The 144179-nt window shown below is 36.3% G+C and overlaps 1 protein-coding gene and 1 pseudogene across 3 annotated transcripts; one reads left to right on the forward strand and one right to left on the reverse strand.

Moving 5' to 3' along the window:
* The first annotated feature begins 2481 nt into the window (after positions 1-2481).
* LOC306660055 (mortality factor 4-like protein 1) lies at positions 2482-2942 on the forward strand (annotated as a pseudogene). The gene has a single exon. The product of its transcript is annotated as a mortality factor 4-like protein 1 (transcript).
* Positions 2943-39695: 36753 nt separating this feature from the next.
* On the reverse strand, positions 39696-86815 carry LOC306660040 (cytochrome P450 2C18-like). 2 transcript variants are annotated; one of them, XM_079138107.1, is made up of 10 exons: positions 86562-86815; positions 75650-75812; positions 75338-75487; positions 71373-71533; positions 70810-70986; positions 53079-53220; positions 50079-50266; positions 48862-48957; positions 42384-42525; positions 39696-40615 (listed from the first exon to the last, which is right to left on the reverse strand). In XM_079138107.1, exons 1-10 carry the CDS (start codon positions 86727-86729, stop codon positions 40434-40436), a joined length of 1569 nt encoding a protein of 522 aa, XP_078994233.1. In that variant the 5' UTR covers positions 86730-86815; the 3' UTR covers positions 39696-40433. The 2 variants fall into 2 exon arrangements, with proteins under 2 accessions (XP_078994233.1, XP_078994234.1); XM_079138108.1 differs by lacking the exon at positions 48862-48957 and having other exon boundaries at positions 86562-86812.
* Between the last annotated feature and the right edge of the window lie 57364 nt (positions 86816-144179).

Raw genomic sequence — 144179 nt, forward strand, 5'->3', positions numbered from 1 at the left:
TGGTTCTTTGAAAAAGTAAACAAAATAGACAAACCCTTAGCCACACTAACAAAGAGAAGAAGAGAGAAAACTCACATTACTAAAATTCATGATGAAAAAGGAAATATCACATTAGACACCAATGAGATACAGAACATAATGAAATGCTACTTTGAAAATCTGTATTCCAACAAAATAGAAACTACCGAAGACATTGACAAATTTCTGGAGACTTATGCTCCTCCCAATCTGAACCAGGAGGACATACACAATTTAAACAGATCAGTATCAAGCAATGAATTAGGAGAAGCCATTAAAAATCTACCATCCAAGAAAATCCCAGGACCCGACAGATTCTCACCCAAGTTCTACAAGACCTTCAAAGAAGAACTCATTCCAATACTTCTCAAAGTATTCCAGGAAATACAAAAGGAGGGTACCCTACCGAACTCATCCTATGAAGCTAATATCACCCTCATACCCAAACCAGGCAAAGACACATCAAGGAAAGAAAATTTTAGACCAATATTTGTGATGAATATAGATGCAAAGATCCTTAACAAAATATTGGCAAACCGTATCCAAATACATATTAAGAAAATTGTGCACCACGATCAAGTGAGGTTCATCCCTGGAATGCAAGGATGGTTTAACATCTGTAAATCAATAAAAGTAATCCATCATGTCAATAGACTTAAGGATAAGAATCATATGGTTATTTCAATTGACACAGAAAAAGTGTTTGACAAAGTACAACACCCCTTCATGCTCCAAACACTAGAAAAAATAGGGATAGTAGGAACATACCTGAACATTGTAAAGGTTATTTATGCTAAGTTCATGGCCAACATCATTCTTAATGGAGAAAAACTGAAACCATTCCCTTTAAAAATGGCAACAAATCAGGAATGTTCTCTTTCACCACTTCTATTCAACATTGTCCTTGAAACTCTAGCCAGAGCAATTAGACAGACTAAAGCAATTAAAGGGATATGAATAGAAAAAGAGGAACTTAAGCTGTCACTATTTGCCTATGACATGATTCTATATTTAGAGGATCCAAAAATCTCCTCCAGAAAACTTCTAGACCTCATCAATGAATTCAGCAAAATAGCAGGCTATAAAATCAACATGCATAAATCTAAAGCATTTTTATATGCAAGCGATGAAACATCTGAAAGGGATATGAGGAAAACAACTCCATTTGCAATAGTCTCCATATAAATTTTAAGACTGATTTCCCTAATTCTGTGAAGAATGTAATGTGTATCTTGATCAGGATTGCATTGAACTGTAGGGCATTTTTGGTAATATCACCATTTTAGTATTTATTCTATGTGTCCAAAAACATGGGTAGTTTTTCCATCTTCTATGGTTGTCTTCATTTTCTTTCTTTAGCATTCTGTGATTTTCAGTGTAGGGATCTGCACTTCCTTGGTTAGATTTATTCTTAGTCATTTTGAGGTTATGAGGCTATATTGAATAGAATTTTTTTCTGAATTCTTTCTCAGATGATTTATTTTTTAGAATACAGAATATCTACTGATTTTTGTATATTGATCTTGTATTCTGGTATAGTCATGATTTTTAAAATCAATTCTATCAGTCTTGTTTTGTTTTGTCTCATTTTGTTTTGGTTGGGGGGGTACTTATGAGAATAGAATCATGTCATTTGACTTCTTTTCTGTTCACAATGTGACTGTGTTGGACAATGATGTCTGCTTTTCTTAAACTTGGTAGGACAGATTCATGTGTCTCATGGAAGGGAAGCTTTCCCTTCCCCCACTAAGCCAGCACTCACTGGAGGCTACCTTTATCTGTTGCTTTTATTAATTCCTTTCTGCTGCAGAACCTGATGTTTCTGGTATTCACTTGTCTGCTAGTTCTATGAAAATCTCTCACAGTCTTTCTATCTGAGTTTATTCTGTAGAACTGATATTTTAATTCACTCTCAAGAAACTGCCTCAAAATTGTGGGTTCCTCTGGTCTTCCATTTTCCTTATTTTCAGTACTTCCATTTTAACTATAGTAAATGCTTTGCTCCATGTTGTGGAATATGTCCTATTTCGGTATTCTTTGAAATTCATATTATTGAACATCCTCTAGTCCACCTGGATATTACATAAGCAGTGGAAAATGAATTCTGTCCTTTGGATTGGTTATGAGATTACATATTTTATATGTAATATGTGTTAGGGTTATTCTATGTTTTCTTATCTCCCATATTCATTATTTAAAATTAACCCTTGTTGGGCACCCAAGCAGGATCTGAAGCCAAAATTCCATTAGGGTGAGTAAGTACTGTGCTTTCATGGGCCTCTCCTTTATGAAGCAAATTGCCATAAGGGACAAATAAGTGAAATACTTTATACATTACAATGGTTGGAATAAAAATTGAGATGAATGGGTTCCAGAGAGCAGAGTACTCAAGTACATGGACACCAACTGCAGAAACAGGGAGAACTCCAAAAAGCCAATCAGGAGCAGTATGCAGAGGGGAAGATGAGAGGGGCTGCTCAGGAAAGAAGATATCTGGTCTGCAACATAAAAATGTTGAAGTGAAAACAAAAAAGAACAAACAGAAATCACCTGGAAATGGAGATGGTGGCAGTACCAGTGAGACACCTCAGTCTCCCCTGAAGAAAATGGCCCAGGTAGATCCTACTGTTGAAAATGAAGAAACATTTATGAACAGAGTTGAAGTTAAAGTAAAGATTCCTGAAGAACTAAAACCATGATTTTCTGATGACTGGGACTTAATTACCAGCCAAAAACAGCTGTTTTATCTTCCTACCAAGAAAAATGTGGATTCTATTCTAGAGGATTATGCAAATTACAAGCACTCTCCAGGAAACACAGATAATAAGGAGTATGCCATTAATGAAGTCATGGCAGGAATAAAAGAGTACTTCAAATTAATGTTGGGCACTCAACTGCTCTACAAATTTGAGAGACCACAGTAGAGGAAACAAAATACAAAAACAAATACCCCCACCCAACCCAACCAACCAACCAACCAACAAACAAACCCAAAACAACAAAACTAAAAAAATCAACAAAATGGAACATGCTTTTAGATCCACGTCTGCTACAAATTTATTTAACTTTATTTATTAACTTACATAGAAAGTTACTAGTTACTATGCTCCATCCTAATATTTGAAATCAAGGCAGAAGCAGTCACAAGCCCCAGGAATCAGTAGACCTATGTATAAGGAGAGGAGTTTAAGGAAAGGTCCTTCCCCAGGCCTAGAAAACAACCAATTGTCCATAGTAAGTAGATAAATTAGGTGTAATGAAAGATAAGAAAAATAGAAGAGATAATTAGAAGTTTAAAATTTAGAATATTATTACTAGGAATTTGAAACACCAACCTAAGAATTTGTGTACAATATAAAACAAGCAACTAGAAAATTAGAAACTGGTATAAGGTGTTCAAATGTAGGTTAAACAGATGTAATGAATGAAACATACACTTATAGAGTGAACATTAGGTATGTGGTCATAATGGTGTAAACAGAGTACATTGATACAATCAAAAATTGTGATCCAAATATATAGAAGTAGACAGGATAAATATGTGAGAGATGTGGGTGCATATTTCTTTGAATTTGTATTTTAGATGGAGTAGAGATCAATCTTAATCTTCCTTACCTGGAAGTCATTAGAAATTTTCTACAATTGTATAAATCAAGAAACCAAAATAGAGCATTATTTAGAAATATGAGTAATTCATAAGACTTCTGGAATGATTTGAAAGGCTACTTTTAAGGAATGAGAGATTTAAAAGTGTCCCACTAAAAACCACACCCATGCACTCATACACAAAGACCACACACATACGAACACAGACATGCATGTATAAAAATCCAGTAGAAGTTAATTTTATAATGTCATATTATTTCAGTATAAATAATGCTTATTACTGTTTTTCTTTCTGCAATGATAATTCTTTAATTCTGTGTTAACATGATATTTTGAAACATTTTGTCATTTCTAATTATATTTGATACATATGCTGGTATGTTAGGCTTATATAAGTTTGTACATATATTTTAATACTTAGATTATAGGAGAGTCATAAGTGTATGTGACTCACAATATATGTATATGTCTATCAATATTTGTTGATAAATATTGATAAAAGGATATTGATAGATATAGATAGTATCATGGTGATCTGGTTATATGTCCAAAAGTATTTGTTGCATATGAGTCAAATTTCTAATACTTTTTGGATACACCCACAATGCTTCATAAACCCACAATTATTTTAAGAAATGTATTATTTTTATATTTCCCATTAGTTATCTACATCTTATGAGATAAAGTCCAGGAAGAGATTGACCTTGGGATTTGCTGACACTAAAGCCCCTGCATGCAGGACCATAGCAGTATGCCTTATACAGAGGCTGTCCTGCTTGAGATCCAGAGATACATAGACCTCCTCCCAAGCAGTCTGCCCCATGCAGTGACCTGTGACATTAAATTCAGAAACTACTCCATCCCCAAGTAAGATTGTTTTCCTCACAGTGAAGTCCCCAAATTAGCAGAATGGTCCCAATCCTCTGCCAACACTAAATGAGATAAGTACAATACTCATCCATGTAGCACCTCGATGAACTCATGCTGGACCACTGTAGGTCATGAAGCTTCAACTATTCCTCATATCCAGCAGTGTGAATGTTATGTATTTGTTCTACTCCTTTGAGATTGTTTTTTCTACCCTCTCCAAATTTTGGAACCAGATTGTTAATTTCCTAAAACATTCTCCTGGAATATTTTTCAGTATAATATTAAATCTATGGATCAGTTTAGAAAGAATTGACATCTTAACATGTTGACTGTTTCAGTTAATGAACATCATATATGTTCTTATTATTTTGGGGTTTTCTTTATTTTTTCCAGTAATGTTTTGTTTTTAATGGAGTGGTTTCCACACTTTGTGGAATATTTTTTAATTAAGTGTTTAATATTTTGAAAGCTAATATGGGAGGGATATGAGGGATGTGAGGGATGTGAGTGTACATTTCTTTGAGGTTTGTATTTACATGGAGTAGAGATCTATCTTAATCTTCCTAACCAGGAAGAAATTTTCTACAATTGTATAAATCAAGAAACCAAATTAGATCTTTATTTAGAAATATGAATAATTCAGAAGGCATTTTGTTGTTCTAGGCATATGGACATATAGTCACAGTTTTATTTATGACTTTATATCTAGAGTTCTTATTAACTTTATTAATCATTGATAATTTGTGTTTAGATTCATTTGGAATTTCTTATGTACATTACCCTGCTATCTGGTTAGTATTGGTTTTATGTATTATTTTCCAACTCTAATGACATTACTGTTTCTTACATTATTTCATTGGTTGGGAAATTCAGCACAGTGTTGAATACAAGTGGTGTGTTGAGCATGCTTTTATTTTGTTTTACTCTAGCAGGAGGTGAAAGTTTTACATCACACTACTGAGTATAATGTTTTATGTACCTTTTGGAAGATATTCTTGATCAGATGAAAGACGTTTCCCTTTTTCTTATTTGTGTTTGATATTTTCTTATTATATTTCATTCTGTTTGCCACATTTTTATCAAATGGATTCTCTGCATCCATTGATCATGCAATGATGGTGATATATTTTGGTCTCTTTCTCCTCTAAATATGCATATTGTAAGTTAGACACACAGCAGATCTTGATCTTCTACAGCTTGTTAAACACATTTTTTCCTCTTCCTACGTTTTTTATTGGTGCATTACTCTTGTACATATTAATGAGATTTGTTGTCACATATATATAAGTGCCTGTACACAATGTAACACCGACTTGGTCAATATCACTCCCCAGCAATTTTATTCATATTTTGATAGATTATTATCCAATTTTTCTTCTTGAGCTTTGTCATATTTCTGTCGATGTAATGCTGGCCTCATAAAATAAAAGAGAGTGTATTTCCTACTTTGTGACTATTTTTATTGCTTTCCTCTCCTCCCACTCTTCTTTTTGTGACCTCTCAGATTTGTATTTGGAATGCCTAATAATATTTGCCTAAGTACAGTTATATAGAAAAACTACAGTTTCAAATGATATTCATCTTCTTCCAGAAAGAATTCTTCCCTCCCCTACTAGGTAGTCAGAATGCCATAACACTTCCTACCCTGACTCAGAGTTATTGACTAACACCATTGAAAATTGACTGCAGTCAACCTCTGAAGTTCCACCAGCTGTGCACAGGTTTTTATCTCAGCATCTTTCCAATGAGCCTAACTGATATTAAGTTCCTATATTTATTTACACTTTCAGGTCAGTATGCTCCTAGCTCCTCCATTTCACATAAAGTAGAACATATTATTAATGAAATTCGCAAATGATAGTACTAAAAGTTGTGTTTTCAAGGTTGAGAAAGAACTATAATTTTAGTATGGCTAGAAGTACTATTTTTGTTTTCTGGAGAAGAGGAAATTGAGGAATTTCCTGAGAGGTGTTAGGCATTTACCTGATGATGAGAGATTTCATACAATGGTTAGATGTTCCACTTCATTCTGTTTTCAGTAAAGAAAACAAGCAAGAATCATGTTATGCCTGGTTTTATGTTGAGTATAGAAGGTTCACAGCCCAATGAAATGAGCTTTTTTCTGCATGGTACAATCTAATGAAGGAAGTTGAAAAGGTGCATGGCATATTCTAATGATCCCCATTTAAATTATAAAAAGAAGTTCTGCTCTCAAAGATTGAGTCAGTCAGTGAAATGAACATAATTGTCTAAGATAAAGTTGGCAAACTTCTTCTGAAACGAGTCAGATAGTAAATATTTTAGTTTTTTAGGCAATAGATTCTCTCTTGTTATTTCTCGTCTCTGCCATAGTTACACAAAAGCTCTCATAGATCATATATAAATGAGTGGAAAAAGGTGTGTTCCAATATTTATGGACAGAGATTTTTTATAATCTCTGTCATAGAATACATATTTTTTTTTCATTTAAAAATTACTAGATAAAAGAATGTATGTGAACAGATTACAGACTGGATTTGGATGGGTTGTGATTTACTAATTACTAGTCTTAGTTCTGTCCATAGAACTTTCTGAATGATAGAATGTTCTATATCTCTGCTGCCCAATACAGTGGTTACTTTTAAATTTATTAAAAGTTTTAATTTGATTTTTTCCAATTGAAATTTAAATGTGTAGCATGAGTCTTTGTTTTGGATAGCAAATATCTTGGGTTATTTCCAAATAGGATTCAGTATCTTTCATCATTTTTGGATGAGGTGCAGCAAAATATAGTTAGATAGTGGTAATAATTCCTGATGGTCTACAGCATATTCTGATAACTTTAGTTATTATATATATTATATATCATATAAGTGACTGAAAGAGAGCAGTTCAAAGAAAAATTAAGGTGACGAAAATGCTACTTACACTGGTTTGATCATTACACCTTGTATACATGCAGTACATTATCAAACCATGAATACATTTTTAAAAAAGACATCTCCCACCACCAAAACCTCTGAAAACAAAAAATGGATTTTGGGGCTGTCTCATTGAGTGGCCAAAACTGAATTGAATTGGAGTGAATCATTGATATTCTTTTTTATTCCACTTTCTATGCATTATTCATTATTTTTTCTAAAAATATACATGCATTCTATGTTCTTATCCTCCATTACCAAAATTGAGAGTATTATAAATATCTACAGTGTATACATCATAAAGCCTTTCTAAAATGTTAAACAGTCTGACAATGTAGCAATTTCACCTCTGAGACCAATAGTCACACTAAAGGAATGAATCAAAAAGGTAGAACACAAAAAAACTGCCCTCTCCTGACACACACACACACACACACACACACACACACACACACACAATCTTGAAATGGTTGATGAAACATTTTGAGAAGGATGGTGTCCTCTGAGAATATGGAAGTGTTGGTGGTAATTACTGCAGTAAGAGCATACACATTTTGTGCTGGGAGTTCTGATTTCTCAGCCAGGGAAATTAAGCATCAGGATCACAGTCACATACATAGGGAAGAGGGGAAAGAAGTGTCACTTGTGTGAAAGAGTACTTCCCCTTTGTCTCTTCTAAATAAATCAGGTACTGCTTTCTCTAACTGTATCCAGAAATCAAAAATTCAGGCAGCCACTTAGAAATGTTTACCTTATTCTAAAATTTTGTCTTATCCAGGGATCTGGAGGTCTTCAGTGTCAACTCTGGCTCTGACACTCTTGTCATACTGGGTATATTTGTGATCCCTTTGAGCCTTGGCTTTCTCATTTGCACACTGTTGATAATACATTATTTATATTATGATGCTGTAAGAATTCAACCAGGTAATATCTGCAAAATAAAAGCTAATACTAGGAGATTTCATTTTGCCCACATCATTAATGCAGTCAAAGGCTGAGAAAACATTTTGTTGATGAGGATATGTATAAATTAGCACTTTCACATGCTGCTGACAGGATTCTAAACTGGTACAAGCAACGTGAAGAACAATTTGGCAGCATCTTTTAGAATAAAAACGTAAGCCAGGTGGAGTAGCACATACCTGTAATTGCAGAAGTTTGGGAAACTGAGGGAGGAGGATTGCAAGTTCAAAGCCGACCTCAATGACTTAGTGATGCCCTAGCAACTGAACAAGACTCTTTTACAAATAATAAGAAATAAAAAATAGCTGGGACTGGGGATGTGGTTCAGTGGTTAAGCATGCTCAATTCAATTCCTGGTGTTTAAAATAGAAAGAAAGAAAGAAGAAAGAAAGAAAGAAAGAAAGAAAGAAAGAAAGAAAGAAAGAAAGAAAGAAAGAAAGAAAGAAAGAAAGAAAGAAAGAAAGAAAGAAAGAAAGAAAGAAAGAAAGAAAGAAAGAGAGAGAGAAAGAAAGAGAAAGAAGAAAGAAAGAAAGAAAGAAAGAAAGAAAAAGAAAAATAGAAAATGTATATTCTATGATGTGAAAATTCTAATTTTTGATATATGCCCCTTGTGCAAACAGAAATTTCTACTATATTCTCACTTCATAGTTGCTTTTGCAAAGAAATTGTGCAAATTGCCTAAAACTTATCAGCAGTGTAATAATGCATTCATATTATTAAGCATGAATAGTGTGGATATATGTTTCAACAAAGGGCAATATCTGCATTGTTTTATTAGATACAAAATCAAAATGCTGTAGAATAACTTTAATTTGGATGAACAAAAAGAGCAAAGTAACAAATTGCATAAACTTGCTGCACTCAGGTTTGTTATTCTTACATGTGTAGAGTAATTATGAAGGATTATATTCCATGGAGAGATATATTACTAATTGATGTTGGCAGATGTGTCTGAAAAGTCCAAACTGGGTTCTGGGCTAAAGTGAGAGGGAGACTTGCTTTCCACCATATGTTCATTTTTATACAATACCTTGTTCTATTTGTAATGGGGTTCTAAGTAATGTAATGTAAAATAATTTTCAGTGCTGGCAATCAAACCCGGGGTCCTGTGCATGCTAGGCAAGCACTCTACCACTGAGCTACATTTCCAGACATACAACTGACTCATTTATGTATATATTCCAAAGAGTTGTGACAAATATATGCAGTAATGCAACCACACAAATCAAGATATAAAATATTGCTGGGCTTGATGGTGCACAACTGTAAGCCCCACTACTCAGGAGGCTTAGGCAGGAGGATTGCTGTGCTCAGCCTAAGCACCGCAGTGAAATACTCTGTCAATTTATATGATATATATATAACATTTTCATTGCCACATAAAGTTTTTTTGTCCTCCTATTCAACCAATTGTCCTTCCTCACTTCCCATCCCTGATGACCATGGATCTGCTTTCGTACCTATGGTTTTGACTTAGCAAGAATGTCATATGGTAGACTATGACATAGAACAAAATAAAAACAAATATTTTATCTCTTGCTGTTTTAACTTCATTTACTCCTTCTCCAATACTCTTCTTATATAGATCCAAATTTCTTTTTAAATTTTTTTATTGGTGAATAAGAATTTTAAAGGAAGAATGCTTCATTGTGGACAATTCATAATGCAGATAACATAATTTGATCACTTTCTTTCCCCAGGACCTTCCTTTGCCCTCCCCTCTTCTCTTCCTCCCCCTGAATCCCTCCCTATACCCTACTAGTCTTTTATATTTTCATATATGTTTTTTGTATGTAGAAGAATATGTTTTAGATACCTTTTCCTTGGCATCTATTAGTAGTGCATTCCCTTTTATTGCTGAATAATATTCCATTACAAAGTATACCTTGGATTTTTTTATACACTTATAAGGAGATGGATAAATTTGATTGTTTCTAGTTTTTGGTTTTTTTTAAACATGAACAATATAAACAATGTGAACACACAGAAAGACTACCTAGTCATGCAACAAATCACTTTCACAGGAGATAAAAAAGCCAGGTGAGTCTTTAGTGCCTGAGTTTAGGATAATAAAAAGACACATTAAAGAAGGTAAGACAGAAAGACTTGCCTGCATTACTCCCAACCCCAACTCTAAGCCATGTGGCAGTAAGAGATGCCCCTGCAAGGGGAGGGGAAAGGAATTGAGTCCGGGCCTTGGACCTGAAACACTGAGGATGTACATAGGCACAGCTAGAGTAGTGCATCTGGGCACTAGTGCATTACCTTAAAACACCTGACAAAGTGATTTCCTCTGGGAGATGAGGTCAGAAAGGGTAGTGTGTGACCCTTCTGCTTTCATACATTTCTGCACAGAAGAAAGGGAAATAAGTAGAATTAGATATCAAATAGAAGGTCAATTGTGTGTGGTCTGGGGATGAAATGAGACTAATGACTTCAGAGACATAGCAACAAATTGCCATCACATTTCTTTTGAGTGTAAAACAATGTGTGGAAGCTAGAAAAATAATAGGAAAGCTCATGCTTTCAGGGAATTTGTTCTGTTGGGGAGAGAAGACTAAAGCTTAATATATAGGAGAACAAATTCATACTTGATTCTGAGTTTGAAACATGCAGTATAGAGTCTATACCAAGTTTTCATTTATTTTCGTGTTAACACACCAAACAGGGGCATGAATCACAGCCTTAATGTTAGATTCCCCCCCCCATCATTGATCTTCACAATATCCTACTATAGTTTGCAGCTGCCCAGAAGTTATTTCTGTGTTTAAAATCTATATATGTAGTAAGTGTAGGTGACACTCATCCAAAGAACTTTTTTTTGTTGTATTTAATTTTTTCTTTTTTTTCTTTTTCCATGCTGGCTACTGATCACAAGACTCACACATGCTAGGCAAGTGTTCTACCTCTTGGCTACACCCCTGTCTTGCCAAGGAGATTTTCTAACACTTTCCCTTTCCACAATGTATGCTTATCATTTTGAGGGCCAGCATGTCCTTTTGGGACCCAATTTTACCTGAATTATTTACCCAAATTGAAAGTTGAGATTGAAACCAGTAATTAATCATGATTATTATTGAGATCATCTGGAGGAGAAATGACCTGAATTATCACAACTTAATCATTTCTCTGTTTGACCTAAATGACACATGAACACCTCAACATTAGGTAATCATTGGCACTTGGGGTCACCCATGCTCGTGTACCAGGACACAGGAAATAGCATATGTCTTTAGAAAGTGACCCAAGAAATACTCTAAAATGAAGAGGGTGTTGTCTGGACCCTTGGGAAATGGGAAATGTGAGAAGAGAGGGCAGAGAAGGCATACCAAAGAGGGGAATTATGTGAAGAGTGTCCCAGAGGAGAGGACTGTCAATGACAACACAGAAGCAGCCAGACAGTCAGGTACCTGCGGCAGAGAAGCAAATGCATTGGCAAATGGGTTGATATCAAGTTCCTTAGCCAGAGATTTCAGGTTAAAGTGCCCTACAATACTGATTCAGAATGAAGAGAGCTTCATAAGAGCCAGGCCCTTTTCCACACATATCTGTTTTCCAGAAGACAAAACAACAAAGACAACAGTTAATCTTTATGTGTAACTGTGACATAATGATGAATGTGATGCTAAGAGAATACACAGTAATTGTTTGATGAATGATTTGCCAAATGAATGGAAGAATGGAGAGATGGCAGGACGAATCGATGTATGGAAGGACAGCCAGATAGGTATAAGGGTAAAGGGTGACAAATTCCTAACTATCTAGCATTTCACCTTTCAAAAAAAAAAAATATATATATATATATATTTATATCTCACTATTTTTCACACCCTTTATCCACAATCCTAGATATAACTGCTTTTAATCCATCTGCAACCCAACAAGTAGTTTACAGTGTTGTAGCATGCAGTTCCTTTTGTCTGCAATGCCCTTTTCTTACACAACCTCAGTACCCAGGTTGATTTTCATTTCCTCTTTCCACTCTTTGTGTTTCTCTCAAACAATAAAATCTTGTCATCATTAGTTTTTCTCTATGTCTATTAGTTTTGTCTTTTACAAAGACAGAGACTTTGTAATTGTACCTTCAATGCCAGACATAGAGCAGATATTGAAGTGACAGAATCAAGGATGGTCAGACTTCAAGATACACAATGCAGGTGTGGTGATCCAATTTGCAAGACACATGCTCATCACTGGAAGAGGTGTGCTCTATGATTATTTGAGGGTACCTGAAATACCCTGACATCTTCCATGTTTCTATGACTTGATGGTATTTTTGCTGGGGGCAGGTACTGGAGATTGACTCAGGGGCACTCAACCACTGAGCACATCACCAGTCCTATTTTGTATTTTATTTAGAGACAGGATCTCACTGAGTTGCTTAGCTCCTCACCAAACTGAGACTGACTTTGAACACAAGATCCTACTTTCTCAGTCTTCCAAGCTGCTGTGATTATAGGCATGTGCCACCATGCCTGGTGTCTCCATGTTTTCTAACAAAATTTCTGACAATCATGATTGAGAACTACTCTCCTTCCTCTGTGATACATTTCCTCCTCAAAATGCTTTGCCTTTTCTTCTCTTTCATTCTGTCCCTTTTGAGGCAGCTCACCTGTAACATGTGATAATGTTGCTTCTCCATCTTATGTTTCATAGTGGAGTATGAAATTGTGCAAACCTGGCATCTTCTCATGCAGACTTCCTTCTACCCCTGCATTCTGTGCTCCCTGCTGTTGATACCACCCTTTACCGGTGGTATCAAAGGCCTTGTAACTTTACAGGTGAATCTCCCTTGAAATGTAACAGATGTTCAAAAACTAGTTGGATAAAAAATAGAACTGATCAAAAAAATCCTGAGCTCAAAAAAAAAAGATAATTAAAAAAAAAAAAAAAAAACAAGAGTCCTGGAAAAATGATACGGCCGTTAATTACTTTAGTAAAGTACCATAAAATTTACTTTTTCTGGAGTTTAGGTAAGACTCTTTTTACCTTTTTTTCCCTTGGGTTTGAGACAGGTCTCCTACTGAGCCTTTAGGCTTCCTATTTACATTTCAATGTAAGCCTTGACTGAGATCTGGAAGGATCTAACAGGTTTTAACAGAAACCTTGTGCCTAGGCCATTTTAGCCATCTCATCAGGACAGGTTGGATGTCAAAGAAAATTATGAGACCTTATTTTCCATTACTTTTGAGAATGAAGCTACTTTGCTAAGTTCCTCACTGAGATATGCCATTGGTTATTTTGAGCTGCCTATGGCTGCCTATCCAGGATTTATTTTCCCCTTTGTGACAAACAGGTTAAATCTTGCTTCATAGGTAAGCTGAGGACAGGAGCTTGAAGTAAGGCCCCTTCTTGATATTCTTGGGGCAGAATATTGTCCTATGGTGGCTATTTTCTGTAGTATTGAACCTGTTGATGGCATAATTAAGCTTTATTTTTGAGATCTTATAATTCCTATTAGCTAAGAAGTTTAGGAGTTCCATAATGAACTTTGATATTCCTCCTGGGTGGAGGCACATAAAGGATGTCATTTACTTACTGGAGAACAATCACAGATGTTCTATCACTGAATTTTGTTAAGTCCTTAGCTAAGGTTTGTCCAGAACAGGTGAGGGCCATCTAAATCCTGAGGCAATACTGTCTAGGTTAGTTGAGATACAGTATCTGGTTCCTCAAAGGCAAACAGAAATTGCTACTCAGAGTCTAGCATAAAGAGGAAAAGCCATCTTTTAAATCTAACAGTAAACCAAGCAGCAGTTGGAATCCAAGATAAAAGTGTATGGATTAAGAACTACAGGGTGGAGGAAATTACTGCTTCATTATTCTAAGGTTTTGAACTAGGCAGTTGGCTTTTTAACTCCTAAAATGGGTGAATTGCATGGACTATTGCAAGGCATTAAAAGTTTATGTCATTTTGAATGATCTTTAATAAGTCCTTTTTCTTGTCTTTATGTTCCCTTTTCTTTCTTTTTGATCTCTATTAAAAGTGGAAGGTGCAAGCTGGAGAAGATCATCTAAGGATTGATCAGGGCCACGTGCCAATTTTTGAAATTTCCTCTAAATATTTGGGGCTGACTAAATAATAAATTTGTACCTTAAAAGTATGTGACCCTTTATGGATTCAGGATTCAGGGTGGTGTGTTTTCTTATTGCTTTCCTAAGTCCATGAAAATAGCAGGACTTTCCTGAAGGCCGCATAATAGTTTTTTTAGGCATCCTACTCATTATTTGAATCCCAATTAGGATGGTTTCTGGGAACTACCTGTGCTCTAGATGGTTAATAGCATAATTTTCCAGGTGAAGTCATACCTGGCATAAGTTTTGAAACATCTCAATATTTATTTGGACCCTCCAAAAGCCTCCTTAAATTTATTTTTGTCTGTCTTAAGTTAGGAGGTTCCCCTCGATTTTCCTCCCCTAGTAGGTGATTCCGTAAGGCTTTCACCTCTCATGGTAGAGATTATTGATGTCAAGCATGGTAACAAATGAAAGGCACTTTTCTTGATCATTTGCAATTTAGCAGTATGCAGGCTAGTGGTGAACCTGGCAATACTGTTGAGAGAGAAGCTCCCTTCTGAGTTAGAAGTATTAGGGACATCTCCCTAACTTTGAGCTTTCTTATGGTCCAGAAAAACCCGTCTCTCATTACCTGGCTTTGCCAAAGTTATTTCTGGCCTTCTTCGGCAAAGTGCTAGGGTCCTAGTTTGCCCTGTGCTAGAGACCCTGGGAGGATTCAGACTTAAGGGCATTATTGCTTTCCTCCTGCCACTATACTCCTAATTATGAAAAACAATGACAAAAGTAAAAAGCGTGACTTTTGCCTATCTATTTGCCCTGTAGACTAAAGGAATCTCTGGAGAGTGAGGAGACATCTATTGGTTGTTAGGCGTATAACGCCCTTTGCTTGGAGGGTCTCATGGGAGGGGTTTTTAAATGCCTCCCTCTTGCAGCTTAAAGAGAACACAGTGAGCACATTTAAGCACAGGAACAGTAATGGGGAGACTCTAGATATCTAGACTAGTGAAGGCTAACTATGCGAACAAAGGAAACCTGGGCTTTTTCATACTAATCATCCCAGGCCTTAATCATGCAGTTTGAATTCCTAATTTCTGACCAGCAAGGGAAGGGGAGCATCCAGGAGGGAGTGGATGTGCAGGGTGTTGTGCACTGTACGGCCCATACATAGGCAAAGGTAATTGGCGTTTTCCTTCAGTGCCATTCGTCTACCAATCACCCTGGATGCCCCTCAGGGTGGTCAGGAGGGGGAGTCCAGAGAAGGAACCTTTGGGGTCCACCTGAGAGTAGCCCGGGCTGAGAACCCCGCAGTTGTTCCAATCTTTCCTCCACCTCCACGCATCCTGGGCAGATCCGGACTAGGGACACGGTGTACTGGCAGCAATTGCGCTCCAGACCTGGACAGAAAAGTAGGAAATGGCTTCAGCTGAGTCCAACATGCCTACAGAGCAGGTGATTGGAAACTTGCCTGGGCCAGGAAACCTCTCACCCAAGTCTTAAGAATGGCCGCTGCACTAACTGCATTTAAGTAGCTGACAGGTGCCCATTTTGCCCTCCAAAAATAAAGAGACAGAAAGATGCACCTCAAAAAGATGTGGGGTGCGTGGAGAGAGAAGCTTACTTACCTTGGCATAAATCTCAGTGGGACCTCCAAATCTGATACCGCCGTTTACCGGTGACTAGTTCTGCTCCTTCTAATGTTGAAGATTGAACACTAGAGAAGCACACCAAGGCAAGCATATTAAGCAGGTTTAATTTAAAGGTAATAATACAGACTTCTCCTGGCAGGAAGAAGGGGGCCATGGCTGATATTCTAAAGTCTGAAGTGAGGGCACCCTACATCTTTTATAGGTTAAAGTCTCTTTTGTTGCCGGGGTCCAGCCCTAGCAGGAGTCCATGGTTCCACACTGGTAAACGGGGCACGGGGAGACAGCGTCAGCGATGGATGGAGAATGAAAGACACAGACTCTAGTTCTGGTGCAATCAATCCACTTTTTTCTGGGGAAGCCTGGGTTTATATACATTTTTCTTCAGGCTTTGATGACAGGCTTGTGATTAATAAAATCAAAGAAGTTTCCAAAGCATAGGCAGAAATTGTTTTTACCAAAAGATTATGAGAAAACAGTAACCTTACAGATTATCCTTACCTAATCACAATTATTTTAAGAATATTTAACTAAGTCAATAAGCTAATACAATGTTTATTTCCTTAATATCTAAACTCTATATGACCTAAGACTATTCTTATTACTTTTTGCGGTAAAGCGATAGACAAATAATGTCATGTGACCATCTCTACTAGGTCCATCTGGTTAATATCTAAATTGCTGAGTTAAGGATACAGGAGGGCAGTGGTCACAGTGGTTCTTGTGGCCAAGTTTTTTTACTGAATAGATTACATTGTCTTATGTAGCTCTTTTTCCCAGAACAGAGCAATGTGTACCAATGTTTATTAAAGGGGTGACCTATTCGTTGTAGGAAGGAAGGAATGCTGTGAAAACTTATTCTTTTACCTTACCACCACACATAAACAAAGCCATCATCTGGATTAAACCACCCTGATGGAGACAGGGGGAGATCTATATCTACCTTCTCTAAGGGCTTGCCTTTAGGGGGGTACCAGGGCTTGCCATTGATAAAATAAGCTGGTCCATATCTAGTAGCTACTGTGGGAGGTGCTTTGTGCTTAGAACTTGGGGAAACATTGTTATCTATAAGTTTCTGTGCCCCAACAGGTTCTGGCTGTGCCAGTAAATGCAGTGTTTGATTTTTAACATAATAAAAACATTCTCCTGTACTGAGGTTAACATCACAGGGTTTCAACATGTGTTTTGTCTCCGTGATGTTTTTTCTGGAAATTTGTAGAATTATTCCCATCACCTCTAGCAAGATCCCCAGACTGAAGTTATTAATTATTATTAATAAATAATAGTTATTAATTAATTAAGTTATTGATTATTATTAATAAATGATTAATAAATAAGTTAGTAATAAATTATTAGGAAAACTCCACAGAATAACATCCAAGCTAGGGAGGCATACATCTGGCTACAATCCTTTTAGGATGAGTCTCTGCAATCATCCTTGACTGGAACTCTGTCAAGCACTGCAAGGAGAGCCAGGCGCCCCCTGCATTTTGTTCTCCAGTTCTCTCCCCCTTATCTCTCCTTCCTGCCTACATGACTAGGCCTGGTTTTGCATTAAGTGAGAACCCATGGGCGGGGGAGGGCCAAGGTGATTCAGGCAGATAAGGGCCCAGGGGGCATTAATTAGCACTTCCTTGCTTGCAATCCTTGATAAAGGCAGATAAATTTGGTAATCGATGGGATCCGGAGCTCCTTGACATTCCATTCTTCCAGGGGCAGTCTCCAACTTCCAGAGGCAAATGGCTTCATGGCTTCATTTCCTCGATTTGACCCCATCCCCTATTTCTGCACTAACTACCTGTCCTTAATTCTGGCTTCACTGTTACAGGACACTAGTTCTATTGCATTACAATAGACTGATTACTCACCTGCTTCCCTAACAGGGTAGGAGGCTATTGGTGCTGTTCTCTGCTACTGGAGAATTCTATTTTCACAGCTGAGCCTAGGATATGTGTAACACTACCCAGAAGAAAATCAAGTTGTGAAGTGTGATTACTTCTGATGGTGAAGAGAACCTTAGTGAGTTTTACCTTCTAGGGGAGACCTTTGATACTCCTGTGACGTATATAAATGAAGGACACAAACACTTTACATAAGAGTTTCCTAATTTGGAAGAAATGTTCACGTTAAAAATTAAAGTCCCACTATTCTAATCCATCATTCAGGGTGTATCAAGGGAAGTGCACCAGCATAGAATTATGCTCCTAAGAAACAATCTATTACATCCAGAGAGGCAGCACGTAAGTTCCAACCAATCCCAGAAAGATTTCTAGTCCTCTGAAACACTTAGAAATGAGTTTCTACTACCGATGAGAAAGGCATGAAGTACTTACTTTTCTTTTCCTTTTTTTTTTTTTTTTTTTTTTGGAAAAGAAAAAATTATTTCAGAGAGGTTTTGTGGCATTTAGGCTACAGTGAAGGGAAGTTGTACAAGTTTCATTTCAAACCAGCATTCATGTATTAATTATGAATTAATTAACTAAAATGTAGAATCAATTCAATTGTACACCAACTTTTGCATTTATTGACAGTCTTCCATTAGTACTAGAAGTTAAATATTCATCACCAAAAATGAGAATAACCTAAGAGATACCCACCAATATAATAACTGTGAAATACATTCTCTAGTATTGGTTTGAAAATATATCCCTAAAAAAAAAAAAAAAAAGAAAGAAAGAAAATATATCCCTATGTTGTTAAGATGCATTTCAACTATATCTAAGTGTATTTAACTGGGAGTTCAGTCACCATATAGGGTGCACTTGATTGTCACTGCTCCTCTTATGTGACCCCAACCAATTAAATACCAGACACCACATGTAAGCAACCACAAGCTGTGAGACAAAAATTGTTCTCAGTATTCCAGTGACCAGAGAATGTCAGAGAGATAATTTGGTGTCTACATTCTACCTGTGATTGTATTCATATCATTTTCAATCTGAACCAGGGCCAGAAGTGGCCATCATTCTGAATGCACAGGGAGAAGGATGCTTTGAAAGGAGATAAACACCAACTGAAAGTCTGCATTTGTTTGATGTATAATATCTGAAGCTTAACAAAAATTGTTTTATATCTCAAAGATACCACAAAGTAGTCACAGATGGAAGAAAATGTAAGAAGACCCAGAACAGAGAACATTTCTAACTTAATTATAAGCATTATCTTTACATCAGAGTTTCCTTTTCTCTAACCAGAATTAGAATTATCAGAATGGGAAAAGACATCTGCAAGAATTCACCTGCTACATAGAGTGGCATTTTCATAAGGAACCTGATGGATAACCCCATGCCAATTTATGTGCTGTGCCAGCCACACTCCATGTTCCTTGAAATCCATACTCTGCACCAAAACTCCATTGCCTCTCTTTCTGCCATGCCTTCTTCATGTCTCTCAGCCACCCTCCTGATTATAACTGGAAGCATAGGAGGTTGAAGAGTGTACCTACTCTAATGCTAACAACATGGGCACACTAGGAGGCTCTTCACCACATCCCTGTGGAATTCACATCACTCATCACCTGTGGTCAGACCTCTGACATGTGTGTTTCATTAGGAGCAGGAGAACACCTCTCTCTTTGGTGCTTGCTATCTCTGTCCCAGCACTAAGCACACCATCCACAGTGATTACCACATGATCGCAAATAAACTTCAACTGTTGATTGTGCTTTTCCTAGGAATAATATGATTTATTTTGTCAGATATTTACCAGCATATGTAGGCATACTGAATCCAAAATGAATCACAGTAATTTACAGTTGGCTAAAACAGACTTTGGAGATCCAAGAATCAGGAGAAATATCTATATGGTATGAGAGAAACAGTTCACACTTGACCAATTATTTACCTTAATTCTTCTTTGCTTAAAATTTTCATTTCTGAGTCTTTTTACTTCTAAAATTCTCATGTGGTCATTTATTTCCTAAAAAGATGCAGGCTGAAATCTATTTGGGTTTATTCCTTCTTCATTTCTCCCTCTTCTTTAAGTCATAGATATTATGAGGAGGTAAAATAAACATTATTTTGAGATATGAAACTTTAATCATGAAAATGAAGATCTATATACTAAATCTGGAAAGTATGGAAAAATGGAAAGTACTCAATTTACTAGTGCTTTGGGCTACTCTTCTATTATTAGAAGAAACCATAGTGAGACTACATGTATTTGAGGTAAATAAGCCAAATATTTGCTTAGCATGTTAATAACTATATATTTCTTATATATTTTCAGAGAAGCAGAGAATTAAAAGAAATTGGAAAAACAGGGACATTTCATGCTAGATCTTATAAGCCTGAATCAAGTGTCTGCAAATTTCCTCTTTTGTCAAAAATTTCAGTGGACTCAATCTTGCCTACAAACCCATTATGAAGTTGAAATAGTGAACAAGCTACTAGGGCAGAAAAATCTATAAGGAATCATAGTGCACAATAATGGGAAAACACACACAGATGTGCCAGCATTATGGTGAGTGGGAGGCCATTGCTACTTGGTCCAGGGAACAAGTACCACAATAAAGAGGAAAATACAGACTGAAGTGACACTCAAAATTGAAGACAGGCAGTTGATGCATCAACTGCCCAAATGTGATAAGTAGAAGTCATTCCAATGTGAAATCCAAAGATTCGTACTGAGAAGGAGATGTCACTCAGTATTTTCAACAAGACTGATATTTAAGTACTGAGTACAGTAGAAAATAACATAACACACACACACACACTATATATATATATAATTTATATATATATTTTATATATATATATATATAATTTTAAAAGTTTCCTTGGCTAGCATTAAACTGATAATATTTTTTAACCTTGGGATCACCTGTAGCATGTCCAATGTTTTGTAAACCTGCACCATTAACTAGAAGTAAACCTTCTCAAAATATGTACTGACTAGAGAGAGACAGTCGCCTTTCATGGTAATGCCAACCTTAGGTACTTTTCTGTGGTCATGGAGTTACTCTGAAGGCTTAAATCAAGATAAAATTAGTTCAAGTGGTACATTTATAAACCAAGGTTAATATTTTGACCTCTTGAAGAGAAGCTGGAGATTGAACAGTTACAGGCATGCAGCTTATCATAGTTAAGTTAGCTTAAATCAAATTTGTTGAAAGAAAATAAAGAAAACTTAACTATTTGGAAAACTTAACTATATTCCACACCAGAGATTGAAATATTCATATGATTTTGTGGTATTCCTAGAGTAATGTCACAAAGATAGCAGATGTTCAGGAATTTGTCTCTCCAGCATATCAACCACTGACTTTGAGTAATCAACCTGAAGAAATTATTTTAGGGCTCCAAGATCTGGGTTAATATGTGCAGCTTCCTGGGAAGTACTTGATGAAGAAAATGTCTGACAAATGTCAGTACATTGGGCAATTCACACAAAAGCTAACTTTCCCCACACCTAGCAATATGGGAGGCACTGTGGGGGATAGTGTGCTGTTTCTGGGCAGACTGCTGGCCTCCAACTGCGGCAATGGGAACTTTTTCCTTCAAACATCAATGTTGTGACTTCTTTTTCCTTTGTAGTACTGGCAATAGAACCCAGGGAATTCTCCCATTGAGCTACATCGCAACACTCTTTACATTTTATTTTGAAACAGGGTCATCCTAAGATGCCCTGGGTCCCCTCAAACTTGCAGTCCTCCTGCCTCAGCCTCTTGAGCCACTGGGATTACAACTCCTGAACCACTGGAATTACAGGTGTTGGTCACCATGCCCTGCTTAAGTTGTGACTTTTGATTACTGGTGGACTGGAATAGACATTATCATTTTTTAATAATCATGAGGACAGTCAACTTTCTTAGAGGCACTAAGTGAAGAATTTTAAGAATAAAATGAATTCATTTTCTTATTGAATATAGAAATGTAAGGAAATATTTATCAGGTTTCCAATTGGCTATAGACATAAAGGGATAAAGATTTAGTTGATCATACATGAAAAGAATACAGTTCTTGAAAAGTTATGTTAATAGTACCATTGGAAGAATAAAAAATTTACTTTTTGAATTAATAGATTCCAATGTTTCAAATATCCTATAAAAATTATATAGTTGAAAAAAGACAGTAATAAAGTCCCTAAATAGCTAAAATAAATATTTGACAAAAGCCACCTCTCAGGAGATGAGATATCAAACTTACTTGATAGAATTGTTTGTATTCTGAAAAGTAAACTTAAAATCAGAAAAATCAATGGGTGAAAAAGGCCAAAATATCAGTTGCAGAGAAAGAAATTAAAAATTGAAACCAACAGATATTTCAAAAATTAAAAATACAATATATAAAATAATCTATTCAGCACAGAAGTTCAAAAGCAGACTTCTATGAAGGAAAGACAGAAGTCCCAAACATGAAAATAGAACAAGAGCAATACCCTTGTATGAACAACATAAAGAAAAAGGAACAAAAGAAAGTGAATAGAACCAAGGGGATTATGGAATTTCACCTACTATGACAAGATATATTTAATGGAAGTTGCAGAAAGAGAAGAGAGTCAAAGGAGGAAGATCCTGTGTGAAGAAATAATGGCTGAAAACTAAAATTTAAGGAAAGTCATGACTGTACTCCAGCTGCAAATTAAATTCCAAGTGGAATAAAGCCTAAGAGACTCATATCAAGGCATATTTTAAAAATACCGGAGATCCAAGATGGTGGACTAGAGGGTGACTGCATCTCCAGTTGCTCCAGAACTCAGGATTCAAGGCCTGCCCAGTGAGAGCTTTTCCACACAGAGCCAACCCCAAGCCCTGAACCCAGCAGTGGGCCCCGACCCCCAGGTGGCTTCTCAGATCAGGGCAGGGCAGCGAGAGGCTTCCCCAAGCAGCCCTGCTCCCTCCCAAGGCAGGCCCGGTCCACAGCCATGTTCTCAGAGTAGGTCCGCCCAGTGAATGCTTTTCCACACAGAGCCAACCACAAGCCCCAGACCCAGAGGCGGGCCCCAGGTGCAGGGTGCATCTGGGCCTTTGGCAGGGTCCTGAGAGGATTTTCAGGCCAGTCCAGCTCCCTCTGGTGGCAGGCATGGTCCACAGCCAGCTTCTTGGAGCAGGCCTGCCCAGTGAGAGCTTTTCCACACAGAGCCAACCTCAAGCCCTGAACCCAGAGGTGGTCCCCGGCCCGCAGGCAGCTTCTGTGACAAAAGAAGGACAGGGAGAGGCTTTCCCCAAGCACTCCAGCTCCATCAGGCAGGGACAGGCCCTGTCTATAGTCAGCTTCTAGGAGCAGGACTACCCAGTGAGAGGATTTAAAAGCAGAACCAGCCCCCAGTCCTGGACCCAGTAGTGGGCTAGGGACAGCTTTCTTCGGAAGCACTGCATAATCATGTTCCTCCAAGACTTCAGGCTACTGAAGGCTAGGAGGTGATATACTGGAAATCTATAGGGACACTATAAGCCAATAGAGGAAATCTGCAATATCTCAGAGTCCCACTGATATCTTAAAAATATGAGAAAAAAATGGAAGAAAATGTCCCAAACAAACCTAGATAATATATTAATAAAACCCAATGACAGCACAGCAGAAGAAATGTCAGAAAGGGAGTTCAGAATGTACATAATTAAAACAATCAGGGAAGCAAATGAGGAGATGAAAGAGCAAATGCAGGCATTGAAGGAAGAGATGAAAGAGCAAATGCAGGCATTGAATGATCACACCAATCAACAGTTAAAAGAGCAAATACAGGAAGCAAAAGATCATTTCACTGAAGAATTAGACATACTGAAGAAAAAAAAAAAAAAAACAGAAATCCTTGAAATGAAAGAAACAATAAACCAAGTTAAAAACTCTATAGAAAGCATAACCTATAGGATAGAACACCTGGAAGACAGAACCTCAGACATTGAAGAAAAAATATTTAATCTTAAAAACAAAGGGGACCAAACAGAGAAGATGGTAAGAAATCATGAACAGAATCTACAAGAATTATGGGATACCATGGAAAGGGCAATTTAATAATTATTGAAATTGAGAAAGGCTTAGAGAAACAAACCAAAGGAATGAACAATCTATTCAATGAAATAATATCAGAAAATTTCCCAAATCTGAAGAATGAAATGGAAAACCAGGTACAAGAGACTTATAGGACTCCAAATACACAAAATTACAACAGACCCACACCAAGGCACATTATTATGAAAACACCTACATACAAAATAAAGACAGAATTTTTTATGTCTGCAAGAGAAAAGTATCAAATTATATTCAGGGAGACACCAATAAGAATATCAGCAGGTTTTTCAATTAGGACCCTAAAAGCTAGAAGGGCCTGGAACACTTACCAAGCCCTGAAAGAAAACAGATGCCAACCAAAAATCTCATACCCAGCAAAACTTACTTTCAGATATGAAAATGAAATAAAGTCCTTCCATGATGAACAAAAGGTAAAAGAATTTACAAAAGAAAGCCTACATTACAGAACATTCTCAACAAAATATTCCATGAGGGAGAGATGAAAAACAATGATGCAAATCAGCAATGGGAGGAACTACCTAAAGGAATAGCCAAATAATGGAGAAACCAAATCATGTCAAAAAACAAAAAGGAGTTAAATGACTGGGAATACAAAACATATCACAATAATAACCCTGAATGTTAATGGCCTGAACTCATCAATCAAAAGACATAGACTGGCAGATTGGATTAAAAAGTAAACTCCAACAATATGCTGCCTGCAAAAGACTCATCTCATAGAAAGAGATACCCACAGAATAAGGTGAAAGGGTGGGAAAAAACATACCATGCACACAGACACAGCAGAAGAGCTGGAGTATCCATCCTCATTTCAGATAATGTGGACTTCAAGCCAAAACTAGTCAGAAGGTATAAAGAAGGACATTTCATACTGCTTAAGAGAAGCATAAGTCAGGAAGACATAACAATCATAAATATCTATGCCCCGAACATTGGCTCATCCATGAACGTCAAACAAATCCTTCTGAATTCCAGGAATCAATATGACCACAACACAATAAAACTAGGCAATTTTAACACACCTCTCTCACCATGGGATAGATCTTCCAAACAAAAATTGAATAAAGAAACCATGGATCTCAATAACACAATCAATAATTTAGACTTAATGAACATAAATAGAATATACCATCCAACAAAGAACAAATACATTTCTTCTCAGCAGCAAATGGATACTTCTCTAAAATAAAACATATTTTAAGCCACAAAATTACTGTTATCAAATAAAAAGATAGAGATACTCACCTTGTATTCTATGAGATCATAATGGAAGGAAATTAGAAATAAATGACAGAATAAACAACAGAAAATTCTCCAATACCTGGAGATTAAATAATATGTTATTATATGATGAATGGATAGCAGAAGACATCAGAAGGGAAATAAAAAATTCTTAGCAGTAAACCAGAACAAAGACATATTATATCAAAATCTTTGGGACACTATGACAGCAGTTCTTAGAGAAAGATTTATTTCATGGAGTGCATTCAACAAAAGAAGAAAAAAATCAACAAATAAATGACATGACACTACAGCTTAAAGCCCTAGAAACAGAAGAGCAGAACAACACCAAAAGTAGTAGAAGGGAGGAAATAGTTAAACTCAGAGCTGAAATCAACGGAATTGAAACAAAAGAAATGATCAAAAAATTAACGAAATAAAGAGTTGGTTCTTTGAAAAATAAACAAAATTGATAAACCCTTAGCCACACTAACAAAGAGAAAGAGAGAGAAAACACAAATTACTAAAATTCAGAATGAAAAAGGAAATATCACTACAGACACAAGTGAAGTACAAAACATAATTAGAAGCTATTTTGAAAATCGATACTCCAACAAAACAGAAAACCTCAAAGACATCAACAAGTTTCTAGTAAAATATGAATTATATAAACTTAACCAGGAGGACATACACAACTTAAATAAATCAACTTCAAGCAATGAAATAGAAGAGGTCATCAAAGCCTACCAACAAAGATAAGTTCAGGACCAGATGGGTTCTCAGCCAAGTTCTACAAAACCTTTAAAGTAGAGCTCATTCCAATACTTCTCAGAATATTCCATGAAATAGAAGAGGAGTGAACCCTCCCAAACTCATTCTATGGAGCCAATATCACCCTGATTCCTAAACCAGACAGAGACACATCGAGGAAAGAAAATTTCAGACCAATATCCTTAATGAACATCGACACAAAAATGCTCAACAAAATCTTAGCAAATCGCATACAAAAATACATTAAAAAGATAGTGCACAATGATCAAGTGGGTTTTATCCCAGGGATGCAAGGTTGGTTCAATATTCGGAATTCAATAAATGTCATTCACCATAGCAACAGACTTAAAGTGAAGAATCATATGATTATTGCAATAGATGCAGAAAAACCATTTGATAAAACACAGCATCCCTTCATGCTCAAAACACTGGAAAAATTAGGGATAGTGGGAACAGTCCTTAACATTGTAAAGGCCATCTATGATAGGCCCATGGCCAATATCATTCTAAATGCTGAAAACTGAAAGCATTCCCCCTAAAAAATGGAACAAGGCAGGGATGACCTCTCTCATCACTTCTACATCGTCCTTGAAACTCTAGCCAGAGCTAATAGATAGACCAAGGAAATTAAAGGGGTACATATAGGAAAAGAAGAACTCAAACTATCCCTATTTCCTGAGGACATGATTATGTATTTAGAGGAACCAGGAAATTCCAACAGAAAACTTTTAGAACTCATAATTAATTCAGTAAAGTAGCAGGTTACAAGATCAATGCTCATCAATTCAATGCATTTTTATACATAAGTGATGAATCTTCAGAAAGAGTAGTTAGAAAAACTACCCCATTCACAACAGAAAAAAAAATAAAATACTTTAAATCAATCTAACAAAAGAGGTGAAAGAACTCTACAATGAGAACTACAGAACACTAAAGAAAGAAATTAAAGAAAATCTTGCAAGATGGAAAGATCTCCCATGTTCATGAATAGGCAGAACTAATATTGTCAAAATGGCCATACTACCAAAAGTGCTATACTTATTCATTGCAATTCCAATTAAAATGCCAATGATGTACCTTACAGAAATAGAGCAAGCAATTATGAAGTTGATCTGGAAGAATAAGAAACCTAGAATAGCTAAAGCAATCCTTAGCAGGAAGAATGAAACAGGGGGTATCACAATACCAGAACTTCAACTATATTACATAGCAATAAAAACAAAATTGCATTGTATTGGCACCAAAACAGACAGGTAGATCAATGGTCAGATTAAAGGACATGGACACAAACCCAAATAAATACAGTTTTCTCATGCTAGACAAAGGGGCCAAAAATATGCAGTGGAGAAAAGATAGCCTCCTAAGAAATGGTGCTGGGAAAACTGGAAATCTATATGCAAAAGGACGAAATTAAATCCCTGTGTCTCACCCTGCAGAAAACTAACTCAAAATGAATCAAGGACTTTGAAATCAGACCAGAGACCCTGCATCTTATAGAAGGAAAAGTAGGTTCAAATCTTCAACATGGTGGCTTATGATCAGACTTCCTTAACAGGATTCCCGTAGCACAAGAAATAAAAGCAAGAATAAATTACTGGGATAGTTTCACACTAAATAGATTTCTCTCAGCAAAGAAAACTATCAGAAATGTGAAGAGAGAACCTACAGAGTGGGAGAAAAACTTTGCCACACATACTTCAGATAGAGCATTAATTTTCAGAATATATAAAGAACTCAAAAAACTCTACAGCAAGAATACAAATAATCCAATCAACAAATGGGCTAAGGAAAAAAAACAGACACTTCACAGAAAAGACCTACAAGCAATCAACAGACATATGAAAAAATGTTCAATATCTCTAGTAATAAGAGAAATGCAAATCAAAACTACCCTAAGATTCCATCTCACCCAAATTAAAATTGTGATTATCAAGAATACCAGCAATAATAGGTATTGGCGAGGATGTATGGGAAAAAGGTACACTCATACATTGCTGGTGAGGCTGCAAATTAGTGCGCTGCTCTGGAAAGCAGTGTGGAGATTCCTTAGAAAACTTGGAGTGGAACCACCACTTGACCCACTTTTCCCACTCCTCGGCCTATACCCAAAGGACTTAAAAGCAGAATACTACAAAGATGCAGCCACATCAATGTTCATAGCTGCTCAATTCACAATAGCCGGATTGTGGAACCAACCTAGATGCCTTTCAATGGATGAATGGATAAAGAAACTGTAGTATATAAATACAATGGAATGTTACTCAGCCATAAAGAATAATTAAATGAAGTCATTTGCAGGCAAATGGATGAAACTGGAGAATATCATGCTAAGTGAGATAAGCCAATCTCAAAAAACCAAAGGAAGAATGATCTTGCCCATAACGGGATGATGACACATAATGAGGGGTGGGAGGGGGGCAAGAATGGTGGAATGAGGGACTGTATAGAGGGATTAGAGGGGTGGGAGGTTGGTTGGAAGGAAAAAAATAACAGAATGAATCAAACACTATTACCCTGGGTAAACGTGTGATTACAAAAACGGTATGCCTCTACTTTATGTACAGAGAAACACGATGTATCCCATTTGTTTACAATAAAAATGAATAAATAAATAAATAACCACATACACTTGAAAAAAAAGAAAGAAAACCATTTGACCTCTAAACACATTTTCATTAATATGGATTCTGTGATATTGCTGTAACATCTCCCTATTTGGTTACTAATTGCATGGTAAATCATTCATTTTTTAACTTTCAAAAAAATTATGTTTGGTGTGAGTGAGTCTCTTTTACTTTGCCTTTTACTTCTATATCTTTTTTTAATAGTGTGCCTAATACTTTTCAAATGAAGAGCTTAATGATGTTGATAATTTTGTTCTCCTGTAATACTATCTTATTTTATATGCCTTTTATACATTTTTCCTCATTCTTCTATTGACTTGTTTTATTTGATCACCTTTGTTTATATTGCACTTTTTGATTCCCTCTTGGTTTTTATCTGTATATTTTTTGAAGTTATTTTTTAGTAGTTACCATGGGGAATACTGTTACAAATATCTAATTTAAAATGATTCTCAGTTTTTCAAGCACATATGTTTATTCTGCTCTGATCCAACTTATAACTCTGTCCTTTGTCTTCGTTTGGTTATAAATTATACCTTTCTACATTTTGTACACATAGCCTATATTTATAATTTCTTTTAATGAAATTTATTGAAATAATATGGAAAATTAAAAATGGTAAATAAAAAGTAGAATGTTATTGATATTTAAATTGATTCATAGAAGTACAGTTCATCAGGACTATTAAATTTGCAGTGATTTATTTTCTATATCAATTTTTTGCTTTTTATTCTCTTTTTATTGGTTCTTTTTAGTTATACATGAGAGTAGAATCCATTTTAATATAATTATATGAACATTGAATGTATTTTATTCTAAATAGGATCCTTTCTCTTGGATTTACAAAATGGTGGAATTTGCTGTGGTGTATTCCTATATGACACAGGAAAATTATGTCAGATTCCTGTTGTTTCAGCTACAAAGCTGAGTTGTCTTAACATTTCTTGTAAAAAAGATGTACACATGATGAACTACCTTAACTTTCGTCTTATCTTGAAATATCTTAATTTCCCATATATTGTGAATGGATAGTGTTGGCAGGCAGAAAAGCCTTCATTGACATATTTCCTGTCAGCACTTTAAATCCATATTGCCACAGATTAATGCCTTCAATTGTTTCTGAGGAAATATAAGCTGTGACTATTATGGAAGATACTGAATGTGATGAGACACTTCTGTCTTTCTACTTTCAACACTTTCAGTTTTTGATTGTTAGTATTTTTTTTTAAACAAATATAATACATGTTGTTTCTCTGTTTGTACATAGAGTAAGGCATACCATTTCTGTAAACATAAATTTACATAGGGTAATGTTGTTTGATTCATTCTGTTATTTTTCCCTTCCCCCCATCCCTCACACCCCTCTTTTCCCTCTATACAATCCTTCCTTCCTCCATTCTTGTTGAATGTAGTGTTGAAGATCTCGTATTGCGATATCCCTGTTTCACTCTTCCTGCTAAGGATTGCTTTAGCTATTCTAGGTTTCTTATTCTTCCAGATCAACTTCATAATTGCTTGCTCTATTTCTGTAAGGTACATCATTGGCATTTTAATTGGAATTGCAATGAATCAGTATAGCACTTTTGGTAGTATGGCCATTTTGACAATATTAGTTCTGCCTATTCATGAACATGGGAGATCTTTCCATCTTGCAAGATTTTCTTTAATTTCTTTCTTTAGTGTTCTGTAGTTCTCATTGTAGAGTTCTTTCACCTCTTTTGTTAGATTGATTTAAAGTATTTTATTTTTTCTGTTGTGAATGGTGTGGTTTTCCTAACTTCTCTTTCTGAAGATTCATCACTTATGTATAAAAATGCATTGAATTGATGAGCATTGATCTTGTAACCTGCTACTTTACTGAATTAATTATGAGTTCTAAAAGTTTTCTGTTGGAATTTCCTGGTTCCTCTAAATACATAATCATGTCCTCAGGAAATAGGGATAGTTTGAGTTCTTCTTTTCCTATATGTACCCCTTTAATTTCCTTGGTCTATCTATTAGCTCTGGCTAGAGTTTCAAGGACGATGTAGAAGTGATGAGAGAGGTCATCCCTGCCTTGTTCCATTTTTTAGGGGGAATGCTTTCAGTTTTCAGCATTTAGAATGATATTGGCCATGGGCCTATCATAGATGGCCTTTACAATGTTAAGGACTGTTCCCACTATCCCTAATTTTTCCAGTGTTTTGAGCATGAAGGGATGCTGTGTTTTATCAAATGGTTTTTCTGCATCTATTGCAATAATCATATGATTCTTCACTTTAAGTCTGTTGCTATGGTGAATGACATTTATTGAATTCCGAATATTGAACCAACCTTGCATCCCTGGGATAAAACCCACTTGATCATGGTTCACTATCTTTTTAATGTATTTTTGTATGCGATTTGCTAAGATTTTGTTGAGCATTTTTGTGTCGATGTTCATTAAGGATATTGGTCTGAAATTTTCTTTCCTCGATGTGTCTCTGTCTGGTTTAGGAATCAGGGTGATATTGGCTCCATAGAATGAGTTTGGGAGGGTTCACTCCTCTTCTATTTCATGGAATATTCTGAGAAGTATTGGAATGAGCTCTACTTTAAAGGTTTTGTAGAACTTGGCTGAGAACCCATCTGGTCCTGAACTTATCTTTGTTGGTAGGCTTTGATGACCTCTTCTATTTCATTGCTTGAAGTTGATTTATTTAAGTTGTGTATGTCCTCCTGGTTAAGTTTATATAATTCATATTTTACTAGAAACTTGTTGATGTCTTTGAGGTTTTCTGTTTTGTTGGAGTATCGATTTTCAAAATAGCTTCTAATTATGTTTTGTACTTCACTTGTGTCTGTAGTGATATTCCCTTTTTCATTCTGAATTTTAGTAATTTGTGTTTTCTCTCTCTTTCTCTTTGTTAGTGTGGCTAAGGGTTTATCAATTTTGTTTATTTTTCAAAGAACCAACTCTTTATTTCGTTAATTTTTTGATCATTTCTTTTGTTTCAATTTCATTGATTTCAGCTCTGAGTTTAAATATTTCTTGTATTCTACTACTTTTGCTGTTGCTCTGTTCTTCTTTTTCTAGGGCTTGAGCTGTAGTGTTAGGTTGTTTATTTATTGATTTTTTTCTTCTTTTATTGAATGCACTCCATGAAATAAATCTTGCTCTAAGTACTTCTTTCATAGTGTCCCAAAGATTTTGATATGATGTTTCTTGGTTCTCATTTACCTCTAAGAATTTTTTTAATTTCCCTCCTGATGTCTTCTGTTATCCATTCATCATACAATAGCATATTATTTAATCTCCAGGTGTTGGAGTAGTTTCTGATTTTTACTCTGTTGTTTTTTTTTTTGTTTTTTTTTTTTTTTTTTCCTAATTTCAATCCATTATGATCTCTTAGAGTACAAGGTAGTGTCTCTATCTTCTTGTACTTGCTAACATTAGCTTTGTGGCATAAAATAAGGTCTATTTTAGAGAAGGATCCATGTGCTGCTGAGAAGAAGGTGTATCCGCTGTTTTTTGTATTGTATATTCTATAAATATTCATTAAGTCTAAATTAATGATTTTGTTATTGAGATCTATGGTTTCTTTGTTCAATTTTTGTTTGGAGAATCTGTCCAGTGGTGAGAGACGTGTTTCAAAATCACCTAGTATTATTGTGTTGTGGTCAATTTGATTTCTGAAATTGAGGAGGATTTGTTTGATGAGCCACTATTTGGGGCATAGATATTTAGGATTGTTATTTCTTGCTGATTTACGTTTCCCTTCAGCAATATGAAATGCCCTTCTTTATCCCTTCTGACTAACTTTGGTTTGAAGTTCACATTATCTGATATGAGGATGGATTCACTGGCTTTTCTGCTCTGTCCATGTGCATGGTATGTTTTTTCCCATCCTTTCACCTTTAGTCTGTGTATCTCTTTCTATGAGATAAGTCTCTTGGAGGCAGCAAATTGTTGGATCTTTGGATCTTTCTTTTTAATCCAATCTGCCAATCTGCCAGTCTATGTCTTTTTATGAATGAGTTCAGGCCTTTAACATTCAGGGTTATTATTGATATATGATTTGTATTCCCTGTCATGTGGCTCATTTTTCTTTTTTTTTTCTTTTTTTCCTTTGGCATGATTGGTTTCTCCTTTATTTGGCTGTTCTTTTAGGATACTTCCTCCATTTGCTGATTTACATCATTGTTTTTCATCTCTTCCTCATGGAATACTTTGCTGAGAATGTTCTCTAATTCCAGCTTTTTTTGTTTGTTTGTTTGTTAATTGTTTTAGCTTTTGTTTATCATGGAGGGATTTTTTTTCATCATCAAATCTGAACGTATTTTTTGCTGGGTATAAGATTCTTGGTTGGCATCCATTTTCTTTCAGGGCTTGATATATGTTGTTCCAGGCCCTTCTAGCTTTTAGGGTCTGGATTGAAAAATCTGCTGATATCCGTATTGATTTCCCCCTGAATGTAATTTGATTCTTTTCTCTCGTGGCCTTTAAAATTCTGTCTTTATTTTGTATGTTAGGCATTTTCATTATAATGTGCATTGGTGTGGGTCTGTTGTAATTTTGTGTATTTGGAGTCCTGTAAGCCTCTTGTACTTGATTTTACATTTCATTCTTCATATTTGGGAAATTTTCTGAGATTATTTCATTGAATATTTCATTCCTTTGGTTTGTTTCTCTAAGCCTTCCTCAATCCCAATAATTCTTAAATTTGTCCTTTTCATGATATCCCATAATTCTTGGAGATTCTGTTCATGATTTCTTACCATCTTTTCTGTTTGGTCAATTTTGTTTTCAAGATTAAATACTTTGTGTTCAATATCTGAGGTTCTGTCTTCCAGATGTCCTATCCTATTGGTTATGCTTTCTATGGAGTTTTTAATTTGGTTTATTGTTTCCTTCATTTCAAGGATTTCCGTTTGGTTTTTTTCAATACCTCTAACATTTTATTGAAATGATCTTTTGCTTCCTGTATTTACTCTTTTAACTGTCGACTGGTGCAATCATTCAATGACTGCATTTGGCTCTTTTATCTTCTCATTTGCATCCCTGAACATTTTAATTATGTACATTCTGACTCCCTTTCTGACATTTCTTCTGCCATGCTGTCATTGGATTTTATTCTTATACCACTGGGTTTGTTTGGGACATTTTCTTCCCTTGTTTTTTCATATTGCTCATGTATCTTCCCCTCTAGTAGTGAAACTATGGGATATTGCAGATATCCTCTATTGACTAATATTGTCTCTGTAGATTTCCAATAACTCACCTCTTAGTCTTCAGTAGCCTGAAGTCTTAGAGGAACTTGATAATGTGGTGCTCCACTAGGAAGCTGCCACCTTAGGAATGGTGGACTTCAGGTGGGGTATATTCCCTGTCAGTGGGCAGAGGCCCCTCCACTTATTGACTGATGGTCAATCAAAGGTGAAGTAGACTGCAGACTGGGGCACATCTGATCTGGGCCTGTTTCTCTGATTCTACTGCCCTGGTGAGAAAGCCTCACCCAGCAGGGAAAGACTTTCTCAGTGGGGAATTTTTGCTGGGCACCTCTCCTCCGAGAAGTTCCCTTCAGTCCAGAACTACCACCTGGACTGGGAAACCCTCTTCTGCGATGTTCCCAGGGGTTCTGACTTACCACCTAGGCTGGAGAGCCTGGTCCTGGGAGGAATTTCTTTGCTGAGTGGCCCTCCTCTGTTATATTCCCTGGGGTTACCACCTGGTCCTCAAACCCTCACTCTGTGTGGAAGCCTCTTGCTGTGTGGCATTCCTCTGCAATGCTCCTGGTTGATGGGTTACTCAGCTCCAGCAGGGGAGTCTCACTGGGCTGCTCTACTCCACGAAGTTCCCTGCATTTTGGGACTACTGTCCCATGCAGGGTGCCTGACCAGTGGGAGAGATTCACCTGGTGGCTCTGAGTTGCTCCCGAGTCTCAATACCTCCTCTTCTTGACTCCTTATTCTTGTCAAAGGTCCTCTAATCTCCTGTAGGTGTCTCAGAAAGGGAGCTGTTCTTCCAATGATGATAGCCAAATTCTCAGGAATAATTCAAAATGCCTTCACCAGTCTATAAAGAAGCCTCTGTCTATCTCCGTGATGCAGGCGGGCTGGCTCGTCTGCTCCCTGATGGCAACAGACCTCTTCGTGGTGGTGGTCATGTGGGGACACTCAGTGATGATGCCAATCTTGGTGCAGGGGTCAGGTAGGGTTGCTCAGTGATGGCCTCTGTCTCTGGCCTGGTGGCTGGGCGGGTTAGCTGCCTACTGCCTAGCTCCACAAGGCAGGTGAGTTGGGTGCCCACCTCCTACCTCTGCGATGCAGACAGCCTGACTCACCTGCCAGCTCGCTCCACAACTGCAACCCACCAGTGAAGTAGCCCTCAAATGTTTTTCTGATATGCAGATGCTAACACACAATAAGATGGGGAGTGGGGAATAGAAGTTCATTGGATTAGAAAAAAGGAGAATGAAGGTAAGAGAGGGAATTCGAATAGGGAAAACAGTAGAGTGAATCAGATATAACCTTGCTGTGTTCATATATGAATACACAGTCACTGTATCTCCAAATCATGCACAACCATAGGAATGGGATCTGCATTATAATAAGTTATACTCCATGTGTATATAATGTCAAAATGTACTCAACCCTCATGAATATCTAAAAAGAACAAATATAATAAAAAAGACATTTTCATTAGAAATGAGAATAACTTATATTAGAAAAAAGGTGAATGTATCCACAACATACATTTAAATTGTATATATAACAATCAAGAGAACCTGAAATTGAAAAAGTAAGCATTGACATTTGAAGAGAAAAATAGTTGTAAAAAAGAAGTGGGACATTCCAACACTCAACTTTAAATAAGAGATTAAGCATCTGGACAAATGTCAAAATTTAAATAGTACCAGTTATCAACTATAACTAACATGTAACAGGACACTGTTCTTAGCAATTATACAATTCACATTCAACTCAGATCCACAAAGAATTTTCTCCAGGATAGACCAAATGTAGATGGATGCATAATTCTCATGTATTTAAAATATTAAAATCATGTATCTTCTCTCATCACAGTGGAATGAAGTTAAAAACCAACAACACAGGGAAATATGAAGGTTAAATAACATACTCTTGGACAACCAATAAGTTAAAGAAGAAATCACTAGGAAAACGAGAAAAAGGGAAGATGAGTGAAAACAAAACACAATGTAAAAAAATAATGGTATATAATTCAGTTCACAGGGGAACAATGAGAGTAGTGAATCTATATTTAAAAATTAGGAGGTGCAAATAATAACACCAAATTGCTGAAAAACCTAGAAATTACAACTGCTTTCTACAAAGATAATGTTGTAGTTATTAAGGGAACATGGCAATGGGAGTGTACCAGTTTCTGTCATAAAGGAGAGGAAGTGAAGGTTTTTCAAGAATATGGCCATTCAAGCAATTCAGGTTTGAAGAATGCCTCAAACTTGATTCAATGAAAATAAAAACTTTTAAAAAATAAAAAGTAAAGACAGAACAGCTGAGTTTTAAGTGATATCAGCTCTGTTACATGTGTAGAGTTATGGACTTCAGGAAATTAATTTGATCTTCTGCACAGTAACTACTGGTGTCAGCCTACATCCTGGTGAGGATGGCCTTGCAGTCAATGAACAGTGCCTGGGACCAGGCATTGCACAAATCAAACTTGTTGGGCTTGCTGTAGTTTATCATGTGACAGGGGCTAAAACAATTTCTCGTTTTTTTGTCTCACTCACCTCATCTCATCTATAAAACATGGAGATTAGGTGAGGGAAGTCTACTTTTTCTCAAGTTCCATGATTACTTTATAAATTCATCAGTTTCTCCTTCTATCAGGGAGCAGACAAAATAACCTGTACAATTTCTGTCCTGCATAATGACAAAGAGTTTCCCAGTCTAGAGAATTTTGACTGTGCCCTCTTTCTGGATGCAAGTGACAACTGTGAGCAGAGTGACTCTCATGGCTCTCTTAACGGGCAAGCTAGCTCTGTTTCCATTTCTGCATAAGTGGTCAAGAAATGAGAATGACCTTTGCATGGAGGCTACCCTGGGCTATACACACAGCCTTCTCTTGGAGGTCAGAGGCACTATTTCCAATGTCCAGGTTGGTAGTTATTTTTCTCAGTGACTTTGAGCGTCCACCCACTAATTCTGCTTCCTGAACCTGCAGAGATTCTTAGGAGCTCCTAGAAGTCCAATTCTAACAAGACTCTTCTCATCAAACCTAAACAGCCAGTTCAATCAATAGCATTACCAAGCATCTTATATGTAGCAATCCCAAACTCACATCCAGGGATAAAAAACTGAATGAGAAACAGAGCTTCATTCTAAGAGAGAGGAAGATGAATTAACAGTCAATGAAACAGTAGTGTGGCCAGTGCTACGCTAGAGGCTGCCATGGGAGTCCAGAGAGGGGAACTCCTGACTGGCCTTTTTGAGGCAAAGAAGAACAGTCAGAGGGTAAAGGAACATTTTTTAAGGAAGTGACATTTAACTGTTTTCTCTTACTTTTTCAGTCCTTTAAGAAACAGGTGGCACACAATCAAGAATGTTAGTTGAAAAGTTTAATGAGGAGACTGGTGTTTGATAAGTTGTGTATTTGTTAAGTGGCCACGGAAAGCTGAGATTGGGAGTCATCTTGTGGAGGCCACACTGCCGCTTTCTGTTGCAGGAGACTGGAAGATCATGTCAACATTGCCATAGTGCTCCCGGGAGTGCCTATGAGTGGTCCACAGTTAACTTTGTAGAGAGTGAAGCAGACACAAGAAATTTTTCCAGGGGGATTTAAGTCAGAAATACAAAGGGGAATCCAACTCATTTTCCCTTTGAATCTGGCAGCTCACATGACCAGCTGCAGAGAGATGGGAAACAGAACAGGAGGGTGTGTACACACTCAGGGACTCAGTTGGGAAGTCTGTGTTTGTGGGCAGCAGAGTTTGTGGATTGACCTCTCTGCTACAGGAGCAGATTTCTTGGGAGCCCCCAGACTTTTAGACTCCCAACTTAAATCACCATTTTCCAGGTCCTAAGGGTGTGTTGGTCTCATCTCTCCAGAGCCTATATCACCCAACAAAACCACAGAGGCCTTATTAGACTTGAGCCACAACTTTGGAATTCCCTTCATTTTATTCTGCAGCAGCTCCAGCCTAGGAGTTTCTCAATCTTGTCTGTGTAGAAAAACTTCAACCTACAGTACTGGCCATTCCATCCTACCTTGTACTAGTGAGAAGTAAAGCTGAGAGTTACAACAGCTTCAAGTTCATGGCACTCCAATTGACAGATCAGTGAGCAACACAAAAAGAGGAAGGGGTTAGCAACTTCCAATCCTTTCACTTTCTCTCCCTCTGTCCCTAGTTGGTATGGAAGCCTAGAGCCCATCTCTCCTCCTATGGCCAACCTTAATATGCTCTGAGATTTTCAGTTTCACCACCCTCTTGGAACTTCTGAGCCTGAAACCAACTCTCCTTTGTCTTGTTTTTCTCTCTTGTTTACAAGAACACTCCCCTTGCTGTTGGGGGAATATGCTGGGGATATGTAATGATTAACTTTAGACTTCCACTTGACTGGATTAAGTGATACACAAGAGCATAATTTCTGGGTATATCTGTGAGGTTATTTCCAAAAGAGCAATACTCAGGCAATACTCATGAGCATACACTTGGACTGAGTCACACCACTGGTTTACCTTGTTCTCCAAACTGCAGAAAACCTAGCATGAGATTTTTTTCTCCACAACCAAGTGAGTCAATTTCTATAAAAATTTCCTTTTCACCAGTTTATCATCTATCACTTTGATAATATCTCTCTCTCTCTCTCTCTCTCTCTCTCTCTCTCTCTCTCTCTCTCTTTCTCTTTCTCTGAAGATTCCTAAACTAATACACGAAATCAATTTCCCAATCTTTCCTTATCAAATAGTTGAAAGTTTGCTGGGCCTAGAATTCTATATTTTAAATAGTTTCTCTTAGAATCCTAGAAACAGTCAGGTAGGGTGGTGAACGGCAGTAATCCCAGCATCTCAGGAGTTGTGGGCATGTGGCTCAGTGTTTAAGCTCCTGTGGAATAATCTCCTGTATCCAAAATAAAATGAAATAATATAAAACCTCAAGATCTATCTCTAGTACATTCTAGTCTATTGAAGAAATTGTATTCCTTCCTGAATATTGATCCTTGGTATGAAGTCTGTTTTTTTTCCTTTGAAATCTGAAAATATTTTTTCTTTCCATTAAATATTAACAAATATATCATTACATCATCATGTGCCAATAAAACTTTAAAACAAAAAGACACTTAAAGTATTAACAACACCTGATTAGGAAAGTTTAGTTTTATAGCCAGATGGCCCTGGGTTCCTCTCCTTGTTCTGACATGTGAACCCAAACACAATACTTAGCGAAGCCTTGTCTGAATTATATCAGTAGTAATAGGATATAATCATAATGTCGTAGTCTTAATAATGACCTCACACCCCAAAGCATCTACATCTTAAACCTTCAAACCTGTGAACCCATGAATTTGGTTTGATTATATAAAAGAAAAATGAGAAGCTATGAGGAGGTAGCAGATGTGGACACTGAGGTTGAATTGTTGTGACAAAGGACTCAGAAGCCAAGGGATGCAGGCAGTTTCTACAAGATGAAAAAATTAGGGAAATGGATCTCCCCTAGAGGCTCAAAAATGAACTGTATTGGTTGACAGAATCAACTTAGCCCAGGGGAGATAATATTGGATCTCAAACTCCAGAACTCTAAGTTAGTTAATGTGTGTTGTTTTCAGTCACTATATCTGAGGCACTTGTTGAGGCAGTAACGGTGACTCATACAAATACTAACTATCTCACAGAATTATGAGAAAGGATAAGTAAAAGGAAAAGAGGAAATGGCTAAAGCTAGGCAGGGGAATCAAAAGTTTTATGATGGGGAAGATGGTGGTAAAGGGAAAATTATAAATTTTGGTAAGATAATTAGAGTAGCAATATTGAGAAATTGTTCTGTTGGGGTAAAAGGCTGTCTGTTGTTCCACACTTCTGTCAACACCTCATTAATATGTCGTCCTTTTCCAATGAAGATTGTTAAAAATGGAAACAATGTAGTTTTCATGTGCATTTCAATTTTTAATCTACTCCACATCTTTTTTAGTTGAGAAGTATTGATCATATGTATTTATGGGGCACATTGTGATATAAGTATTCATGGAACAACAATTGATCATGATAGTTAGCATAGTCATTATCTCAAAATTTGTCCTTTATTATGGGCAGGATGTGTAATATCTCCCCTTTTAAGTATCTTGAAATATGCAACAAATCATTATTAATAATAGGGACCATGTTCTACACTATATCATCAGAACTAATTCCTCCTGTCTACCCTAAACTTTGAACCTTTAACTAGCTTCTCTTCTTTCTCCATCCACTCACACCCTCACCCAGTCCCAAGTTCTAGTAACCATTACTTAACACTAATCTAAGAGTTTGACATGTTTATATTATTCAAAAATTGAAACTATGTGACTTTATCTAGCTGTGCATGACTTATTGCACTTCTCATAATGTCCCCCAGATTTTTCCTGGTTTAAAGTGATGACATAGTGAAAAGCCACTAATGTTTTAAAATACAGAGTGGCTAATGCAAGTGTTGGAGTAAGGGAACAGGAAGCACACCTTTGTGAAAACCGAGAACACTCTCTACAGTGGGGTTCCATGTTCACTGGAATTCAAATGAATAGTGTGGTGAGAAGCAGATCAGAGGAGACACTTGACAGAGAAGGAGGTGGAGCATGTCCCAAAGAGGAAATTCCAGATAACACCACAGCAGAAGCCAAAAAGACTGCTCTTCTTCAGACAGGAATGAAGCAGATCTGGTATGCAGGTGGCACAGAGACAAGCCCCTTGGAAACTGGGGTGGTATCAAGATCCTTTGGGTCCACCACAGATTTCAGGTGAAAGTTCTGTAAGATGGTGGTCAGGAATAAGAACAGTTCCATGCGGGCCAGACCTTCTCCTGCACAAGCCCGTTTTCCTGAAAAATGAAAAAAAAAAAAAAAAAAAAAACCAAGTGAGAGAGGATAAATACTCCTTGCACAGTATATTTCTGACCGGTACAAGAAAAACACAGTCACTATTCACCAATTATTGGAGGGATGGATGGATGGATGGATGGATGGATGGATGGATGGACATACCAGGAATAAGTATAAGGAGGTATTATAGATTAATAGTAGAGTTACCTAGTTCTTGTGAGATACTGCATTGTATCCTCAGTACAACATAAAAGTAAACAAATTAAATACATGAAAAATTAAATCTGTTGTTTCCATCTACAAATAAAAAAAATTTAAATGAGTAAATAGAAGGACAGCTGATTAGATAGAATGGACACACCTGTTATCCACCAAATAATTTATAAGCACTGTTCATTCCATCCATGTTTATTGAGCATCAGCTCTATTCTAAGAAATAAATTAACCATACCACATTAAAACTGTTGTATTGACATTTCATGTTTCCATCAATCTTTTCCCAGAAATACACATTGATTACTTGTGTTCCCTGTTCCCAGTCTGATTTCCATGATCTCTCCTCTCATTCATCTGATCCAATGAGTTTCATCAGCCTTAAACATAGAATGCAGTTTCAAACGTTATCTCATTCTGTTAGTTTTGCCCAGGTTGCACTTCATACTTCTCTCAGATCGTAGATCAAATGTTATTTTCTTTAACACTGTTTGTGATTCCACCAGGCTCTAGGGTCTTATCCTCTTTGGTCTTACTCAGCAGTGAAGCTTTTATTATTTAAATCATTACTCGTGATTTGTCTAACCTTCTGAAATAGGAATTCCATTAAGGTGAGGCTGATCTTCGTCATATGAGTATCTAGTGCAAAACCTAAAAGCAACCCTGAGAAGCCAAAGAATAAATTTGGGTCACGATATGCCAGAGATTCAGCACATAAATTAGGTTTGAGGGCCCTGTGTCCCAACTATTCAGAATGTAGGGAGATAAGGGTGCTCTGGTGTACTTAAAGATAATCTGCCCGACTCACAAGGTTTGCTGACCATCATTCACCAGTCAGAAGGCTCTGGCATCCTTAACCAGAAGCAAATATCCTACTCCTATGATCAATGGTCTCTGTAAAAATGCCCTGCCTCTCTTCATTTCTTTTTCTTTGCCTCTTATAAGGGTGCTCTAGTGTCCTTTGTTCTATTTGAATGTCACTCAATCCTTTTTATCCCTCACTATGTGGTATGAGAGAACAGGCAGCAGACATTTTCTCCCTCTGCCATCATGAACAGCCAATCTTTTCTTCTATGTCCCACAAGACTAGTCATATTGAATTACAATAATCTCTTTATCAATCTGCTTGGTTAATTGGGACACTTCTGCTGCCCTATTCTGTGCTGGGGATACTTACCATGGAGGCAAAATATGGAAGGTACTCACCAAAGTTATGGAATTAGATACTTGTCACAGGGAAGATGAAGACAGTAGAGATAAATTTCATCTTCTGAGAAGTGTTCTGGGAGCACAGTGTTGTATTTTGAGGCATGACTCAATGGAACCTTTCTTTAGCTTTCTTACTTTGGAAGAACTAGGTCAATTCACCCCAAGCCCCAGTAAGCAGACTGATGTTGTAGCCTGATCTTGGACACTGTATGGCCACTGAGAGTGTTGCTCTTGACCATGTGCAAAGAACATTTCTACCAGCTCCAAAATGACCATTATGCAGGTTTAACTGATCCCATGAAGGTGTTGCCCCACTGAAGTCCCAGTGGAAATAATTTCTATTACCTGTTGAGAAAGGCATGAAGTAGTTACTCTTCTTGAATTTTCCATTCTTATCCAGGAAATGGCCTGGGTCAAATTTCTCTGGGTTGGGGAATTCTTTGCTGTCATGCAGCACAGATGTCAGAGATGTTATTATGGTTGTTCCCTGCAATGAGCAGAAACTGATAAACTGAGTTGTAAAGAAGTCATAGAGCTATAGAAAACGTTGAATATGCTTAGTCCAAACATTATGATCTACAGATAAGAAGTTTTTTTCCAAAGAAGAGCAGTGATATTTTCAGCTAGCCAACCAAATAATAAAATACAAGTGTAAGACCAGTGACTAGGACATTGGTAAAATGCCCCCGGTAGCATTTGACATAGGGAGTACTTGAGTACTTGAGCTCCAAACTTTCTTTTCTCCTCATCATGTTTGGATGCTGATGTCTGCTCCTAATCAATACTCTATTTAATCACTTCAGTTTTCACACATCTTAATAGGATTCTGCTTTAAAATGGGTCTGTGGCTTTTTAAATATCCAGGATATTTTATAAGACCTTTCTAAGATAATAAAAAGTACAGCAAAACCAACTTAATGTATTTAACATTATCACAAAATTTGAGTTTTCTTAGAACTGTGCAGATCTCTCACTTTTTTAGATGAATCCTATGTTCCCCAAATGCAAAATGGATAATAAATTTTGAAAAAAATATTAATTTTCTAAAATGTTTTGACAATCATAAAAAGGCCATAGTTTTTAAAACATTTCATATTTCTTTAAATTCAGTATGTGAAAATGTTTATTTTTCTACATTTTATTCATACTTTACAATTTTACATGATACTGTGATTTTTTGTTTTACATTCATATTTGCACATAATATAACACTATAATTTGGTCAGTATCATTTCCTTGTACTTCCCCTTTTCTTTCACTCCGACTCCCCCTGGTACCTTTGTCTTCTCCACTGATTTTTATTCAGTTTTAATGAAACTTCCCACTGATTTCTTCTTCCTTATTTCCCCCTAATGTCTACATATAACAGTAAGCTTGTGTCCCGTGGCTTTCTGACTTTGACTTATTTTGCTCAACATAATACTCCCAACTCCATCTCTTTTCCTGTAAATGACATAATTTCATTTTTATGGTTGAATAAAACTCCATTGTGTATATGTACCATATTTCTTTATTCTTTCATCTATTGATGGATATCCAAGCTGGTTCGTGTATTGACTGTTGTGAACATTGCTGCTCTTAACATGGATATGCATGTATCACTTTAGTATGCTGACTTTATGTACTTAGAATAAATGGAGGGGTGTATTCAATTATGCAGTGGGTCCTGGGATTACAAATGTTTCTTGAGGTTGGAAAGATAGATATTATGCAAAAATTGTATGAATTCAACACTTTTCATAGAGAAACAAGTAGACTGGGCATGGTGGCATGTGCTTATAGCCCTAGATGCTAAGGAGACGAAGGCCTAATGATTGCTTGAAGCCAGGATTTTGGAGCCAAACTATCAAACATAGAGAATTCTTGTCTCAAGAAAAGAAAGGTAAAGAAATGAAACAATTACATGATCATTTACTCCAAGACACAAATATTTAACTGGAAATCAATCACCAATTTAATTGTAGGAGCTAAAACTATTAGAATTCTTGGAAACATGTAATAGCCAATTGTGCAATTTGAGCTGTCAAATAATTTTACTTATGACATAAAGGGCAAAGTATAAAACAAAAATGATTCTGTCAGTTTATCATAAAGTTAAAAAATTATGCAAAATTATTGATCTTAGGTAATTACTTTAAAGAAATGAAAATATAATCAACCTCACATTTCTACACAAATGTTCATATTGCTTATATTTGAAAAACCAAAATCCAGAAACAATCAAAATTATCCAACTCCTTATGAGTGAATAAAAAATTCAAGGTATTCTTTGTAATGGAATACTATTTAGTAATAAAAGGAATGAACTACTAATACATGTAAATGAAAACAAATCCAAAATGTAATCTTCTACACTAAAAAAAAAAAAAAAAAAAAAAACCAAACATGAAAATATAAGGGAGAAGTAAGGTATAGGGAGGGCACTAGGAGGAGGAAGAAGGGAGGGGAGGGCACAGGAAGATACTTGAGAATGAAATTGATCAAATTATTTTATGTGCAAGTATCAATTGGCCACAATGAAACATATTATTCTGTACAATTATTACATGCCAATAAAAAGTTTTAAAAATTCAGATCAATAAGAAGAGTATTGGAGAAAGAATAAATGAAGGTAAAACAGCAAGAGATAAATTATTTGATTATGTGGTGTTCTATGTCATATTCTATTGTATGACTTTCTTGATAAATCAGGACTATAGGTACAGAAATCAGTACAGAAATTTGAATGAAAATGATATGCTCTAGTGTTCACCAGGGCCTAGACATGAGGAAGTCTCTCATACGAGGATTAAGAAACTTTATGGGGTGATGGAAATATGATATCCATAGACAAAGTATCTCTCTGTGATTCTTAGGCTGCTTTCAAACTTGTGGGCACAAGCCATCCTCCTTCTTCAGCCTCCTGAGTAGCATGGCCTCTCATGCCCAGAAATATTTTATATTTTAATTTTTCTGTGGCTGCAGCAGTGCATATATTTGTCCCAACTCATTGGACTGTATACATAAGAGATTCAGTGGGAGGTTGGGGATGTAGCTTAGTGGTAGAGTGCTTGTATAGCATGCACAAGACCCTGGGTTTGATCAATACCAGGGCAAAAAAAGAAAATGAGGGAATTTATTTTACATTGAATCACTTAGAACTCCACCAAAAATAGAACAAGGTTGAGTAATATTCCATTGCATTTCTGTGCCTTAATTTCTTTATCCATTCTTCTGTTGAAGAGCACCCAAAATACATTCTACCGTCATGTATAACTTAAAAGCACAAATTAATAGAAATATAGATAAGGAACTGTATCAAAATGAATACACGGTGAATATTAAGTTTTCCTTTCACTTAACCACAGAACACACTTTGGACTCTTCAGAAACCATTGTTGCCACCAAGTAGTGATATGTTCCTTCGTAATTGTTCTATGGATGTAAGGCAAATAAACCTGTATTCAACAGCTTTCTGCAACTTCTTGTGTTGCTCCTTTTTCCACCCAAATTAAAAGTATTCTGTTGAATTTTTATTTTGTATTAACAGAAAAATTCAGGTACTGCCTTATGTTATACATACAGTCACATTTTATATGCTGAATTTTATGACAGCCCTATTACACTGCTGACAATTTTAGGCAATTTACAAAATTTCTTTGTGACAAACAACTGTAATGAGCACATATTGGACATTCCTGTTTGCACTTAGAGTATATATCAAAAATTAGATTTTCTACATCATAGAATATACATTTTATATATATGTTTATATATAAATATATATATATATATATTTTTTTTTAGACCAAGTATTGAACTGAGGGTGCTTAACAATTGAACCACATTCTCAGCCACATCTCTTTTTATTTTTTATTATTTGAAATAGAGTCTTGCTAAGTCCTGGGGCATCACTAATCTGTTGAGGCTGGCTTTGAACTTGTAATCCTTCAGCCTCAGTCTCCTGAACTGCTGCAATTATAGGTATGTGCCAATGAGACTGCGTTATATTTTTACTTATATAGATACTGCCAAATTGTTCTTCAAAATGGATGTACCAGTTTAGAATTCTGCCAACAACACATGAAACTGCTCACTGATACATACATATCTTCATCAACATAATGCTTTCTCAGCCTTTGCACTAGAGATTTGGATGAAAATGATATCCCCTAGTTTTAGCTTTTATTTTGCAGATGTTACCTGGTCAACTCTCACAGAATCATATAAGGAAGCAAATAATGTATTATCAACAATGTGCAAATGAGAATGCCAAGGCTCAAAGGGATCACAAATCTACCCAAGATAATAGTTAAGAGTTTCAGAGCCAGAGTTGATACTGAGGTCCTCCTGACCTTGGATAAGATAAATTCTTAGATCAAGGTGACTTGCATTCCTAAGTAGTTGCCTGATATCCATTTTCTGGATACAGTTGACAGAAGGCAGTAACTGATTTGTTTAGAAGACAAAGGGGAAATACCCTTTCACACAAGTGACATTTCTTTCATCTGCTGCCCTGTATATGCAACTATGATCCTGATTCTGCATTTCCCTGGCTCAGAAATCAGAAGTCCCCAACACCAAAAAGTCATGCTCTTACTGCAGTAATTATCATTGACCCTTCCATAAACCATCCTTCTCAAAATGTTTCATCAGCCATTTCAAGATTGTGTGTTGTGTGTGTGTGTGTGTGTGTGTGTCTGGAGGGGGCAGTTTTATTGTCTGCCACCTGTCTGATTAAGTCCTCAAGTAAGAACCTCTGTCTTAGCGGTACAATTGCTCCATTGTAACACAGTTTAACATTTTAGAAAGGCATCATGGTACATGAAATGTGGATATTCATGATACTTCCAATGGTATAATGTAGGATAATATCCTAGAATTAAATACAAGAATATTTTTAGCAAACAAAACATTTTGTATTTCATAGAAAATGGAATTAAAAAATAATATCAATGATTTGCTGCAATTCCAATAGTTTTGATCACTCCATGAGACAGCACCAAAATGCATTTTTGTGTGATGTAGGTTGTTAGGTCTAGAGGATTTCTTTTTTCATTTATGTACTTATTTATGGTGTGAAGAAGTACTGAATTAATGTAAAGATCAAATCAGGATAAGTAGCATTTTCATCATGTTATTTTTTCTTTTCTTGCATTTGAACTGCTCTCCTCATTATTTACAGGACGCAAAATAAATGGCTGTACGGTAAAGTTATCTTAGTGTGCTATAGAACACAAGGATGTATTGGCTCTATCTAACAATATTTTGTTGCCCTTCATCCAAAAATGATGAAAGATACTGAATCCTATTTGGAAAATCCTGAGATAAGTGCTGTCCTACACAAAGACCTCAAGCCACACATTTAAGTTTAATTAGTGAACAATTAAGTTAAATAAAAATTAAACAAATTTAAAGTAAAATAACATTGGGCAGCAGATATATAGAACATTTCTATGAGTCATAAAGTTTTGTGAAAAGGGCTCAGACCAAAAATTAGAAAATCACAACCCATCCAAATTCATTCTCTCACCTGTTCATATATAGCAATTTTTAAAAATTAAATGACCATTCTATTTTATGAGTTCTAGGCTTATGAAATATAAAGCAATAGGAAGTCAAGCATGGTGAGGCATGCCTGTACTTCCAGTGACTTGGAAGGTTGAGGTATGATGATCCCCAGTTCTGGACAGCCTGAGCAACTTAATGAGAACCTAACCAACTTGGTAAGGCCCTGTCTCAAAATAAAAAATTAAAAGGGCCAGGTTTAGGTCAGTTGCAAAGCACCACTGGGCTCAATCCCCAATACAAAAAAAAAAAGGAGGAAATAAAACAAAGATTAATTAGAACCTTTAAACCACATTTAATACTAATATTTAGATTCAAATATTCTTTTGATAAAATCATATGAATTGCTAAAAAATAAAATATTAATTCTTTATATGATGAATCTTGTTTTTATTTTTAAATTTTTTGAATTTTAATTTATTGTACACAAATGGGATCAACTATCATTTCTCTTTTTGTAACAAAGTAGTGTCATACCATTTGTGTAAACTTAACGGTAATGATGTTTGTTTCATTCTATTATTTTCCTTTCCCCACACCCTCTCCACCCTCATATTCCTGTATACAATCCATCCTTCTTCCATTATTGTCTCCCTTCCACACCCTATTTTGTATCATCATCCATGTATCAGAGAAATCATTCAGCCTTTGGGTATTTGGGATTGTCTTATTGCACTTAGTAGATATTCTCAAACTCCATTCATTAACCTGCACATGCCATAATTTTATTCTTCTTTTTCATTAAATAATATTCAATTGTGTATATGTACCACAGTTTCTTTATCCATCCATCTATTGAAGGGCATTTAGGTTGGATTTACAATCTACCTACTGTGAATTGAGCTTCTATAAATATTGATGTAGCTGTGTCACTGCACTACACTGATTTTAAGTCCTTTGGGTATAGGCCAAGGAGTTGGATAGCAGGGTCAAATGGTGGTTCCATTCCAAATTTTCTAAGGAATCTCCATACTGCTTCTAGAGTGGCTGCACTAATTTGCAACCCCAGCAGCAATGTATGACTGAACCTTTTCCCCACATCCTTGCCAACACTTATTGTTGCTTGTATTCTTGATAATAGACATTCTAATTGGGGTGAGGTAAAATCTTAGGGTAGTTTTAATTTGCATTTCTCTTATTACTAGAGATACTAAACATTTTTCTTCATATATCTGTTTACTGCTTGTAGATCTTCTACTGTGAAGCATCTTCTCATCTCCTTAGGCCATTTATTGACTGGGTTATTTGTATTCTTTGCGTAAAGTTTCTTGATTACTTCATAGATTCTGCTGGTTCGTGCTCTATCTGAAGTATGTGTGCCAAAGATATTCTCCCATTCTGTAGGCTCTCTCTTCACATTGTTGATTGTTTCCTTTACTGAGAAAAAGTTTTTAAGTTTGAATCTATCCCAATATTGATTACTGCTTTTATTTCTTATGTTTTGGGAATCAATTAAGGAATTCAGGTCCTCAGCTGACATGATGAAGATTTGGACCTGCTTTTCTTTCTATTAAGTGCAGGGTTTCTGATTAAAAAACAATTAAACGCATGCTTAATGCATCACTTTTACTCAACACTCTTTGGCAATCCCAGACAGTCCAATAGCATAAGAAACAGAAATTAAGGTCACTTGGAATGGAAAATAATAAATAAAACAAATACTAACAAGATAGCAGGATAAGATACATAAGAAATCCCAAATGGATCTAAACACAAATTATTAGCAATGATTTAAAAAGTTACTAAGAATTATAGATATAAAGTCATTAAAATTGAATTAGCAACATATCCAAATGCCTGGAACATCATATTGGGAAATGCATTAGTCAAACTGTAAATTTTATATTAGCTTTCAACATTAATTAACTAATTAAAATCTTTCGGGGCTGTGGATATAGCTCAGTTGGTGGAGTGCTTACCTTGCATGCAGGAGACACTGGGTTCAATCTCCAGTACCAAAAAAAAAAAAAAAAAAAAAAAAAAAAAATATATATATATATATATATATAAAATAATACAAAAAATTTTAAAAAATACTTCTGAAAGTGTGAAATCACTCCACTGGAAACAAAACATTATCAGAAAAAAATAAAGAAAACACAAAAAGAATGAGAACACATACAATATTGTTAACTGAAATATTCAACACATTAAGATGTCAATTCGTTCCAAGTTGATCTATAGATTTAATATTATGCTGAAAAATATCCCAGGACAGTGTTTTTGGAAATTAACAAACTGATATCAAAATTCAATTGGAAATAGAAAGAGCTGAGAGTAGAAAAAACAATCTTGAAGGAGCACAACAAATATGGAAACTTCACACTGCTGGATATCAGGAACAGCTATGGAACTTCATGACCTACTCTGTCCAGCACTGAGGCCATCAAGGTACTTCATTGGATGAGCTTTGTACTTCTGTCCCATGGGTTGGCAGAGGATTTGGATCATAATGCTAATTTGGGGACTTTGATGTGAGAAAAACAACCTTACCTTAGGGATGAAGTAGTTTCTGAATTTAGTGTCACAGTTCACTGTGTGGGGCAGACTGGTTGGGACGAGGTCAATGTGTCTCTGGATCTCATGCAGGACAGCCTCTGTATAAGGCATACTGCTCTTGTCCTGCATGCAGGGGCTGCGGTGTCTGCCAATCACATGGTCAATCTCTTCCTGGACTTTTTCTGATAAGATAAAAATAAGACTAATGGAAAAGAGAAAAATAGTATATTTCTTAAAATAATTCAGAGTTATGTGAAGCATTATGGGTGTATTCAAATGTTATTAGAAATATGACTTACATGCAATAAGTACTTCTGGACATTAAAAAGATCATCATGATGCTATATTATCTATTTATATCTGTTTATCAAGATCTATCAACAATGATACACATACATAAATACATGTGTTTACATAAATGTATGATTCATATACATTTATAACTCTCCTACACATTAGATATTAAAACGTTCCTAAAAATTTATATAAGTTTAACTTTCTGGCATATATCAATATAAATATTAATGACAAAATGTTTCAAAATATCAGGTTATCTCATAATTCATTAATTATCATTGCCAAAAGCAAAACAGATATAAACATTAATTTTATGCCAAAATAAAATGTGCTTATAAAATTAAATTTGATTAATAAATCTACTTGTATGCATGTATGTGTGTGTTTTTGTGTTTTTGTAGAAGTGTTTGTAGTTTTCACTGGAACACTGTTCAATTTCTCATTCCTCATATGTAGTCTTTTTGAATCATTCAAGAAGTTTCTTCTAAAATGTTTATATTTCTAAATAATATTCTATCTTGGTTTCTTGATTTATACAATTTTAGAAAATTTCTAATGACAGACTGGTAAGAAAGATTAAGATCTGTCTCTACTCCATGCAAAATACATACCATGAATAAATATGCACACCCACACCCCTCACATACTTTCCCTCTACTCCAATTTATTTTGATCACCATTTTTGATTATTTTAATATATTTTATTTACACCCTTATAACCTCATAAACAGTGTTCACTGGTAAGGGAACTATGTTTAAGTTTTGTTAATTGCATATGCTTAACTTATATTTCAACAACTTATTCCAAATTCTAATTTTCCAGTTTCTTATTTTATATTCTATCCAAATTGTTATGCTTAGTAATAATTTTCTAAATGTTTAAATGTCAGACTCTCTTATTTTCCTGATCTTCCATTACATCTGTTTTATCTACTTAATATGGACAATTGGTTGTTTCCTAGGCCTGCTGCCCAGAAGCCTCACTTCAGCTCCCATCTTTATTCCTAAGGTCCCCTCATTCCTGGAACCTGTGACTGCTTCTGCCTTGATTTTAAATATTTGGATGGAGCATATGCTCTAATATATTCCTGTGAGAGTGAAAAAGAGGAATAAATTTTGAAGCAAACATGGATCTAAAAACATGTTTCCTTTCTTTTTGTTGATTTTTTATGTTGGTGTTCTTTTGGGTTTGTTGGTTGGTTGGTTGGTTTGGGTGGGGGGTTTTGTTTTTGTATTTGGTTTCCTCCTGTTTGTCCTGGGTATTGACCCAGAGGCCCTCTACCTCTGAGCCACCACCACAGCACTTTTGTTTTATTTTGAGACAGGCAGGCCTGGCTAGCCTTGAATTTGCCTAAATTTCCTGCTTCAACCTCCAAATAGCTGGGATTATAAGCTTGTGCCAACACAACTGGCTCTTATATTTTTCACTAACACAAAAAACAGCAGTTGCAGTTTAGAACTCTGTTGTCCTTCTGATTCATAATTCCTTATAGAAGACAGAATTTGATTCTGAAAGTTTATGTGATTTTTAACTTTACTTTGATGTTCTAAAATTGATTGCACAAACTCTTACCTTCAGTTCCCTTAGAGAGTAAACCTCTCTTCCAATGAGAGGAAAACAACTGCTCAAAGGAGTTGTAGCAGGTCATTCACAAGGTTTACTAAGGCTTCAATGGTAAATTCAGTCTGTGGATTGTCCTTTTCCTGAGCATAGAGGGGCTCCTATATTATTCTGCAATTTTCCCCTACCTTGATTGACACGGGGTGCTTCTAAATCTTGAACTTCATGGATAACTTTTGGTACTCAGACTGATTTTTCCACACTAATAAAACTTCTTCTGACATACAGGCTACAGTTTGATCCTCTCCGTAGAGTTCTGTCCCTTCTTTCTACCTCTGTGTTTCAGAAATTTGTTAAAGTTTTGTTGACCCTTTCCTTTACTCCTCTTCTCCCACATTAACAGGAGTAATTCTCACTTGTAAATACCATATAATAGTTTTTATGGAGTCCTGAAACAGGAAAAGATGGTGTTTGCTTCTATTCTGCTATGCATTACTGGCACTCTTTAAAGGTACATTCCTAAATTGAGTTGTTGGTGAAAAATAAACAATAAAAACATACTTCTGGAATAATAAAATTCCTTTAGGCATATCTTCTAAGTAGCAACACTTAAAAAAAGATTATTTTTCTAACCTTTTAGAAAACTTTTCAGACACTAGTAATACATCTGCAACCTCATTAATTTTCTACACTTTCTATTTACACTAACATAAAGAAATTTTATTCTCCCTGTCTAGCACTAGAGCATATTTTCAGAATAAGGAAAGATTTCCACAGAAATCTTGCAAGAACACACCTAATATTGCAAGCGGCTTTTCCATAGAAAGATCAATATGCAGTCTTAGGCCAACTCATGCTGGCTGTTGCATGCTGCAGATCACTTCCTAGTGGAATCAAGACGTGAACAGAGCTCCACTGCTTTGCTACTACCCATGCTGTCCTTCACTTCTCTGTCACTGTCCCCTACTGTGCCATGTTTTCTTTTTTATATCCGTTCACTAAATTTGGACAAATATAACTGGCAGCACAGAAATTTCAATATGGAAACGTCTTTCCGAGAAATAGATGAGGGCACTAGCAGAATCTTCCCATATTTCTGTTGTGAAATTCACCCTGCTCACCATCTGCAGTCATACCTGTGACCTCTGGGTTCTTCAACAGGTGAAGGAGCCCATATCTCAGAGTGGTGCTTGTTGTCTCTGTCCCAGCTGCAAACAGGTCATTCACAAGGATTACTAAGGCTTCAATGGTAAATTCAGTCTGTGGATTGTCCTTTTCCTAAGAATAATTCAGTGCACTTATTTCACAATTCATTTAGCATTTAATTATAATAATTTCAAAAGAAATCAGTAGGTTATAAGCATAAACCAACATAAAAACCAAAGAATACAATTTTATGAAAAGAGTCTGTGTGGTATGCTAAACTACAAATTAATTGTCCAAATGTCCATTTCTTACCCTCTTAACCCTTGTTGCCTAAAGATTCTGTTCCCCATTCTTTTTTGCAAATAGGAAGGACATGCAAAGTATTTCTCTTCCCTTCATTCTATGTAAACTAGAGACGTATAATGTAGTAAAGACAAAAATATATTTCAGATAGCAATATTTAAGCATGAAGATAAAAACTAGCATATTAAGTTCAATGTTTTAGTTCATTTTCTGTTGCTACAACAGACTACCAGAAACTGGGTGATTTATAAAAATAGAGGTTTATGTTGTCCCAGCAACCTGTCAACACTGCTACTTTATGAACAAACTTTCATTATGAGTTTTGAGGAGGACTATTTAAATGCAACTGTAAGATATTGTGAATGAAAATGGAAGGTTCCTGAGTCTCTAAACTTTCTGGGGTATTGTACTAACCCTAGTATAGGCCACCACAAAACGTTCTTAATGTAAGATGAATAAATTCATTAACCTAAGCACTGGCAAATGAGTATTCTCTGACTTGTAAATAAAGATGGTCATGATTGATAACAACAGGTAAACAGTAAAATTAAGGCTACATCATGGAAGATAAAATAATAAATCAAGAATATGCACATTTCTTCTCATGATGATTCACTGGGGCTCAGGATTTCCCACACATTCATTAAGAACTGGAAAATGTACAAAAGCTAATATGGCAGCACAGTATAAAACAACCAAAAAGGGAATGAATTACAAAGACAGAATGTACTCCAGATGTGAGGTGTCAGGTAACTTGGCTTAGGAAAAAATTACAAGAGTGAATTCCCCCTGATATTTATCCTGCACTTAAGATAAAAATTGAACAAGGCAGGACAAACATGAAGACAGAGAGTTTAGGTATTAACTGTTCATTTAGAATCAAGGAGAGCATAGGGATGATGCATATTCTGAGGTTAAGGGACTGACTCAATAGATCTCCAATACCTTCCGAATTGAGAAATAGAAAGAATAGAAAGTACCTGATAAGAGCAACTAATTTTGATTGAGGATTGAGTGAATTATTTGACACAAACATGACATCAGCAAGGATTAATTTTAAATATTGACTAACAGAAACTTGAAAACCTAGAATAACCCTAAAACTTAAATTATATATAAAATATAAAATTTTATAAATACACTATAGGCAAAATTTATTTTCTGCAGTTTATAAAATATCCAGGTGGGCTATAGGATGTTCAATAATATATAATCAACATTTAGAGAGTCGGCTATCTCAATAGGCATATTTTCTGGACAAGTTAACATTGACTTTACCTAGTTTTCTGAGATCAAAATTTCCAAGAAGACCCAAATAGGAGCACATTCCAAGGCATGGAGTAAAACATTCAGTATAGTTAAGATCAAACTACTGAAAATAAGTAAAATAGAAGACCAGAGGAACCCACAACATTGTAGTAGTTCCCTTAGCATCAATGAAAACATCAGTTCTACACAGAAAATCTCAGGCAGGAAGACTGTGGGAAATTTTCATAGAGCTAGCAGACAGGTCAATATCAAAAATATCATGTTCTCCAGCAAAAGAGAATGAATAAAAAGCAACAGACAGGTGCAGCATTCAGTGAGTGGTGGCTCAGTGGGTAAGGGAAGCTCCCCTCCATGAGACAAATGCATCCCTCTCACCAAGTTTGAGAAAAGCAGACATCATTGTTTAACACAGTCACATCTGAGCAGAAAACAAACTCAGATGACATGATCTTATACTTCGAAGTACACCTCATCCAAAAATAACATAAAATAAAACAACAACAACAAAGTCACCAAAAAAAAAACAAGACGTGTAGAAGTGACTTTTAAAAAATCATGAATATAGCAGGATACAAGAACAACAAGCAAAATTCAATGGATTTATTATTACTCTAATAATAAATCTTCTGAGAAAGAATTCAGGAAACAATTCCATTCAAAATAACCTCAAAAACTCAAATTGAGTTAAGAATAAATCTAACCAAGGAAGTGCAGATCTCTACACTGAAAATCTTAGAATGCTAAAGAAAGTAATTGAAGAGAACCATAGAAGATGGGAAATCTATCCATAGTTTTGGACAGGCAGAATTAACATTATTTAAATGGTGATATTATAAAAAATGAGATATAGGTTTAATGTAATATTGATCAAGATAAAAATGGTATTCTTCACAGAACTAGGAAAATCAGTCCTAAAATTAATAAGACTCAGAACATCCAAAGCAATAATGAGCAATAAGAATAATTCTGGAAGCCACACAATATATAGTACAAATTATACTACAGTGTTAGTAATAAAAATAACATAGTATGGCAAAAAAGAAGGCATAAAATCCAACAATACAGAGACAAATCCACATAGACACAGTCCTCTGGTACTTGACAAAACTGCCAAAAATATATGTTTGAGAAAAGATACATTTTTAACCACAGACACTGAGAAAACTTGTTATTGATATGTAGAAGATTAAAACTCAGTTATTGTCACTAACCCTCAACAAAGGTAAACTCAAAGTGGATCAATGAGAGAGGCATTAGATCCGAAAATGCAACAGCTAAAAGAAAACCTAAGGTCAGTATTTGAACATATTGGCACAGGTACCAATATCCTGAATAAGATATCTAAAGCTCAAGTAATAAAACCAAGAATGAATCAATGAGATGTTTTCAAATTAAAAAGATTCATCACAGCAAAAAAACAAACAAACAAAAAAAAAAAAATCAAGAGCATTAAAAGCCTAGAGATTTGGAGAATGTCTATTCCAGGTGCTCTTATGACAGGGGATTACTATCTAGAATTTAAAAGTACCCTTAACACCAAACAGATAACACAATCAGGAATCGGACAAATAAACTAAACAGACATTCTTCAAAAGAAGAAATGTAAATGACCTACAAATATATAATAAAAATGCTCAGCATCCCTGGTGATGGAGAAATACAACTCAAAGTTATATTGAAATATTATTACACTCCAGTTAGTATGTCAACCATCAAGAATAACCATGTTTATAGCAGTACAATTCACAATTACCAAGTTATAGAACCAACCTAGATGTCTTCAATACACAAATTGGTAATGAATATTGATAAATATACACAATAAAGTTTCATTCTACCATGAAGAAGAATGAAATTGCGTCACTTCTTAGTTAATGAGTGAAACTCGAGGACATCATGCTAAAAAATATCCTGACTCATAAAGTCAGAAGAGCCATGTTTTCCTTATAAGTAGAGTGTAGAGAGATAAAAGAAGTAGAAGGGAAAATAATAGAGTAAGAGAGTCCAGAGAAAGAAAAGAGGAAAGGACATGGTGAATTACTGGAGCACAAAATCTACCAAATTATGCTATGTTCAAGTATGAACCATACTACAATGATCATGTATATGCAGGATTCAATGTAGTATGTTCACACATGTGTGTGTATGTGTTTGTGTGTGTGTGTGTATGTATACACACACACACATACATTTACACATAGCTCATCAACAGCAAGCTAAGCTAGAATTAGAAATCCCCAGCATCCCCCAGTGGAGACAGTTAAAATAGAGAAACCAGGGTGTCTAAACATAAATAAATAAAAACTGTTTGAACTTCTAAAGTGTCCAACTAGAAATCCCTGAAGTTTACCTTTTTTTTCAAACTGCAGTACATTTCCCCCTTTTGTCACTTATATATAATAATGGGTATTGGTACACTGGTTTTCAGAATACACATGACCAATAGTCACTTATGCTCTACTATTCACTGGGTTGGTGAGGGCCCAAGTTGTGACTCAGCCTGGGCACAGAGAGAATGTAAAATAGAATGGACAAGATGATCTTCATCTCAGAAAATTGTGAAATAAAAACATTGGAGGAAAGGTCTCTATTTCAAAAACCTGAGAAAGAAAAAATTACTTATTCGATACCACCGATATTGCCTCAACTACTTGGTAAAAACTGTTTCCTACTGTCTCCCCAAATTTTGTGTTAGTCAGAATTATCTCTTGTTTTTATGTATTTTATCAATTAAGTCAATCATTTCTTTTTTTTTTCTTTTTTTGAGCATTTTTAATTAAAAATCATAAATTTACATAGGGCAAATTGTTTGATTCATTGTTATTTTTTTTCCTTTCCCTCCTACCCCTCCCAACCATCCCAACCCTCTTTTCCCTCTATACAGTCCTTCCTTCCTCCATTCTTACCACCCTCCTTATCGCTAAATCTAAACCTAACCCTAACCCTAATGCTAACAGCCCCTACGCCGCATTATATGTCCTCATCCGCTTCTCAGCGAGATCATTCCTCCTTTAGTTTTTTGAGATTGGCTTATCTCACTTAGCATGATATTCTCCAATTTCATCCATTTGCCTGAAAATGCCATAATTTTAACATTCTTCATGGTGGAGTAATATTCCATTGTATATATATACCACAGTTTCTTTATCCATTCATCAACTGAAGAGCATCTAGGTTGGTTCCACAATCTGGCTATGGTGAATTGAGCAGCTATGAACATTGATGTGGCTGTATCTCTGTAGTATGCTGATTTTAAGTCCTTTGGGTAGAGGCCAAGGAGTGGGAATGCTGGGTCAAATGGTGGTTCCATTCCAAGCTTTCTGAGGAATCTCCACACTGCTTTCCACAGTGGCTGCACTAATTTGCAACCCCAACAGCAATGTATGAGTGTACCTTTTTTCCCACATCCTCTCCAACACCTATTGTTGCTTGTGTTCTTGATAACTGCCATTCTAATTGGGGTGAGATGAAATCTTAAGGTAGTTTTGATTTGCATTTCTCTTATTACTAGAGATGTTGAACATTTTTTCATATATCTGTTGATTGCTTGTAGATCTTCTTCTGTGAAGTGTCTATTCATTTCCTTAGCCCTTTTGTTGATCGGATTATTTGTATTCTTGGTGTAGAGTTTTTTGAGTTCTTTATAGATTCTGGAAATTAGCGCTGTATCTGAAGTATGAGTGGCAAAGATACTCTCCCACTCTGTAGGCTCTCTCTTCACATTACTGATAGTTTCCTTTGCTGAGAGAAAGCTTTTTAGTTTGAATCTATCCCAGTTATTGATCATTGCTTTTATTTTTATTGCTATGGGATTCCTGTTAAACAAGTGTAATCCTAAGCCAACAAGTTGAAGATTTGGACCTACTTTTTCTTCTATAAGATGCAGGGTGTCTGATCTGATTCCGAGGTCCTTGATCCATTTTGAGTTGAGTTTTGTGCAGGGTGAGATATAGGGGTTAAGTTTCATTCTGTTGCATATGGTTTTCCAGTTTTCCCAGCACCATTTGTTGAAGAGGCTATCCTTTCTCCATTGCATATTTTTGTCACCTTTGTCTAGTATGAGAAAATTGTATTTACTTGGGTTTGTGTTCATGTCCTCTATTCTGTACCACTGATCTACCTGTCTATTTTGGTACCAATATCATGCCGTTTTTGTTACTATTGCTTTGTAATAGAGTTGAAGATCTGGTATTGGGATACCCCCTGCTTCGCTCTTTCTACTGAGGATTGCTTTAGCTATTCTGGGTTTCTTATTCTTCCAGATGAATTTCATAATTGCTTGCTCTATTTCTGTAAGGTACATCATTGGGATTTTAATTGGAATTGCATTGAATCTGTTTAGCACTTTTGATAGTATGGCCATTTTGACAATATTAATTTTGCCTACCCAAGAACATGGGAGATCTTTCCATCTTCTAAGGTTTTCTTTAATTTCTTTCTTTAGTGTTCTGTACTTCTCATTGTAGAGGTCTTTCACCTCTTTTGTGAGATTGATTCCTAAGTATTTTATTTTTTTCTATGCTATTGTGAATGGGGTAGTTTTCCTAATTTCTCTTTCTGAAGATTCATCATTTATGTATAAAAATGCATTGGATTTATGAGCATTGATCTTGTAACCTGCTACTTTACTGAATTCACTTAAGAGTTCTAAGAGTTTTCTGGTGGAATTTCCAGGTTCCTCTAAATATATAATCATGTCATCAGCGAACAGGGATAGTTTGAGTTCTTTTCCAATTCGTAATCCCTTTAATTTCTTTGGTTTGTCTAATTGCTCTGGCTAGAGTCTCAAGAATGATGTTGAATAGAAGTGGTGAAAGAGGGCATCCCTGCCTTGTTCCAGTTTTTAGGGGGAATGCTTTCAGTTTTTCACCATTTAGAATGATATTAGCCATGAGCTTAGCATAGATGGCCCTTACAATGTTAAGGAATATTCCCACTACTCCAATTTTTTCTGTTGTTTTGAGCATGAAGGGACGCTGTATTTTATCAAATGCTTTCTCTGCATCTATTGAAATAACCATGTGATTCTTAACTTTTAGTCTGTTGATATGGTGAATGACATTTATTGATTTCTGGATGTTGAACCAACCTTGCATCCCTGGGATAAAACCCACTTGATTGTGGTGTCCTATCTTTTTAATATATTTTTGAATTTGATTTGCTAAAATTTTGTTGAGAATTTTTGCATCGATATTCATTAAGGATATTGATCTGAAATTTTCTTTCCTCACAGTGTCTCTGTCTGGTTTAGGTATCAGGGTGATATTGGTGTCATAGAATGAATTTGGGAGGATTCCATCCTCTTCTATTTCATGGAATACTTTGAGGAGTACTGGAGTGAGCTCTTCTTTGATGATTTTATAGAATTCGGCTGAGAACCCAACTGGTCCAGGACTTTTCTTTGTTGGTAGGCTTTTGATGACCTCTTCTATTTCATTGCTTGAAATTGATTTATTTAAGTTGTGTATGTCCTCCTGTTCAGTTTAGGTAATTCATATGTCTCTATAAACTTGTTGATGTCTTTGAGGTTTTCTGTTTGCTGGAGTATAGATTTCAATATAGCATCTAATTATGTTTGTATTTCACTCGTGTCTGTTGTGATATTTGCTTGTTCATTCCGAATTTTAGTAATTTGAGTTTTCTCCCTCGTTCTCTTTGTTAGTATGGCTAACGGTTTATCAATTCTGTTTATTTTTTCAAAGAACCAACTATTTATTTTGTTAATTTTTCTGATTGTTTCTTTGTTTCGATTTCGTTGATTTCAGCTCTGATTTGAACTATTTCCTGTCTTCTACTACTTTTGGTGTTGTTCTGCTCTTCTTTTTCTAGGGCTTTGAGCTGTAGTGTTAAGTCGTTTATTTGTTGATTTCTACCTCTTTTGTTGAATACGCCCCATGAAATAAATCTTCCTCTAAGTACTGCTTTCATAGTGTCCCACAGATTTTGATATGATGTGTCTTTATTCTCGTTTACTTCTAAATATTTTTTAATTTCTCTCCTGATGTCTTCTGTTATCCATTCATCATATAATAGTGTATTATTTAATCTCCAAGTATTGGAGAAGATTCTGTTTTTTATTCTATCATTTATTTCTAATTTCAATCCACTATGATCTGATAGAGTACAAGGTACTATCTCTATCTTCTTGTATTTGCTAACAATAGCTTTGTGGTATAAAACATGGTCTATTTTAGAGAAGGATCCATGAGCTGCTGAGAAGAAAGAGTATTCGTTCTTTGTTTGATGGTATATTCTATATAAGTCGGTTAAGTCTAAATTTTTGATTGTGTTATTGAGATCTATGGTTTCTTTACTCAATTTTTGTTTCATGGATCTATACAGCGGAGAAAGGGGTGTGTTAAAATCGCCTAGTATTATTGTGTTGTAGTTTATTTGATTTCTGGAATTGAGAAGGATTTGTTTGACATATATGGATGAGCCACTGTTCGGGGCATAGATATTTATGATTGTTATGTGTTGCTGATTTATGCTTCCCTTAAGCAGTATGTAATGTCCTTCTTTATCCGTTCTGCCTAGTTTTGGCTTGAAGTCCACATTATCTGAAATGAGGATGGATACTCCAGCTTTTTTGCTGTGTCCATGTGCATGGTATGTTTTTTCCCATCCTTTCACCTTTATTCTATGGGTATCTCTTTCTACGAGATGAGTCTCTTGCAGGCAGCATATTGTCTGATCTTTCTTTTTAATCCAATCTGCCAGTCTATGTCTTCTGATTGATGAGTTCAGGCCATTAACATTCAGGCTTATTATTGTGATATCATTTGTATTCCCAGTCATTTGACTCGTTTTTTTTTTTTTTCTGACATGATTTGGTTTCTACTTTATTTGCTTATTCCTTTGGGCTAGTTCCTTTCATTGCTGATTTGCATCATTGTTTTTCATCTCTTCCTCATGGAATATTTTGCTGAGAATGTTTTGTAATGCCAGCTTTCTTTTGTAAATTCCTTTAGCTTTGGTTTATAATGGAAAGATCTTATTTCATCATCATATCTGAAAGTAAGTTTTCCTCGGTATAAGATTCTTGGTCGGCATCCGTTTTCTTTCAGGGCTTGGTAAATGTTGTTCCAGGCCCTTCCAGCTGTTAGGGTCTGGATTGAAAAATCTGCTGATATTCTTATTGGTTTCCGCCTGAATGTAATTTGATTCTTTTCTCTCGCGGCCTCTCAAATTCTGTCTTTATTTTGTATGTTAGGTATTTTCATAATAATGTGCCTTGGTGTGGGTCGGTGGTAATTTTGTATATTTGGAGTCCTATAGGCCTCTTGTACTTGGTTTTCCATTTCATTCTTCAGATTTGGGAAATTTTCTGATATTATTTCATTGAATAGATTGTTCATTCCTTTGGTTTATTTCTCTAAGCCTTCCTCAATCCCAAGAATTCTTAAATTTGGCCTTTTCATGATATCCCATAATTCTTGGAGATTCTGTTCATGATTTCTTACCATCTTTTCTGTTTGGTCAACTTTGTTTTCAATATTAAATATTTTGTTTTCATTATCTGTGGTTCTGTCTTCCAGGTGTTCTATACTATTGGTTATGCTTTCTATGGAGCTTTTAACTTGGTTTATTGTTTCCTTCCTTTCAAGGAGTTCTTTTTGGTTTTTTTTTTTTTTTAAGTATCTCTAACTCTTTATTGAAATGATCTCTTGCTTCCTGTATTTGCTCTTTTAACTGTTGATTGGTGCGATCTTTTAATGCCTGCATTTGCTCTTTCATCTCATTTGCTTCTCTGATTGTTTTAATTATGTACATTCTGAACTCCCTTTCTGACATTTCTTCTGCTGTGCTGTCATGGGTTCTATTGATATAGTATCTAGGTTTGTTTGGGACATTTTCTTCCCTTGTTTTCTCATATTCATCAGATGTCAGTGGGACTCTGTGATATTGCAGATTTCCTCTATTGGCTTATAGTGTCCCTGTAGATTTACAGTGTATCACCTCCCAGCCTTCAGTAGACTGCAGTCTTGGAGTAACTTGATGGTGCAGTGCTTCCGAAGAAAGCTGCCCCTAGCCTGCTACTGGTTCCACGGCTTGGAGCTGGCTCTGTTTGGAAATGCTCTCACTGGTGGGCCTGCTCTGAGTAGCTGACCATGTGGGAGGAGCCCACCATCGGAGTGCACAGAGCTGCGTGGGGAAGTCTCTAGCTGCCCTGCCCTACTCTAATTAGCTGCCCGAATCCAGTCCTGCTGCCCAGGGTGAGCTTCACCGGGTGGGGGAGACTCACCCGTTGCTCTATTTTAGTCTGAGTCTCTCAATGCCTCCCCTTCTTGAATCCTGGATTCTGGATTGACTGGAGATGCAGTCACCCTCTAGTCCACCATCTTGTATCACCCCATGGAAAAAGCTTGTGCCTGGAGGGGGCAGGGCCGCCTGGAGAGGTCTTGGCTGCCCTGCCCTGGTCCCAGAGGCTGCTTGCGGGTTGGAGGTCTCTGGTGGCTTGAGGACTTGAGCCTGGCTCTGTGTAGAAAGGCTCTCAGTGGGCAGTCTGCTCAGAGAAGCTAGCCTAGAAAGGCGCTTCCCACTGGAGGGTTCCGGGCTGCTTGGGGAAGTCCCTGCTGCCCTGTCCTGGTCTCTGAAGCAACCTGCAGGCCCCAGAGCTTTGCCACGCACTGGCTGAGGGACTTGAAGCTTGTTCTATGCAGAAAGACTCTCACTGGGGGGCCTGCTCCAAGAAGCTGGAGAAGCTGGCCATGTGGGAGGAACCCACCACCGGAGTGCTCAGGGTTGCCTGGGGAAGACTCTAGCTGCCCTGCCCTACTCTAATAAGCCACCCATATCCAAGCCTGCTGTCCAGGCCAAGCTTCACTGGGTCTGGGAGACTCACCCCATTGCTCTATTTTAGTCCGAGTCTCTCAATGCCTCCCCTTCTTGAATCCTGGTTTTTGGAGCGACTGGGAATGCAGTCACCCTCAAGTCCACCATATTGGATGGCCCCATGGAAAAAGCCTGCGGCCAGAGGGGGCAGGGCCACCTGGAGAAGTCTCTGGCTGCCCTGCCCTGGTCCCAGAGGCTGCTTGTGAGTTGGAGGTCTCTGCTTGCCCGGGGACTTGTGCCTGGCTCTGTGTAGAAAGGCTCTCACTGGGCGGTCTTCTCAGAGAAGCTAGCCTAGAAAGGTGCTTCCCGCCAGAGGCAGCCGGGCTGCTTGGGGAAGTCCCTGGCTGCCTTGTCCTCTCTCAATCATTTCTTAATATACCTTTTCTTCTCTTTGGTGTGTATTTCCTACCCATGTAATTCATCCTTTATATTTAAACCACTTCAACTTGTGTCTCCATTTCTTGCACCACACTCTCCTTTTTTCTTTATATATTCTACTTCTTTATTTGTTATTTGTACATTTTCTTCCTTTTTCAATAAAATTTAATGCACTATTAAATCTTAATTTTCACTAGCTATTGCAAATCAATCCACTTTGGTCAATTGAGGTATAGTGGTCAGTAATAATAACTTCTTTTTTTTTTTTTTTTTTTGCAGTGCCAGGGATTGAACCCAGGGCCTTGTGCTTGCAAGTCAAGCACTCTACTAACTGAGCTATCTCCCTGGCCCTAGTAGTAATAACTTCTGTTAACATTAGGTTAATATATGGTTTGCTCTTAAATTATCATTGCATAAGTGGCTACTCTCTCCTTTCAAAGTGGTAGCATTAATTGAATTAAAATTTATAACATGCTAATTTGACATGTTGAAACTAAGTCAGAGGCACATTATTGAGATGTAACTATTTACAAAGGAACTTCACTTACAAGAGGAAGAAGAATCCAGTTCAACAGACCCACAAAACAGGACCCAAGATAACATAAGTAAACAGATCAACAGGACATCTACAAAATACATATAATTTACCAGTAGCTGAATCTACAAATGTAGACTCAGATGAAGTGTCAAAGAATTAAAAAATTTTAATGGTTAAAATGATCAATGAGCTAAATGAAGATATATGAGAAAGGTGAGAGAAAATATAAGAAATGAAAGAGCATTCCAAAGAGCAGATAGAGATTTTGGAAAAAGAATATACAGATATCCTGAAAAAAAATAGTAAGTAAATCTAATATTCAGTTAAAAATCTCACCAATAAATTAGACCACGTGGAAGACAGGATTTCAAGACAAGGTGTATGAACTTTAAAACTCAGACAGCAATAAATAAAAGAAATAAAAATCATGATCACAAATTAAAGAAATCTGGGACAACTCTAAGAGACCAATCTAAACAATCATTGGAATTAATGAGAGAACTGAAATTAAATCTAAAGGAATGAATAACCTTTTCAGTGAGATGTTTCAGGGAAATTTCCATACCTATGGAGTGTGAGGGGCTCCAGATAGGACACATTCAGAACCCCAAATAAACAAGATCAAAAAAGAACCTCTACAGGACACACCACACTTCAACACGTGTCATACAGAAAAGAAGAATTTTAAAAGTCGAAAACATAATATTATGTCACATTGAGAAGTATTCTAGGTAGAATTCCTCCTGATTTCTCAACTGAGAATGTAAAACAGAGAAGGAATTGAAATGGTATCTTCCAAGACCTGATAGAAAATAACTGCTAATCAGGATTATCATATCAGGCAAAATTAGCTTTCAGAATTGAAGAGAAAGAGTAAAACTTTCAAAATGAGAAGAAACTAAAAGAATCCATGATGATTTTGGGGGCCAGTTGTGGAATGTTATGATTTAGTGCTGAGGGACTTGCCAAAAGATTATATATGAGACAATGAAAGAATTTTCAAAGATGGAATGATTCAGAAATGAGAGGTATAAAATCATCAGTTCATTAGTCACTGATGTGGGTTCACTGGGCAGGAACTTTGGGCAGATAATGTAAGGCTGAAGGAATGTGGTCACTGGAAGTGTGCGATTGGGATTTACAGTTTGTCCTTGGCGAGCAGAGGCCTCCTGCTTGCCATACCCTTTGCTGGTTTCCTCCACTATGCTCTTATGCAAAGATGTTCTGGCTTATTGTGAGCCCAGAGCTATTGACTCATCCAACCATGGTTTGTCCCTCTGAAATCATGAGTCAAAATAAGCATTTCATCTTCTATCTTGTTTTTGTCAGGTCTTTTGATCCAAGAAACAAAAAAGCTGACTACAAACATGAGTGTAAATAAACTCTCACATTAATAGACAAAGAATGGCTGATTGGATTCAAAAATAAGACCCAACTATACACTGTTTTCAAGAGACTCATCTTAAAGGCAAAGACATAGGCTAATAGTGAAAGACTAGAAATATATTACTGAAAATGGAGAAAAAAATAACAGGCAAGTCATACCTGTAGAAAATAATTCACTGAAAAAATAAGGATAGTGTTTATACCTCAAATATCAGTGCACCTAATTACATAAAGCAGGTACTACTCAACTTAAAGATCCAAATAGGGCACAATCAACCATATTGAGTAATTTCAACACACCTCACTCCCCATGAGATAGGTCATTCACACATAAAATCACTAAAGACCCTTCAGAAATAAAAATATTATATATTAAATGGACTAGCAGTTATTCATATAATAATTTATTAAACAACAACTAAATTCAACTTTTTCTTAGCTGCTCATGGAGCTATCTCCAATTTGCCCATATTATAGGAAACAGTAGTAAACCTTAGCAAATATTGTTCTCAGATTCCGGTAATTACTTCCATCTAAACTATCAGGTTATCATGGAATGAAATTAGCAAGAGCACAACCACAGAAATTACATATGGACATGGAGATTCAATAATGCAATCTTAAATGATGAATTCATCATTGAGAGAATGATGGGACTAATTTAAAATTCCTAGACTCAAAATATAATAGAGATGAAATGTACAAGAATCTCAGAAACTCTAGGAAGTTAGTTCTAATATGAGAGCTTATAAACTATGAATAAATATATTAAAATCAGAAAGATCCTAAATAACTTCATAATGCATCTCCAGGCTCTAGGAAATTAAAATACAATCCCAAATGCTGAATAAAGGGGAAATAATGAAGATGCAATATGAAATTAATAAGAAATTTAAAAACTACAAAGAAACTATGAAACAAAGATTTGATTCTTTGAAAAGAGTAATAAGACTGATAAATGTTAGCCAAAATAAGAAAAATAGAGAAGACAGGAAGTACTAAAATTAGAAATAACAATGTGCAATGACAGAGAAATCTCTGAAAACCAGAGGATTATTATGGACTACATTCAAATATCATATTCTAATAAATTAGAAGACCTAGAAGAAATGGACAAGTTTATACCCAGATATGAACTACAACAATTGAAATAACAAGATAAAAAAACTCAATCACACCATTTATATACAATGAGATTGAAGCAGTGACATAAATCCCTCCAGAGAAGAATAACCAAAGACCAGATGGGTTCTCCGATGAGCTCTACCATATCTTTAAAGAATTAGTGCAGCTCTTTCTCCCAATATTGCATGAAATAAAAAGTGTGGGGAGAGGGAAATAAATCCCACCTCATTTTGTAAAACCCATACCACCATGATTACCAAAACAGATAAAGACACACCATGGAAAAAAAAACTAGGACCAATAACCCTGATGAACATAAGCACCAAAATTTTTAATAAAATTTTGACAAATCATGATTGAAACCACAATAAGATTGCCAAATGTTTTCCCTGAGAAGTGGAGAATGATATATAATGGGGGGGGGGGTGGTGAATGAGAGACTAATGGGGGAACTTAAAACATGTAGAAGGAAATGAGAGGGAGGGGGTATGACAGATGGTGGAATGAGACGGACATCGATGTCCTGTGAACATGTATGATTAGGTGAATGGTGTGGATCTACAATGTGTACAACCATAGAAAGAAAATGATGTACCCCTTTGTGTACAATGAATCAAAATGCAGTCTGTAAAATTTAAAAGCTAAATAAAAAAATAATAATTAAAAAAATTAGCTGCAAAAATAAAACAAACCGAAAAAAAAGTAATAAAATGGCTAATTTACACAAGCAGGAAACGGGACACTTTTAAGGACCTATGAAAACATTTTAATGTCTTTTAAATAAAATCACAAGAAAAAATGAAAATAGGGCAACATGGATCATATTTATCTTTATGCAAATAAAGTCATAAATGCCCATATTAAAAAAATAAATAATTTTTAATTTTTTTATAAAGAAAAATAACAAAATTGTAAATTATGACCAAGTTTGTTTCAATCCAGGGATGCAAGAATGGTTCAACACCTACAAATCCATGAACATAATTCATTGCATAAAATAAATTAAGGAATCATAATCACAAGATAATCTCAATAGTGCAGAAAAACACTGGCAAAATCTAGCACCTATTCATGTTAAAAATGCAGAAGAAAGGAAGGATAGAAAAAACTTCCCTAAATATCATGAGTGCTGTATATAACAAACTATAATTCAACATATAGTGAATGTTAAATGAATGACAATACTTTTTCCTACACTCAGGAAAAAGACAAGATGTCCATTGTCCCTACTTCTACTCAATAAAGTATTTGATATTGTGGACAAGCAATTAGGCAAGAGAAAGAAATAAGTGTGATATAAATAGGAAAGAAAGAAGTCCAATAATCACTCTTTGCAAATTATATGATTCTGTATTTGGAAGACCCCCAAAAATTCACCAGAACAAAAATAAATCCATTAAAATACAAATCAGAAATATAATTCCATTCACAATAACCTAGAAACAAAGAAACCCAAATCCAATACCCTAGGAATGAATCTAAATAATGAGGAGAAAAATTTCTATGATTAAATTTATACATTGAGAAAAGAAAATGAAGAAGGCCTTAGAAGAAGGAAGACTTCCCATACTCTTATATAGGCAGAATTAACACTATCAAAATGACCGTATTACCGCAGCATTCTATAGATTCAGTGAAATTCCAATCAAGATAACAATGGCATTCTTCATGGAACTAGAAGAAAAGGTCCTAACTTCACTAAGAAAAATAAGAGACCTAGAATAGCTTAAGCAATATGGATAGATAAGAAAAATGCTAGAGATATCAAAATACCTAATATGAAATTTTGCTATAGTGCTCTGAAAACAGAAACTACATTGTTCTGTCATGTAGACTAATGGAAAACAAATCATCAACAGAAACCCGCATGGATACCGTGATCCAATCCTTGACAACGGTGCCAAACACACACATTAGAGAAAAGGCAGCTTTGTTTTGTTTAACAAGTGGTGCTGAGAAAACTAGATATCCATATATAAATGAATGATACTAATTCCTCTCTTTCATCCTGCTCATAGGTCAACTCAAAGTATAACAAAGACCTAGAAATTAGACCAGAAACACTGCAAATCCTGGAATAAAACAGAAAGGGAACACTCTAACTCATAGGTGTAGGCATTGACTTCTAAAATAAGACTCCTAAAATGCAATAAAGTAAAAAATTAATAAATGTGATGGCATCAAATTGCAAAACTTCTGTTCAACAAAGGAAATAGAAAAGAATGTGAAGAGACAAACTACAGAATGGGGAAAAAAATGTTTGCCAGCTATTCACTCTGAAGAAAATTAATATCCAAAATATGTAAAAAACTTGAAAAGTTTAACACCAAAAAACACAAATAAACCAACTTATAATTGGACAAATAAACACACACTTCTCAAAAGAGGAAATACAAATGGTGAACAAGTATGTAAAAAATTATGCGGCAATTTTAACAATTAGGGAAATTCAAATTGAAATGACACTGAGATTTCATCTCACTCCAATTAGAATTTCAGTCATCAGGAACACAAAAATAATAAATGGGGATATGATGTGGAGGGGAAAGCAACACTTTCACACACTTGGTAGTATTGTAAGTTAGAATAATCACTATGAAAATCACTACGGAGATTCTTCAAAAGGGTAAAATTGGAACAACAAAATGACGAAGTTTTCCAACTCCTTGGTATTTATCAAAAAGAATCAGTCACATACTCTAGCAACACATACATGCCCATTTATAGCAGTACAGTTCACAACACCCAAGTTATGAAACTCACCTAAGTATCCTTCAACAGATGGATGGGTAAAGATAATGTGATAGGTACACACAATGAAGTTTTACTCAGTCTTAAAGACAGAAATGTCATCCCCAAGGAAACAGATGGAACAGAAACATAATGCTAACTGAGATAAGTCAGACTCAGAAAGTCAAGGGTCCCATGTTTTCTCTCCTATCTGGCAGCTAGACAGAAAAGGAAAGGCAAAGGGACCTCATCAAAATGGATAACAGACCAGAAGAGTAGAGAAAGGGAATGGGGAAGGGAGAAAAAGAAGAAAATGGGAAGTATAGGGGAAAGAAACTGACAAATCTGTAGTATATCACTGTATGAATATAGCACAATAAATCCCAATCTTATAATAATTATAATAGATAACTAAAAATCATTTTAAAAAGATGACAGTACGGGAGTAATGACCCAAAGATGGTGGAGTAGGAAGTTCCAGGGGTCAGTCCTTCCAGAGAAACAACTATTGACCTAGTGTGAACTGTCTGAAACAACTCTTTTGGAACTCTGGTATCTAGTAGAAAATGATACTATCCAGGGAAATAGTTGATAAAGAAAGTTCTCAAAATTCTCAGTGTCTCACATACCAGCTACTATTCCACATAGAGCAGCACCCACTGCAGGCAGCTGTGAGGACAGATTCTACAGTCCTGTTGCATCTTGGTGCTAGAATGGGAAACAGGGATTGTCCCTGCAAATATCCCACTTGTATGCCTTGGTCACTTGATCTAGGACAAGGAGAAGCCATTACACAGACTGGCCATTAGGTACTTTCCCTTTCTCCCAATCATTTCAATTTGCATTTCATGGCTCCAATTTTATATTTTCTAAGTTGTTTATGAATATTTCCTTTTCACCTCAGGTGTCAATATTGTCTTTCTTCAGGTAGATTTTTAATGTCTCTAGAACAGTGTTTATGTATTCTAGGTATTTAATGAATCAATTTTATTTCTTCAATGATAATTCATATAGATCTTTAAAGATAAGATATGCATAAAGAGTTTGTCAGGAATGTCTTTCCTGACCATGTGACTAGCCGTAGTAACCATAGAATTAATCAATGAAACACAAAAGGTAGAAGCAATCAGATAACAGAGTTGTGGTTCACATGCTACCTCTTCCATTTTGATCAGGAAGCAGTCGATGATGTCCCGAGGACTGTTCATATCCAGAAACTCTTGGTGTTCTTTTATTTTCTCCAAAAAATACTCTTTCATATCACCAACATTCTTAAAAAATGTTTTATGACTTCCTGGGAAATAATCCATGAGAACAGGAAAATTGTTGCAGACCTACAAAATAAAAATATATTTTAGTTAGAAACAGGTAAGATAAACAAGCATATTATCCCTAGTCTAATGTAGAATCTATAGCTTTAAGAAAAACTAAAAAAGTTCTCCACCTTCATGGAGAACTGTACATGTTTAAAAATTCCCATGCCTATAGAAGGATTTGGGGAGAAAGCATTGGCCAGAGACCCAAAGGATTTACATTTCATCTCTAATGAGGGCATTCGTTTTCCTCTGCATAAATGACTCAGTCATATTTTCCTGACACTTCATGATGTCCAACTCTGGGCTACACTTTGGTGTCTAGACTCACTTCACTGCTTGGGCCATATTGGACAGAATAAAGACCATATGCATTTTCTTGGGAAAAGGGATAGGATTTTTCTCACCTGGATCCATGCGGAGCTCAGAATCTCCTGGTTTTCATTTAATTTCTGTATAAATTTGAGAAAATGCAGATCTTCATAATCAAAACGACTATGGAAGATAATGGAGCTGATCACATTGCAGGGAGCACAGCCCAAGATAAAGGTGGGGTCACAGGGTGAGGCTAAAGAAATGGAAACATTAAAAGTTAACATTAAAATATACATAAATATGTGTTTCTCTTTGAGATAGCAGGGAAAGGTAATTGTAGAACCTCTAAGCAATATCTATCAAGAAATTCCTTTGAGATAAAAAATATTCAGCATGCTAAAAGTCATTATCACTTTTACATAAATCTCGAATTGACTTTTACCTTCTAGTGGTTTTCATAGTGCTCTATTCAAATCCACTGCCTTTTTAAGCCATTCTAACACACACTATCCCTTATTTTTTGAAAATATTTTAAAAGAGCACTTTAAAAACACCTGATAATATGATTTCAGTGCAGAATCGTAGTTGTCATCAAACCACTATATATATATATATATATATATATATATATATATATATATATATATATATATGTTCAGTGACCACTGAAAGATTCCTGTGTGAATTTTTTTGTTTCATTTTGGAATTGGTTAATGAACTCAGATGCATTCAACCACAGAGGCACATCCCTGGCCCTATTTTGTATTTTATTTAGAGACCGGGACTCACTGAGTTGGTTAGCAACTCGCTGTTGCTGTGTCTGGCTTTGAACTGGACCCTCCTGCCTCAGTCCCCTGGTCCACTGTGATTACAGTTGTGGTCAACAGCCCTGAGCTGAAAGATTCATGTGTAAAACAGGAGTAAAGACTAAATGGAGTAACTATGAACAAATTTCTATATCTATGGAACAAATGAAAACATTCATGTTTTATGAGGAAAATGGCAAGATAAATAATGATATGCACTTATGAAAATAAAAGTGAGAAATTTTTATTTTATAGTAAAGTCTGCATAAAAAATATTAAACTTCATGAACAGATCTCTTTAATTCTTCATTTGAGAGAGAAAGAGAGAGAGAGGAATAGACACAGAAGGAAATTTTGCCAACTTAGAAAATAGCACTCATCATTTTCAAATGGCTCAAAATTTAATCTACTTAATAATGTTTCCCGCTTGTGAACTTCAGAACATTTTTCTCAATCATATAGTTACCCTCAGATTAATATAAGTTGATTTTAATGCTGGCCATCATTTTAGTCAATTCTGTACATTTATAGGGAAAAAAATTATAGTAGGGCAAAGTTCTCTTTGTGGGACTCTACAAAAAAGAAATTACAATTAGGTGATCAATTAATTTCATTTGAAAATAAAAGTCTTCAAATTCACAACTATAGATTTAAAGTTTACTTTAAATTATTTTAATAAAAATAATTAACAATGGAAGTGAAAGACCTCTACAATGAAAATTACAAAAAACTGATAAAAGAAGTTGAAGAAGACACACACACACTCACACACACAAAGCTGGAAAAACCTCCCATGGTCATTAACTGGAGCATTTGAATCCTACTATCCAAATCAATTTGCAGGCTCCGTTGAATTCACATGATAATACCAAAGATATTTATGACAGAACTAGAAAAAAATCCTGCAATTCATATTTAAGTACAAAAATCAAAGACAACCATAAGCTGGAGGCAAGACAATGCCCCAGTTCAGGCCATAATACAGGGCCAGAGTAAGCAAAATATCATGGCACTGGCATAAAAACAGGCACATAAAACAAGGAAAAAGAGAGGAGATTCTGGGGAGTGGGGCAGGGAAGACATGCATCTATACTCAAATGATTCTTATAAAAGTTACCAAAACTTATGGTGGAAAATGAGACACTCCCCAATAAATGAACCATGAAGATGATTGCAACTTAACCCATATCTCTCACCTCATACAAAATTCGACTCAGAATGGCTCAGAGACATTACTATAAGACTTGAAACCCTAAAAGAACTAGAGGAAAACATAGGGGAAACACATAGAGATGGATACAATTGATGATATTTTTGTATAGGACTCTAAAAGCAAAAGTAGGCAAGTAGAGTACATCAAACTGAAAAGTTCTTACACAAGAGTCAAGACACTGAAGAGACATCCTACAGAATGGGAGATATTTGCCAATTATTCATCTCATGAAAGATTAAAATTGACAACATAATAAGGAATGAAACAACATAACAACACACCCCAAGTAATACAATATAAAATGTGCAAATGATCTTAATAGGCACTTCTCAAAAGAAGAAATGAACTGTCCAATAAATTCATTTTTAAAATGCTCAATATCATTAAACATCAGGGAAATACAAATCAAAACTACTAGAGATATCATTTTGCCCCGGTGAGAATGACTATCATCAAAACACAGAAACAAAAAAAAGAAACCCAACTTAACACCACAACCACAACAACAAATGACAATATTGGAGAGTTCAGAAAAGGACACCTTATACCTGTTGGTGGGAATGTTTCATTAGAAAGTCATTATGGAAAACAGTATGGAGTGTCCTCAAACATAAACAGATCTTCCATAGGATCCAGATGTTCTGATTCTGGTACACAGATGAAAGAAATAAAATCAACATACCATATAGATTCCTGAATGTTTAGGATAATTATGACAATATTCATAATTCCTAGGCCATCATAAAAATTTATGTGGTTATCAACAGATGAGTGGATAAAAACAACATGTTATACAGACACAATGAATTTGCATTCAGTCATAAAGAAGAATGAAATTTTGTCATTTGCTGCCAAGAAGAAAAAACTGGGGGAACTGGTGCTAAGTAAGAGGTCAGAAACAGAAAGTCAAGTATTGCATGGTCTCTCTCAGGTGTGGAAGGTAAAATGAATGTGCACCTGAGGGTAGAAAGTGATTACTGGACATGGGGAAGGGTGTGTGGTGGTGGTGATGAGAGTAGAGCAAAGAGAAGAATGGATTTTAACAGTATTTCCTGCACACGTATGGGAATACCACAGTGATATTCATTAATGTGAACTGATTAGAGGTTAATAAAACTATAATAAAATAATTTTAAAATAAATGATAAAAATGATGCAAAGGAAGTATAGAGCATTGGGTCAGAACAAGTTTTTGAAGATATCTACTCTTCCACCAGGCTCTCTAAGTGTTCCAGGATTCTGAGAATTCACAACAAAGATTTATTTTAGCTATGGAGTTGAAGGGTAATTAGAGAAGACTGCAAATTTCTGTATGTATATCATTCATTGAAAAAGTCTAATTTTTAGTCTTCTCTTTCTCATTGAATGGGAAGAGAAATTTAAATACAGCAATCTTGTTCCAACCTGAAAATCAGAGACATTGAAAATTACTTCATGGGTCAGTAGAGAAGACAGGGAGAGGTAAGTGACTACCATAAGCATGATTCATGAGACTTTCCAGGATATATGCAAATCAACGGAAAACCTAGATAAGAATAATAACTAGGCACTGGCCTTGGAAAATCCTGAGAGTCGTGAGACAGCAAAAGCGACTCCACAACCACAGTCCAGTTAGGTGAAAGCACACCTCACTTGCTGCAGCTCCACAGGGTCTAAGGCTGATGTTTCCACTGTGTCCAATGGACAGTGGTGAAATGTGGAATGGGAAGCTCACAATGTGCCCTGGGAATACCCTACTCTTTATCTCTTTAAGGGAATGGATCACTAAGCCTTCTCTCTTCAAGATGCAATGATTTGAAATCAGAAATAACGCTGGTCAGAGGAGGATTACATGACCTTTACACCCACCATGCAGCCCACTCATGCCTGTGCACAGGCAGCACAGATCCACAGACTCTGAATTTCTGCTTCAAATCATCCCTCCTCCACATGAAGACTGACAGCACCCATAATAAAAGGCCTGGCTCTTGCTGAAACATGTCTGCTAGACACAGAAGAGAGCAGTCTGTTAAGGACAGTGATATGATGAGTCACTCACACTTGGTTTTCCTCAACTCCTCCACAAGGCAGCCGGCTTCTTCTTGAATGCGGTCCTCAATGCTCCTCTTCCCCATCCCCAAATTCCGCAGAGTCATGAGTGAGAAGCGCCTCATCTCTCTCCATCTGTTTCCATTAGTGAAAACAACTCCTAAATGAGGGAGAGCAGAATCTAGGAGGGATACCCCAGGCAAGGAGGGGAAGCTCATGAGTGGCAGCCACAGCAATGGTCAAGCTCAACCTGGCTTTCTCTTTTCCTTTCTCCTCATCACCATGACCATTGCTCTCCCATTTCACAGGCACACACACTTACCTAATCCTTTATTAACTCTATCAGTCACTGGGAAACTGCCTCTTCCAGAAAATACTTCTCCATGATCAATCAGGGCTTCCTTCACAGCTTCATAGCCATGCAACACCACAGTGGGTCTCATACCCAAATACAGAGTGAACACAGGGCCATAGACTTTTGACACCTGAAAATGTGAAAGAAAATGCAAATATTAGCTGAATGAGAGCAGGATTTCATCTACATATTTGGCTGATTCAGACTGTCATTCAGATCTTTCTCATTATATTTGTTACATTTTATTGTGCCACAAGAATCTTCAAATATTTATGAATATTTTCTACGAATAAGATGACAATCGTAGTGGTCAGTTATGGATGGACTTTTATGGGCGATGCCTGACTCAGGCAATTGATATCTATACTATAATTAATCCTCGCATCAATGTATTTTGGGGGCTTATTTGTCCTGTTTTACATGCAAAGGAAATGAAGTCAGAAAGTTACAAACTCATTTGTAATATACCATGTCTACTAAAGGACAGACTTCTAAATTTGAACCTTTATTTTTTCAACTTCAGATTTGAAGAATTTATCAGTCTCATTTTTATTGGGCTCACTTTGACATATTTCTAAAAGCATGTAGTAATGTGTTCTACTTCAGTCCTCAGTGCTTCCCCTTTCCCTCCCTTCTCTCTTATGCTTTTCCCTTTTCTCTATTCTCCTGACTTTTCTTTCTTTATTTTGGGTTTTTTTCTGATTAGAGCCTTGTGAATATACACAAAGGTAGATTCATTGTAGTATATTCTTATACATACATCCGAATTTTGGTCAGAATCATTCCATGGTTCATCTATTTTCCCCTCCCTTCTCTCTCTCCTCAATCCAATTTTCCTGCTCCACTAATTTCTTCTATTTTTGTGGAACCCCCACATTAATTCTTGCCTCTTATTTTGGTCTAGCTACTGCATCTTGTAGAAAACATTAAATAATTAAATCTCTGGATAGGTCATATTTCTTTCAGCATGAGGATCTCCAGTTTCATCCATTTTCCACCTTGGCCATTTTTAATAAGGTTATTTATAATAATTTTTCAGTTTAACTTTGTTTTGATTTTGAGTTCTTTAATTCCTTATACATTTTTGGATACTATTTCCTTCCCTTCTATAGGGGTCTTTCTTTTTGTACATTCTTTCCTTGGTGTGCAGAAATATTTATAGCATGAGTCACAATTTGTGTTTGTTTTTTATATGGGCTTTTGGTGTAAAATAAAATAAGAACATGTTAAAATAACACTATAGAAAAAGAAAAAGAAACATATCAAAGACTGTGGAGTGTAGCCCCAAGAGGGAGGAATGAGGCAAATTTGATATGTCATCACTGAGGTATAGATTGGAAACATAAGTCCTAGCACTATGTTGTGAAGTTGGATGATGACAGATAATGTACTGCTCATTTTGAAACAGGTAGAATAAAGGATTTGGAATATTTTCATCACTAATAAATGATAAATGTTTGAAGGGAAATTTATTTTAACCTTGCTTGAGCATTACAAAAAGTACACAGGTATCAAAACATGAAATGTTGCCACATAAACATGTATGACTCCTGGGAGTCAATTAAAAAGGAAATGTGCACAAAGCATGGTTAGAACAAGGTTAGGGAACATCTTCCCCATGTTTTCCTCCAGTACTTTTATGGTTTCAAGGCTTCCATTTGTCTTGAATCTATATGGAATTGACTTTTGTGTGTAGTGTTAGAAATGAGTCTAATTTCATTTGGTTTTTGCATGTGGATGTACAGTTTTCCAAATGCTATTCAGTGAAAAGACTTTCCTTCCCCACTGTGTATTTCTGGCCCTTTAGGTGAATAGTCAATGTCTGTGAGTAGGTGTATTTCCTGGACTCTCCATGGAATCCATGGGTGTATGTGTCTGCTTTATGCCTGCATGGTCATGTTTCATTTACTACAGCTTTGTACAGTGTTTGAAGCCTCAGATTTGTTGCATTAGGTACTGTTTGATATTCAGAATCTTTTGAGGTTCTATGCAAATTTTAAGAATTGGAAAATTTCTTTGAAGGATACCATTTTATTTTTCATAGGGATTGCACTGAATCTGTACATCACTTTAAGTAGTGCCAAAAAGTATTCTTCCAGTCTTTGAACATGAAATATTTTCCCATGTATTTCTGTCTGCTACAAATTCTTTCATTGATTTTTTTTATATTTCAGCATGCAGATTTTTCACCTCCTTGTTTAAATTTATTTCTAAATATTTTATTCTTTCTTGTGATATAAAAGAAATACTTTCCTGATTATCTATTTATTACTAAAAATGCTGCTAAATTTTGTATGTCATTTGTGTATCTTGTTTATTTAGAATTCATTTATTAGTTCTAATTGTTTTCAGATGAAGTTTAGAGTTTTCCATAACAGGCAGTATTTTGCTTCATTCTTTTTGGTTTCTATGTCTTTTAATTTTCTTTCTTGCTTAATTGTTCTGGCTGGACTTGAGTTCTATGCTGAGTAAGGGTGGCAGACTGGGCATTCTTGACTTTTCACTAATTTTTAAAAAACTTTCAACTTTCACCATGGAACATAATGTTAAATATTGGGTAGTGACCCATAGCGATTAGTGTTCTGTGAAAATTTCCTTCTGTGTCATGTGTTTTTGAAAGTTTCATCATGAAAGACTTTGAAATATGTCAAATTCTTTTCCTGCATCTATCAAAATGCTACTGTGGTTCTTATCCTTCATTTCATTAACATAATGTGACACAATTATTGATTTATGCACATGAATCATCCTTGGATGTCTGGGATGAATCCTGCATGATCATGGTGGATGATCGCTGTAAAGTGCTGGAGCACAGAAACATGTAGGTAAAATAGAAATGTTCTTTCTATCCTTGGAGAATTTATTTTTGATCTTTTACATCGTGGTGTTGCTTGATGGACTGCTGAGTCTACTGGAGCTTTTTTCATTTTTAGATATTTCTCCTATTGTTGTTCTTGTGAAAAAGGAGAAGAAGCCTGGAATATCATACTTCACCACCTTACCACAGTCTATCTCATAGGTATTTCTTAACCTGACGGTAGTGCTCTTCTTCAGAGAAGTTTAATTTTGATGGCTATAAAAATACCTACAGGTCAAACAGCAGATCACTGTGTTAATGAACTCATTACACCGTAAGTATAAATAATCTTTAGGCAGAAAGTAACAGCAAATGACCAAAACTAAACCCCAGCTACTAACTTCCCATTTAGAACTCTGCGCCATTCCCATTACAGGAATTTAGAATTCATCAGCACTCCTCAGTGGATCCCACCTACACTGTAAGAATGGAAAATGAGAGCTACTACAACAATGGGGCTCCTAGTCACAGTGTTTGACTGCTAAGTTATGAATGTAAAAATATTTGGCTTAACAAAGACCAAACTTCAACTCTAGGATCACAAAACAACAACAATAACAACAGCAACAACAACAAAAAACAAAAAAAAAAAGAATGTGAAGAATGAAAACCTATTCCTATTAACAATTCAGACAACCATGGTGGAAAAAAGCCTTTTATTTTCATTTAATATTTTTCCTTTTCTCCACCTGAAACTCACCCAATTAATATACATTCTTTCCTTTATTTTTAAAAATTAAAGGACTCACAACCTTAACTCAAAAAAACACAAATAACCCAATCAATAAATGAGCCAAAAAACTGAACAAGTACTTCACAGAAAAAATAAGAATGGTCAACAAGAATATAAAGAAATGATGAACCTCTCTACCAATTAGAAAAATGCTAATTACAACTACCCCGATATTTCATCTCACTCAAGTCAGAATGGCAATTAGCAAGAACACAAGTAACAATAACAATTGGCAAGGATGTGGAGAAAAAGTTTCACTTATGCGTTGTTGGTGATACTGCAACTTGGTGCAACAACTCTGGAAAGGAGCTCCCCTTATAAAGCATGGAAAGGAACCACCATTTAACCAAAATATTCCACTCCTCAATTTATACCAAAGCACTTAAAAATCAGCATACTACAGTGACACAGCCCCATTAAGGTTTATAGTAGCTCAATTCACAAGATCCAAACTATGGAACCAACCTAGGTTCCCTTCAACAGATAACTGAATAAAGAATATATATAATAAGCACAATGATTTGAATATTACTCAACCATAAAGAAGAATGAAATTCTGATATTTGCCAGTAAATGGATGGAACTGGAAAGCATCATGCTAAGTGAAATAAGCCAGAAGCAAAAAACCAAATGTCGAATATTCTTTCTGACATATGGATGCTAACCCATAACAAAGGATAGTAGTAGGGAGAGGAGAATAGAAGTTCGTTGAATTAGACAGAGGGGAATGAAGGGAAGGGAAGGGAGAAGGGAATAGAAAAGACAGTACAAAGAATCAGAAATAACTGTCTTTTGCTCATAAATGAATACACAACCAGGGTAACTCCACATCAAGCACAACCACAAGACTGGGATCCTAATTGGAATTGAATGTACTCCATATAATGAGCCAAATAACACTCTACTGTCATGTATATTTAAAAACAACAAATACAGCTTTTTAAAATTTTTTTCAAATATCATTTCATCGTATTTCATTATTTTTTTACTTCTTTCCATTGTAAAAGATTTGTGTGTGTGCCCTATCACAGATGAATTGGTTTAAAAAATGTGGTGGAATATTACACAATGGAATATTACTCAACCTTAAGGAAAAATGAAATTGTGACATTTGCCGGTAAATGGATGGAACTGGAGAATATCATGCTAAGTGAAATAAGGCAATCCCGAAATATCAAAGGTGGAAAGTTTTATCTGATCACAGGTGGTAATTCACAATAGGGGAGTGGGTTGGCTAGAGATGAATAGGATCAAGTAGAGGGGAGTGAAGGGAAGGGAAGGGGTATGGCATAGTAAGGATAGTAGATGAATTGCACATTAATACCCTCTGTGCATATATGCCTACATGACCCCTCTGATCTTACATTATGTACAACCAGAAGAATGAGGAGTTATACCCCATTTATGGGGGATGTGTCAAAATGCATTCTGCTGTCATGTACACCTAATTTACTTTCAAATATCATTTCATCATATTTTGTTGATTTCTCTTCTTTCCATTGTTCAAGAATTGTGTGTGTGTTTTCTCACCGCATGAATAAATATATATATATATACACATATATATATATGAATTGTATTCATATAATTTTGTTTTCACCTGTACTGCTTTCTTCTGTGTCTCTTGTTATTTAGCCTTGATTTCACATAGGACAGGTGTGTCCACACATGGTTTCAATTGTTTTTATCTTACATTTGCTTGTTGGCTGTACCTTGGTTTTTTCCCCTCTTACTGCCCATTCTTCATTCTCTTCTCCCAGTAATCGTCAAGTTTTCCTCTTCCTCTTCTTAATTTGTAAACTACTTAGCGTTAATTTGTTTTCCTCTTTCTTTATAATCAAAACTTGTGGTCTATCTCCTGCCTCTCCACTCCTCACTTTTTACAACATTTCAAACATTCTCTTGCATTTTTACCCTATTTTCCCTCCACACAAAAAACTATAATTTCACTAAATGTAGAATTATATAGTCTATGCAATTCCTTACTCATTCATGCTTTTATCATTATTAACACAGCTGGCAATGTAGTACACATCTGCTGTCTAATGAATGAACTTGTTCACAGTTTTTGTGTTTTTTGTTTTTTGTTTTTCAGTTTTTTAAATTTTTATTTAATTTTACAGACTGAATTTTGATTCACTGTACATAAATGGGGTACAACTTTTCCTTTCTATGGTTGTACATGATGCAGACACAGTTTTATTTATTGTTTATCCCACCCTTCCTCTATAGGTGGCAATGAGTGTTCCAGATGTCAAAATAGATACTGGACATTGTCTTAAGGCTGTAATCTGTGGATAACAATAGTGCTGCTCTTGGCCCACCACTTCCTCTCAGGGGACATTGGAAAGTGAGAGGGTCACTGTGGCGGGCAAGACCCAGGACCCAGGGTTCCACCACATGCATCTAAGATGGCGACTGGCAGAGAGGCAAAGGGCATGCTGAATGTGCCTTGAGAAAAACAGGAAGTATTTACCATTGACTATAAGATAATTAGTTCAGCCACCTAGTGTGTGGACAGATATATCTTACATATATGCTTGAGCTCGTGATCACTTGACCTTTAATAGGATTGGATGGGCATATCTGACTACAATTGCTTATGCATGAGACTGCTTATATATTGAGGGTGTTATCCGAATAAAGCAGAAGTTGCTTCATGAACTTCTGAAGAGTACATGTCGTTTGTCCCGCTGGTCGGCGGCAAGCGGCAAGTGGTGGTCCCTATGGGGAATGGTGAGCACTCAGGTAAGTAATAAAGAAGAAAATTTTACACTAGCACAGTCAACTAGCAGGTTTCCCTATTTAAGGAAACGGTTGCCTTAAGGTTTTAATGGAAGGTTCCCCTAGAGAGGGAACATAATGGAAGATTCCCCTAGTGAGGGAATGTAATGAAAGGCTGTCCTAAGAGACAGCGAAGGACATCCTGTAGTAAACGAATATGTGTAAGGTGTTATTTGTGTCACCTTTTCTAGTTTGGTTTCTGTTTGTTGCTCTTGTGGCGATATGGACATTAGTTCGATTCTGTCTGACTTCCAAAAAACCAAAATTTCAAGAACAGTTAAGAGAAGGGGAAAAGATACTAGAAACTGTAAAAGAAGAACAACCAAGTCGAGCTTCTAAAAGAGAAAGTAGATGTTCAGACTCAGAACAGGGATGTAACTCTGAAGAACAGGAGCTATCTGAGACAGAGCTAGAAAAGAAATTCCCTCAGTGGCATTTAACCCCTACCATGCCATGCCCTCTGGCGTATAATCCAGGTCACCACTTTTTTCCAAGATGTAGGGGCGCATGTACTTGCTGCACAGGTGCGGCCCCCAGACAGTGGGCTGATGTAGAATCTCGATCAGTGTTCCCAATATTCCTGTTATTTGAAGATCAAAACAATCAGAGATATCATCAAATATTAAATATAAAGTTAGTAAAATAGTTAAAAGAGGCAGTTATGTCCTATGGAGTATTTATCATTTCTTTATTATAGAATGTTGCAAGTCAAAATCTTACTCTGACTGATTGGAATTATTTAGGCATGTTTATCTGGGGGACAATATCTCATGTGGAAGGTGGCTAACCAGAAGATGTTCTGATACTGTCTGACATAATGCAGTTGCGGGCAGTCCTCAATGTAATCTAAACATGCTGACAGGCTAAGGACCATATGAAGGGCAAGGTAATCACATTAATTTCCACCCCGGTGTGTATCAACAAATTAACCCTCAACTTTTAATCTATCATTATATGGATGATATTTTGCTAGCTCATAAGGAAAAACCTGTCAGAGCAATGTTATAATTCCTTACTAAAGTCACTGGAAAGATGGGGCTTACACATTGCCATTAATAAAGTACAAATCACAGACACCAAAAACTTCCTGGGATCTATCATAAATCAAACTATGGTTAAACCCATAAAAATTACCATTCAAACTAGGAACTTTAAATGTTTTCAAAAACTTTTGGGTGATATTAATTGGATTAGACCTTACCTTCATTTACTCACCTCAAGTTGTTCGATATTCTTAAAGGTGATTCTGACCCCCTTTCTAAGCAGGTGCTTACCCCTAAGGCTCAAACAACTGTCAAGCGTATTGAAACAGCTATGGAAAAAGTTCATCTTGATCGTATTGACCTAGCTAAGCCTTTATCATTCATTGTCTCGGCCACAAATAAGTTACCCACAGGAGTGTTTTGGCAAAAGGGTCCTGTTCTATGGGTTCACATGAATTATGCCCCTAACAAGGTCTTATCCTTGTTTACTGAATCTGTGGCAGAATTAATCCTTAAGGCATTAAAAGTATCCCTTCCCACCTTTGGATCACATCCCTCAACAATCACTACACCATATACTACTGATCAGATACAATATCTTATTAGTAATTCAAATTCATGGGCTATAGCCTTTACTAGTACTTCTGCTATGTTTGGCAATCAGTTGCCATCTGATACTCTTCTCCAATTTTGGAGTCAACATCCTATAATTTTCCTAAAATCACCCAAAAAGAACCTATTATAGGAGCTACCCTTGTATTTACTGATGGATCAAAAAATGATATGGGTGCTATTACTATAGATAATGTTACAGAAACATTGCTGTTTAATACTCTATCTGCACAACAAACAGAACTATTAGTAGCTATAGACGTATTCGAAACCCACCATGAGCCTTTTAACTTATTCTCTGATAGCAAATACGTTGTTAATGCTGTTCAAAATTTAGAGTTAACTGGTCTGATTTCCCTCACCTCCACTATTACTAAATATTACAATGCTTATAAAAACTCATCTGGCACAGAAAAGATCCTTTTTTATTGGACATGTTTGGGCTCATACTGGCATTCCAGGTCTTCTAAGTTTACACAATGATTTAACAGACATGGCCACACATCTTCAATACTCTTGAAAATGCAAAAACTTTTCATTCCAACTTTCACGTAAATGCTTCCACTCTACGCACACGCTATAAAATTACTAAGGCAACAGCTCGGGATATAGTCAAGTCTTATACTATATGTGTTACACTTATTCCTAACCCCTCGTTAGGAGTAAATCCAAAAGGGCTTCAGCCCAATCATATTTGGCAAATGGATGTAACTCATTATTCAGAATTTGGAAAACTACAATTCATTCATGTGTCTATTGATACCTTTTCAGGATTTATTATGGCCTCTGTTCATACTGGAGAAAAAACAAAGATGTAATAACACACTGTTTACACTCTTTCTCCATCCTGGGGGTTCCCAAAAACATTAAAACAGATAATGGTCCTGGATATACGTCCCAGGCCTTTAAACAATTTTGTTCCACCTTTGGTATTCAACATGTCACAGGAATTCCCTATAATCCTACTGGACAAGCATTATTGAGCGTGCCCATTTAACGCTTAAAAACATGCTTTATAAACAAAAAGGGGGAATGGGGCATCATACAGATCCCCAAAAGACAAATTATCTGTTGCCTTGTCCATCTTAATTTTTTTAAATCTCAATTCTGAGGGCCGATCGGCTGCTGACCGTCATTCAGAGCCTAATAAAAAACATCTACCTCAAGTGCTCTGGAAGGACATTCTACAGGGACAATGGAAAGGCCCTGATCCCTTGTTAATCTGGACCCGAGGATCTGTTTGTGTTTTCCCACAGGATGCACAATCACCAATTTGGGTGCCAGAGAGATTGGTCAAGGCCTCAACAGAGACCCCCAAACAGGAAGAAGATTAGGAGGCTTCTCCCACTGATGGTGTTGGCGATTTCTCACCAAGTTAATGGAGGAGACTCATGTGAACTATGGGGGATGGTAAAGAGTGGCCCTATCCTATACCCCTTACCAAATCTTCTATTCTCTATCCTCCTATTTTTACAACAATTGGCCACATTTCTCCAGTCTGCTGTTCAATGGGGAAAAAAATGGTTTGGGTTTTTGTCTGTGGAGATCTATTGTGTGTTGTATCTGTTTGGTGCATGTAGTGTTATACAATATGCATATACATCGGCACAGAGAAACCGCCATTATTCACCAAGCTCTTGTCGCAATTGATGCTGGCTCATCCCCCCAAGTCTGGTTAAATATGCTGGACCGGTAGTCAAAGACGGGTAAGATTCATGGGGAGCTCATACCAACCTAAGACAGGAAATGCAGGCTAGAGTCTCATTGTCCAATGATGGGTAAGGATGTTGCTCTGCCATGGACAACCTAAGACAGGCACGGTCCCTTTTATAAACAGAAAGGGGGAAATGTGGTGAGCGAGACCTGGGGCCCAGGGTTATGCCACATGCATCTAAGATGGTGACTGGCAGAGAGCCAAAGTGCATGCTGAATGCGCCTTAAGAAAAACAGGAAGCGTTTACCATTGGCTGTACAATACTTAGTTCAGCCACCTAGAGTGTGGACAGATATATCTTACATGTATGTTTGAGCTTGTGATCGCTTGACCTTTAATAGGAGTGGATGGGCATATCTGATTACAATTGCTTATGCATGAGACTGCTTATATATTGAGGGTGTTATCCGAATAAAGCAGAAGTTGCTTCATGAACTTCTGAAGAGTACGTGTCATTTGTCCCGCTGGTCAGCGGCAAGTAGCAGGTCACTTCAGGTTCACAGATTAGATATCCTGCTCACAAGCAACAATCCCAATTCAGCCCAGTAACAAGGAATCTCACCCCACACATGTTCTAGCACCACATCATCCCCAACATTACTTCAACACATAGACTTGAGGAGACAAAAATGTGAAACCAACAACCAGGCCCAAGGAGAATCCACCAGAGGGGGACCTCAGGTCACACTCCTCAACCTCCTCAAATATCAAACACAGAGAGAAGTCCCAAAACAAAAGGACATTGCTATACAAGAGAAAGGGGAATATATCTCAATGAACTTGCAAGTCCAAGACCTCTGAAAACTTGAGGGAACAAACAATTCTTCCCCCCAAATTCACAATCCTTCTAAAAAGGATTCCAAAGGAGGAAAGACCATGAAACAATGAAGGGCATGTGTACTCCAGATTTTTGATATTTTCATATTGCCATCAAAATATTAAACTTAAATGCTTCTTTTATTCCAGATACCTTGTTTCATTTCACTACCTCCAACAATGGAAAACTATAAAAGGAAATGGAAACATCACCATCCACAGAGTATTTGCTGTGCAACAATCTCTTTTAATAAATTGCCTTGTGCAATTTAATTTAATTTTAATTTTAATAAAGAATTGATGTATTTCCATTTAATTTAAAACAAAGAATTAATTTATTTACCAATTACAAGCCACTGGAGAAGCATCAACATACTCACATTAGTTAAGGATTTGCTGATGTTTTTACCATCTATCTGCAGGATGTTCCCAAGGATTGGCAGAGGCATGGGTCCTGGTGGGAGTTTCCCTCTCCCAGATCTCTGTCTCCATAGTGAGAGGAGAAGCAGACAGGAGAGACTGATCACCAGGACCACAGCTGGATCCATTGAAGCCTTCTCTTTTTCCTGAGACAACTGTGAGCTTGCAATCAGTGTAAACCTTGAAAGTGCTCTGTTAATCAGAATGTGTGCTATTGACATAAAGTGCTGAGCCAATCTGCTAGATAAGTTCTGACCCCTACTGAGCGGACATTGGTCACCTGATAAGAAAGAAAACAATCTTTTTTGCACTTGCTCTCCTTCATGAAACTCTCTCCATGAAAATCTAGTTCAGCCACTCTGGGGTAGATCCCAGGAATAGGTATTTTAAAACAAACAAGCAACAAAACACAGAAGCATCCAACCTCTGGTGGTACCAGTGTGCAGGTAGAACTAAGAAAAAATGAGGCATTTGATACAAAACTTTGGTGAACATGCTGGATTCTCACACTGATGACTAGTTGGAAATTCATGACTTAGAAGAAATGAGTGTACCTCTGACTTTTATATAAAATATTGAACTTCTAATACTTAGTCAAACAAAAGGATCATTTATCTTTGAAAATCAAGTATTTTAAATATTTTAACAGGCTGAAAATACATCTGAATTGCCTAAGCATACACTAGGTAGTACAACTTAAACATTTTGAAACAGAAAACACACATCATCATATAACTAAGTAAATATACATAGCATTTACTGTTTAGCACCCCAAACACCCAAAACCTGGAGAACAGAGGGTAGAGATTTATATTATTTTTTTATTTGACATATGGGAAAAGTGAGATTCTGTCAACTGGGAGATCTTCACTCACACAGCTCAGAGGGGTTCACAACTGGAGTTTGAAGATCTAATACCCATAAGGTGTGCTGTGGATTACATCAGAGCTGCCTCCAAAGCCACATTAGAAAAGTAAAGCAAACACCACACTGGCTCTGTTCATAGACCAACAAGCTTCCCCTCAAGTCACTACCCATTAATTCACTCCCAGGATAGCTGGGTCATACATTCTACATGCAAACAGGCATAGAAGGGATCCCCACCCATCAACAGAGAGGTAAAACTTATTCAATAGAACTGAGGAAGAGTTGATCTCAGAGAATGAAAGGGTAGCGCTTGAGAAACCATGGTTCTCCCAATCTCTCAACTCTTCCAGATGGAACTGTTTCAGTTGATATTTAGTATGTCCTTGCCAGATGTAATGGATGGAAAATATTGGACCATAAGCAATAATATTAGAGACAGATAAACAGGCATTTGGTTTAGAGGTGGATAGGAGACAGAGAGTATACCACACAGACTCCTAGCACAGAAGAAACTATGCAAATGGGAATGTGAGACTTTATTTGGTAGTCATGAGTTGTATTTCATTGGATTCGGGTACACTACTAGATCACAAATGGTAATGCTGTAGAAAGATATGTCCTATAAAGAGACCATTGTACTTGTTTCAAATTGACAAGCATTGTTATTTACAATGTGTTTAGTAAGGAAAATTGCTCTCAAGACTCCAGTTACATATATTTAATGCACACATATACATGTATTCTCAAATTTAACATGCAATTTCACACATATTATATAACTTCTGATTTTCTTAATTATCTTTAGCTAAAGTAAAATTATTCCCACTTTAGAAATGAAGAAACTGGGCCTCAGAGATGCAATGCCTTGGCCAAAGACACAGATGGTAAGTGGTAAAACACAGACTGGAACTCCTGTGCCTCTAGTCTCAAAGTCTTCCCTAGAGTAAGACATGTAGTTCAAACAAGTTCAATATTTACTGATCATTTATTATTTTGCAATCTTCTCATTATACTAATCAGTGACATGAAAGAATCACTGACAATAATTGCAGCGTTCATTGTTTAAAATGGTGGGTCATAAAATATTATTTTTTAACCTTTAGAACTTTCATTAACTCAAGTGTTGATGAATTCTTTATGCATGTTAAGGGGACACAGCAATTTATTGTATGACTCACATGGTGTGACATGTAATTCAATGTGGCTCTCAGTCACTAAATTCTGATAGAACCAATTTTGGACAAAATTGATTTCCTGGGTTTTATTCAGAACATCAGTTTTATTATCTATGAGATAGACATTTCTTCTCTCTTCCTTCATATTCCATCATGTTCCTGCCTGAACTTTTCTCTTTTTAGTGAAGGAAACACACAGCATATGAAAATTATGGGATACAGCAATCATAATACTAAGAAGGATGTTTACAACAATGAATTGCCTAGCTAAAAAATTAATTTCATATATGTACCTAAGTATGTATCCAAAGTACCAAGAAAAACAAGAGATTAGCAAACTCAACATTAACCGAAGGAAAGAAATAACAAATATCAGAGGAGAAATAAGGGAGAATTTTAAAAATCATAAAAGAACAATGAAAGATTTTTATGAGAAGAAATCAAAAAATCTTTAGACTAAGCATAAAAAGCAGAAAAAAACAAATAAAACTAGAGATAAAAAGGACATTATAATCAATGTCACAGAAATTCAAAGATGATTAATATTATAAAAAATTATTAATCAAACAATGGAAAATCTAAAAGAAATGGTTAACTTTATGCACACATATAACCTATCAAAAGTCATCTATGAGATATGAGCACAATAAACAAACCAACATAGGTAGTAATATTAAGTCAGTAAGAAAATATTTTCCAATCAATATGCTAAGGATAGAATGTCCTCACTGCTGAATTCTATCAAATTGTCATAAAAGAACTGACAACATTTTTTGTCAAATAATTAAAAATAATTGAATGGGAGGGTACTCTCATTCTAAAAGGTCAGCATCATACTGGTTGAAATGGGGGTCAGAAAAGTTTAATTTTTTTTTTAACCTTTTGAATTTGCTTAAACCCAGGACTCAATATGCTCTTTTCCCAGTCAAGCAGAACATAACTTGCTTTCTGACTCAGAGAGATCTGAAGTCCAATGCTGGTGTCCAGCCCTAGCAGGAGTCCATGGGTTCCACATAGGTAATGGGGCATGGGGAGACAGCATTGGCGATGGATGGAGAATGAAAAACACAGACTCTAGTTCTGGTGCAATCACTCCCACTTTATTCTGGGGGAGGCTGGGTTTATATACATTTTTCTTCAGGCTATAATGGCAGTCTTGTGGTTAATGAAATTAAAGAAGTTTCCAAAGCATAGGCAGAAAACAGCAACCTTACCGATTATCCTTACCTAATCACAATTGTTTTAAGAATATTTAACTACGTCAATGAGCTAATACAATGTTTATTTCCTTAATATCTAAACTCTATGTGACCTAAGACTATTCTTATTACTCTCACAGTTAAAGTGATAGACAAGTAATCTCATGTGACCATCCCTACTAGGTCCATCTGGTTAATATCTAAATTGCTGAGTTAAGGGCTACAGGAGGGCAGTGGTCACAGTGGTTCTCGTGGCCAAGTTTTTTTACTGAATAGATTACCTTGTCTTATGTAGCTCTTTTTTCCAGAACAGGGCATTGTGCCCCAACGTTTATTATAGGGGTGACCTATTCTTTGTAGGAAGGAAGAAATGTTGTGAAACCTTATTCTTTTACCTTACCACCACACATGAACAAAACCATAATTAGAATTTAACCAGCCTGTTGGAGACAAAGGCAGATCTGTATCTATTTTCTCCAGAGGTTCTCAGGGACTCATTGTACGGTTGCAAAATTGTTTTTAACTTTGTTAGTGTTAAAGACCCATTGTCTTTCAGACAGTAGGTAATATTTTCTGGAATATTTCTTGTATTCCCCTCATCCCCTTAAGCAATCCGTTCAGACTGAAATAAGTGATATATTATCAGAAAAACACAGCAGAAAAAACACCATGCTCCGAAGCAAAATATCTGGCAATTCCCTTTAGGATGAGCCTTTGCAAACATCCTCCAGAGGATCATTGTCAAGCACTGGATGGAATTCTGGATGCCCCTGCAGTCCAAACATATCAAATCGGGCTCCAATGTCTGACAGAACCATTCTGACTTATTTTAAATAAAAGTGACCTGATGGCTCTTTTTGCATCATTAACTTTATTCCTTATAAAATGAATAATTGTACTTTCCCCCTACAGAGGATCTTGCTTAACCTTTCTTTTTATAAAAAAAAAAAAAAGAATCACACAACATGATAAAAGTTATGGGATAAAGAAAGGGTAACTGTAAGAAAGGAACAGCAATAAATGCCTACACAAAAATACACAATTTAAATAACGATGATGAATCTCAAGGATCTAGTAAAGCAAGGGAAAACTAAAGGTAATAGAAGAAATAAAACAACAAATATCAGATAAGAAAAAGATGATATAATCATCTAAGAAAAATTAGTGAAAGTTAGTTTTTGAAAACATGAACAAAATCAAGAAACTTTTAGCTAGACTAGGAAAAATGAAAGAAAGTAAGTTAGCAAAATTAGAGATAAAAAAAAGACACATTATAACTGGTACCACATAAATGCACAGTAATATTAGAGATTTTTATAAAAACTTTGGGCCCACATAGGAGAAAACTTAAAAGAAGTGGGTAAGTTTATGGATGTATATATATATAATTACCAAACTTAAACTGTTTGTAACCATTTTAAAAATACAAAAAGACTAACAATGTATAATGAAATTAAATCCATAATTTGAATCATTTTGAGCTTTTTGGGCAAGGTGAGGCATAAGTATCTAGTTTCACCATATACTTATCCAGCTTCCTGATCACATTTGTTGAAGATTTAAACTTTTCTCCAAAGTGTTTTTGATGTCTTTGTCAAGGATCAGATGAGTTCATCTTTCCGGATTTGTCTCTCTGTCTTCTTTGCTATTACATTGGACTATATATCTGTTTTTATGGCAATACTGGTATAATGCTGTTTTCATTACTATAGCTCTGTTGTATAATTTAAAATTAGATATTGAGATACCTCCTGCATTGGTATTGTTTTCATTAGACTTGGTTTCCCTTTTCTGAATTTTTAAGTTTTTTCAAATTTTTTAATTTTTAATTTTTTTATATAAATTTTAGGACTTTCCTTTTTCTGGTTCTGTAGTGAATGTCATTGGTGTTTTGATGGGGATTGCTTTAAATATATAGATTGCTTTTGATAATCATTCCAACAATATCATTTCTACCTATCCATGAACTTAAGTGGTCTTTCCATCCTCTAGCGTCTTCTTCAATTTCTTTCTTCAGTGTTCTGTCATTTTTATTGTAGAAATATTTCACCTCCATGGTTGAATTTAATACTAGGTGTGTGTGTGTGTCTTCTGCAAATGGAATTATTTTTCTGATTTATTTTCATCAGATTTGAATGTTGATTTTATATCCTGCAACTTTGCTGAATTTCATTATTAACTCTATAAGATCGCTGGTGGAGTTTTTTGCGTCTTCTAGATATATGATCTTATCATCTGAAAAGAATGATAATTTGACTTCTCCTGTTCATATCCTTTAATTTCCTTCCCTTGCCTAATTACTCTGGCTAAAGTTTCAAGTATCATATTGAGTAGGAATGGTGAGAGTGAATACCTTGAATTGTTACTGATTTTAGAGGAAATGCTTTCAGTTTATCCCAACTTGATATGATGTTAGATGTGCGTTTCTTGTATACATGCTTTATGGTGTTTATGTAAAGTTCCTTCTATCCCTGTTTTGTTTTTTAATTATTATTGTTTTTACTAGTATATTATAATTATACATAACAGTACAGTTCGTTGTGACATATTCACATGTGCACATAACATGATTCACTGCTTTTCATCCCACATCATTTCCCCTTTACTTTTTTACTGGGTTCCCTTTTTGTTGTTGTTGTTGTTATTCTTGATATATGTTTTATTTTTCTTTGTTTCTTGACTGGTACATTATAATTATACAAAAACTAGGACTCATTGTGCTGTATTCATTCATGTACAAAGCATACACATTGAGTATATAAACCACATTTTCTCTGATTTTTTTTTTTTTTTGAATGGGTTACTGGTATATTATGGATTAAAAAATATTCTCCTCTGAAGTATAATTTGGACAAGAGTAAGAAAACAGAAATCATGGGCAGTATCTTCAAGGTTTAACCCATTAGTTCCTAACTCTTTTCTTAAATTTGTTCTCTTGTTATAGGTGATAATAGAATGCATTTTGACATGTTGTACACAAATGGAGTGCAACTTCTTCCTCTGGCTGAACATGGTGCAGAGTCACACCAGAGGTGTAATAATACCTGTATGTAGGGTTATAATGTCTGTTTCATTCCATTGTTCTTCCCATTCCCACACCTCTTCCTGTTGCCTCAGTCCCCTCCACAAAATCCAATGTTCCTTCATTCTTCCCCCACCTCCCCCCCATTATGGATTAACATTCACTTATCAGAGAAAACATTCAGCCTTTGATTTTTTGGATTTGGCTTATTTTGCTTAGCATGATATTCTCCAGCTCCATCCATTTATCTGCAAACAACATAATTTTGTTCTTCATTAAGGTTAAGTAACATTTCATTGTGCATATGTACTGCATTTTCTTTATGCATTCATCCATTCAAGCACATTTAGGTTAGTTCCATAGTTTACCTATTGTGAATTGAGCTTCTATGAACATTGATGTGACTGTGTCACTGTAGTATGCCTATTTCTAGTCCTCTGTCAATAAACCAAGGAGTGAAATAACTTGTCAAAAGATGGTTCCAGAGCCCGGTGCCCAAGTCGCCCCTGGGGTGGCAGTTCCCGTTAACCTTAGCTACAAAGTCAAAGATGGCAGGGCGGATATCTGGCCAGCACTGATGCTGTGAGAGGCCTTCAGGGATGGAGAGTGGCCTTCCTGGTGACAGCACAGGACTCAGGATTCAAAAGAGGAGATATTGAGACGCTTGGGACCAACTCAAAGCAGCCGGGTGACTCTCACCCCCTGGGGAGGCATCCCGGATGGGACGGTGGTCCCGGAACGCAGGAAACTTTGTGAAGTAGAACTGCCGGCGAGACGCCCCTCCCCCCGCTGGAACAGTGAACTCGGACAGCTGGGAGCACCGTAAAGGAGGCCGCTCGGCACAGCGCTGGGACTGGGAGCAACCACTGGGGCTCAGGCGACTGCCCAGGGGAGGAGTGGCGAGGAGAGCTGTGTGGACTCAGGACACCGGGGCATGCCCTGAGGAGGAGGAGGAGGAGCGTGGCCACTTGGATTCGGAGTGACTACACCAGAGCTACAGGCGGTTGCCAGAGGAGAAGCCGCGCAGCGAGCTGTTTGGACTCAGAACGACGCTTCTGAACCCCGGGGCCTGCCCTGAGGACGAGGAGAAAGAAGAGGAGTGTGGCCACTTGGATTCAGGTGACTACACCAGAGCTACAGGCAGTTGCCAGAGAAGGGGCTGCGTGGCGAGCTGTTTGGACTCTGACCACTTCTGAACCCTGGGGCCTGCCCGGAGGAGTAGGAGGAGGAGGAGGAGGAGCACAGCGGGAGGTTTGGACTCGCAGTGACTGCATTAGCGCTCCAGGCGGCTGCTCAGAGGAGAAGGCGAGTGGTGAGTTGTTTCGTCTTAAAGTGACAGCTCCTGAACCCAGGGGGGCTGCCTGGAGGAGAAGTGTGGTGGGTCGCTTGGTCTTGAGTGACCGCACCAGAGCTCCGGGCGGTTGCTCAGAGGACCCGTGCAGCGGGTCACGTGGATTCAGAGCCACTCAGAGGGACTGCTCCTGAACACCCGGGGGTTTACCTGGAGGAGGAGGAGGAACGGGGAGGGTCACTTCGACTCGGAGTGATTGATTGCCCCAGGCTATGCGTGGTTGGTGGGAGGAGGAGGCACACAGTGAGTTTCTTGGACTCCTAGTGACCACACCGGAATACTGGGCGGCTGTCTGGAGGAAGAGGCCTGTGGCGGGTCTCTGGGACTCAGAGCGATTGTTCGGGGCCACAGGTGGCTGCTCAGAGGAGGGGCCACACAGCCAGGCGATTAGGTGCAGAGCAGGGTCCCAGGATCTAGGAGGCTTCTGGGTGGTAGAGCCGCACAGAGACAGGCTTAGGGCGGAGCGAAGGTTCCAGGCCTGTGGGCAAATTCTGTGAGGAGGGGCAGCCTAAGGAGATTCATCTGCGAAGGGTGAGGCTCCCAGGCCCAGGAGGTAGGGCCAGGCCCCTGGGAACTTTGCAGAGGAAGGCAGCCCAGCACAGGCGGTAGCTGTAAATTGAGGGGAACCTCTAGGAGGGAACTGACCAGCGAGACCTCCCCACCGGGTGAGTCTTCCCTGCTGGGTGAGGTTTCCCCACAAGGACGGTAAAACCAGAGACTCAGGCCCAAACAGGCCTTGCCTCAGCCCGCAGCCTAGGTCCCCTTTGGATGACCATTGGTCAAAAAGTGGAGGCACCTCTGCCCACTAGCAGGGATTATACCCCACCTGAAGGCCACCACTCCTAGAGAGGCAGCTTCCTTGTGGAGCACCGCATTATCAACTTCCTCCATGACTTCAGCCTACTGAAGGCTAAGAGGGGATATATATAGAAATCTTCAGGGACATTGTAAGTCAATAGAGGAAATCTACAATATCTCAGCGGTCCACTGATACCTGAACAATATGAGAAAACAAGGAAAGAAAATGCTGCAAACAAATCTAGATGTTACATCAATAAAACCCAATGACAGCATGGCAGAAGAAATGACAGAAAAGGAGTTCAGAATGTACATAATTAAAATGATCAGAGAAGCAAACGATGAGATGAAAGAGCAAATGCACGCACTGAATGATGAGATGAAAGAGCAAATGCAAGCATTGATTGATAGCACCAATCGACAGTTAAAAGAGCAAATACAGGAAGCAAAAGATCATTTCAATAAAGAGTTAGAGATATTGAAAAAAAACCAAACAGAAATCCTTGACATGAAGGAAACAATAAACCAAATTAAGAACTCCATAGAAAGCATATCCAATAGGATAGAACACCTGGAAGACAGAACCTCAGATGTTGAAGACAAAATATTTAACCTTGAAAACAAAGTTGAACAAACAGAGAAGATGGTAAGAAATCATGAACAGAATCTACAAGAACTATGGGATATCATGAACAGGCCAAATTTAAGAATTATTGGGATTGAGGAAGGCCTAGAGAAACAAGCCAAAGGAATGAACAATTTATTCAATGAAATAATATCAGAAAATTTCCCAAATCTGAAGAATGAAATGGAAAATCAAGTTCAAGAGGCTTATAGGACTCCAAATACACAAAATTACAACAGACCCACACCAAGGCACATTATAATGAAAATACCTAACATACAAAATAAAGACAAAATTTTAAAGGCTGTGAGAGAAAAGAACCAAATTACATTCAGGGGGATACGCATATCAGCAGATTTTTCAATCCAGACCCTAAAAGCTAGAAGGGCCTGAACAACATTTTTCAAGCCCTGAAAGAAAATGGATGCCAACCAAGAATCTTATACCCAGCAAAACTTACCTTCAAATTTGACGATGAAATAAAATCCTTCCATTATAAACAAAAGCTAAAGGAATTTACAAAAAGAAAGCCAGCATTACAGAACATTCTCAACAAAATATTCCATGAGGAAGAGATGAAAAACAAAGAAGCAAATCAGCAAAGGGAGGAATTATCCTAAAGGAATTGTCAAATAAAGGAGGAACCAAGTCGTGTCAAAAAATTAAACAAATAAATAAAATTTAAAAAATGAACCAAATGACCGGGAAACCAAATCATTTCTCTATAATAACCCTGAATGTTAATGGCCTGAATTCATCAATCAAAAGACATAGACTGGCAGATTGGATTAAAAAGAAAGATCCAACAATATGTTGCCTGCAAGAGACTCACCTCATAGAAAAAGATACCCATAGACTAAAGGTGAAAGGATGGGGAAAAACATACCATGCACATGGACTCAGCAAAAAAGCTGGAGTATCCATTCTCATTTCCGATAATGCGGACTTCAAGCCAAAGTTAGTCAGAAGGGATAAAGAAGGTCATTTCATACTGCTTAAGGGAAGTATAAATCAGCAAGATATAACAATCATAAACATCTATGCCCCAAACAGTGGCTCATCCATGTATGTCAAACAAATCCTTCTCAATTTCAGAAACCAAATAGACCATAACACAATAATACTAGGTGATTTTAACACGCCTCTCTCACCACTGGACAGATCTTCCAGACAAAAATTGAACAAAGAAACCATAGATCTCAATAACACAATCAATAATTTAGACTTAACGGACATTTATAGAATATACCATCCAACCAAGAGTGAATACACTTTCTTCTCAGCAGCACATGGATCCTTCTCTAAAATAGACCATATATTATGCCACAAAGCTAATGTTAGCAAATACAAGAAGATAGAGACACTAGCATGTATTCTATCAGATCATAATGGATTGAAGTTAGAAATAAATGAAAGAGTAAAACACAGAAACTATTCCAACATCTGGAGATTAAACAATATGCTATTATATGATGAATGGATAACAGAAGATATTAGGAAGGAAATTAAAAAATTCTTAGAGGTAAATGAGAACAAAGAAACATCATATCAAAATCTCTGGGACACTATGAAAGCAGTACTTAGAGGGAAATTTATTTCATGGAGCGCATTTAATAAAAGAAGTAAAACTCAACAAATAAACAACCTAACATTACAGCTCAAAGCCCTAGAAAAAGAAGAACAGAACAGCACCAAAAGTAGTAGAAGACAGGAAATAGTTAAACTCAGAGCTGAAATCAATGAAATTGAAACAAAAGAAACAAAACAAAAAATTGACAAAATAAATAGTTGGTTCTTTGAAAAAATAAACAAAATTGATAAACCTTTAGCCACAATGACAAAGAGAAGACGAGAGAAAACCCAAATCACTAAAATTCGGAATGAACAAGGAAATATCACAACAGACGAAAATCTATACTCCAACAAAATAGAAAATTTCGAAGACATCAACAGGTTTCTAGAGACATATGAATTGCCTAAACTGAACGAGGAGGACATAAACAATTTAAATAGACCAATTTCAAGTACTGAAATAGAAGAAGTCATCAAAAGCCTACCAACAAAGAAAAGTCCGGGACCAGATGGGTTCTCAGCCGAGTTCTACAAAACCTTTAAAGAAGAGCCCATTCCAATACTTCTCAAAGTATTCCATAAAATAGAAGAGGACGGAACCCTCCCAAACTTATTCTATGAAGCCAATATCACACTGATACCTAAACCAGACAGAGACTCATCAAGGAAAGAAAATTTCAGACCAATATCCTTAATGAACATCGACGCAAAAATTCTCAACAAAATTTTAGCAAATCGCATACAAAAACATATTAAAAAGATAGTGCACCATGATCAAGTGGGTTTCATCCCAGGGATGCAAGGTTGGTTCAACATCAGGAAATCAATAAACGTAATTCACCATATTAATAGACTTAAAGTCAAGAATCACATGATTATTTCAATAGATGCAGAAAAAGCATTTGATAAAATACAGCACCCCTTCATGCTCAAAACACTAGAAAAAATAGGGATAGTGGGAACATTCCTTAACATTGTAAAGGCCATTTATGCTAAGCCCATGGCTAATATCATTCTAAATGGTGAAAAACTGAAAGCATTCCCCCTAAAAACTGGAACAAGGCAGGGATGCCCTCTTTCACCACTTGTATTCAACATCGTTCTTGAGACTCTGGCCAGAGCAATTAGACAAACCAAAGAAATTAAAGGGATACGAATTGGAAAAGAAGAACTCAGACTATCCCTGTTCGCTGATGACATGATTATATATTTAGAGGAACCTGGAAATTCCACCAGAAAACTCTTAGAACTCATAAGTGATTTCAGTAAAGTAGCAGGTTACAAGATCAATGCCCATAAATCCAACGCATTTTTATACATAAGTGATGAATCTTCAGAAAGAGTAATTAGGAAAACTACCCCATTCACAATAGCCTCGAAAAAAATAAAATACTTGGGAATCAATCTCACAAAAGAGGTGAAAGACCTCTACAATGAGAACTATACAACACTAAAGAAAGAAATTAAAGAACACCTTAGAAGATGGAAAGATCTTCCATGTTCTTGGATAGGAAGAATTAATATTGTCAAAATGGCCATACTACCTAAAGTGCTATACAAATTCAATGCAATTCCAATTAAAATCCCAATGACGTACCTTACAGAAATAGAGCAAGCAATTATGAAATTCATCTGGAAGAATAAGAAACCCAGAATAGCTAAAGCAATCCTTAGCAGGAAGAGTGAAACAGGGGGTATTGCAATACCAGATCTTCAACTCTACTACAAAGCAATAGTAACAAAAACGGCATGGTATTGGTACCAAAATAGAAAGGTAGATCAATGGTACAGAATAGAGGACACGGACACAAACCCAAATAAATACAATTTTCTCATACTAGACAAAGGGGCCAAAAATATGCAATGGAGAAAAGATAGCCTCTTCAACAAATGGTGCTGGGAGAATTGGAAATCCATATGCAACAGAATGAAACTAAACCCATATCTCTCACCATGCACGAAACTAAACTCAAAATGGATTAAGGACCTCGGAATCAGACCAGAGACCCTGCAGATTATAGAAGAAAAAGTAGGTCCAAATCTTCACCTTGTTGGTCTAGGACCAGACTTCCTTAACAGGACTCCCATAGCACAAGAAATAAAAGCTAGAATCACCCACTGGGATAGATTCAAACTAAAAAGCTTTCTCTCAGCAAAGGAAACTATCAGCAATGTGAAGAAAGAGTCTACAGAGTGGGAGAATATCTTTGCCAATCATACTTCAGATAGAGCACTAATCTCCAGAATCTATAAAGAACTCAAAAAACTCTACTCCAAGAATTCAAATAATCCAGTCGACAAATGGGCTAAGGAAATGAATAGACACTTCACAGAAGAAGATCTACAAGCAATCAACAGACATATGGAAAAATGTTCAACATCTCTAGTAATAAGAGAAATGCAAATCAAAACCACCCTAAGATTCCATCTGACCCCAATTAGAATGGCGATTATCAAGAATACGAGCAACAACAGGTGTTGGCGAGGATGTGGGGAGAAAGGTACACTCATACACTGCTGGTGGGGCTGCAAATTAGTGCAGCCACTCTGGAAAGCAGTGTGGAGATTCCTTAGAAAACTTGGAATGGACCCTCATTTGACCCAGCTATCCCACTCCTTGGCCTATACCCAAAGGACTTAAAATCTGCATACTACAGAGATACAGCCACATCAATGTTCATAGCTGCTCAATTCACAATAGCCAGACTGTGGAACCAACCTAGATGCCCTTCAATTGATGAGTGGATAAAGAAACCGTGGTATATATATACAATGGAATATTACTCAGCCATAAAGAATGATAAAATTATGGCATTTGCAGGCAAATGGATGAAATTGGAGAATATCATGCTAAGTGAGATAAGCCAATCTCAAAAAGCCAAAGGACGAATGATATCGCTAATAAGTGGAGGATGACACATAATGGGGGGGAGGGACGGGTTAGTGTTAGGGTTAGAGTTAGGGTTAGGGAGGGGGGCAAGTATGGAGGAAGGAAGTACTGTATAGAGGGTAAAGAGGGGTTGGAGGGCTGGGGGGAAGGGAAAAAATAACAGAATGAATCAAACAACATTACTCTATGTAAATTTATGATTACACAAATGGTATGCCTTTACACCATGTACAAACAGAGAAACAACATGTATCCCATTTGTTTACAATAAAAAACAAACAAACAAAAAAAAAGGACATCTGTGGAAATTAAGATTGTTAAACGAAAGTTTTTCAAAGTAAAAAAAAAAAAAAAAAAAAAAAAAGATGGTTCCATTCCAAGATTTCTGAAGAATCTCCATACTGCTTTCCATAGTGGTAGCACCAATTTGAAGTCCCACCAGCACTGTATGAGTACACCTTTTTCCCCACATCCTTGCCAAAACTTATTGTTTCTTGTATTCTTGATACTTGCCATTCTGACTGAAGTAAGATGGAATATTAGAGTAGTTTTGATTTGCATTTCGCTAATCACTAGAGAAGATGAATATTTTTTTCATATGTTTATTGATCGATTGTATGTATATCTTTTGCAGCGAAGTGTCTATTTAGTTCCTTTGCCCATTTGTTATTGTTATGGTTTTTTGTTGTTTATTAAAATCTTTTTCTTTATTTTTACACACTGCATTCTGATTCATTGTACACAAATTGGGTACAACTTTTCATTTCTATGGTTATATACAATGTAGGTTCACACCATTCCTGTAATCATACACATGCATAGGGTAAATCTGTTTCATTCTGCTATCTTTCTTTCCCCCACCCCCTCCCACCCCATTTTCCTCTACACCATCCAAAGTTCCTTCTTTCTTCTCTTCCCCCTGCCACCCCCTGGCAACATATATTGTCATGCACTTATCAGAGGTAACATTCAACCTTTGGGTTTTTTTGGATTGGCTTATTTCACTTAGCATGATATTTTCCAACTTCATTTATTTACCAGCAACTGCCATAATTCTATTCATCTTAATATCTGAGTAATATTCCATTGGATATATATGTCACAGTTTCTTTATGCATTCATCAATTTAAGGGCATCTAGGTTGGTTCTACTATCTGGGATAGGCAGAATTTATATTACCAAAATGTCCATACTTCCAAAGATGCTATACAGATTTAACGCAATTACAATTAAAATCCCAATGACATTTCTCATAGAAACAGAAAAGCCATCATGAAATTCATCTGGAAGAACAAAACAGCCAGAATAGCCAAAGCAATCCTGGGCAGGAAGAGTGATGCAGGAGTTATCACAATACCAGACCTTAAACTCTACTATAGAGCAATTGTAACAAAAATGACATGCTATTGTCACCAAAATAGACAGATAGACCAATGGTACAGAATAGAGGACATGGAGACACACCCACATAAGTACAGTTATCTCATACTAGACAAAGGTACCAAAAAAAAAAATACAATGGAGAAAAGATAGCCTCTTCAACAAATGATGCTGGCAAAACTAGAAATCCACATGCAGTAAAATGAAATTAAACCCCTATCTCTCACCCTGTAAAGACTCAACTCAAAAAGGATCAAGCATCTAGGAATTAGGCCTGAGACCCTTCACCAAATAGAAGAAAAAGTAGACCTGAATCTCCATCATGTTGGCTTAGGACCAGACTTCCTTAACAAGACCACCACAGCACAAAACATAAAAGCAAGAATCCATAAATTGGATAGATTCAAACTACAATGTTTTTTACTTCTTTGCCATTTGTTGATTGAGTTATTTGTTTTTTTGGTGTTCAGGTTTTTTGTTTTGTTTTGGTTTGGTTTTATGTACCCTGGAGATTAGTACACCATCTGAGATATGTGTGGTAAATATTTTCTCCCAATCTGTAGGCTCTCTCTTCATGTTATTAATTGTTTCCTTTGCTGAAAAGTAGCTTTTTAGTTTCAATCCATCCCATTTAATGATTCTTGATTTTACTTCCTGTGCTTTAGGATTCTTGTTAAGGAACTCAGGTCTTAAGCCAACATGGTAGAGATTGAACCTATGTCATCTTCTATTAAGTTGAGGGTCACTATTCTACTGCATATATCTTTGATCAACTTTGAGTTGATTTTTGTGCAGGGTGAGAGATAGAGATTTAATTTTATTTTACTACATAGGAATTTCTAATTTTCCCAGCAACATTTGTTGAATAGGCTATCTTTTCACCAATGTATATTTCTCATACCCTTTGTCTAGTATCAGATAACACTATTTATCTGGGTTTGGCTCTGTGTTCTCTATTCTTACCATTGGTCTACCTGTCTATTTTGGTGCCAAAACCATGTCATTTTTGTTACTACTGTTCTGTAAAGTATACTTCAAGTCTGTTATTGTGATGTATGAGGACACATCTATGACTAGCAAGATCAGTCTTGTTTGAACCATCAGAAACAGAGGTCTCACTTTCAGGAAAAGGCAATCATTGAGAGATTGTTCCCCATCACCTGAAGTATGTGCTTTCAGTGTAGAGTGACTGGTCATCCATAATTTGGATGGATACCTTAACTCCACCCCATCCTGTTTGTTTCTCACAGAGGTAGTTCCTGCTGGTCCCCCTTTACCTGTACAACTATTAAAAAAAAAAAGGGAAGTTAGGCTTCTCTATTATTATTATTAGGGAACACTGGTATGGTTCAATGGATCATGGTCTGCTTCAAAGGATAATTGTCTCCTGTAGTTCTTCTACTAAATAAGTTTCTTACTGATTAACATACAGCCAACCCATCCCTCCAACAGAACCCTTTCCCTCATGTGTGCTGGACTTGGAAGAAACTGGATAGTGATTCCTCCTTCTTCACTCTTTTTCCTAAGATTGATTTGTCTCTTCTGGGTCTCTTGTTTTTCCAAATGAATTTCATGATCGTTTTTATTTATTATATGAAGAATGTCATTGGGATTTTAATTGGAGTTGCATTGAATCTGGATAGCACTTTTGGGAGTCTGGCCATTTTGACAATGTTAATTCTTCCTATCCAAGATCATGGGAGACCTTTCTGTTTTCTAAGGACTTCTTTTATTTCTTTCTTTAATGTTCTGTAGTTCTCATTGCAGAGATCTTTCGCCTCTTTTGTTAGGTAGATTTGCAAGTATATATATTTTTGAGGTTATTGTGAATGGGGTAGTTTTCCTAATTTCTCTTGCAGTGGATTCATCACTGATGTTTAGAAGTGCATTTGATTTGTGGGTATTGGTTTTATGTCCTGCTGCTTTGCCGAATTCATTTGTTACTCCTAGATGTTCTTTGGTGGAGCTTTTTGTATCTGCTACATATAGAATTATATCATCAGCATGTAGTAGTACTTTGAGTTCTTCTTTTCCTCTTTGTATCCCTTTATTTCTTTCATCTGTCTCATTGCTCTGGCTAAACTTTCAAGGACTATGATGAATAGAAGTGGTAAAAGAGGGCACCCCTGTCTTGCTCCAGTTTCTCTTTATCCATTTAGTTGTAGGCAGAAGCCTAGGCTGGTTGCATAACTTGGCTATTGTGAATTGCACTTCCTTATTTGCAGTGCATGTATTGCTATAGCATCTTCATACTGCTTTGTTGTGGTAAATTTTATGTGTGGAATAGCTGGGTCAAAGGGATTTCCATCCCTGGTCTTCTGAGGAGTGTCCATACTGATTTTCATAGTGGTTGTAGTAATTTGCAGCAACACTAATAATGTGTAAGTGTTCTTTTTTTTCCCACATCCTTGCTAACATTTATTATTTATATTCTTGGTTATTGCCACTCTACTTTGAGAGAGATGAAATCTCAGTGTAGTTTGGAAGAGAACATTTTCCTGATTGCTAAAGATGTTGTACTTTTTTTTTTATATATAGTTGTTGGCCAGGCATTGTACATTTGTTCTTTGGTAAAATACCTGTTTATTACTTGAGTTTTCTTTGTTTCTGTGCTCCTGTTGTTTTTGGCATGAAGCTTCTTCAGTCCTTTAGATATTCTAGTAATAATCCTATTGAGAGAATAGTCATGTACACCCACAAGATTGGGATCCCAATTATAATAAGGTAAACTCCATGTATGTATAATATTTCAAAATGACTGTGAAATGCAAATACAAAACACAATCAACTGTCATGTAGATCTAAAAAGAACAAGTTGAAAAGTTATCAAAAAAATGAACATTTTTAAAAAGATTTCCTGGCAAAGAATTTCTTCAGTCTGTAGTCTGTAGGGTGTCTTTGCATGTTCTTATTTCTAGTTTGTTCAGTTTTTATTATGAATGGGTGCTACATTTTTAAAAAAAAGACTTTATCTGCATCTACTGAGGTGTTCATATGGTTTTGTTCCTTAATATGACTTGTGATTAATTAAATGTGTTGATTAGATTATGTTGAACTATCTTACATCTCTAGAAAGAAACCAAGTCAATCATGATGTACAAACTTTATAATGTGTTCTTAAATATAATTTGCTAACATTTTATTAAGAAAATTTGCATCTATGTTCATCAGGAACAGTGGTTCTCTACTTTTCTTTCCTAGGTGTATCCTTATCTAGTTTTATTATTTGTGTGATTCTGGCTTCCTAGAATGAATTTAGCATAATTTTACCCCTTTATACTTCACAGGGTAATTTGAGGAGCATTGGCATTAGAACCTCTTTAAAGGTCTGGTAGAATTCAGCTGAGAATTCATCTGATACTGGGATTATCTTTGTTGGCAGGCTTTTATTACTGCTTAATTTTATTGCTGGTTAATTTTCTACCTTGGTTTCTAGATCTTCTTTGATCAATGTTGGGAAGTCTTCTGTGCCTACAAATATGTCCATTTCCTCCAGAATTTTCAATTTTTTGGAATATATAATTTCATATTCTTCCCTAATGATCATCTGGATTTCAGTAGTATCTGTGAGGACATCACCATTTTCATCTCTAATTTTACTGAGTTGGGTCCCTTTCTTTCTGTCTATATGATCACTTAGGTTTTGTTTAACTTGTTTGTCTCTTCAAGGAACCAACTCTTCATCACATTGATATTTTGTATGTTGTATTTTTTATTGTGTATTTCATTAACTTTAGCTTTGATCTTAATGATTCCTGTTCTACTACTGGTTTTGGAAATGAATTGTTTCTGTTTTTCTAGGTCTGTGTAATTCATTTGAAATTTTCTGAAATTTTTTATGTAGTCAATGATAAATGTTGACTCTCCTCTAAATAGCCTAAAAAAGCAAAGTGTCTGAGATTATGACATGTTGTATCTCTATTCTTACTTAAATATCAGAAATTTTATAGTTCTACCCTACTTCTATCACCCACTTATCATTCAAAAGTGTGCTGTTCAATATCCATGTTTTCATGTTTCTCTACTTTTTCTTTCAATTGATTTCAAATTTCATCCCATTTCACAATCTTGCGATTGATTTCCAATTTCATTCCATCCAAGATTGAAGAAATTATATAATTTCTTTTATTTTCAAGGACTTTCCTTGATCCAAAAATATGGTCTGTTTTGGAGAAGTTTCCATGAGCAGCTGGTTCAAAAGTTAATTTAGATTAATTTAGCTCGATGACCTACTTTATAGATGTCTGCTAGGACCATTTGATTTATTATATTTTTAGTTCTGAAGAGTCCTTAATGAGTTTATATCTGGGTGACTCATCTGGTGGGAGAGATGTGTTGAAATCATCCCTACTATTGTATTGCAGTCTGAGTTTTCATGTCAAGTAGTTTAGTGTATGTAAATAGATTGACTGACATTTGGGAGATAAATATGTTTATAGTTTCATCTTCTTTTTGGATTGGTCCCTACCAGTATATACTGACATCTTTGTTTCTTCTGATTCATTTGGACTTGATGTTTGTATTGTCGGATATGAGAGTAAATACCTTGCTTGTTTTGGGATGCCATTTGGGTGAAATATCATTTTCCACCCTTTCAATTTTAGCATATGACTCTCGATGACCATAAGGTGAGTGCCTTGCACTCACTATAGCCGTTTTTTTATTCATTCTTTTTTTTATTTGAAGAATTAAAAACACTTAGATTCAGAGATATTAAAAAGTAATTTTTGTTAATTCCTGCCATTTTGGTGTTTCTAATCTTAAGTTTTCTCCTGTTTCTCATTTGATTAGTTTCTTTTTTAATGACATTCATCCATTCACTGATTCTAAAGTTGGTATTTAATGGCTTCTCTTTGCTTCAAGTATTTTCTGTTGTGCTGGTTTAGTACTCATCAATTGTTTTGTTTTCCATTCAATTTGAAAGATTTGCTATATCTCCTCAATTCTGCAGGATAGTTTTGCCTGATATAACCATCTTACTTGACAATACTTTTCCTTCAGTTTTTGGAATGATGACCACATGGATTTTAAGGGGTTGTGTTGAGAAATCAAAAGCAATTTTATTTGCCCTACTTTAGCTTTTTCTCCTTCCTCCCTCTGGTCCCTATCCTCTTGTGATGTTCCTTTGATATTCATGATATTCCTCACACCTTTCTTTTCCTTTTTCCTCTCTGGCTTCTATATATAAGAGAAATCATATGACCATTGATCTTCTGAGTTTGGCTTATGTTACTTAACATAATTTTTTGAAGTTCCACTCATTTTCCTGCAAATGGCATGATTTCACTTTTCTTTATGGCTGAATAAAACTCCACTGCGTATGTATATCATATTTTATTTATCCATTCATCCATAGACAGACACCTAGGCTGGGTGAAGTGTGTCATGAAGGGAGGCTGCTAGTTCTTTTTCTGACAGCAATGAAGGGTGGGGAAAGGAAGGAAGCAGGAGCGGGAAGGAGGGAAGACCTTAGGGAACAGGCAGCCATCCAAGGCACACACCCAGTGACCACCTCTTACAGCTATGCCCCATCTGCCTACAATTACAATGCAATTCTTTTAAACTAGATGAACTAATTAAATTACAACTCTTACATTCTAATCACTTCACATTCTGGCATGAATACAGAAACTTTGAGGGGGGAACAACTTATATTCAAATGGTAAGAACAGGTATCACTTCTGTGTGTAGATACTGATCTATAAAGTTTTGTTGTGTTCTTCTATGATTTTTGTAACAAAATGATGCAGTACTTGAAGAATGAGTTTGAGCTTCCTCCCTTTCAATTCTTTGGAATTATTTGACAAAATGTAGTGTTATTAGTTCTTCTGTGAGTTTGGGAGAATTAATTAATTAAATTAGTAACTTCGTAGAATTAACATAAGCAGTGAAATCATTCTATTTTGGACCTTTATTAGTAGGAAAATATTTGCTCAATTTCACTGTCTTCCAGGGTCTGTTTTTGCTTTTATGTCTTCATATATTTCAATTATGGTGGTTTATGTGTCCAGAAACATCTATTTCTTCTAAGTTTTATCCTATTTCAATATATAGTCTCTTTAAAAATTTGTAATATTCTATGTCATATTTGTAGTATGAGTTGTAATGAGTCATTTATTGTCTCTAATTTTACTTATTTGTTTTCTTTCATTTTCCCTGATCTGGCTAAAGGTTTGTTGATTTTGCTTATGTTTTCAAAACATAACCTTGTTTCATTGTTTTTTTAGACTGTTGTTTTATCTTTTTCTGATCTACTATTTGCTATTTTACTTCTATTAGTTTTAGTTCCCCATTGCTGTACTGTATCCATAAGATGCATGTTTAGGTTATTTCTTTGATGTTATTTTTTAAGTTTTTGATAGCAGGCATTCATTGCTATTACTTCTAGAGTTACACTTTATACTTTCCATAACTTTTGATATGTTGTGTGATTATTTCCTTGTATAAAAAGAGAAAAGGGGAAGCAAGAGCCTCTGTAGGAGGAGAGTAGAAACATTCTTTTCATGTAGAATAAAGTTAATGATGCAAAGACAGCAATCAGATTTTTTTAATAAGTCAATGTGGTTCTATCAGATATTAGATTGGTTGGTTTGGACTTTAGCTCTCTCAGAGTCAGAAAGCAAGTTAGTTTCTTCTTGCCCTGAAAAACAGTTCATTGTGTACTGGGTTTATGCAAATTCCAAAGGTTAAAGAATCAAACATTTCTGACCCCATTTTAACCAGTATGATGCCAAACTTGTACAATGTGTTTAAAAGAATACCCTCATTTTCAATTGTTTGACCAAAAATTTGAAAACGTTGTTAACTTTGTGAGAGTTTGATAGACTTCCATAGTGAAGTCATTCTATCCAAAACACTTATTTGGTGGGAAATACTTATTACTCCAATTGCACTGTCAATTATTGGTCTTTTTGTGGATTTCATGGCTTATAATTCAATATGGGAAAGCAACATGTGTTCAGAAATTTAATGTTTTTCATTAGCTCTTCCACTTATCATCTTACATATTTTAGAAAACTCTTGAATAAAATTTATATTTCTGTGATATAAGTTGTAATGTCTACATTTTTCATCCTTTATTTATATCTTCTCTTATTATTCTTAGGCTAGTTAAGGGTTTTTTGATTTTATCTTTACAGTTTTTCATTAATCTTTTTTTGGTATTTTCATATTTCTACCTCATTTATTTCTGCTCTGATCATGGTCATTTCTTTCCTCCTATTAATTTTGGGTTTAGTTTCCTCTTGCTTCACTAGGTCCCTGACATGCATCACTAGTTTATATATTTGAAACTGATTTCATCATGTAGGCATTCACGGCTATAACTTCTTTCTTAGTACTACTTTTGCTAGGTCCTTCATTTTCAATTCCTATGTGATTATCTCTACAAAAAGAGAATAGATAAGGCAGGAGTTTCATGGAATGAAGAAGGACAGGATATAAATTCATCTCTTTGAGAATCAAGCTAGTACGCTAATGGTAATGTTTATTTTATCAAAATTAACAAAATGTGGTTTATCTGTGTTTAGAGTCTGAGATGGTTAGTTCAGAGGTCACAGTTCTGTGAGTCACACAACAAATTACTGCTACACTTTCACATGGATAAAAAGTTCATGAAGTTATGGAAAATTCTAAGGGTTAAAAAGTAAAAGTCTTCTGACCTGTTTTAAGCAATGAATGTTGCAATATTGTCAGGAACTATTTCCAAAGTCAATTAGTGTAATCAGGCAGTATTGCAAAATAGAGCACCTTCCTAAACATTAAATTTGTATGAAATTTTTTTATTAATTTTGTGCTTTTTTTTTAAGTTGTGGATGAACAAAATACCATTATATTTATGTGTTGCTGATGATTGAACCCAGTGCCTCACATGTGAGAGGCTAGTGCTCCACTGCTAAGCTACACCCCAGGCCCTGAGCTGTATTTTTACTTTGAGAAAACTCTATGACCCCAGGGGATATGATTTACAGTCTCACCTCTACCATCTGCAGTCTCAATGCCGTTGGCCAAGACATTGAAGGTCTGAGGCCTGGCTTCTCCATTTCTAAAATGAGAATAATTGTACTTTAGCTAAAGATAATTAAGAAAATCAAAAGTGGTGTAAGTGTGAAATTACATGTTAATTTTGAGAATACCTGGAAACATTATGTAACTGGGGTCTTTACAGAAATTTTCCTGACTAAATACATTGTAAATAACAATGCTTGCCAATCTGAAACAAGTACAATGGTCTCTTTATAGGACACATCTTTGTACAGCTTTACCATTAGTGATCTAGTAGTGCACAGCAATTCAATGACATACAACTCATGACTACCAAATAAAGTCTCACATTCCAATTTGCATAGTTTCTTCTGTGCTAGGAATCTTTTTGGTGTACTCTCTGCCTCCTATCCACCTCTAAACCACAGGCCTGTTTATCTGTCACTAAAATTATTGCTTATAGTCCAATATTTTTCATTCCACTACGATAAGAACATACTAAACAGCAACAGAAAGAGTTCCATCTGGAAGGGGTGAGAGATTGGCAGAGCCATATTTTCTCAAGTCCTCCCCTTCACTTCTCCAGGATCAACTCTTCCTCAGTTCTGTTGAATAAGTTTAACCTCTCTATTGATGGGTGAGGAGATAATTCCTTCTGTGACTCTTCCTTTTGTTACAATCTTGACCCAGTTATACTGGGAGTGAAATAATGGGTAGTGAAATGAGGAGAAGCTTGTTGGTCTATGAACAGAGTCAATGTGGTGTTTGCTTTACTTTTCTAATGTGGCTTTGGAGGCAACTCTGATTAAGCCATAGCACATCATTATGGGCATTAGATCGCTTTCAAACTCCAGTTCTGACTCTTGTTAAGCTGTGTGAGTGAAGGACTCCCAGGCTCACAGAATCTCAGTTTCCCCACTTGTCAACTTAAAAATGATAATCTCTTCCCTCTGGTCCCCAGGATTTGGGAGTTTGTGGTGCTAAATAGCAAATGCTATGTATGTTTACTTAGTTACATGATGATGTGTGTTTGCTATTTGAAAATATTTAAGTTGTTCTACCTAGTGTATGCTTAGGCACTTTGGATATAAATTCAGTCTTTTAAAATATTTAAAAGACTTGATTTTCAAAGATAAATGATCCCTTTGATTAAGTGTTAGAAGTTCAATATTTTATATAAAAGTCAGAGGTACACTTATTTCTTCCAAGTCATGAATTTCCTAACAGTCATCAGTGTGAGAATCTAGAATGTTGAGCAATGTTTTGTATCAAATGCCTCATTTTTTCTTAATTCAACCTGCACACTGGTACCACCAGAGGTTAGGTGTTTCTGTGTTTCCTTACTTGTTTGTTTTAAAATACCAATTCCTGGGATCTATACCAGAGTGGCTGAACTAGATTTTCATGGATAGAATTTCAGAAAGAAGAGCAAGAGTAAAAAAGTTTGTTTTTATACTTATCAGGTGACCAGTGTACACTCAGAAGAGGTCAAGACTTATCTAATAGATTGATTCAGTAATTTATGACAATAGGACACATTTTGATTAACAGAACACTATAAAGGTTTACACTGATTGCAACCTCACAGTTGTCTCGGCCAAAGGAGAAGGCTTCAGTGGAGCCAGTTGTGATCTTGGTGATCAGTCTCTCCTGTCTGCTTCTCCTCCCATTGTGGAGATAGAGATCTGGGAGAGGGAATCTCCTACCATGATCCATGCCTCTCTCATCTCTTGGGAATATCTGCAGATAGATACTGAAACTTCAGCAAATCCTTAAGTAATGTAAGTGTGTCAATGCACATGGCTTGTAAAGGATTAATAAATTGACAGTAAGTTGTAATTTTTAATTATGTATATTTTCAATTTTATTTATACTTTTCAATTGTTAGAGGTATTGTAATGAAAAAATGCATCTGGGATAAAAGAAATATTTAAGTCGAACATGTTGATAGCAATATGAAAATGTCAAAAATCTGAAGCACCCTTGTCCTTCACTGATTCATGGTTATTTGCAGTGATTTTCTATTTTCTGCACAATCTAATCTGTTTGTGATGCTCTGCATGAATTTTTATTTGTTTTACTGCATCTTTCATTTCCACAAGTTCTGATTATTTTTTTCAATATCTCTATTTCTTTATTGAAGTGGTCTTTCAACCCGAGATTGAGTAAATCATGCTAAAAATATATCTGCACACCAAAGGAAATAATCTACAAAAAGAACATATCCCTATTTAAGGGAAAATAATAGTACACAAAATGTAAAAAAATCCCCCCAAAAATCAAAATCAAAATCAAGTGAAGAATTGAATATTTTCTCTGATATGTGGATGCTAGACCAAAATAAGGGACAAAAATTAAAGGAACAATTCCACAAAAATAGAAGAAATTGGTAGAAGAAGGGGATTGAGGGGTGAGAAAAGGGATGGGAATATTGAAGAACTGAATGAATCAGACAAAAATTCCTATGCACATATACAAATAGAATACAATGAATCTACTTTTGTGTATATCCACAAGGCACTAATTAGGTAAAACTAAAACCAACTAATAAAAATGAAAAAAGAGTGGCTATAAACATTGATGTTACTGTGTCACTGTAGTACTCTGATTTTAAGTCCTTGAGGGATAAACTGAGGAGTGGGATAATTGGGTCAAATGGGGGTTTCATTCCAAGTTTTCTGAAGAAATTCCATACTGCTTTCCATAACAGTTGCACCAATTTGCATTGCCACCAGCAATTTATGAATGTACCTTTTTCCCTATGTCTTCACCAACATTTATTATTGTTTATATTCTTGATAATTGCCATTTTGACTGTGGTGAGAAAAAACTTTTGAGTAGCTTTGATGTTCATTTCTCTAAATGCTAAAGATATTGAACATTTTTGCATGTATTTGTTGATCAGTTGCATTTCATCTGTTAAATCTCTGTTCAGTTCCTTAGCCCATTCATTGATTGGGTTATTTGCTATTTTGCAACTTAAGATTTTTGAGTTCTTTATATATCCTAGAGGTTAATGCTTTATCTGACATTAACGTGGCAAAGTTTTTCTCCCATTTTTTTGCCTCTCCAAGTTATTGATCATTTGCTGAGAAGAAGCTTTTTGTTTCAATCCATTCATTAATGGATTTTTGATTTAAATTCTGATGCTTTAGGAGTCTTATTGAGGAAGTCAGATCCTAAGCCAACATGATGAATATTTGGGACTACTTTCCTTCTATTAGGAATAGGATCTCTGGGTCTCTGGTCTAGCACATAAGACTTCAAGAGATGAGTGGATTTTTTAAAAATGTGATATATATTTATATACACACACACAAACATTTATACATATACATATATATATACAATGGTATATTACTCAGACTTAAGTATGGCATTTGTTGGTAAATGGATGGAGTTGGAGAATATCATGCTACAGGAAAGAAGACAAACCCAAAAAACAATTACTAAACATTTCCTCTGATGTGTGGTTGATAATTCAAAACAAGGGAGGGAGTGGCTGGAAGAGTGGAGTTACTTAGGTGGAGGGGAGTGACGGGAGGGGAGGGGTATTGGGGTAGGAAGGATAGCAGAATGAATCAGACAGTATTTTCCTATATACATATATAACTATATGACTGGTGGTATTCTGGTCATGTAAAACCAGAAAAATGAGAAAGCATCAAAGTGCATTCTCCTGTCATGTATAAGTAATTAAAACAAATACAAATTAATGAAAAAATAAAAAATTAATTGGAAAAAATAGTATAGTGATTTATTAGGATGCTAATTAACAGAAATATTTCATTCTCATTCATTTACAGTCACTTTCATAAGTAAAAATTTACATTTGCAAACAAATGGACAAAGAATATGAATAGATATTTTTCCAAAAGCATGCAAATGGGTCAACAGGTATATGAAAAGATACCCACATTACTTATCATCAAGAAAATGCAATTCATATCACCATGAGATATCATCTCAGTCTCATTAAGAATGTTTTATCAATGTCAAAACATAGCAAGTTTTGACAAAGATACAGAGAAAATGGAACTTTTGTTCAGGTGTGGGGGAATGTAAATTAATAATAGCAATTACAGAAATAACTGTAGATCTTCCTCAAAATATTGAGAAATAGAAGTGCCATATGATCCAGTAGTCCCACTTCTTAGTATAAGTCCAAAGGGTTGAAATGAGAATGTGCAAACTGTATCCACACTCCATATTCATTACAGCCTTGTCTGCATTATTCAAGAAATGACAACAACCTAAGCATCCACCAGTGGCTGAATGTGTACATCAAAGTCAATTTATATATAAAAGACAATCTTATTCAATCCTTATTTTGAAAAGTACCACATACTCATTACTACAACATGGAACGAACCTCGAGGACTTTATGGTAAGGGAAATAGACACACAGAAAGACCTTCTCTACATGATCTCACATGTGGAGTTTCATCAAACAAAGCAGAAGGCATCAAACTCATAGTAACAGTTAGTAGACTGGTGGTTATTGGGGGCTGGGATCTGTGAAAAAAGATGAGATGTTGGTCCAAGTGTAAAAACTTCTGCTACTTGTTAAATAAGCACTGGAGACTAAGGAACAGCATTGTGACTACAGTAAATAAGAATATATCTTACACCTGAAATTTGCTAATGTGTTTTCTCCATGCATACATGAAAATGTGAACACTGAGATGGTGTACATATTTATTAGCTTGGCCATCATAATCAATTGGCAATGTCTACATAAATTGAAGTATCACACTTTTACACACTATATATATAAAAACTATATATATATATAATTGGTTTTTTTAATTTTTCAATCATAACTCAAAAAGGAATTAATAAAAGAAAACTATGGGCTGAGAAGCAGCATAAGAGAATGAGGGAAAGAACTATTCAGTGTACACTGGCTATTTACAGAGTCCTTGTGTGTTTTGCACAAAACTGTAGTCTGTACACTATGAATTTGGCAAGGTGAAGGAAATTATTCTTCCATGCTGTACTGCATGGCCTGATGCTGCCGCCATGGTAATCAATCTCTTGCTGTGGTAGAGATATCTGGGGTCTCAACCTATGTGTCTTAAGATCATCTGGGGTCACCATTAAAAATACAGACTTCCAGTACTTATCATAGACTTATTCAGTCAAAACATCTATGACATAAGCCCTGCTAATGACCTAGAGAATCCAGCTGAGTATTGGTGCAAAGGTGGATAAGTACTGAAAACTGATAAATTCTTCAAACTTCCAAAGTGGACAAAATAAAAGTCCAAAATGGGTCTTCTGTTTATTGCAAATGAGTTTGCACCTGTCTAACTTCATCCATTTCATGTAAAACAGGGCAAATAAGTCCTGAGGAGAATATAACCACTCTATTATATACATGTCTTGATTATGGCATGAGGCCTTCCTCTAAGGATTATTAGAGATAAAGGAACATTGAGTGTTGGGAGTCTGTCTATAAGATCTGTAGATAATTTTTCTTGAACACTCTGAAGAGCTGTAGTCATCACAGGAGCTAAATGAAAAATTGTTGGGATTATGTTGTTTATTCAACAGCTGAAAAAAAAGTGACAGCACATTAGTAGTTAAAATAATATATCATCAGGCCCAATTTAAATGTCCTAAAAATTGTTGAAAATAAACTAAGGAAAATTTGGAAGGAAAAGTTAATTTTGGAACATGAGAAATGGAATATCCTTGGAGTGTTTCATGTCCTAGTTAATAGGGAGTTGTTGAATTTTTTTGTTGCCACATGGAGGCCAGATTTTAATAAAATGTGTAGCAATTTAGTAAAAGTATATTCTGTAAGTATTGGCCCAGCAATCAAAATATGACCCATATGATAAACAAGTACATGTGGGAATAATTGTCAGAAAGGCTGAAGAGCCTTTTTCACAAAATGTTGACATATTGTGGGGCTATTTAACATACCTTGAGGAGGAACTTTCTACTGATATCTATCAGCAGGATTATGATGTTTGAAAACAAACTCTGAAAGCAAATTTTTCTCAATCATCAAGAAAGAGAGGAAGAGTAAAAAAAAAAAAAAAAGCAGTCTTAGGTCTACTAATTATAAGGAAAAATCGTGAGGAATTAGATTATGATTAGGAAATCCACATTGATTTATAGGTTGTATACCTTTATTAATCTCTCTTAAATCTTATAATAATCTCCATTTCCCTGATTTCTTCTTTACAATAAAAATGGGAGTATTTCATGGATTGATAGAAAGCTTAATATGTTCCGATTATAACTATTCATGAATGAGGACCTCTGTGTCGGCAACGTCTCCTTAGATAATGTACATTGCTCTACCAAGAGAGGAGTGGTGACCTTCCATTTTAAGGAGAAGGTGATCAAATTCACAGAGGCCTCTATAAAAAATGTGACTTCATAGACATTTGTAACTTGTGTATGATGTCTCTGCCATATATAGGAAAAGGTACTGCCATATGTCCAGTTGAATATAAATAATTACTTGTGGGTTAAAAGTATCAGAGCATCACAACCCTAAAGCACTTTCAGACACCTGTTTATTATTGCTTCCTATGCCCCAAACAAGGGTGGCCCTTTATACGGTCCATGCACAAGGTCACATTGAGAGTGTTATAACATGAGCACAGGTGTTCAATAACCCTGTGATTGCTCACTTAAATAAGGGTTAAGTTTGGTCTATTTTCAGTAATAGTTAACCATGCTCCAATACCTGGGGTTGTTGAGCAGTAATATAAGGAATCACATTTACTTGAGCTATAGAGGATCCTTTGGAGAGATTTAAGGATATATGAGACTAAACTTGAATGCATATTACACCACTATAATCAGAAGCAATCACTCCATGTATTATAAATTTTCTTCTGTAGCACTATGGGAGTGGGGCAAAATTAAAACAAAGGTATTTTGGGGAGAGGTCTTAAATTTTGGGTAGCAGTTTTACGCACTTCCCCAAAGAAACATAGTTGAGCATCCTCAATAGTGATTTAATCTACCCCTGCATTCCTTCTTGTGGCATGAAAGGATTTGTGGAAGGAGCTTCTGTTTGAATCAGGATCTTTTGTGAAGGAGACATCTACTTCTGCTGGTGAAAAGAGTTCCTCCTCCTTTGACCCTGGGCCAGAGGTTACCTGTAATTGGGTTTCCCAACATGTCTGTTTGAGATATGCATTGATTAGGTCAATGAAGTCTTTTATGACACATTGGATATTTTCAATTGGGCCATTTTTGTGGCCCTTTTTTTTTTTTTTTTTTTTTTTAATCTTACAATCCTTTTGAAGATGGCCAAGGTTTTTACAATTGTAACAGAGTTTACTGGGGGGTTTTAAATCAGTGCCCAGTAAAGCTGCTTTATGAGTTTTAGTTCCAAATTAAATCAGAAAGTGTAGCTTCACTTTATGTAAGTAGTTTTCAAGACTTCCTTACAATCTTGGTTGGCATTTTAATAAGCCAGTTGTTTGGTCAGAATATTGGCAGACTTCAAATTGTCTACTTGTCTTTCAATAGCTTTAGTCAATTGGTTAAAAAAAAATGAAAGACTCCCCTGAGGCATGTCAAATTACAGCAAAGGACTTGGAAAGGTCCCAAGTGTCTGGGATTCTCCCCCATGTTATACAAACTAAAGTTCAAATCTGGGCCATGGTGGCTGTGGGCAACTGAGCTTGTTGTTGTAATGTCCATCTTTGACCCTCTTCAAACAAATCATCATAATCAATATTAATATTTACCTGAGCAGGTGTTTGTAAATTGGTCTTTTCAAAGGTATTTGAAAATTAGTGATATTTTGTTTAAGAATGCTTAAGCCTTCTACTTGTCCAAGCTGTGAAGTGAGTCTAGACACCAAAGTCTAGCCCAGAGTTGGGCATCATGAAGTGAGTATCAGGAAAATATGACTGAGTCCTTTATTTTACTTTATGCACAGGAAAATGAATGCCCACATAAGAGATGATATCAAAGTCCATTGGCTCTCTGGCCAGTGCTTTACCCAGTAACCCCCAAAGTCTAATCTTTATAACATACTTTGGTTACGCATTTGAGCAAGGTCATGACACTCACTGCACATCCAGTCCCCTGTGGAGAACTTATCACTGACAAGGGCTGCAATTTAATCACCAGTTTGAAATTTCATCATTTTACTTGGCAGGAAAACAGTTATGTGATATTTGACAAATGTTCCAAAACCAGATGTTGGAGAAAAGAAAGCCTTTTAACAAAATGGTTCTGGGGAAACTGCAAATCAATATGTGGTAGATGAAATTGAACCCCTATCCCTCACCCTGCACAAAACTCAACTCAAAGGGGATCAAAGACCAAGGAATTTGACCAGAAAACCTGCACTTGCTAGAAGAAAATGTAGGCCCACATTCCAACATGTCAACTCTTCTTAAGGAATTGACTCCCTTAACAAGACTCCTAAAGTGCAAGGAAGAAAATTAAAAAATTAATAAATGGGGTGTCATCCATTAAAACATTCTTCACAGCAAAAAAATTAATCAAAAGTGTGAAGACAGAGCCTACAGAATGAGAGAAAATCCTTGCTATCTGCTGTTCAGAAGGGAAACAATATACAGGATACAGGATACACAAAGAACTCATAAAATTCAAAGCCCTCCCCCCCAAAAAAAAATTGCAAACCAATCAATGAATGGCAAAGGAACTAAATAGACACTTCTTGAAGGAAGACACATGAATGATCAACAAATATACAGATTTGCAATAAGGAGATCCCTTAGGAAAGTTGTAATGGAACCAGCCAACTATCTCACTCTTTGTTCTATGCCAAAAGGACTAAAAATCAGCATACTATAGCAATGCAGCCACATCAAAGTTTATAACATCACAATTCACAATAACTAAGCTGTGGAGCCAACACTGTTGGTGGGTTTGAAAATAAGTACAATCACCACTGAAATCATTATGAATGTTCCTCAAGTACTAGGACTGAAACCACCATATGTCCCAACTATACTACTCCTCAGTAATTATTCTAAAGAACTAAATAAGGAAAAAAAGGTTGGGGGAAATCCATGAAAACCAATAGTTAATCAGTGGAGAGGAAGGGGATCAGGGAAAATGAAGAGGTGAGAGAAAGGGGAAGTACTGGAGAATAATACTGACTGAATGGCATTGTTATAGTGTGTGCATGTATGAATACGTATCAACAGTCCAGGCATTATGTACAACTATAATGCAGCAATAAAAAAATATATGGAAAAAGGAAAACAAAGAAGAATAAATGTTGGAGAGGATCTGAAAAAAAAGGAACAGTTTTACACTTTTGGTGGGATTGTAAATTAGTACAACCACTATGAAAATTAGTATGAAGATTCCTTAAAACAGTAGAAATGGAATCACAAAATGACCAAGTTATTCCACTCATTATTTATCTAAAAGAATTAAAGTCACATACTCTAGCAGTACATGCATGCCCATTTATACCAATACAATTCACAATAGCCAAGTTATGAAACCCACCTAGGTATCCTTCAACAGACAAATGGGTAAAGATAATGTGGTATGTACACACAATGAAGTTTTACTCAGACTTAAAGCATAAAATGTCATCTCCAAGGAAACAGGTGGAACTGAAGAACATTATGCTAAGTGAGATAAGCCAGAATCAGAAACTCAGAGAAGAGGAAGTGAAGGCACCTCATCAAAATGGAAAAAAGATCAGGACAGAAGAGAAAGGGAATGAGGAAGGGAGAAAAGTAAGGAAAGGAATAGTATAAGGGAAAGAAACTGACAAATTTGTGCTACATGCATGTATGAAGATAGCACTATAAATCCCACTCTTACAGATAATTCTAATATATCAATAAAAACCTTTTTATAAAGATGGCAGTAAGGAGTAATGACCCAAAGATGGTGAAGTAGGAAGTTCCAGGTGGCACTTTCGTCCAGAGACCTCGTATGAACTTTCTAAACCAAATTTTCTGGAACTCTGGAATCTATTTGAAAAATATAATATCCAGGGAAATGTTTGATAAAGAAAGGTTCTGAAATATCTCAGTGTCTCACATACATATAAATACCAGCACTATTCCCTGTACAGCAGCACCCACTGCAGGCAACTATGAGGACTGATTCTACAGTCCTGTTGTATCTTCTTGGTTTCACAATGGTCAACAGGGATTATGTCCTACATAAATCCCCTTTTCATGCTGTGATCACTTGATCTTGATCATTGAGAAGCCATTACACAGGCTAGTCATTTGATACATTCCCATTCTCCCACACATTGAGTATAATCATTTCAGTTTGAATTTTGTGCCTCCAGTTTTATATTTTATAGCATGATTTTGATTATTTCCTTTTCACCTGAGGTGGAAATTTTGTGTTTCCTCAGGTAGATTATTAGTATCTATAGAACAGAATCCATGAATTTTAGCTATTTAATAATTCAATTTTAATTCTTCAATGATAATTCATGTAAATCTTTAAAGAAAAGATGTGCTTGAAATGCCTGTCAAGAATGTCTTTCTTGACTACTTAACTATTATGAGTAACTATAGGATTAATCAATGAAACACATAGTGTAGAAGCAATCAGATAACAGAGCTGTGGTTCACATTCTACCTTTCCCATTTTAATCAGGAAGCAGTCAATAAAGTCCCAAGGACTGTTTATATCCAGGGATTCTTGTTGTTTTATTTTCTCCAAATAATACTGTTTCATATCACCAAAATTCTTAAGATACTTCTTATGACTCCCTGGAAAATAATCAGTGATGGAGGAAAATTTTGGCAGACCTACAAAATAAAAATACTTATTAACTAGAAACAGGTAGTATGGACATATTAATATCTTAGCAATAATAGCTTTAAAAATAATTTAAAAATTGGTGTTCACTTTGAGAGAGATATTTATAGAAAGTTTGAGGGAGAGAATATGATCAGAAGATTATACTCATATTATCTTTAGACATAAGAATAAGTGTATATAAATTCTCCTTTATCACACCAATTTTCCCCTACAATCTGGAAATACAGATTGCTATGAATTACTATGATTGATGCTTTGAAGATGAGAAGAGAATTTGAAGGACTTTGGGTAACCACAGAAAGAGTACCATGCTTGATCACTGAGAATATGGTTCAGTGTTTAAGCACCCTCAATTCATTTCCTGGGATTTAAAATAGAAAAAAAAAAGAAAGAGAAAGAAAGAAAGAAAGGAAGGAAGGAAGGAAAAAGAAAGAAAAGAAAGAAAGAAAAGAAAGAAGAAAGAAAGAGAAATATATACCCCATGTGCAAACAGAAATTTCTACTATATTCTCATTTCATAGTTGCTTGTCACAAAGAAATTTTGCAAATTGCCTAAATCTTACCAGCAGTGTAATTATGTATTCATATTATTAAGCATAAATAGTGTGGATATATATGTTAACATAGGGCAATATCTACACTGATTTATTAAATACAAAATAAAATGCTGTAGAATACCTTTAATTTGGGTGTACATAAAGAAAAGCAACAAATTGCATAAACCTGCTGCATTTAGGTTTATTTGCCTTATGTGCACAGAGTAATTATGAAGGATTATATTCCCTGAAGAGATATATTACTATTTGGTGGTGGCAGATGTGTCTGAAAAGTCCAAACTGTGTTCTGTGCTAAAGTGAGAGGGAGACTTGCTTTCCATCATACGTTCATTTTTATACAATACCTTGTTCTATTTTTAATGGGGTTCCAGATAATGTAATGCAAAATAATTTTCAGTGCTGGCAATCAAACCAGGAGTCTTGTGCATGCTAGGCAAGCACTCTATCACTGAACTACATTTCCAGACATACAACTGACTCTTTTATGTATATATTCCAAAGAGTTGTGACTAATATATGCAGTGATGCAACCACACAAAAATCAAGATATAAAATATTGCTGGGCTTGATGGTGTACAACTGTAAGGCCTGCTACTCAGGAGGCTGAGGCAGGATAATTTCTGGGCACAGCCTAAGCAGAATAGTGAAATACTCTATGTCAATATATATGATATGTATATATATATATATGATATATAATCAATATATATGATATATATAATATATGTATATATACATATATAATATTTTCATTACCACATAAAGTTTCTTTGTCCTCCTATTCAACCAATCATCCTTCCTCACTTCCCAGCCCTGGTGACCATGGATCTGCTTTTGTACCTATGGTTTTGACTTAGCAAGAATGTCATATTATAGACTATGACATAGAACAAAATAAAAACAAATATTTTATCTCTGGCTGTTTTAACTTCATTCACCCTTCTCCAATACTCTTCTTATATAGATCCAAATTTCATTTTAAAATTTTTATTGGTGTATAAGAATTTTACAGGAAGAATGCTTCATTGTGGACAATTCATAATGAGGATAACATAATTTGATCAATTTCATTTCCCAGTACCTTCCTCTTCCCAATACCCTCTTCTCTTCCTCCCCTGAATCCATCCCTATAACCTACTGTTCTCTTATATATTCATGTATCTTTTTTATGTAGAAGAATGTGTTTTAGATTACTTTTCCTTGGCATGTATTATTAATAGTTCATTCCCTTTTATTACTGAATAATATTCCATTACAAAGTATACCTGGGATTTTTATACACTTATAAGGAGATCGATAATTTTGATTGTCTATCGTTTTGGGTTTTTTAAACATGAGCAATATAAACACTGTGAACACACAGAAAGACTACCTAGTCATGCAACAAATCAATTTCACAGGAGATACAAAAGCCAGATGAGTCTTTAGTGCCTGAGTTTAGGACAATAAAAAGACACATTAAAGGTGAGAAGGAAAGAATTGCCTGCATCAACCCTAATCCCAACTCTAAGCCATGTGGCAGAAAGAGATGCCCCTGCATGGGGGAGGGGGGGAAGGAATTGAGTCCGGGCCTTGGACCTGAAACACTGAGGATGTACATATGCACAGCTACAGTAGTGCATCTGGGCACTAGTGCATTACCTTAAAACACCTGACACAGTGATTTCCTCTGGGAGAGGAGGTCAGAAAGGGTAGTGTGTGACCCTTCTCCTTTCATACATTTATTCATTTATTCACAGAAGGAAGAGAAAATAAGTAGAATTAGATATGAAGTAGAAGGCCAATTGTGTGTGTTCTAGAGATGAAATGAGACTAATGACTTCAGAGACATAGCAACAAATTGCCATCACATTTCTTTGAGTGTGAAACAATGTGTGGAAGATAGAAAAATGATAGGAAAGCTCATGCTTTCAGGGAATTAGTTCTGTTGGGGAGAGAAGACTAAAGCCAAATATATGCTTAGCAATAGGAGAACAAATTCATACGTTTCTGAGTTGGAAACATGCAGTACAGAGACTATACCACATTTTCATTTATTTTTATGTTAACACACAAAACAGGGACATGAATTGTAACCTTAATGATTGTTTCCCCCCATAAGTGATCTCCACAGTATCCTACTATGGTTTCCAGCTGCCCAGATGTTATTTCTGTGTTTAAAATCTATATATCTAGTAAGTGTAGGTGACCCTCATTCAAAGGACTTTTTTTTTTTTTTTGGGCTGTATATATATTTTTCGTTTTTTTTTCTTTTCCATGCTAACTACTGACTGTAAGACTCACACATGATAGGCAAGTTTAGTTTACTTCTTGGCTACACCCCTGTCCTGCCATGGAGATTATCTAACACTTCCCCTTTCCACACTTTATGCTTATGATATTGAGGGCCAGCATGTCCTTTTGGGACCCAATTTTACCTGAATTATTTACTCAAATTGAAAGTTGAGATTGAAACCAGTAATTAATTATGATTATTATGGAGATCATCTGGAGGAGAAATGCTCTGTATTATCACATCTTAATCATTTTGCTGTTGGACCTGAAGGACGCATGAACAACTCAACATTAGGTAATTATTGGCACTTGGGGTCACCCATGTTAGTGTACCAGGACCCAGGGAATAGCATATGTCTTTGAACAGTGACACAGGAAACACTCTAAAGTGAACACAGGGTGTTGTCTGGATCCTGTGGGAATGGGGAAATGTGAGAAGAGAAGGCAGAGAAGGCATACCAAAGAGGGGAAGTATGTGAAGAGTGTCCCAGAGGAGAGGACTGTCAATGGCAATACAGAAGCAGCCAGACAGTCAGGAACCTGTGTGGCAGAGAAGCAAATGCATTGGCAAATGTGTTGGTATCAAGTTCATTATCCAGAGAAATCAGGTTAAAGTGCTATACAATACTGGTCCAGAATAAAGAGAGATCATGGGACCCAGGCCCTCTTCCACACATATCTGTTTTCCAGAAGACAAAACAACAAAGACAAGAGTTACTCTTTATGTGTAACTGTGACATAATGATGAATGTGATTCTAGGAGATACACAGTTATTGTTTGATGAATGATTTGACAAATGAATGGAAGAATGGAGAGATGGAAGGATGAATGGATGTATGGAAGGACAGCCAGATAGGTATAAGGGCAAAGGATGACAGATTCCTAATTGTTTAACATTTCGTCTTTCAAAAAATATTTATATACAATAATATTTCACTCTTTTTCACATCCTCTATCCACAATCTTGGGTATACCTACTTTTAATCCCTCTGCAACACATCAAGTAGTTTAGAGTGTTGTATCATGTGGTTTCTTTTGTCTGTAATGCACTTTTCTTACACAACCTCAGTACCAAGGTCGAATTTCATTTCCTCTTTCCACTCTTTGTGATTCTCTCAAACAATAAAACATTGCCATCATTAGTTTTCCTCAATATAACATTCATGATCTCACTGATACATAGGTCATCTGTACACATTTATTTCCATTTATTTGTTTTTCTGTTGTGTGGAAATGTGAACTTGAAGAGAAGTCTCTGACCTTGTAATTGTATCTACAATCCCAGACATACAGGAGGTATTGAAGTGACAGAATCAAAGCTGGAGATTCCAAGGTCAGACTTCAGGATACACAATGCAGCTGTGGTGATTCAATTTGCAAGACACATGCTCATCACTGGAAGAGGTGTGCTCTATTATTATTTCATGGTACCTGAAATACACTGATATCTTCCATGTTTCCACCTTCCTGGTATTTTTGGCAGGGGCAGGTACTGGGGATTGAACTCAGGGGCATTCAACCACTGAGCACATTGCCAGTCCTGTTTTGTATTTTATTTAGAGACAGATTCTCACTGAGTTGCTTAGCACCTCACCAAGCTGAGATTGGCTTTGAACTCATGATTCTACTGTCTCAGTCTTCCAATCTGCTGTGATAATAGGCATGTGCCACTGTGCCTGGTGTCTACATGTTTTCTAACAGAATTTCTGACAATCCTGATTGAGAACTACTATCCTCTTTCTGTGATACATTTCTTCCTCAAAATGCTCTGACTTTTCTTCTCTTTCATTCTGTCCCTTTTGAGGCAGCTCAACTGTCATTTATACTATGACAGTGTTGCTTCTCCATTCTATATTTTTATAGTGGGGTATTTTATAGTGGTCTGCATCTTCTCATGCAGACCTCCCTCTCCCCCTGCATTCTGTGCTCCCTGCTCTCACAGGAACCTAGTTCTATTGCATCACAATGGACTGATTACTTACCTTCTTCTCTAACTGGGTAGGAAGCTGTTGGTGCTGTTCTCTGCTACTGGAGAGTTCTATTTCCACAGTTGAGCCTGGGATATGTGCAACACTACCCAGAAGACAATCAAGTTGTGAAGTGAGGTCACTTCTGCTGGGTGAATAGAACCTTAATAAGTTTTACCTTCTAGGGGAGATCTTTGATTCCTCTGTGATGTATATAAATGAAGAACACGTACACTTTACATAAGAGTTCCTTAATTTGGAAGAAATTTTCTTGTTAAAAATTAAAGTCCCACTCTTTTGACCCATCATTGAGGTTGTATCATGAGCAAAGGAAGTGCACCAGCATTGAAGTATGCTCCTAAGAAAAAATCTAGTAGATTCAGGGAGGCACCATGTAAGTTCCAACCAATCCCAGAAAGATTTCTAGTCCTCTGAAACTATTGGAAATGAGTTTCTATTACCAGTTGAGGAAGGTATGAAGTACTCACTCTTCTTTACTTTTTTTTTTTTTTTTTTTTTTTTTTTTTTGGAAAAGAAAAAATTTATTTCAGAGAGCTTCCAAGGCATTTAGGCTATAGTGAAGGGAAGTTGTACAAGTTTAATTTCAAACCAACATTGATGTTTTAATTATGAATTATCTAATGTACTAAAATATACTCAATCTAATGTACACCAATTTTTTCATTTATTGTAGATCTTCAATTAGTACTAGTGGTTAAATATTCAACACAACAAATGAGAATAATCTTACAGATATCAACCAATGAAATGATCTGTGATATATATTTTCTAGTATTTGTTTGAAAACATATCCCTATGTTGTTAAGATGCATTCCATCTATATCTCAGTGTATTTAACTTGGATTCAATCACCTTCTAGAGTGCACTTGATTGTTACTGCTCCTCTTATGTGACCCCAAACAATCAAACACCAGATACCACATGTCAGCAACCACAAGCTGTGAGACAACAATTGTTGTCAGTATTCCAGTGACCAGAGAATGTCAGGGAGATAATTTGGTGCCTATATTCTACCTGTGATTGTATTCATATCATCTTCAATTCTGAACCAGGGACAGAAGTGTGACATCATTCTGAATGCACAGGGAGAAGGATATTTTGAAAGGAGATAAACACAAACTAAAAGTTTGCATTTGTTTGATGTATAATATCTGAAACTTAACAAAAGTTGTTTCATATCTCAAAGATACCACAAAACAGTCACAGATGGAGGAAATGTAAGAAGACCCACAGCAGAGAACATTTCTAACTTAATTATAAGCATTATCTTGACATCAGAGTTTCTTTATTTCTAACCAGAATTAGAATTATCAGAATGGGAAAAGGCATCTGCAAGAATTCACCTGCTACATAAAGTGGCATTTTCATAAGGAATCTGATGGATAATCCCATGCCAATTCAGGTGCTGTGCCAGCCACGCTCCGTGCTCCTTGAAATCCAGACTCTGCACCACAACTCCATAGTCTCTCCTTCTGCCATGCCCTCTTTATTTCTCAGCCATCCTCCTGATTATTACTGGTGGCATAGAAGGTTGAAGAGTGAAGATTCTCTAAGGCAAGCAAGATGGGCACACTAGGTATCTCTTCCTCACATCCCTGGGGAATTCACATCACTCATCACCTTTGGTCAGACCTCTGACATGTGTGCTTCATTAGGAGCAGGAGATCAACTCTCTCTTTGGTGCTTGCTGTCTCTGTCCCAGCACTAAACACACCAGCTGCAGTGATTACCCAATGATCATAAATAAACTTCAACTGTTGATTGTGCTTTTCCTAGGAATATTTTGTGTTATTTTGTCAAATTATTTACCAGCATATGTAGTCATACTGTATACAAAATGAGTCACAATAATTTACAAATTGCTAATACAGACTCTGAAGATCCCAGGATCAGGAGAAATATCTATGTTATGTTACACACTGTTGTCATCTCACCACAGTTCATTTTATTTATCTTATTCCTTCTTTGCTTAAAATTTTCATTTATGAGTCTCTTTACTTCTAAAAGTCTCACGAGGTCACTTATTTCCTAAAAAGATGCAAGCTAAAAACTACTGGGATTCACTCCTTCATTTCTCCTTTGCCTTCAAATCATAGATATGATGAGGAGGTAAAATAAACATTATTTTGAATTATGAGACTTTAATCATGAAGATGAAGATCTATATACTAAATCTGGGAAGTATGGAAAAATGGAAAGTACTCACTTTGCTAATGCTTTGGGCTAATGTTCTATTCTTAGAAGCAACCATAGAAGACTATATGTATTTCAGGTAAATAAGTCAAATATTTGCTTAGCACATTAATAACTATATTTTTTTATTTCTAGAGAAGCATTAAGTTAAAAGGATTTGGAAAAACAGGGACATTTCATGCTAGATCTTATAAGCCTGAATCAAGTGTCTGCAAATTTCCTCTTTTGTCAAAAATTTCAGTGGACTCAACCTTTCCTACAAACCCATTATGAAGATTATGAAGATGAAATAGTGACCAAGCTACTAGGGCAGCAAAATTTATAAATAATCAGAGAGCACAATAATGGGGTAACAAACACAGATGTGCCAGCATTATGATGATCCAGTGGGATACCATTGCTACTTTGTCCAGGGAACAAGTACCACAATAAAGAGGAAAATACAGACTGAAGTGACACTCAAAGTTGAAGACAGGGAGTTGATGCATCAGCTGCCCCAATATGATAAGTAAAAGTCATTCCAATGTGAAAGCCAAAGTTTCGTACCTAGAAGTGAGAAGGTGATGTCACACAGTATTTTCAACAAGACTGTTATTTAAGTACTGAATAAAGGAGCTTAACATCACATGCACATACACACACACACACACACACACACACACACACACACTTATATTGTGTGTGTGTGTATATATATATATGTGTGTGTGTGTGTATAGATAATTTTTAAACAGATTTCTTGGCTAGCATTAAACTGATAATGCTTTCTAACCTGCAGATCACCTGTAGTGTGTCCAGTGTTTTGTAAATCAGCACCATTAGCCAGAAGTAAGCCTTCTTCAAATGTGTACTAACTAGAGAGAGACAGTCATCTTTCATGGTAATGCCAACCTCAGGTTCTTTTCTGTGGTCATGGAGTTACTCTGAAGACTTAAATCAAGACAAAATTAGTTCAAGTGGTACATTTGTAAACCAAGGTTAATATTTTGACCTCTTGAGGAGAAGCTGGAGATTGAATAGTTACAGGCATGCAGCTTATCATAGTTAAGTTAGGTTAAATTAAATTTGTTGAAAGAAAATAAAGAAAACTTAACTATTTGGAAAACTTAACTATATTTCACACCAGAGATTGAAATATTCATATGATTTTGTGGTATTCCTAGAGTAATGTCACAATGATAGCAGATCCAGATGTTCAGGAATTTGTCTCTCCAGCATATCAACCACTGACTTTGTGTAATCAACCTGAAGAAATTATTTTAGGGCTCCAAGATCTGGGCTAATATGTGCAGCTTCCTGGGAAGTACTTGATGAAGAAAGTGTCTGACAGATGTCAGTACATTGGGCATCTCACACAAAAGCTAACATTCCCCACACCTAGCAATATAAGAGGCAGTGTGGGGGATAGTGTACTGTTTCTGTGTAGACTGCTGGCCTCCAACTGTGCAATGGGGACATTTTCCTTCAAACATCAATGTTGTGACTTCTTTTTCCTTTGTAGTACTGGCAATAGAACCCAGGGCACTCTCCCACTGAGCTACATCCCAACACTTTTTTATTTTATTTTGAAACAGGTTCTTCCTAAGATGCCCTGGCGTCCCTCAAACTTGCAGTCCTCCTGCCTCAGCTCTTGAGTCATTGGGACTACAAGTCCTGAACCACTGGGATTTCAGGTATCAGTCACCATGTCCTGCTTAAGTTGTGACTTTTGCTTGCTGGTGGACCGGAATAGATGTTATCATTGTTTAATAACCATGGGGACAGCCAACTTTCTTAGAGGCACTAAGTGAAGAATTTTAAGAAATAAAATGAATTCATTTTCTTACTGAATGTAGAAATGTAAGGAACATTTATCAGGTCCAATTGACTATAGACATAAAGGGATACAGATTCAGTTGATCACAGATGAAAATATATACAGTTCTTGAAAACATATTAATAGTACCAATGGAAGAATAAAAATAGTTTATTTTTGAATTCACAGATTCCAATGTTTCAAATATCCTATAAAAATTATGCAGTGAAAAAAATCAGTAATAAAGTCCCTAAATAGCTAAAATAAGTATTTGACAAAAACCACCTCTCAGGAGATCAGATATCAAACTTCCTTGAAAGAATCATTTGTATTCTGAAAGGTAAACTTAAAAAAATCAGAAAATCAATGTGTGAAAAAGACCAAAATATCAATTGTGGAGAAAGAAACTAAAAAGGGAAACCAACAGATATTCCAAAATTAAAAATACAATATATAAAATAATTTATTCAGCACAGAAGTTCAAAAGCAGACTTCTGAGTGAAAGCCAGAGGTACCAACCATGAGGAAAGAACAAGAGTAATATCCTTTGTGAACAACATAAAGAAAAAGGAACAAAAGAAAGTGAATAGAACCAAGGGGATTATGGAATTCCACCTACTATGACAAGATATCCTTAATGGAAGTTCCAGAAAAAGAAGAGAGACAAAGGAGGCAGATCCTGTGTGAAGAAATAATGGCTGAAAATGGAAACAAGGAAAGTCATGAGTCTACTCAAGCTGGAAATTAAACTCCAAGTGGGATAAAGCCTAAGAGACTCATATCAATGCATATTTTAAACACATTTAATAACCAAAAACAGAGACTGTTGAAAGTAGAAAGACAGAAGTGGCTCATCACATACAGGATCTTCCATAAAAGTGACCGCTGGTATTTCCTCAGAAACTATGGAAGGCATTAATCAGTGGCAACATGGATTTAAAGTGCTGACAGTAAACATGTCAATGAAGACTTTTCTACCTGCCAAACCTACCCATTCACAATATGTGGGAAATTAAGATATTTCAAGGTAAGACAAAAGGTAAGGTAATTCATCATATGTACATCTGGCCTACAAGAAATGCTAAAGCAACTCAACTTTGGAGCTGAAACAAAAGGAATCTGACATAATTTTCCTGTGTCATATAGGAATACACCACAGTAAATCCCACCACTTTGAAAATCCAAGAGAAGGGGAACCTATTTAGAAATAAATATATTCATTGTTCATAAAATTATATTAAAATGGATTCGACTATGATGTATAACTGAAAAGAATGAATAAAAAGAGAATAAAATGCAAACAGCAATGATATAGAAATAAATCACCACAAAATTAAGAAATAATCCTGATGAATTGTAGCTCTACCAATGAATTTAAATATCACTAACTTTCTACTTTGTATTTAACCCTTTTTTGTCTTCTATATTATTTCAATGAATTTCATTAAAAGTAATTATAAATATATGCTATTGACACAAAATATAGAAAGATGTAATTTATGACCAAAACAAGACAAAGGAGAAAGTAGTCTGTTGGATCAGAGCAGAATAATCTGTATGAGCTTGAAAACTGAGAATCATTTTAAATTAGATATTTGTTAATTGAGGATGTTCACAGTATTCCCCATGGTAACTACCAAAAAATATACTTCAAAAAATATACAGAAGATGGATCCAGATGATACAGAAGATGGAAGACTAGAGGGTGACTGCATCGCCTGTCGCTCCAGAACCCAGGATATAAGAAGGAGAGGCATTGAGAGACTCGGACTAACATAGAGCCAAGGGGTGAGTCTCCCCCACCTGGTGAAGCTTGGCCCAGGCAGCAGGCCCGGACAGGGGCAGCTTCTCAGATCAGGGCAGGGCAGCTAGAGTCTTCCCCAGCGAGCCTTCCTCCCTCTGGCAGGAGGCTCCTCACACAGCCAGCTTCTCAGAGCAGGCCGCCCAGTGAGAACTTTTCTGCACAGAGCCAGCTCCAAGTCCCAGAGCTAGCAGTGAGCTCCGGCCTGCAGGCAGCTTCAGAGATCAGGGGAGGGCAGCCAGGGACTTCCCCAAGCAGCCCTGCTCCCTCCAGTGGCAGGCTCCTTCCACGGCCAGCTTCTCGGAGCAGACAGACCAGAGCCTTTCCACACAGAGCCAGCTCCAAGCCCTGAAACAAGTAGCGGGCTAGGGGCAGCTTTCTTTGGAAGCACTGCATTATCAAGTTCCTCCAAAACTTCAGGCTACTGAAGGCTGGGAGGTGATATAGTGGAAATCTATGGGGACACTATAAGCCAATAGAGGAAATCTGCAATATCACAGAGTCCCACTGATATCTGACCAATATGACAAAACAAGGGAAGAAAATATCCCAAAAAACCTAGATACTATATCAATAAAACCCAATGACAGCACAGCAGAGGAAATGTCAGAAAGGGAGTTCAGAGTGTACATAATTAAATCATTCAGGGAAGCAAATGAGGAGATGAAAGAGCAAATGCAGGCATTGAAGGAAGAGATGAAAGAGCACATGCAGGCATTAAATGATCACACCAATCAACAGTTAAAAGAACAAATATAGGAAGCAAGAGATCATTTCAATAAGGAGTTAGAGATACTGAAGAAAAAAAAAAACAGATCCTTGAAATGAAGGAAACAATAAACCAAGTTAAAAACTCCATAGAACACATAACCAATAGGATAGAACACCTGGAAGACAGAACCTCAGACATTGAAGACAAAATATTTAACCTTGAATACAAAATTGAACAAACAGAGAAGATGGTATATCATGGGATATCATGAAAAGGCCAAACTTAAGTATTATTGGAATTGAGGAAGTCTTAGAGAAACAAATCAAAGGAATGAACAATCTATTCAATGAAATAATATCTGAAAATTTTCCAAATCTGAAGAATGAAATGGAAAACCAAGTGCAAGAGGCTTATAGGACTCCAGATATACAAAATTACAACAGACCCACACCTAGGCATATTATTATGAAAATACCTACAAAATAAAGACAGAATTTTAAAGGCCATGAGAGAAAAGAATCAAATTACATTCAGGGGGAAACCAATAAGAATATTAGCAGATTTTTCAGTCCAGACTCTAAAAGCTAGAAGGGCCTGGAACAACATTTACCAAGCCCTGAAAGAAAATGGATGCCAACCAAGAATCTTATACCAGCAAAACTTACTTTCAGATTTGACGATGAAATAAGATCCTTCCATGATAAACAAAAGCTAAAGGAATTTAAAAAGGAAAGCCAGAATTACAGAACATTCTCAGCAAAATATTCCATGGGAAAGAGATGAAAAACAATGATGCAAATCAGCAACAGGAGGAACTAGCCTAAAGGAATAGCCAAATAAAGGAGAAACCAAATCATGTCAAAACACAAAAAAGAGTTAAATGACTGGGAATACAAATCATATCACAATAATAACCCTGAATATTAATGGCCTGAACTCATCAATCAAAAGACATAGACTGGCAGATTGGATAAAAAGAAAAATTCAACAATATGCTGCCTACAAGAGACTCATCTCATAGAAAGAGATACCCATAGACTAAAGGTGAAAGGATGGGGAAAAAACATACCATGCACATGGACACAGCAAAAAAGCTGGAGTATCCTTTCTCATTTCAGATAATGTGGACTTCAAGCCAAAACTAGTCACAAGGGATTAAGACGGACATTACATACTGCTTAAGGGAAGCATAAATCAGCAAGACACAACAATCATAAATATCTATGGCCCTAACATTGGCTGGTGGCAGTCGAAACCCGGGGCCCAGGGTTACGCCTCGTGCATCTAAAGATGGCAACTGGCAGAGAGCAAATGGCATCCTGATTATGCCTAGAGAGAGCCAGGAAGTGTTTACAATTGGCTGTATGATAATTAGTTCTGTCATCTAGCACGTGGACAGATATACTTTACATGTATGCTCCAGCGAGTGATCGCTTGACCTTTAACAGGATTGGATGGACATATCTGGTTACAATTGCTTATGCATGAGACTGCTTGTATACTGAGGGTGTTATTTGAATAAACGGGAAGCTGCCTCATGAACCTCTGAAGTGTACATGTCTTTCGTCCCGGTGGTCGGGCCATAAGAGCAAGAGCGGCCATTTTCCATAAGAGCATGAAGCAGCGCGAGCAGCTTGGAGCAGCTGGGCTAGGAAGCAGCGGTTTTCCATAAGTGGTGGTCTGGACTGGGATCAAACGAGGATCAAACTGGGAAATGGTGAGCACTCAGATAAATAAAAGACAGTTTCGCTAGCGTAATTAACGAGAAGGGTTCCCTATTTGAGGAAACTGTTGCCTTAAGGTTTTAACAAAAGATTCTCCTAGAGAGGGAATATTAACAGAAGATTCTCCTAGAGAGAGAATGTATTGAAAGGCTGTCCCAAGAGACAGTGAAGAACGTCCCATAACAAATATGTGTAAGTTATTTGTGTTACCATTCCTTGTTTGGTTTCTGTTTGTTGTTGTTGTTGTTCTTGTTGTTGTTGTGACATTAGTTCATTCCTATCTGACTTCCAAAAAACCAAAATTTCAAAAACAGTTAAGAGAAGGGGAAAAGATATTAGAAACTGTAGAAAAAGAACAATCAAGTCAAGCTTCTAAAAGAGAAAGTAGATGTTCAGATCTCTGTGCCTCCGCCAGAGAAGTATTAACTCCAGAGATGGAAGTACAAACAATACCAACTTCGGTTGCCGGCCCATTACATAAAGGAACAGTGGGACTTGTTCTGGGGAAGATTTTTTCTGCTTTAAAAGAATTAAATATTGTCCCTGGAGTTATAGACCCTGATTTTACAGGAGAAATAAAAATCCTTGCTTCTTCATCAAGAGGTGTAGTAATAATAGCTCAGGGTGATCGCATAGCACAATTGTTGGTCTTACCCAGCTGCCGTGATCAATATCCATCAAAGAATATTATTAGGGAAATAAAGGATTAGGTTCTACTGGCCAAAATATGGTCATGTTAACATGGGGTTTAAAAGATAGACCTATGACAAAGTTAGTGATAGAAGGCAAAAGTTTTGAGGGCTTATTAAATACTGGGGCTAAAAAAGTATTATCAAAATTATAGAATGGGCCAAAGCCTGGCCACTTCAACAGGCAGATCAGACTTTAAGGGAATTGGGTATAGCTGCCAATCCTAACAAAAGCACAGCCATATTAAAATGGAAGGTGGCTAAGCAGGAGTTATGTTCTGACACTGCCCAACATAATGCAGTTGAGGGCAATCCTCAGTGGAATCTAAACATGCTGACAGGCCAAGGACCATATGAAGGGCAAGGTAATCAGATTAATTTCCACCCTGGTGTGTATCAACAAATTAACCCTCAAATTTTAATCTATCATTATATGGATGATATTTTGCTAGCTCATAAGGAAAAAATTGCCTTAGAGCAATGTTATAATTTCTTACTAAAGTCGCTGGAAAGATGGGGCTTACATATTGCCATTAATAAAGTAAAAATCACAGACACCAAAAACTTCCTGGGATCTATCATAAATCAAACTATGGTTAAACCCATAAAAATTACCATTCAAGTGAATGAGCTTAGAACTTCAAATGATTTTCAAAAACTTTTGAGTGATATTAATTGGATTAGACCTTACCTTCATTTACCCACCTCAAGTTTGGGCCCCCTGTTTGATATTCTTAAAGGTGATTCTGACCCTCTTTCTAAGCGATTGCTTACCCCTAAGGCTCGAACAGCTCTCAAGCTTATTGAAACAGCTATGGAAAAGGTTCATCTTGATCTTATTGACCTAACTAAGCCTTTATCATTCATTATCTTGGCCACAAATAAGTTACCCACAGGAGTGTTTTGGCAAAAGGCTCCTGTTCTATGGGTTCACATGAATTATGCCCTTAACAAGGTCTTATACTTGTTTACTGAATCTGTGGCAGAATTAATCCTTAAGGCATTAAAACTATCCCTTCCCACCTTTGGATCACATCCCTCAACTATCACTACTCCATATACTACTGATCAGATACAATATCTTAGTAATAATTCAAATTCATGGGCTCTAGTCTTTACTAGTACTTCTGCTGTGTTTGACAATCATTTGCCATCTGATTCTCTTCTCCAATTTTGGAGTCAACATCCTATAATTTTTCCTAAAGTCATCCGAAAAGAACCTATTACAGGAGCTACCCCTATATTTACTGATGGATCAAAAAATGGTACGGGTGCTATTACTATAGATAATGTTACAGAAACATTGTTGTTTAATACTCTATCTGCACAACAAATGGAACTATTAGTAGCTATAGAAGTATTCAAAACCCACCATGAGCCTTTTAACCTATTCTCTGATAGCAAATATGTTGTTAATGCTGTTCAAAATTTAGAATTAACTGGTCTAATTTCCCTCACCTCCACTATTACTAAATATTTGCAAAGTTTACAAAAACTTATTTGGGACAGAAAAAAATCCTTTTTTTATTGGGCATGTTCAGGCTCATACTGGCATTCCAGGTCCTGATGGTGCTGGCCAATTATTGCCAAATTAACGGAGGAGACTTGCATGAACTATGGAGGATAGTAGATGTGGCCCTATCCTGTACCCTTTACCAACTCCTTTATTCTATATCCTCCTATTTTTACAACATTTGGCCACATTTCTGCAGTCCGCTGTTCTATGGAGAAAAGAATGGTTTAAGTTTTTGTCCAGGGGAGGTAACTTGTGAGTTGTATCTGTCCTGAGCATATACAAAATGCATATACATCCGCGCAGAAAAACAGCCATTATTCACCACACTCTCGTCGGAATTGATGCTGGCCCATTCCCCAAGTCTGGTTAAATATGCTGGACTATTAGCCAATGATGGGTAAGATTCATGGGGAACTCATATCAACCTAAGACAGGAAATGAGGGCTAGAGCCTCATTGTCCAATGACGGGTAAGGATGTTGCCTTGCCATGGACAACCTAAGACAGGCACGGTCCCTTTTATAAACAGAAAGGGGGAGTTGTGGCAGGTGAAACCCAGGGACCAGGCTTACGCCATGTGCATCCAAAGATGGCAACTGGCAGAGAGCAAACGGCATCCTGAATATGCCTGGCAAGAGGCAGGAAGCGTTTACAATTGGCTGTATGATAATCAGTTCTGCCGCCTAGCGCGTGGACAGATATACGATACATGTATGCTCGAGCAAGTGATCGCTTGACCTTTAACAGGATTGGATGGACATATCTGGTTACAATTGCTTATGCATGAGACTGCTTATATACTGAGGGTGTTATTTGAATAAACGGCAAGCTGCTTCATGAACCTCTGAAGTGTACGTGTCTTTCGTCCCGCTGGTCAGGCCGTAAAAGCAAGAGTGGCAGTTTTCCATAAGAGCATGAAGCGGTGCCAGCCGCTTGGAGCAGCTGGCTAGGAAGCAGCAGTTTTCTGTATTGGCTCATTCATGTACATCAAACAAATCCTTCTCAATTCCAGAAATCAAATAGACCACAACACAATAATATGAGGCAATTTTAGCACACCTCTCTCACCACTGGATAGATCTTCCAAACAAAAATTGAATAAAGAAACCATAGATCTCAATAGCACAATCAACAATTTAGACTTAACAGACATATAGAATATACACCATCCAACAAAGAATAAATACAATTTCTTCTCAGCAGCACATGGATCCTTCTGTAAAACAGATCATATTTTATGCCACAAAGCTACTGTTAGCAAATACAAGAAGATAGGGATACTACCTTGTATTCTATCAGATTGTAATGTTTTGAAATTAGAAATAAATGACAGAATAAAAAACAGAAACTTCTCCAAAACCTGGAGATTAAATAATAAATAATATGCTATTATATGATGAATGAATAACAGAAGACATCAGGAGGGAAATTAAAAACTTCTTAGAAGTAAACGCGAACAAAGACATATCCTATCAAAATCTGGGACACTATGAAAGCAGTACTTAGAGGAAGATTTATTTCCTGGGGCGCATTCAACAAAAGAAGTAGAATTCAACAAATAAATGACAACACTACAGCTCAAAGCCCTAGAAAAAGAAGAGCAGACCAACACCAAAAGTAGTAGAAGACAGGAAATAGTTAAAATCAGAGCTGAAATCAACAAAATTGAAACAAAAGAAACAATCAGAAAAATTAACAAAATAAATAGTTGGTTGTTTAAAAAATAAACAAAATTGATAAACCCTGAGCCACACTAAGAAAGAGAAAGAGGGAGAAAATTCAAATTACTAAAATTCGGAATGAACTAGGAAATATCACAACAGACACGAGTGAAATACAAAACATAATTAAAAGCTATTTTGAAAATCTATACTCTAACAAAACAGAAAACCTAGAAGACATCAACAAGTTTATAGAGACATATGAATTCCTAAACTGAACAAGGAGGACATACATAACTTAAAAAAATGAATTTCAAGCAATGAAATAGAAGAGGACATCAAAAGCCTACCAACAAAGAAAAGTCCAGGACCACATGGGTTCTCAGTCGAGTTCTACAAAACCTTTAAAGAAGAGCTCATTCCAATACTCCTCAAAGTATTCCATGCAATAGAAGAAGAAGGAACCCTCCCAAATTCATTCTATGAAGTCAATATCAACCTGATACATAAAGAAGAGAGAGACATATCAAGGAAAGAAAATTTCAGACCAATATCCTTCATGAACATCGACACAAAAATTCTCAACAAAATTGTAGCAAATTGCATACCAAAATATATTAAAAAGACAGTGCACCACAATCAAGTGGGTTTTATCCCAGGGATGCAAGGTTGTTTCAACATTCGTAATTCAATAAATGTCATTCACCATATAAACAGACTAAAAGTCAAGAATCACATGATTATTTCAATAAATGCAGAAAAAGCATTCAATAAAATACAGCATTGCTTCATGCTCAAAACAATAGAAAAAATTGGGATAGTGGGAATATTCCTTAACATTGTAAATGCCATCTACACTAAGCCCATGGCCAATAGCATTCTAAATGGTGAAACTGAAAGTATTCCCCTAAAAACTGGAACAAGGCAGGGATGCCCTCTTTCACCACTTCTATTCAACATCATCCTTGAAACTCTAGCCAGAGCAATTAGACAAACCAGTGAAATTAAAGGGATACGAATTGGAAAAGAAGAACTCAAACTATCCCTGTATGCTGATGACATGATTATATATTTAGAGGAACCTGGAAATTCCACCAGAAAACTTTTAGAACTCATAAGTGAATTCAGTAAAGTAGCAGGTTACAATATCAATGCTCATAAATCCAATGCATTTTTATACATAAGTAATGAATCTTCAGAAAGAGAAGTTACGAAAACTACCCCATTCACAGTAGCATCGAAAATAATAAAATACTTGGGAATCAATCTTACAAAAGAGGTGAAAGACCTCTACAATGAGAAGTACAGAACACTAAAGAAAGAAATTAAAGAAAACCTTAGAGGATGGAAAGATCTCCCATGTTCTTGCATAGGCAGAATTAATATTGTCAAAGTGGCCATAGTACCAAAACTGCTATACAGATTCATTGCAATTCCAATTAAAAATCCCAATGATGTACCTTACAGAAATAGAGCAAGCAATTATGAAATTCATCTGGAAGAATAAGAAACCCAGAATAGCTAAAGCAATCCTCAGTAGAAAGAGAGAAGCAGGGGGTATCCCAATACCAGATCTTCAACTCTACTACAAAGCAATAGTACCAAAAATGGCATGGTATTGATACCAAAATAGAAAGGTAGATCAATGGTACAGAATAGAGGACATGGACACAAACCCCAATAAATACAATTTTCTCTGGGAACAAAGGTGCCAAAAATATGCAATGGAGAAAAGATAGCCTCTTCAACAAATGGTGCTGGGAAAACTGGAAAACCATATGCAACAGAATGAAATTAAACCCCTATCTCTCACCCTGCACAAAACTCAACTCAAAATGGATCACAGACCTCAGAATCAGACCAGAGACACTGCATCTTATAGAGGAAAAAGTAAGTCCAAACCTTCAACTTGTTGGCTTAGGATCAGACTTCTTAACAGGACTCCAATAGCACTAAAAATAAAACCAAGAATCAACAATGGGATAGATTCAATCTAAAAAGCTTTCTCTCAGCAAAAGAAACTATCAGTAATGTGAAGAGAGAGCCTACAGAGTGGGAAAATATCTTTGCCACTCATACTTCAGATAGAGCACTAATTTCCAGAATCTATAAAAAACTCAAAAAACTCTACACCAAGAATACAAATAATCCCATCAACAAATGGGCTAAGGAAATGAACAGACACTTCACAGAAGAAGATCTACAAGCAATCAACAGATATATGAAAAAATGTTCAATATCTCTAGTAATAAGATAAATGCAAATCAAAACTACCCTAAGATTCCATCTCACCCCAATTAGAATGGCGATTATCAAGAACACATGCAACAATAGGTATTGCCGAGGATGAATCAAACAACATTACCCTATGTAAATTTATGATTACACAAATGGTTTGCCTTGACTCCATGTACAGAGAAACAACATGTATCCCATTTGTTTACAATAAAAAATATATATATACAGAGAAAAACTGAAGGAATTAAAAAGTGCAATATAAACAAAGGTGACCAAGTAAAACTTAACTCAGTAGAAGAAGAAATGAGGTATAGGTATAAAAGGCATATGGAATAAAATAGCATTACAGGAGAACAAAATTATCAATATTTTTAAGCTCTGCAGTTGGAAAAGTATTAGGCACTCCATTAAAATAAGATATAGAAGTAATATGCAATGTAAAAGAGACCCACTCATACCAAACACAATTATATTGAAAGTTTAAAAAATGAGTGATTTACCATGCAATTAGTAACTAAATAGGGAGATGGCATAGCAATATCACACAACACATATTAATGAAAATTTGTCTGGAGGTCAAATGGCTTTCTGATATGCAGATGCTAAAACACAATAAGGTGAGGGGTGGGGAATAGAAGTCCATTGGATTAGACAAAGAAGAAAGAAGGAAAGAGAGGGAATGGGAATAGGAAAAACAGTAGAGTGCATTAGATATAACCTTGCTGTGTTCATATATGAATACAGAATCAGTGTATCTCCACATCATGTACAAACACAGGAAAGGAATCCTCCTTATTATAAGTTATACTCCATGTGTGTATGTCAAAACGCACTCAAACATCATGTATATCTAAAAAGAACAAATTTAACATAAAGGACATTTTATATTAGAAATGAGAATAATTTATATTAGAAAAAAGGTGAATGTATCTACAACATATATTATAATTCTATATGTAACAATCAAGAGAGCCTGAATATGTAAAAAGTAAACATTGACAATTGAAGAGAAAAATAGTTGTAAAAGAGAAGTAAGTGGGACATTCCATCACTCAACTTTCAATAAGAGATTAAGCATCTGGATGAATATCAAAATTTAAATAGTAATAGTTATCAACTACAACTAACACATAACAGAACACTTTTCTTAGCAATCATACAACACACATTCAACTCAGGTACACAAAGAATTTTCTCCAGGATAGACCATATGTAGATGATGCATAATTCTCATGTATTTAACATATTAAAATCATGTAACTTCTCTGATCACAGTGGAATGAAATTAAGAACCAACAACACAGGGAAATGTGGATGTTAAAGAACATACTATTAGACAACCAATAGGTTAAAGAAAAAATCACTAGGAAAAGTAGAAAAAAGTGAAGATAAGTGAAAATGAAACACAATGTAAAAAATAATGGTATGCAGGAAAACCCAGTCCATAAAAGAAGTTGAGAGCAGTGAATCTATATTAGAAAAGTAGGATGTGTAAATTATAACTCCAAATTTCTGAAAAACCTAGAAATTGCAACTGCTTTCTACAAAGACAATGTTGTAATTATTAAGGGAACATGGCAGTAGGCATGTACCAGTTTCTCTCATCTTGGTGAGGAATTGAAGGGTTTTCAAGAATATTAACATTCAAGCAACTGTGGTTTGAAGAATACTTCAAACTTGTTTATATGAAAATAAAAACTTTAAAAAAATAAAAAGTAAAGAAAGAAAAGCTGAGTTTTCAGTGATATTGACTCTGTTACGCAGTATCGCAATTTATTTGTGTAGAGCAATGCACTTCAGGAAGCTAACTTGATCTTCTGCACAGTAACTACTGGTGTCAGCTTACACCCTTGTGAGGATGGCCTTCCAGTCAATGAACACTGCCTGGACAAGGCAATGTTGGGCTTGCTATTAGTTTATTATGTGAAAGAGACCAAAAACATTCTCATTTTTGTGTCTCACTCTCCTCATCTATAAAACAAGGACATTAGGTGAGGGAAGTCTAATATTTTTCAAGTTCCATGATTACTTTATAAACTCATCTGTTTCTCCTCTATTAGGGAGCAGACACAATAGCATGTACTATTTCTGTCCTGCATGATGACAAAGAGTTTCCCAGTCCAGAGAGGTTGACACTGCCCTCTTTCTGGATGCAAGTGACAACTTTGAGGAGAGTGACTATTCATGGCTTTCTCAGCAGGCAAGCAAGCTCTGTTTCCATTTCTGCATCAGTGCTCAAGTGAGATCAGAGCGGGCTTTTTGTGGGGGCTACTCTGGGCTGTACACACAGCCTTTTCTTTGAACTCAGAGGAACTATTCCCAATGTCCAGGTTGTTAGTTATTTTTCTCAGTGTCTTCAAGCCTCCACCCACTAATTTTGCTTCCTGAACCTGTAAAGATTCTTAGGAGCACCTAGAAGATCAATTCTACCAAGAGTCTTCTCATCAAACCTGAAAAGCCAGTTCAATCAATAGCATTACCAAGCATCTTATATGTAGCAATCCCAAACTCACATCCAGGGATACAAATGTGAATGAGAAACAGAGCTTCCCTCTAAGAGAGAGGAAGATGAATAACAGTCAATGAAACTGTAGTGTGGCCAGTGCTATGCTAGCGGCTGCCATGGGAGTCCAGAGAGGCAAACTCCTGACTGGTCTTTTTGAAGCAGGGAAGAGCACTCAAGAATGTTAGTTGAAAAGTTTAATGAGGAGGCTGGTGTTTGATAAGTTCTCTGTATTTGTTAACTGGCCATGGAAAGCTGAAGTTGGGCACCATCTTGAGGAGGGCACACTGCAGCTTTCTGCTGCAGGAGCCTGGAAGATCATAGCAACATTGCCATAGTGCTCCCAAAAGTGCCTATGTGTGGTCTAGAGTGTACCTTGTAGAGAGTGAAGCAGACACAAGGATTGTCCCCAGGGGGGATTTAAGTCAGAAATACAAAGGGGAATCCAACACATTTTCCCTTTGAATCTGGCAGCTCACATGACCAGCTCACATCCAGAGATGGGAAACTGAACAGGAGGTTGTGTACACACTCAGGGACTCAGTTGGGAAGTCTGTGTTTGTGGGCAACATATTTTGTGGAATGACTCCTCTCCTACAGGAGCAGAATTCTTGGGAGCCCCCAGACTTCCAGATCCCCAGACTCCCATTTGCAGGTCCTAAGGGTGTTTTGGTATCATCTCTCCAGAACAGATATCACCCAACAAAACTACAGAGACCTTATTAGACTTGAGCCACAAATTTGAAATTCCCTTCATTTTATTCTGCAGCAGCTCCACCCTAGGAGTTTCTCAATCTTGTCTGTATAGACAAAAATTCATCCTGCAGTACTGGCCATTCCATCCTACCTTGTACTAGTGAGAAGGGAAACAGAGTTACAGCATCTTCAGGTTTATGGCACTCCAATTGACAGATCAGTGAGCAAAACCAAAAGAGGAAGTGGTTAGCACTTCTAATCCTTTCACTTTCTCTCCTCTCACTAGCTGGTCTGGACACTTTGAGCTCATGTCTCCTCCTAGGACCATCCTTAACATCCTCTGAGATTTTCCCTTTCACCACCCTCTTGGCATTCTGTGCCTGAATCCAGCTTCTTCTTTGTCTTGTTTTTCTCTCTTGTTTGCAATAACACTCCTCTTGGGATGCGGGGAAATATGCTGGGGATATGTAATGATTAACTTTAGACTTCCACTTGACTGAATTAAGTGATACACAAGAGCATAATTTCTGGGTATGTCTGTGAGGGTGTTTCCAAAAGAGCTATACTCTGGCAAAACCCATGTGCACAGACTTGGACTGAGTCACACTACTGGTTTAACTTTTTCTCCAGACAGAAGATCACCTAGCATTGTACTTTTCTTTCTCCACAACCATATGAGTCAATTTATATAATAAATTCCTTATCACCAGTTTATCATCTATCTATATCTATCACCCTGATATTCTCTCTCTCTCTCTCTCTCTCTCTCTCTCTCTCTCTCTCTCTCTCTCTCTCTGAAGATTCCTAAATTAATACAGGAAATCAATTTCCTAATCTTTCCTTATCAAATAGTTGTAAGTTGCCTGAGCCTATATTTCTAAAATATTTCTATACTTTATATAGTTTCTCTTAGAATCCTAGAAACAGCCATGTGGGGTGGTGAATGGCAGTAATTCCAGCATCTCAGGAGGGTGAGGAAGGAGGATCATGAATTCAAAGTCAGCCTCAGCAAATTATAGAGGCCCTAAGAAACTCAATGAGACCCTTTCTTTAAATAAAATATTAATAAAGGTTTGGGGATGTGGCTCAGTGTTTAAGCTCCCCTGGGATAATTTCCTGTACCCAAAATAAAATAAAATAAAATCATCAAGATCTTTCTCTTGTACATTCTAGTCTACTGAAGAAATTGTATTCCTTCCTGAATATTGATCCTTGGTATGATGTCTGGTTTTTTTTTTTCTTTGAAATCTGAAAATATTTTCTCTTTCCATTAAATATTAACATTTCATTATTACCTGCTAATAAAGCTTTAAAACAAAAAACACTGAAAGAATTAACATCACACTATTAGGAAAGTTTAGTTTTATAGCCAGATGGCCCTGGGGCTCCCCTCCTTGTTCTGACATGTGAACCCAAGCACGTACTTAACAAAGCATTTTCTGAATTATCTCAGTAGTAATAGCACATAATAATAATGTCATATTCTTAGTAATGACCCCAAAGCATCTACATCTTAATCCGTGAAACCTGTGAACCCATGAATTTGGTAGTTTACATGATAAAAGGACATTGTAGATGTGATTATGTCCAGGGTCATAACATGGATAGAGT

Source organism: Sciurus vulgaris (genome assembly GCF_902686455.1).
Source record: "Sciurus vulgaris genome assembly, chromosome: 4".
Taxonomy (NCBI): domain Eukaryota; kingdom Metazoa; phylum Chordata; class Mammalia; order Rodentia; family Sciuridae; genus Sciurus; species Sciurus vulgaris.

What these genes read in the sequence shown, in the direction of transcription:
- LOC306660040 (XM_079138107.1), bottom strand. Translation starts at nt 86,729, where the DNA reads ATGGATCCAGCTGTGGTCCTGGTGATCAGTCTCTCCTGTCTGCTTCTC. An exon ending in GGAGTTGAGGAAAACCAAGT is followed by an intron (nt 71,534 to 75,337) that starts GTGAGTGACTCA and finishes CCATTTCTTTAG; the next exon opens with CCTCACCCTGTGACCCCACC. An exon ending in GAAACTACTTCATCCCTAAG is followed by an intron (nt 48,958 to 50,078) that starts GTAAGGTTGTTT and finishes TTCTCAGTAAAG; the next exon opens with GAAACAATCAACAATGTGAA.